The 144,179-nt window shown below is 43.4% G+C and overlaps 1 protein-coding gene across 3 annotated transcripts; it reads right to left on the reverse strand.

Annotated features, from left to right (window-relative positions):
* Positions 1 to 5,629: 5,629 nt before the first annotated feature.
* Positions 5,630 to 102,457, reverse strand: LOC137538102 (receptor-interacting serine/threonine-protein kinase 2-like). 3 transcript variants are annotated; one of them, XM_068260109.1, is made up of 13 exons: positions 102,310 to 102,457; positions 84,064 to 84,198; positions 74,488 to 74,716; positions 73,185 to 73,338; positions 69,097 to 69,252; positions 66,411 to 66,544; positions 59,291 to 59,340; positions 34,898 to 35,068; positions 33,059 to 33,144; positions 30,601 to 30,660; positions 26,278 to 26,380; positions 11,910 to 12,014; positions 5,631 to 8,932 (listed from the first exon to the last, which is right to left on the reverse strand). In XM_068260109.1, the coding sequence occupies exons 3-13, from the start codon at positions 74,631 to 74,633 to the stop codon at positions 8,628 to 8,630; spliced, it is 1,470 nt and encodes a 489-aa protein (XP_068116210.1). In that variant the 5' UTR covers positions 74,634 to 74,716; positions 84,064 to 84,198; positions 102,310 to 102,457; the 3' UTR covers positions 5,631 to 8,627. The 3 variants fall into 3 exon arrangements, with proteins under 3 accessions (XP_068116212.1, XP_068116210.1, XP_068116211.1); XM_068260111.1 differs by lacking the exon at positions 11,910 to 12,014 and having other exon boundaries at positions 5,630 to 8,932; XM_068260110.1 differs by lacking the exon at positions 84,064 to 84,198.
* Positions 102,458 to 144,179: the final 41,722 nt, after the last annotated feature.

A 144,179-nucleotide genomic window follows, 5' to 3' on the forward strand; every position in this document is an offset into this window, starting at 1 on the left:
TGATTGTGTGCAAACAGTGGTCTGGGGGGTGGGCAGGGGGGGGGGGGGTCTGAGGGGTGCTGTGGACGATCAGGGGGCAGGGGGGGGGGGAGAAATCAGTGTGCTTGGGTGCAGACTAGGGTGGCTGCAGCCTGCCCTGGTGGTCCCTCGGACACTGGGACCACCAGGGCAGGAGGTAGCCTGTATAATACACTTTGTAATCATTACAAAGCGTATTATACGCTTCCTATCCGGCGATCGTCGGGTTAACAACCCGCCGGCGCTTCCGATTGGCCGGCAGGTTGATGTCGCGGGTGGGCGGAGCCTATTGCCCGCGGATGCGCGCGCATCCCAGTGCGCGATCCCCGGCAAATCAGTGCCCCAGGACCTGACGCATTCTGCGTTACGTGGTCCTGGGGCTGCCACTTTGCCGCCGCCAATATGAAGTAGGCGGTCGGCAAGTGGTTAAAGAGACACTGAAGCGAAAAAAAAATTATGATATAATGATTTGTATGTGTAGTAAAGCTAAGAAATAAAACATTAGGAGCAGAGACATAAGTTTAATATTGGTTCCAGTACAAGAAGAGTTAAGAAACTCCAGTTGTTATCTATGCAAAAGAATCATTGAGCTCCGCAACTTTCAAAGTCGCAGAGAGCTCTGTCTTCTGAAGCTTGATATCTCAACTGTCAGTCATTGTATTTTCTTTTTCTCTGCAGAGAAGGGTTCAAAAGTTCACTAGCCTGCTCTGTAAAATCATTTAGAATGTTGAGTTAGTGTGTAAACTGCAAATATTAGAGAATGATGCAAAAAAACTATATTTGAAAATAAAAATATGAGCATATTTTCTTTGCTACTAATGTTCTAGTAATTATCCGTACTACCACATTATATCACCATTTTGTTTTTTTCGCTTCAGTGTCTCTTTAATACATCCAATAAGTGTGAAAAACAATAGTACAAGTCAGAACAGTACAGCATATGCTATAGTATAGACAGTACGGTAATGAACTAGATATATGAAAAGGTACATAACAAAGGTCATACTGTATATTCAAGAAGTTATGTATAGGGTACGCTTAAAACATGAAACATAGAACTAATCAGAAGATATACACAACTACAAAGGGAGATATACACAGAGATATACACAGATTCAACCCAAGTGACAACATACAGATTACAGGTCACAAATAAGTGTTTGTCAGGCATTTCATTTGGGGCCTTCTCCCAAATCTCCTACCACTGTGCCCCAAATGTCAGGTCACATAATACCCATCATATTGCCTCGAATCTGTAGCGGCACCACCTCTGCTCCCCCTTCTATGCCCATGTGCGGCGCAGCGGTCAACATGTTAAAGGGAACCTAAAGTGAACTGAAAAAAAAGTGTTTCACTTACCTGGGCCTTCTATCTGCCCCCTGCAGCTGCCCTGTGCCCGCACCATTCCCCCTCAGTGACTAAGTTTCGATTTCGGCGACATAGCCACTGCGCCTGTGGGGCCCTGGCCGCACGCATTCGCGATCACGCTCCTACCGCTGGGAGCATCCAGCACATGCACAGTACATTCTCTTACTGCGAATGCGCAGGGCGCTTCGGGCAACAGGAGCGTGATCAGGGCCGTGCAGGCTCAGTGGTCGGCAGCTGGCTCTGTTGCCAAAAACAAAATCAGCAGGGGGCTGATAGAAGCCCCAGGTAAGTAATACTCTTTTTTTCCAGTTCACGTTAGGTTTCCTTTAACATGCTGACCTCTGCGCCGCACATGGCCATAGAAGAGGGAGCAGAGGCGGTGCTGCTACTGATTCGAGGCACCAGGGTACTATGTGCCCTGACTTTTGCGGCACAGTGAGAGTAGATTTGGGAGAATCCCCTGAATCTTCTGCCCTAATGGCGTGCTGCCCTGTGCCCACGCCATCACGAAACGATCCTCTGGTCCCCTGCAGTGAGTCAGTTTCAATTTCGGCGACAGAGCCAGCCACTGCACCTGCATGACACTGGATGTGCGTGTTCTCAATCACGCTCCTGCCGCCATGAGCGTCCTTCGCATATACAGTATGAGAACGTACTGCATATGTGCAGGATGCTCCTGGCGGTGGGAGCGTGATCGCGGACGTGCATGGACATGGTCACACAGGCGCAGTGGCTGTGTCGCCAAAATCGAAACTTAATCAATGCGGGGGACCGGAAGATCTTTCCATGACAATGCGGGCACAGGGTGGCTGCAGGTGGCTGGTAGAAGCCACAGTAAAGTAAAACTCTTTTACAGGAGATCAGGTGAAAAGAGAGTAGCTGGCTGGAGCTGAGCAATGGTGCCTGTAGTTGAGTGAAACACGCACCAGCAGACAGGTCAGCCAGCCTAGTATCACCTCTAGCCAGGCCAGCCAGCCCAGCATCACCAGCAGCCAGGCCAGCCCATATTAACACCTGAGGAAGGGCGTGGCCCGAAACATGTCGTGTCCTGACACTCTGTAACTGTATGCACTCAATACAGATTACTTGAAATAGCCTTCTGTGTGCCGTCTTCTTTTCTGGTGTTCCAGCCCATATTAACCAGCAGCCAGGCCAGCCAGCCAACCCAGCATCACCAGCAGCCAGGCCAGCTCAGCTTCACCAGTAGCCAGCCAGCCCAGCATTACCAGCAACCAGGCCAGTCAGGCAAGCATCACGGCCAGACAACCCAGCATAACCTTCAGCCAGGCCAGCCAGCCCATCATCACCAGCAGCCAGCCAGGCTAACCAGTCCAGCTGTTTAGGGGAAACTTTAACTACTTTAGGACCGTGGTGATTGAAATCTATGCCCTGTTTTAGTGGGCTCCTGGCTGGCAGGACGTAGATTTCAATCACTGTCCGCAGCGCGCATTCGCAGTTTCCGTCGCTCCCCGCCAATCGCGCTGCTCAAAACCGACGTTTCTCGCTGCAGCTCACAGGCTCTGCCTGTCTCTATGACAGCAGAACCATGTGACCCGGTCAGGAGCCGATTTCATTGGCTCCTGGTCGTGTCTGTCAATGTAAGCCGTTCCCATTGGCTTACAGTGTGATCATCCCTCACATAACACATGCAATGCCCTCACCAGTTGTCGTGGCCAATCTAGTAGATCAGCAACATCACATCATGGCTCAGCCTGCAGATTTCTCCTAATCGACAACCCCCTTCACATTCTCAGCTCATGCAAAAAGACATATACAATCCTTTGGTGCAGTATCTTGCCTTAACACCACAATGTGCAGCCAAGTAAATATAGAGCCTCTCACCACTTTCTATTGCTGACCCCAATGAGACCAGCCAGATTCGCTCTAGGATCCACTTTCAGAGTTCTCTCCATAAAGATGCAACCTTTAGACTTAAGGAAAATCTTCCATAGCATAATACCGTTTATTAAACAAAGTTTAAAAAGTAGTGCACTTACAATTGTAGAAAATTTTGCGCATATAAAACCAGTTGCAACAGCGTACACAGCATCTCCCGTCCTGCCAAACTCCACCCGACTAGTTTCATCGGTATGACTCATCAGGGGCGTGGCTGTTGGCATTAGGGAGAGGCTTTTGACAGGATTTCATGATCGCATGATGCGGCTGCTTTGGTAACGCCCTTTTGCCGATCTTTGCTTAGAAATAGAATTCCATAAAATATTTGGATTAAAATCACCCTTTTACTATTACTTAATTGCCAGTCCTATTGTTTGGTTCTTCCTTTGCGTGTTAAAGGGGAACTGAAGTAAGAGGTATACGGAGGCTGCCATATTAATTTCCTTTTAATTAATACCAGTTGCCTGGCAGCCCTGCTGGTCTATTTCTCTGCAGTAGTATCTGAATAACACCAGAAACAAGCATGCAGCTAGTCTTGTCAGATCTGACTTTTAAGTCTGAAACACCTGATCTGCTGCATGCTTGTTCAGGGGCTATGGCTAATAGTATTAGAGGCAGAGGATCAGCAGGGCTGCCAGGCAACTGGTATTGCTTAGGAAATAAACATGGCAGCCTCCATATACCTCTCTCTTCAGTTCCCCTTTAAATTTACCTACATCTTCTAAACCACCTCACCGAATCAAATCCGTGTTCTGAAATACCTTACCCAGAATGCTCAACAAGAGTCACGTGTCCTTTTATTCTAATCACGCATAGCAAGTCTCACGATGTTAACTCCGTTTGCGCTGGCCGTCCTGCTTCTGCACACTAGCAGCTTGCCTTGTCCTGCTTCTGCGCACTAACAGCTTGCCCTCAACTGTTTTACTTCCAGGCTCTCGCTGTTCACAATCTATCGCGTCTGCGCATTCCCCTTTAGTCTTCACATCGGAACATCAGATGACTCTCTGCATCTATTTAGCAAACTACTACTTATTTCCCAGATCCTATTCCTAGTCCATAGCACCTAATTGCAGCTCGCTTATACCTACCGTAATTGGTGAAGCTAAAGTAAAATATATAAAAATGAGTAAATAACATATATATATATATATAGTAAAAATAGAAATGAAATGAAAATAAAAGGATAAAAAGAAAATAATTGAAAGATTCCATAAAATATACAGATATTCCGGGGGAGTTACTTTTAGATATACTTCAAAACTGGTAACTACAGTACCTATACAAATATCATAATATACCGGTAGTCTAACTAGCCCTGAGAGTGGGACCACTAATCAAAGTGCTGGCAGCAGTGCCTTTCCGGATATATTATACCCATCTCAGATACTCAGATAATTTGTGATTATTCAAACTACGTACTCCATGTCCCCAATTTTACTGTATCTTACTCTATTGTACTGTATCTTTGTACGCGTTGACACCGGGTATAGCATCCTGTTACCATGATAACGCGTGTAGTGATTTGCATGGTGGCCCACTGACTCCCGGTCGGCAAAAACGAAACTAGCTGCCGGCGGGGGACCAGAGGATCCAGAAGTGATGTCGAGGACACAGGATGGCTGCATGGGGCTGGTAGAAGCCCCAGGTAAGTGAAACTCATTTTTTTCCCTAGGGTTTAGGTTCCCTTTAAGTCCAGCCAATAACTCCTCCATGCCCCCAAGTGCAGCAATTATTTTCGCCCCTTCCTGCAGCCCAGTATCCCCCCCTTCCTTTTTTTCCTTGTTAATTGTTGTGGCCAGGACTTTAAAGGTACGTACACACGCACTACATCCGGCAATGACGGGTCCGTCCGATCCTCCCGCTGGGCGGACGTTCAGCCGAGAGTAGTGCGTGTGTACGCACTGTCGGCGGACTGATAAGACTGTTTCTGAACAATCCGCTCAGCCTTATCAGTCCGCCGACTGTGCGTACACACGCACTACTGTCGGCTGAATGTCCGCCCAGCGGGAGGGTCTGAAGGACCCGTCGTTGCCGGATGTAGTGCGTGTGTACGCACCTTTAGACTTGTGCTTTCTTGGCATTTCCTATCAAGAAAATGTCACTTACCACTGAATAAATTGCTGAAAATGGGAATGTCCCTAATAGTACACAAATTACTCAGTGGGCTCAGTGTTGCTTGTGACTCATGTATAAGTCGACCCCTAAACTAAAGGTTAAATAAATAGGTGCAGTAAAAATATGACACAATAAATATATATGGATGAGAAAATTGTTTATTCTTCCAAATATAATGCAATGAATGATCTATTTGTAAATTCTAAACAACATATTGTACCAGAGTAAACCTAAATATAGTTAAACAGATATAACAGTAGTATAGAGAGGGATGAATGAGATTTACATTTTTCAACATTTTACAATTGAAAAAATACCCAAGAGTTGGTGAAAAGTGCTATCAAAAGTATTTTTGGAGAGAAAAGTATTTTTAGGAGAAAAAGTGAATTGCATATGGGCCTTTGTATTTTATTTTGAGCAATATAAAAATAATTATGATCATGATCTAATTTGAAGCGTCAGGCTACAGAGATAGGAACAGCTTATAAAAAAATTACAAATACATGAAATATAATATTTAATTAAATAAAATTCCTTAGTACTGAGACTTTAGCAAAATAGTTAAATGAGATAACATTGTCGTAAAGAGAACTGAATTCCATACTGCGTTCACGAAATAATACTTTTAAAGCTCTACTAAATGCCAAAAGAGGAAAGTAAAAATCAGTAGGTCTGTGCTAACAAGGTTCTTCACTGTCCTGTAACTCTTATCACTTCCAGGCACGGGCATTTTAAGGCATAGGCATTATAGGCCACTGCCTGGAGTGCCATTGGTCCTGGGGGGCACCATGTTCTCAAACCAAGCCACATACCCCAAGCAAATCCATGCACCCACTGGTGTATGTATCTCCATCTGTCCCCTTGGGCCTCCTTCTGTCTTCTTGTACTGCCATCAGTCCCCTTGTGCCACCTCTGCCCTCGTGTGTCCCTCTGCCCCCATGCCTCCTTTTTTCTCCCTGTGTGTTTCCTTCTGTTTCCTTCTGCCACCTTCAGTCCCTCTGAGCCACCGCTGCCCCCCCCCCCCCCCCCCCCCCCACTGTGCGTCCAGAGATGGATTAAAGTGAAATGGTGCCCTAGGCAAGCCATGTTTGATGGCCACCTAGCTTCTTTGGCAAGATTTGTTGGTGGTTAGCATAAACCAGGCCCCTGGATGACCCGGCTCTGTGTACATCCCTTTGTGCTTCCCTTAGTCCCACTGTGCCTCCTTCTGTGTTTTTATTTGGCGGGGAGGGGGGCACTGGAGTGCATGCCTGGAGAAGACAAGTCTTCCGAAAGATATGATAATGACTGTTTCAGCCGACACTTGTTCCATGTGTACAGTGGCCCCCTATTGATCTTCTGTCTTGTTGGATCTTTAATGACCTCCGACGCCCAAGAAGGACTTACCACAATGTTGTTTGTGCTTCCCTCCACCCGCAGGAATCTGCTTTGTCATTCACTGATCGTTGTGCCTCTGCCCTCCTCCATAGCAACATAATGCATCACTAGTGTTAAGGCTAGTGATGTGTTTGTACATCATCAGCCCCCAAATTGTTCCCCGAGGGATTGTTTCCCAATCCCCGACAGGCGACAATTATTGCATTTGTGTAGTTAGCTTAAAGGGACACTTCACTGAAAAAAAATTGCCCAGTTACTTACCTGGGGCTTCTTTCAACCCCCAGAAGTTCTCCTGCTCTCTCAACGTCATTCCGCGCTCCTCCACTTTCCCTCTCTGTAAGCTGCCCAGCCATTGTGCATGCACGGCGATGCCAGCGCGCCTCCTCTATTGTGCACCCACAGCCAGGAGTGTTCTGTGCATGAGCAGTAGCAATTTTTGCTTACTGCACAAGCACAGAATGCTTTAAAGGAGCTGCCCGGCATGAGGCCGTGTGTCCAGTGTTCAGAGGGTGACACGGGGATCGAACAGTGCGGGATGACAGCAAGGAAGGAAAAAGCCCCAGGTTTGTAGTGCAGTGCCGAACTAGTCAGCGCAAGGCCTATTTTGGGTTATTCAGCAAGACTTTAAATACTACTTATTTCTGTAACACTAGCAAAAACAGTGGACTAATGTAACATTGCAATGAAGAGAACTATATGTATATAGGAATTTCAGTCAGGTGAGACAGCACATCACATTCATGTCAAATGTACACCATTCTTGTTGAAAATGAGGTTCTGCATCTACTGCATTTGCATGCCTTTGCTGGACAAAGAACTGGCATGGGAAGGTGGCACTGGATGTGGGGGGTGGGGGGGGGGGGGGGTGGGGGGGGGGAAGGGACTGCAAATCATGGAGTCCTCCAGTAAAACTTTGGTGGCCCCCAACTTTCACTCTCCCTTCCCCGCAGGTGATTTCCTTTACCAGGGGCCCATGTGACAGGGATCATATAACAAATGCAACCATCTTAACTCCCCTCACCCATAACAGGTTGGCTACTACAATAACTTCTCAGCAGTGGTGGACTCTGTAGAGGAAGAAAGGAAAGTGAGAAGTCTTTACAGGCCCAGCATCCCGGCAGCCCCAGCTGTTGACCGAATCCTATCAATGAACAGGGTAAAATCTGAGGAGCTTCAGCCTGTGAATAAGTCACTGCTCTTGTCCAGAAATGAGGAGCTACATTCCATATCACGATGATTCAACCTTCTTTTCCCAGAAAGGATGTCTGCAGCTGATCTGTGAATGAAGAACTGCATCCAGGTCACTTAATATTCACACACTATCATGTTCATCAATATCCTTGCCAATGTGCATTTACACTACTGAAAGCTAAGAGCGTATAAGTAATTCAACAAAGTATTCCTCCTGTCTAACTGTCACTGCTAGAACTGCTGCAAGTCTAAGCAGAGCAATTACCCTGAAACAAAAATGTCCTGCAGAATTTTACACCTATGACTCTTCAGCTGTGTAATATGTTAGTGCTTTATAAATAAAGTTTATAATAATAATAATAATAATAATAATAATATCCTGAATACAAAAAAGGGGTTTAGTTCTGGAACAAAACCTTGCAAAGCTTGTTTTCAAATCAATATTTGATTTAGTGTTTATGCAAAAATAGCTCACCAAACACAGATTTTCTTTTATCTTTGTTTGGTATATACAGTTCATTATTCAGGTATTTCTCGTTTACACCATTTTCCAGCCACACTCAATGTTTATATATACCTTGGTTATTCTGGTTCTCACCAAGAACATGGAAAAGTGCATCACATCTGTGAACATCTATGAAATGTGCATGCAATTCTTAATGTCAAACTGGTTTTATTGAGTGGAGGGGAATTATCCTTTGGGAATAAAGGATTTCTAAACCCATCTTAGCAGCCTCTTCACCCTTTTCAGACAATATGTCCAGCCATATCCGTGTTCTGCCCCTCAGAGTAGGCTCTGCATTTATGTTTTCAGAGTCATCTCGTGAAAGCACCAATCTGGATCTCATGGTGTCCATAAGATTGTTGAGAACCCCTTCTGTCATACGCTTTAGGATCTCTTCTCTGTCCCTTTTCAGAATCTCACCACAACAATAGTTCCACAAGGCAGGAGGACTAATGGGGCATTCTGTAAAAAAAAAAAAAAGAAAGCGCTGGTGACTAAACTGCAGACCAGAGTGTATTTCTCCAAACAGAAGAATTCTGTCTCTTAATATTACAAAGGCCTCAGAAGAGCACTGTGGTGTCGTTTACATTGTAGACTGTGCAACACACTATTTCTGCACATAGGGAGATTTCCTATAGTAAGCCATACCAGACAAATGGTTTATGCATTGCAGCGGCACTGCTTCATTTGGGTGCCGGGTGGTGCTGCTAGTGGTATAATACTGGTAATTTAGTGTACCAATATTTTATTATGCAGTTCCTGGCACCTATTTTAACTTGAACCCTCCCTTCTAAGTGTCTAAACTGAACCCACCCAGCTAATGCCTAACCCTAACCCACCACATAAATGCCTAAACTGACCCCCCCCCCCCCCCACACACACACACACACACACACACACCTAATGCATAACCATAGCCCCAGTCTCTAAGTTCTTAAACCTCACCTCATAACCCAGAGCCTAAACGCCTGCTAGTTGTAGCCAATCGTCTACGATTGCCTACAACCATTAATTTCTATGTAGTAGCCAAAGCAGGTCATATCGGTGCCTGGAGCTCGGCAGTGCCGGAGCTGGGTGCCATCTCCCTCCAAGTTGCTACAACTATTTAGGAGAAAAGTGATATGAAAAATGAAAAGAATATTTCAACTGGTTTCCAGCTTCTCTTTGATGCCAAAAGTGACATCAATTCTACCATTTTCTTATTTTTTCAATCTATCTCAGTGTTAATTTTCCCTCCCTACAGCCACAGCTTACTGTCACTCCCAGAGCAAACATCCCCTAGACCAGGCATGGGCAAACTTGGCCCTCCAGTTGTTGAGGAACTACAAGTCCCACAATGCATTGCAGGAGTCTGACAGCCACAGTCATGACTCAAAGGCAAATGCATTGTGGGATTTGTAGTTCCTTAACAGCTGGAGGGCCAAGTTTGCCAATGCCTGCCCTAGACAATAGTCTTATGCCTGGTAAACACAATTTTACACCTTCTCACAATCCCTCTGGCATTGCGCAGTTCCTGCAGTTAGGCAAAGGCACCCAGACCAGATAAAAGGGAAAAAAATGGGGGAAATATAGCGACTTATTTTAGAAAAATAAAAGTTTGACAAATATTTTGGGGGCCCTATTTTTTGGCAAATTTTTATTTTTGAAGGTTACACCCCCTTTAAAGTTGCATGGGGTTACATATGATGGGCTGGTGCTTCATGGATTGTGGGCATGCCTGATTTTCACCTGCATTATTATAAGCTGGCCTCTGTTGTCAGGTGTGAGGGCAGTGGGCGTGTCCATGATTTATTTTGAAAACGCACTCTTATAGCAGAAAGTACTGATAGCAAAGTGTCTTCCAATGCACCTTGACAACTCGTTTTTCAAAACAAGCACTCCTGATAAAGATGGAGGATCTTTTTCATCAGTGATCTGCTCCTGTGGGTAGTCCAGTAACCAGTAACTAATATATATATATATATATATATATATATATATATACACACACACAGTACCATTACCAGCCCATCATATTTAACCCCATGCAACTTTAAAGGGGGTGTAACCTTCAAATTAACAAGCTGACACATCATTGCATTGCAGCGGTTCTGGAGGTGTGTTTAGCTTCTAAGGGTAACAATGGTTAATTTGCATATATTCAGCAGTGATGCACTGGGAGACATCTCAAGCTCACTCCAACCTGAATTATCGCAAATTCTTTCTGTTTTAAGAAAGCAAACTTTTTGTTTTACTGTATATACATACATACAACCATTTTCATTAGCCAAACAATCAGTTGTACAACTTTTTCAATGATTTAAACTCAGTCAGTAGATATACGTCCTCTGTGACTTCATCTAAGCCACAAGTCAGTAGATCTACTGACTTGTACAGAAGCAGTGCTGTGCAGGATTGGGCTTGCTCCTGTGCACATTTCTGGCACTATCTGATGCAGCAATAATTGGTGAATGAGGATATATGTTTCCTGAGCTAATGGGATTGATTTTTACTATTAAAAATACTTTTATTTTCTCATTTCATAGTGAAAAATACACTCTGTAGCATTATTTCAGAACCAAATATCTTCACCATAAATTGTGACCGGAACAAAATCTAAGTTTTGTGATAAGCAGTAAGAATAGCCAAACAAAATTTGTGTTTTTTATCTACAGTAGCACTTTTTATTTTTTAACTGGAATTGGTAAAACTGAGAAATAATTTTTTTTTTCTTCTTCGTTTTCCCATTAAAATTCATAGAAAACAAAATTGTTCAAGGGGAAAAAATGGCATACAATGAAAGCCTAGTTTGTCTTGAAAAAAACAATATATATTTCATTTCTGTGTCCTACCTAAGTAGGGATAAAGCTATTTCTGATTAAATAAGGACATAGCTAAACTGTCAAAACTGCTCTGGTCAATAAGTGGGAAAAAAGGTCTGGATGCAAGTCAACTGTGGCAGCTGATAACAACTCCCTCAGACGATAATCCAACTCGTGTACAGTGGCACCGTCAAGCAGCTGCCACTCTGCCAGTGATGCGCCCTGGCAGATAAACTCAGCTGAGCGACAGCTGATTGCTTTGTCCTCGCACCCACTCTCTGTTTGACGTCACGTCTCTGCATCGCTCTGTAGGCCCTCTGCCCCCCACATTGAAACAGACGCATAGTAAGTCTACAAGTTGACTTTGGGTCTGTACAGACTCGTCCCAGGGATCTAGACCTGATATAACCAAAGGCTTTAATGTTTATTAGCATATATCTTCTGATGTGTGAGGAGTGTTGTCTAGGTGACAGGTTGAGAGTGACCCTGGAAACCTGTCTTTTTTTAAAGTCCTCTGGTCTTTTGAATTTTTTTCACCTTGAAAGACCCCATATTTGTAGGTCATTGTCTGTTTCCCTGGGCATGTGGTACACAATTTACAATGTTTAGGCTGCTTTCTTGGAAACCTCAGACCTTACCTCGTGGCACCCCTTGTGTCCAGCTGGGTTCATTGTTCCAGGCTGCCACTTGACGAGGTCTCATCAATTGCACATGATTAGTAGGACTTGTAGCTGGCAAGCTCACTGAGAGAAATGAGGTAAAAGAACAGTCAAATCATGTGGAAATATATTATTATTTTTTTTAGATTGTGGTGAAAATATTTAAAGCACCTACAACAGATTGGTCAAGGGTTTTATGCTGGTATTTAAAGTCTTTATTCAAAATGTAAGGTCATGTGCTGTGTTGTACCCATGATTTTGAAGGTGCAAAGTCCATTTAATATACTGATATACTGTAAATGTTACAGGTTCGGACCAGAAAACATGCTAAGATTTAGTTTTCAAATCTTACTGAAGATGTAATGGATTTGTCCCATTGATGATAGTAAAACAGTAACCGCGGCAGGGTGAAGCTCTTTGCACAAAGTAGAACAGCAACACAGTGTCACTCTGCCAAGGTCAAAGCTTTACAATGTCCACTGGTAGTCCAGGAACCACCAACATCATGGAGGTCAATTTGACCTCAGCCATCTCCAGCTCTGCAGTCACCAGTCCACCTAACTTGATTCTGGAATACAGGGATATTTTAAAGAGAACTCAAGCCAAAGCTCGGGTTCAGAAACACTAAGGAGATCTGGATCCTTATGAGGCTTTTTATGGCATTATCTGGTCCCCTTGCCACTCATGGAACTTCCAGTTGAAGTGGACCCTCCAAACATTGCTGACAAGGGTTTGTTGGTAACCTGATCAGGGCCATGCTCCTCTTCTGGCATGAGAGTGGCCGCGATACAGCACCGCCTGGCCTGGGCAGTAGATCAGAGCCACTCATGCATGAATGGCTCCGGCTTACGGGGCAGGCACGGCCATACAAGTCCAGGCGCAGTACGGCTGCACTCATGCTTCACAAGGAGCGTGGTTCTGATCAGGGCTTGTCGGTAATATTTGAGGGGTCCGCAAGTGGAAACCAGGGATCCCATACTCATGTCCTTGCAGTGTAAATTCTCACCTATTCCGCTGGCCCATCACCCCTGTATCCGCCATTACCATGAGCACCGCCACGTGTTGAATCGTGCACCATGGGGCGTGTGTGACATTACACACACTCGTCTGGTGCCACACAGGGTTGACGGTGCAGGAGGGCGAGAATTTACACTGCACAAAGGCACCAGGAGGGACATTTTACACTTCAGGTTATTGCGTACCTCTTTCATCACAATATTGCATGCCGTTTTTGCCATGCACACAATTGACCATGTCGGACCAAGATTTTCCAGCATGTTTAAGTGATACATTCGACCAGTTTCATCCCAAAATCGATTGAATCATCGATCAGGCATGCTTGTTGAGGCACCGATTTTCATTTGATTCGATAAAAAGGACAAAATTGGTGCATTGCGTTTTTCGCACATGCCTCCAATGTTGTAATGCCTTCCGTGCATCAAACCTGCTCTCTTGTCCTCCACATAGCAGCCAATTACTAGGCAATGAGGCAATGAGTGAGTACAGCCTGGTTACTGCAGGATTATAGAGAGGTAAGTACTTTTTATTACCCAAAGTACATACATAAAATAAATAGAAGTGTCCCTATATGAACTTGAAGAGAGCACTTTACATTTGCATAGTAGCATGTGTTAAAGAGACTCTGTAACAAAATTTTCAGCCTTAGTTCTTTTATCCTATAAGTTCCTTTGCCTGTTCTAATGTGCTCTGGCTTACTGCAGCCTTTCCTAATTGCACAGTAGCTGTGTTATCTCTGTTATATGATCTAATCTTCTCTCTTCTGTCGGCAGAGGCTGGAATGTGTGGAATGTGCTGCACTGCTTGTCATTGGCAGAAGCTATACACACCCCCTCCAGGCCCCCTGCAGGCTCTGTATGACTCACACACTCTGCTTATGTGAGCCCATAACAAGCTGGTTAGTTTGTTTGTAAACACTGCCTAAAACTGGCAATTAGAAGCCAGGTTTGCAGCAGAGAGTGGCAGAAACAGCACAGAGGGGCCCAGGAGAACATAATGAATAGAATGGTATGCTTTTTGCTGTAAAAATTTTAGAGTACAGATTCTCTTTAAGTTGCATGGTACTTTGCATATTGCAATTGAGAAAGACTTGTTAACTCTGTGTGTGAGGTATGTCAATCCTGCTTAAAATGCCACAACTTTTTATTTTCAGTAAGTAAACAACAACTGTTTGCAAAATGTTTGGGTTGGTTTAGATAGCATGAAGTTATTTCCATTAGTGATTACCTTCTGAAGGGGAAATTTAAGTGCCCATAGAACACTACGGTCCTGTAAGAGGCAGCATGGAAAGAAATAGCTACAGTGTTTTTATGAGGAACATAGCTGCAGTGTACAGCCTTTAATTGGCTAACGTAAGGCCCCATTCATAGATATTAAATTTTGTATGCGATTAGCAACATCTCTTTTTCCGCACACCTAATATATTTCATTGTAAATCTCGTTTTTTGGTGCATTTGTGTGGTTTGCATTTTGTGATTTTCTAACATAGTTAAATCTCTCCCCATTGCAATGTGCAAATTGCGTTTGTTTAACCACTTCGCGTCCCTGGGGTTTTCCCCCTAAAAAACCAGAACAATTTTCTACATTTCACACTCCTCCCATTCATTAGCCAATAACGTAATCACTACTTGTCACACATAAATGATCTATACCTTGTTTTTTTCGCCACCAATTAGGCTTTCTTTGGGTGGTACTTTTTGCTAAGAATTATTTAATTTTGTATGAATTTTAAAAGTAATAAGGGGGGAAAAAATGAAAAAAGTAATTATTTCTCAGTTTTCAGCCATTATATTTTAAAAATAATAAGTACTACTGTAGATTAAACCCACACATTTGATTTGCTCATTTGTCCTGGTTATTACAGTGTTTAAAGTACGATCCTAGTACAATGCATGGCGACAATATATTATTTGGATTTTTCTTTAATTGATATGGGACTTTTTAATCCTCCACCCCCCTAGTTAGCCAGATGTGCTCCTTTATACCCCCCCTCCCCCATAGTTGGCCACATGTGCCTCTGTAACCCCCCTACCCCACCCCACTTCAGTAAGCCGGACGTGCCTGCACGCCTGCTGTGCTCATTAAATGACAGCAACTTATATTTACGTCGGGTGGCTTTCAGGAGCCACTTGCAATGACGTGAATATACGTATGGAGGATGTAATCTGGATAAAGAGACTATGTTCAAAATGTTCAGCCTTATTTCTTCTATTCTATAAGTTCCTATACCTGTTCTAATGTGGTCTGGATTACTGCAGCCTTTTCTAGTTGCACTGTCTCTGAAATAGATCGAATCTTCTTTTCTTGTCAAGCATTGTCGGGACAAAGAGGAATGCACTGTCTCTGCTGTGATAGGGAGAAGTTATGCACGCCCCCTGCAGGCTCTCCTGTGTGTGTATGAGTCACAGGCAATGTCTCTGCAAGGCTCCTGGAGCTGAGACATTTCAAACAGCTGTGAGTGCAGAGAGATCAGTGCAGAGCTCAGACAAGCAGATAAGGCAACACATGGGAGTAACATTCCATTAATCAAGTCACATTTGAGAGGAGCTTCTGCAAACAGTCACCTGCTCTGATGATGTATTTCCTGTTTGGCGGCCATCTTCATTGTTTACAAAAACAATGAATAAAACAGTGATTTTATGACCAGGAAAGCAGCGGGAGCATAAAAAATGACACGGAGGGGGCTAGGAGAAGACAACAAACAGGCTGGTACATTTATTTATGTAAGATTTTCACAGTACAGATTCTCTTTAAGTTAATGAAATGCAAAAAAACTAAATTTTGTTTGAAAAATTGCATGCAAATTTGAACTTTAATAGATAAATTTTCATATAGATGAAGTCAATTGGTATGAATGAAAAAATTGCAATAAGAAAATCTGCATACAGTCACACAACACATGCAGAAAAGAAAAAAAATACCAGAAAAATTGGAGATTGCAAGCAGATTTTTTCTTTCATAATTGGGCAAAATTGAACACGTGTGTGATACATTGGCCATATTTTTTTAAATGTTACAATCAATCAATCAGAAAAATTGATTGTTCTTCTTGAATAATAATAAAAAAAAAGATAAAAAAATTGTATTGTGCGTGGCCACCTTTGGACAAATCAGTACAGTGGGATGCGAAAGTTTGGGCAACCTTGTTAATTGTCATGATTTTCCTATATAAATCGTTGGTTGTTACGATAAAAAATGTCAGTTAAATATATCATATAGGAGACACATACAGTGATATTTGAGAAGTGAAATGAAGTTTATTGGATTTACAGAAAGTCCGTAATAATTGTTTAAATAAAATTGGGCAGGTGCATAAATTGTCATTTTATTGGAACTCAAATTGGCTTGGTAAGCTCAGTGACCGCTGACCTACATACACAGGTGAATCTAATTATGAGAAATAGCATTTAAGGGGGTCAATTGCAAAGTATGTAACAAAAACAGACATTTTGTACTTTGCCTAAAATGGTCAGGCATTCTATAGAATGCCTGAATTTCGTAATTTGCCTGTAACACGCACCACCAGGGGGATGGTTAGGGTTAGGCATCACCAGGGGGATGGTTAGGTTTAGGCACCACCAGGTGGGTGGTTAGTGTTAAGGCTAGTACACACAAGCAATTTTGATTGGCCAATGATTGGTCAATTTTACCACCTCCATGTAGTATGAGGGCCAAACAGATTTTCAATTCTATGCAGATTATATAGGTAAATGGTCATACTACATGGAGGTGGTAAAATTGACCAATGATTGGCCAATCAAAATTGCTAGTGTGTACTAGGCTTTAGGCACCACGAGGGGAGATTTAGGGTTAGGCACCACCAGGGAGGTGTTAGGGTTAGACACCACCAGGGGGGTGCTTAGGGTTAGACACCACCAGGGGGGTGCTTAGGGTTAGGCACCACCAGGGGGGTGTTTAGGGTTAGGCACCACCAGGGGGGTTTTAGGGTTAGGATCCACCAGGGGGGTGGTTAGAGTTAGGCACCACCAGGGGGGTGGTCAGGGTTAGGCACCACCGGGGGGTCTAGGGGTTAGAGATAGGTACAGGGAGGGTTTTGTGTGAGAGTAGGGTTAGGTATAGTTACAGTACAATATTTGTAATATATTACATTTATTAAATTATGTATATTTACACATGGGGGGGGGGGGTCTAGAGGTTAGGTATAGGGATAGGGAGAGATCTGTGTGAGCCTACAGTTAGGTATAATTGCAGTAAAATACCTGTAAAATCTACCATTGTATTACTATGCTTAATACAAGTGTAAATATCGTTTTATGTTAGACGCTATTTGACATTTCATTTCCGAATTCGTTTTTGTTATAGACGGTATTTTGCCGTTTCATTTCCGTTTATTCAACCTATTTAGCACTAGATTTTCGTTTATTAGAGTTGGGCCGAACCTCCGATTTTAGGTTCGCGAACCTGGTTCGCGAACTTCCGCGGAAGGTTCGGTTCGCGTTAAAGTTCGCGAACCGCAATAGACTTCAATGGGGATGCGAACTTTGAAAAAAAAAAATAATTATGCTGGCCACAAAAGTGATGGAAAAGATGTTTCAAGGGGTCTAACACCTGGAGGGGGGCATGGCGGAGTGGGATACATGCCAAAAGTCCCGGGGAAAAATCTGGATTTGACGCAAAGCAGCGTTTTGAGGGCAGAAATCACATTGAATGCTAAATGACAGGCCTAAAGTGCTTTCAAACATCTTGCATGTGTATACATCAATCAGGTAGTGTAATTAAGGTACTGCTTCACACTGACACACCAAACTCACCGTGTAACGCACCGCAAACAGCTGTTTGTGTAGTGACGGCCGTGCTGGACTGGTGCGCACCATGGCGAGAGTGCAGGTTTTGGTGGCTTTACAGCCCATATGGTCGCCTGGCTGATGTAGCTGAATGACAGAACAGTGACTGTCCAGCTGATCAAATTTGGTCTGACCACAATGAGGCAACGACCTTATTATCGTGGGTGTGCCCCCCGAGACACTCATCTAGGCGCCGGTCATTGCTTCATTGTGATACGCAAGCCCCTTCACCACGGCAAGGTAATGATCACGAAGGGGAATGGGCGCATGTACATGCCTTTTCTTTTGTTGTTGCAGCTGCCCGCAGTGCAGCCAGAAAAATTAGGCAGTCATGTACACGCACCAGAAAAATTATTACAGTGGCCGCTGCTAGCAGCGGCCTAAAAAATTCAGCAATCCGCCTGGAGTCCCGGACCCTGTTGGTGGTGGCGGAGAAGGTAGTCAAGCGGCCTGCAGGCAGACATGCTGTGTGGAGGGACTGGGAGCGACTTAGTCTTCTTGGGGCAGGCCAGGCAGCCAGTCACACGGCGTGCAGGCAGAGATGCTGTGTGTGCGGGGACTGACTTAGTCTTGGGGCGGGCAGCAGCCCTCCGGGATCCATGCCTCATTCATTTTGATAAAGGTGAGGTACTTAACACTTTTGTGACTTAGGCGACTTCTCTTCTCTGTGACAATGCCTCCAGCTGCGCTGAAGGTCCTTTCTGACAGGACGCTTGCGGCAGGGCAGGAGAGAAGTTGGATGGCAAATTGGGACAGCTCTGGCCACAGGTCAAGCCTGCGCACCCAGTAGTTCAAGGGTTCCTCATCGCTGTTCACAGCAGTGTCTACATCCACACTTAAGGCCAGGTAGTCGGCTACCTGCCGTTCCAGGCGTTGGTGGAGGGTGGATCCGGAAGGGCTACGGCGAGGCGTTGGACTAAAGAACGTCCGCATGTCCGACATCACCATGAGATCGCTGGAGCGTCCTGTCTTTGACTGCGTGGACACGGGAGGAGGATTAGTGGCAGTGGTACCCTGCTGGCGTTGTGCCGTCACATCACCCTTAAAGGCATTGTAAAGCATAGTTGACAGCTGGTTCTGCATGTGCTGCATCCTTTCCACCTTCCGGTGAGTTGGTAACAGGTCCGCCACTTTGTGCCTGTACCGAGGGTCTAGTAGTGTGGCCACCCAGTACAGGTCATTCCCCTTGAGGTTTTTTATACGGGGGTCCCTCAACAGGCAGGACAGCATAAAAGACGACATCTGCACAAAGTCGGATCCAGTACCCTCCATCTCCTCTTGCTCTTCCTCAGTGACGTCAGGTAAGTCAACCTCCTCCCCCCAGCCGCGAACAATACCACGGGAAGGTTGAGCAGCACAAGCCCCTTGCGATGCCTGCTGAGGTTGTTCTCCTGCCGCTGTCCCCTCCTCCTCCTCCTCCTCCTCCTCCCCCAAAGAAACACCTTGCTCATCATCCTCTGAGTCTGACTCGTCTTCTGCACACGACTTCTCTTCTTCCTCCTCCTCCCCCCTCTGTGCTGCCGCAGGTGTTGAGGAAACAGCTGGGTCTGATGAAAATTGGTCCCATGCCTGTTCCTGCCGTAACGGTTCCTGGTCACGCTCATTCACAGCTTCATCCGCCACTCTACGCACAGCACGCTCCAAGAAGTAAGCGTAGGGAATTAAGTCGCTGATGGTGCCCTCACTGCGGCTCACCAGGTTGGTCACCTCCTCAAACGGCCGCATGAGCCTGCATGCATTTTTCATCAGTGTCCAGTTGTCGGGCCAGAACATCCCCATCTTCCCAGACTGTTTCATTCTACTGTAGTTGTAGAGGTAGTGGGTCACGGCTTTCTTCTGTTCTAGCAGGCGGGAGAACATGAGCAGGGTCGAGTTCCAGCGAGTCGGGCTATCGCAAATGAGGCGTCTCACCGGCATGTTGTTTTTGCGCTGAATTTCCGCAAAGCGTGCCATGGCTGTGTAAGACCGCCTCAAATGCCCACAGAACTTCCTGGCCTGCTTCAGGACATTCGCTAAGCCAGGGTACTTTGCCACAAATCTTTGAACCACTAGATTCATGACATGTGCCATGCAGGGTATGTGTGTCAGCTTTCCCATATGCAAAGCGGCAAGCAGATTGCTGCCGTTGTCGCACACCACGTTGCCTATCTCCAGGTGGTGCGGGGTCAGCCACTCATCCACCTGTTTCTTAAGAGCAGCCAGGAGAGCTGCTCCAGTGTGACTCTCCGCTTTGAGACAAGACATGTCTAAGATGGCGTGACACCGTCTTACCTGGCATGCAGCATAGGCCCTGCGGAGCTGGGGCTGTGTAGCTGGAGAGGAGAACTGCCACTCAGCCAAGGAGGAGGAGGACAGCGAAGAGCATGTAGCAGGAGGAGAGGAGGTGGCAGGAGGCCTGCCTGCAAGCCGTGGAGGTGTCACAATTTGGTCCGCTGCGCCCTGCTTGCCATCGTTCACCACCAGGTTCACCCAATGGGCTGTGTAGGTAATGTAGCGGCCCTGCCCGTGCTTGGCAGACCAGGCATCCGTGGTCAGGTGTACCCTTGACCCAACGCTCTTCGCAAGAGATGACACCACTTGCCTCTCAACTTCACGGTGCAGTTGGGGTATGGCCTTTCTCGAAAAATAAGTGCGGCCTGGCATCTTCCACTGCGGTGTTCCGATGGCCACAAATTTACGGAAGGCCTCAGAGTCCACCAGCCGGTATGGTAACAGCTGCCGAGCTAACAGTTCCGCCACGCCAGCTGTCAGACGCCGGGCAAGGGGGTGACTGGCCGAAATTGGCTTCTTCCGCTCAAACATTTCCTTCACGGACACCTGACTGCTGCTGTGGGCAGAGGAGCAGGAACCGCTCAAGGGCAGAGGCGGAGTGGAGAAGGGTGCCTGTGAAGGTGGAAGGGAGAAAGCGGCAGAAGCAGATAATGCACCTGATGGAGGAGGAAGAGGAGAAGGAGGGTGGCTTTGCTTTTGTGTGCTGCTGCTGCTTTTGCTCAAGTGGCCATCCCATTGCTGTTTGTGCCTTTTCTCCAGGTGCCTTCGTAAGGCACTTGTCCCTACGTGAGTGTTGGCCTTTCCACGGCTCAATTTTTGTTGGCAGAGCGAACAGATGGCTTTGGTCCGATCTGAGGCACACACATTAAAAAATTTCCACACCGCTGAGCCACCCTGGGATGTGGGCACTATGGGGACCTCAGCAGCTGATGCTGAAGGGCAAGTTGGCTGGCTGTACATAGGTGGCGATACATGGTGCCGGACTCTGCCACCAGCTGTTTCTGACGAAGAGCTGCCCCAGCTTCTTTCAGCAACTTCTCTCCTCCTACTACTCTCTGACTCCCCCTCTGAACTGTCCCCCTCTTCATCTCCTCTATTGGGAACATACAGAGGATCCCTATTACCGTCATCATCGTAGTCATCCTGCCCAGCTTCGCTTGCCTCAGACAAATCCAAACTTGCACCATCAGTAGGTCCTTCATCCTCCTGACACGTTACATCCATAGTGTTGCCGCGTAACTCAGACATATGAGCTGGTGAAAATTCATCTGGCTGTAACAACAATGGCTGTGCATCAGTGATTTCACCACTAAATAATTCTTGCGAAGTGTCAAATGCAGCGGAAGTGGTGCTAGTAGTAGCGCTGGTGGCTGAGCAAGATGAGGTGTTCTGTGTCGCTAAATACTCAACCACGTCCTGACAATCTTGGGAGGTGATGGGACGTGCCTTCTTCCGAGCACTGTACTGTGGGCCAGGTCCACACGAAATTACATTTACACGACCTCGCGCAGACCTGCCGGGTGGCCTTCCTCTGGCTCTGGCACTACCTCTTCCTCTACCTGTTTTGTCCATATCGGGTATGCACGGAGTGGTATATCACACTGCGTGCACTCACGTAGGTAGGTGGGTTCACTTAATGCACAGGTATGCGCACTGATGCGGTGGGTTCACTGAACAGAACAGGTATACAGTGGCGGGTTCACAGAACAGGTATGCAGTGGCAGGTTCGCTGAACACAACAGGTATGCAGTGGCAGGTTCACTGAACACAACAGGTATGCAGTGGCGGGTTCACTGAACAGGTATACAGTGGCGGGTCCACTGAACAGAACAGGTATGCAGTGGCGGGTTCACTAAACAGAACAGGTATACAGTGGCGGGTTCACAGAACAGGTATGCAGTGGCAGGTTCACTGAACACAACAGGTATGCAGTGGCGGGTTCACTGAACAGGTATACAGTGGCGGGTCCACTGAACAGAACAGGTATGCAGTGGCGGGTCCACTGAACAGAACAGGTATGCAGTGGCGGGTTCACTAAACAGAACAGGTATACAGTGGCGGGTTCACAGAACAGGTATGCAGTGGCAGGTTCACTGAACACAACAGGTATGCAGTGGCGGGTTCACTGAACAGGTATACAGTGGCGGGTTCACTAAACAGAACAGGTATACAGTGGCGGGTTCACAGAACAGGTATGCAGTGGCAGGTTCACTGAACACAACAGGTATGCAGTAGCGGGGTCACTAAACAAGTATACAGTGGCGGGTCCACTGAACAGAACAGGTATGCAGTGGCGGGTTCACTGAACACAACAGGTATGCAGTGGTGGGTTCACTGAACAGGTATGCAGTGGTGGGTTCACTGAACAGGTATGCAGTGGTGGGTTCACAGAACAGGTATGCAGTGGTGGGTTCACAGCACAGGTATGCAGTGGTGGGTTCACTGAACAGGTATACAGTGGCGGGTCCACTGAACAGAACAGGTATGCAGTGGCGGGTTCACTGAACAGGTATGCAGTGGTGGGTTCACAGAACAGGTATGCAGTGGTGGGTTCACAGCACAGGTATGCAGTGGTGGGTTCAATGAACAGGTATACAGTGGCGGGTCCACTGAACAGAACAGGTATACAGTGGCAGGTTCACTGAACAGGTATGCAGTGGTGGGTTCACAGCACAGGTATGCAGTGGTGGTTTCACAGAACAGGTATGCAGTGGTGGGTTCACAGCACAGGTATGCAGTGGTGGGTTCAATGAACAGGTATACAGTGGCGGGTCCACTGAACAGAACAGGTATGCAGTGGCAGGTTCACTGAACAGGTATGCAGTGGTGGGTTCACAGCACAGGTATGCAGTGGTGGGTTCACAGAACAGGTATGCAGTGGTGGGTTCACAGCACAGGTATGCAGTGGTGGGTTCAATGAACAGGTATACAGTGGCGGGTCCACTGAACAGAACAGGTATGCAGTGGCAGGTTCACTGAACAGGTATGCAGTGGTGGGTTCACAGCACAGGTATGCAGTGGTGGGTTCACTGAACAGGTATGCAGTGGTGGGTTCACAGCACAGGTATGCAGTGGTGGGTTCACAGCACAGGTATGCAGTGGTGGGTTCACAGCACAGGTATGCAGTGGTGGGTTCACAGCACAGGTATGCAGTGGTGGGTTCACAGCACAGGATTGCAGTGGTGGGTTCACAGAACAGGTATGCAGCCAGACAGGAACAAGTTAAGCCTAACTAATCTTTCCCTGAGAGACAGTCTGCAGCAGCTCGCCCTACTCTCACTAACGCAGGCAGCACACGAGTGACCGTAATGGCCGCCGCTGCCTGCCTTATATAAGGGGGGGTGGGGCTCCAGGGGCTAGTGTAGCCTAATTGGCTACACTGGGCCTGCTGACTGTGATGTAGAGGGTCAAAGTTGACCCTCCATGTGCATTATGGGGCGAACCGAACTTCCGCAAAGGTTCGCCTGCGGGTCGCGAACGCGAACCATTGAAGTTCGCATGGAACCGTTCGCAGGCGAACCGTTCGGCCCAACTCTATCGTTTATAAGCTATAAACGAAAAATATTGTTTTACATTACAACTTATAATTTTGGCTATATCCCGCGCCCTTTTTTCCAGACGCCCTTTTTTGATGCACGCCTTCCAGGCAACTGGTATTGCTTAAAAGGAAATAAATATCGTAGCCTCCATATCCATCTCACTACAGTTGTCCTTTAAGAAAATGGAGGACATTGAGCACATAGTATTAATTACTGCTTTGTGGACTTGTTTTTAAACAGTGAAGCTTTCTTCAGGGGTGCCTCTAGTCATTTTGTCACTCCAGGCGAGAAAACCTGTGGCGCCCCCCCCCCCCCAAGCCCCTCCCCCCCAGGAAAATAATCATAATGCAGCATCGTTTCACCAGAAAATAATCATAATGCGGCAGTGTTTCGTCAGAAAATAATAGTAATTATCGTAATTCAGAATCGTAATTCACCAGAAAATAATCGTAATGTGGCAGTGTTTCACCAGAAAATACACTTATTGCAGCAACAGTTCACCGGAAAATATTCGTAAGGTGGCAGCGTTTCACCAGAAAATACACTTATTGCAGCAGCATTTCACCAGAAATTAATCATAGGGCAGCAGCGTTTCACCAGAAAATAATCGTAATGGGGCAGCGTTGTCAGAAATCAATCGTAATGTGGAAGCGTTTCACCAGAAAATACATGTAATCCGAGCAGAGGGAAAGAGTAGAGAGGGAGAGGCAGCATAAGATGTAAGAGGGGGGTAGAGGAACAGAGAGGGGGAGGGATAGACAGCATAAGTTGGAAGAGGGTGCAGAGAAACAGAGGGGAGATGGAGAGACAGCATAAGATGGAAGAGAGTGCAGAGGAACAGAGAGGGGTAGAGACAGCATAAGATGGAAGAGGGGGCAGAGGAACAGAGAGGGGAGAGGGAGAGACAGCAAAGCACTAAAGCACAGGTTTACAGCTTTACCAGCCTACAGCCTAACCAGCTTTCAAAGAAAACTCTAGTATCAAAAGAGCAGGGCACATTCTAGCAGTTATAACAGTACTGGGAGTCTGCACACAGGACAGGAAGTGTTCTTAGCAGCCTGCCTGCATACCTTCTCTTCTGCCTGTGCATGCAGCTTATCATCTCTGGAGTAGTGATGGGTCGGTCGCTCTAAGAGCCGGCTCTTTGCTGCGAACGAAAAGAGACTGTTCTCAGCTTTGAAAGAGCCGATGCCTCAGCCGCCCCACAGAGCTCTGCTTTGCTCTGCAATAAAGGGCGCTGAGGCATGTTGGGAGATGTAGTCCTCCTCTTGCAGCTTGTAGGAGTGTATGGGGCAGAGCAGAGCAGTAGCAGGAGGGATTGCCCCAGTCAGAGAAGCAGTCTGAAATTGTCATGGAGACGGGGGCGGGGCTTTTACTCCGATTCTGAGTGGTGTTTAGTGATATTAAATGAAGAGCCGATTCAGAGCCGTAAGAGCCGGCTCTTTAATGGGAGCCGATTCAGAAGAGCCGATTCTCTGAAAAGAGCCGGAATTCCCATCACTACTCTGGAGCAGAAACGTCCCTTCTCCCGGGCTGTGTTGCTGTCTTGTGCGGGGGGCGGGGCTCCAACACGGACACATCACATTCTTCTCTCTGTGACTGCATCTGTCTCCTGGCTGTCTCGCTCCAGTGTCTGTGTGCAGCCACTGACACAGGTGGGGGGTCAGACTGTCGGGGGCATAAGCTGGCTGGCCGCTGGCTCCTGGTTTGACTGGCGTGGGCAGGGCCGGCCCTAGACTTTTTGCCGCCTGAGGCAAAAAAAAATTTTCCGCCGCCACCCCGGGGGGGGGGGGGGGGGGGGCGCTCTGGGGGGCCGCCGAGCTGGAGGGGTAGCTGGCAGGACGGGGGTATTGGGCCTAGCGGCGGGGAGGGGGTCGTACCCCCCCTCCCTCGCCTGGGTCCCCCGAACTGCGCTCCCCTCCAGCCTTACATAGAAGAAGCAGCCGCTATTTGTAAGACGCACGGGCGGGGAGGACTCACCTCTTCCCAGCGTGCGCTCCACTGACATCACTTCCTGCAGCAGGAAGTGACGTCAGTGGAGCGCACGCTGGATCGAGGAAGAGGTGAGTCCTCCCCGCCCGTGCCTCTTACAAATAGCGGCTGCTTCTATGTAAGGCTGGAGGGGAGCGGAGGACGGGGGACCCAGGCGAGGGAGGGGGGGGGTCCGACCCCCCCTCCCCGCTGCTAGGCCCAATATCCCCGTCCTGCCAGCTACCACTCCAGCTCGGCGGCCGGCTCCCCGCACGGACGGGCGGATGCCGCCCCTGGAAATTTGCCGCCTGAGGCAAAAGTTTCACCCCGCCTCATGAGCGGGCTGGCCCTGGGCGTGGGGCGGAGTTAAAGGCTGGGCCACACGAGGTAAACACTTTACCTGTGTGGCTACTGAGAAGAAGGGGCACGGCTTTAAAGAAGGAGCCTGGCAGAGAAGAGCAGTATTGATTGCTCTATTGGCTGGGGAGAAGTGGAGGCACTGCTGAGCACATGGTAGCGTGCCGAGCACCGGGGACTGAGTCGGGAGGTAATATAATATAAAAAAAAAAAAACATGGTCACGGTAGTAGCGGCGGGGGAATGCGCCTCCCCACCTCATGGCGCCCCAGGCAACCGCCTATAGTTGCCTGGTGGGTGAGATGCCCCTGGCTTTCTTCTCTGTCTCAGCTGAGAGTGTGTGCAAACCATATGGATAAACAATAGCATATTTGGCTTGTTCTCTTACCACTCCGTTCTTTTAGTTTTGGAGAGGATGCGGACAATCGTTCAGTGCTGTCTTCAGGTGTGCTCTGAGTTCTACTCCTATGGCTTAATGTTAACCAGCTATCCTGCAAAGAAGAATGAGAAGAGAATGTGAAGGCATAACAAGCTACGGCTATAAAGATCATAAAATATGACTACTGTATGTCTGTACAGTTTAGGCATTCAAATATGTATTTAATAACACCCAAGCTCTACAGACAGTAAGTATAAGAATAATACACTGATATCTTGTAAACAAAGGACAATCATAAAAAAATACAGCAAATGGTGACAATGCCCTAATTTTTGGAAAACTGTGTATTTTTATATAGGATTGTGGATACCTTTCAGATACCTTTCTCTTTCTGCATGAGCTTGTAAATTCTTTACATTCCAAAAGATCACTTTCAGACAGTTGATATGCTATCTTGAGCTTTGAAGAGGACTGTAACTTTAAAAAAATGAAAATCTAAAAACATAATTTGTGCTCCTCATATGTGAAAGGGAAGGGGGGTTGTTTTTTTACACTGGCCACATTTACTTAGCATTCATTTACTTAACTTCAAGCTGAAGCCAGGATCGTGCGGCATGCTGGCCACTCCTATACAGGCTCCCAGAATTGTAATCACAGAAAAATCAAGATTGTGCTTGGCGTTTTCAAGATGGCGGTAGCCTTAATTGGATGCAGCAACCCAATTACTGTATATACTTGTGTAACGATCGGTGTCTGATTACCGGTGATCTGCAGTATCACCGAGAATACAGATATATACCCAATTATTGATGATCTGCAGTATCACCGATAATCAGATATATCTTCTAACCTCTGGACATCTGAGAGATGAGAGTGTTTGGTGCAACAGTAATACTTTGAGGAGAGCACCTGTGAGATAGGTGCTAGACAGTAAGAGATACTGCTCTGGATCAGATTCCTTCCACAGGTCTGATGCTCTCCAAGGGGCGGAGCCAGGCTGAGAGAGTGGGAAGGACAGAACGTGAGTGACACCAATGGGCAGTGTCTCTAACAGATCTGTGAACTATCTCTTAACAGGAGAAATAGTTCTCGAGGTCGGACAGGCCAGGTCGTAAACACACGGACAGATACAGTACAGAGACAGGAGACAGATGCAGATTCCTGGGACTAGCAGAGTTTGGCAACAAGGTATCAGAAAGACAAAGGTACAGAATCAGAGATCAGAAGAATGGTCAGGAAAGCAGAAGGTCATAACAGATAATCAACAATGCCTAGGCTTGAGTGTGAGCTCCTAGATTCTCAAAACTCCTGGAACTAGATTAGATAATAATAATGATACAGATGGTACAGAATTCCTAGACTAAGGTGTGAGTTCCTTGGCCATCAACACCTTGGAAACTGTTCTAGATAAGAACACAGATAATAACAGAATTCCTAGGCTAAGGTGTGAGCTCCGTGATCATCAACACCTACGAAACTGTCTAATAACACAGATACTGACAAGGTCCGACTGCCACCAGACACCAGATGAATGACCAGCACCCAGTATATATACACTAGCGCTCTCCAGCGCCTCCCCTAAGTGCTGGACCAATGAAAGTTGCCGAAATTGTCAGCTGACCGGCTTGGTCAGCTGACCCCCTTCTGACTGCCATAAAGGCCCTGCCTCTCTGCGCGCGCGTCCTCCTAAACCAATGTGGACTATCAGTCCCAGCCACACCAGTCATGTGTTGTAATGTTTCTGCTGTGTTGGATGCGGAAATCGCCGCACCGCTGTCCGTGCGTGCGGTGTTTTCTCCGCATTCCGCATTACTGAGAGGAGCAGGCCTATGCGTGCAACTTGCCGCATTGGACGCGGAATCTGCCGCCCTGTTGTTTGAGCATGCAGCGGTTTCTCCGCGCTCCGACTGTGCGCCAGCTGCCATGTTGAACGCGGAGTCAGCCGCCTCACTCTGAGTATTAGCGCCGGTTCGCGTTTCCTCACAACTTGCATATCAGCCAACCCATGTATAAGCCGAGTTATCCACTTTTCCCTCAGAAACCAAGAAAAAGTGATTGACTCACGTATAATCCTCTCCCAAGCATAGCCCTCTCCACAGTAGCCAGATGTGCACCCAGTTCAAGTCACCCCTCTCTCCATAGCCAGATCATTGCCCCGCTGACACCTTGCCTCCACGCTCTGCTCCACAGGCCAGGGGACACAGGTAGTCTTAAACAGCACACTCTGCATACCATGTTGTAGGGGCTGGAGGGCACGGACACAGCAGGGCACAAGCTTGTAAGAGCAGGTTCACTAGTGCACAATCCTTACGCTCCTCTTCCATTAACAAAACCTGCTCCACCATCTGTTTTGCTCCACTGACTCGCATATAAGTCAAGGGAGTAACTTTTCAGCACATTTTTTATGCTGAAAAATTAGGCTTTTACGCGTATACAAAATTTACAAGTAAGGTAAGGTTTTGCTAGATGGTGTTGCTGTATTTTTTATTTATAATGGTGTGCATGCAATTTGTACAAAGCTGTTCTTTTGATTTAGGCTGGAACCAAGTTTATCCATGCAAAAAACACAAGTTTTTCAGCATGTGATTTCTCGCATAATCTGCACATTTGTGCGCATTTAAATGCGCACGTTATTCTACAGTAGCTTATGAATTGCAATGGGAAAGCACACGCGATGTACATTTTTTCCTGCGTGCGGAAATGGCATTCAACTGTGAACCATCCCATTGACTAATGCCTGGTACACACCATGCAATTTTCTGTAAGATCGTCAGGTCGAATTCAGGGGCGTAACAGAAGGCCCTGCAAGGGATGAAACCGCAGGGGGGCCCAGAACCCTCAGGGTTTCCCGTTCTGTGAGACTGACAACTAAGGGCAAGGAGAGAAAAAAAACTTTCTGCTCTTTGCACAGTTGTTCTAATGACTGCATCTACTGATAAGGAATCATACAAAGTTTTGCAGACAAATATTTTTAGACAGTCCCTATTCCGTGTTCAGCAGACTCTTGTGTACAGCCTGTTCTAACCCCAGCCCTTCTACCCCTTCTCCAAGCACTGTGTCCTGTAGTGATGCTTGAAAAGTCTGGGCAGGGAAAGAAGGCGGGAAGGGGCCCCATCCAATGTTTTGCAGGGGGCCCTGTGATTTCTAGTTACGCCCCTGGTTGAATTGCTATTTAACGACAGATCCAATCTGATTTCCGATTGTTTTGTACAGAATTGATCAGAAAATCGATCAGAAAAATTATTGGTAATAAGATTGGACCTTTGGGAAATTATCGCTTAGACCCGCTGATCTGACAGGAAATTGTATGGTTTTCAGTTGTATTATGATTTTGCAGACAGAAAAAAAGTCTGCAATTTTAAGTGTAGTCCGAGCCTTAGTTCCTATTTAACCGTTTCTGGAATGATGCAGTTGAAATCTGCGTGGCATCGCGGATCTGACAGGACGTAGATTTCAACAATCGCCGCCGCGCAGTCACGCCGCTTCCGCCGATTGCGCCGTTCTCTCCCCAGCGCAATACACTCACTCTGCCGTCTCTGTGACGGCAGAGCTCTGTGAGCCAGTCAGGAGCCGTTTTCATTGGCTCCTGACTCTGTCATCATTATAAGCCAATCCCATTGGCCTACCGGCGCACAGCGAGAAACCTGCGGCGATGGGCGAGCGGTGAGCAGTCCAGTCTCTGGGGCCAGAGACAACTGGTATAGAACAGGTTAAAGTAAACTAGAGACGAATAAATACAATCGATTTATACATACCTGGGGCTTCCTACAGCCCCCTCCGCATCGATCACTCTCACGACATCTTCCTCCGCCTTCTCCTGGTCCCGGTAGAAGCCTGTAAGTTTGGCGAGTCGGGGTGCACTGCGCATGCGCGGCCCCGCCGTGTGTGTGCACCCCGCCATGCTCCCATGGCTGGGAGTGCTCTGCCACAGGAGTGAGATGCCAGCCGCACTGTGCATGTGCCGACTGACCCCGACCGGGCAAATTTACAGGGCTTTTACTGGGACCAGGAGAAGGCAGAGGAAGATGTCGTGGGAGCGATTAATGCGAAGGGGGCTGGAGAAACCTCAGGTATGTATAAATCTTTTGTATTTAATCATCTCTGGTACACTTTAAGTGTTCTGTGTGCACTGTGCTTTTACTAGCCTATTGTGAATAATGGCCATACTGTGGTAAATCTGTGTGCAACTGCAGGAATCGGATATTGTCACATTTATCTGAAGCGGGAATTGAGTAAAGGTTTGCTTTGATATGATACTTTGTTTTCAGTTTGATATTAAGGATAACAAGAAATGACCATGAATACAATTTTTTCTCACAGTGAAATACTTACATCTAAAAATTTGATGTCAAATTCCACTATGCACGGCTGGGAATGCTTCATTGCCCTCTCCTGGATTAAAGAGACATTGCAGTCAGTATTTGAACACTTCAGTTAAAATATGAAACATTGAAAATTAAAGTCAACCGAACATTTTTCAGTGTTTGTAATGCAGGATAACAGGATTAACAGGACGCATTTTAAAAATCACAATTATTAATGTATTTTTTTTTATTGTTATTATAATTTATTTAATGCAGGCCTCTTCTGTTCATTCCAATTGATTAATTGACCTATTTAGAATTTGGCTTACTTATTTATAATTTATTTATAAAAGGCTTACAATCTAAAGGGTAAGGGAGGGACACATAAGGTAGGGCTGTGAAAAAGGTGCTTGACTGAGTAAGTTGAAGTGTGGTAGATGGGGGGCAGGCCATTTTATATAAATGTGTTTTTAGGGCTTGCTTGAAGGTGTTGAAGGAAGTAACACGTTGGGGGGGGGGGGGGGGGGGGGGCTGGACAGAAGTTCCATAGGGTAGAGGCATCTGGAATGATGTAACTACTTTATTCTTCTATCTGGAAGCATGTGACTATTTATGTATGTAATTGTGAGGCACATGGCTACTTAATTCTAATATCTAGGGGACCATGACTACTCAATTTAAGTATCTGGAGACATATTAAACTCTGGTATGTGGGTAACCCAGCTGCTTAATTGTGCTATCTAGGGACAACACAATTGTCTTACTGTGGCCAACAGATAAAAGTTCAACTGCCTCTCCAGCAGTACTGAATTGTGGACTTCCACTGCTTGTTGGACTGAGATATTCCAACTTGCCTTAACACCCTTTCAACTAATTAACAGGAAAGACGGGGAAATGAAGGGGCATAAATTAATTGTTCTTCCTGGGGCTCTGTATGGTCTTAATCCGTAGTCGGTGCTCAAACTAATTCGCTGTAATTGTGATGGGAAAGGTTAGTGTTAGGGGAGGGGGAGGTTAGTGTTAGGAGTCAAAAGGGGAAGGTTAGGACCGTTGAGGGAGGTTAGTGTTTGATGTTGCATGAAGGAAAGGTTAGTGTAAGAATCGAGTACAAAGAGAGAATAAGAAAATATATTTCCAAAAAAGTAACTTCGGCAATAGCCCGAGCCAAGAAACACAGACAACCACAACAAATTGCTGTTTTTAGAGGGGAAGGCCGGGGAGGGCGCGATTTCAGTGTTTGTCACAGGCATTTTATTATTCAGATCCACCCCTGTTTATTTTAAACAGCTTTGAAACTTTTTATATTCCTGGGGTGCCTCCTCCCACCTATTCCAGCTTGTTTCACTATCAGGATTTCCCACTGTAATTAGACGGAATTCCCCACATGCTCATTCAAGTTGTTACCTTCTAGCCACCCAGTTTTATAAGTAGGCCTACTTTTAAACCATTATCCCATTGATTAAAATACTACACTAGATTGGCACTCTGGTGCTCTCTGTCTGCTTTTTATTTTCTGGTTCCTTGAATTCATCCTTGCAGTTCATCCATCAAGTATGACTAATTGTCTGCTTCAAAAAAAAAATGTGGACAATTGTGATGGTAAGGGTTACTGATATTCCACTAGGAGAGTACTCAGGGGAAAATAATGGTAGCAACTAAGCTGTACATAAAGAGGGACTACTGTACATTGATGTTACATATGGAAGAGTGCAATGCACATGGACTGTGAGCCCCTCAGAGGCTAATACCTACCATAGTCATAGGGCCAATTGTAGGGAGAGGGCAATTAAGAAATCTGTATGTTTTGGGGATGTGGGAGGAAACCAGAGTGCCTGGAAGAAACCAGAAACCCATTCAGACACGAGGAGAACATGCAAACTCCGTACAGATAGTGCCCTGGCTCAGATTGCAGCCAGGGACTCAGCGCTACAAGGCGAGAGTTCTAACCATTACGCCGCCGTGCATACGGAGGATTCATACCTATAGTATCAATTTGTTGCTGGTAACATTATCTTCGGTCTAGTTCAGCCTTTCTCAACCTTTCTACCCTGGAGGAACCCTGCAAATAGCTTTTGGATCTCAAGGAACCCCTGCAAACTAATTTTTGATCTCGAGGAACCCCTGCATTTATTTTGCAGGAGGCATGGTCTTTAAAAGTAGGTGTGGCTGTTTATTTCACTACTCCCTATTACACTGCCACTCATTATACTGCCTCCTAAGCCCCTAATTTAGTGCTTCTTGTTGAAGTACCACCTATTATAGTGAGCTCCATTATACATCCCCACAATGGGGGACAATGCCAAGGAACCCCTGCAGAGTACTCAAGGAACCCTGGTTGAGAAAGCCTGGTCTAGTTAGTTAGTAGAAAACTACAGTCTCATGAATATGTAGCTACAAAGCAGTTGCTTCTGCAGTGTGCAGCAATATGTTAAACATAATAGACGATAAAACAGAAAATAAATGAACCATGAAATGAGATCTCTCACCTTTGTGCTAACCAAGGCAGCTATTTCACGTATACGTTCCTCCACAGAGAATGCCTGCAGGAGATTGCCTAGGTGGGAAAAGCACTCTGAGGGAGTAATATGCAGAGAAAATACATTAGATATAGCTAAAATGAAACATGGATTTATATAGTTGCATTCTGCAATAGTGCAATGCATTAAACACCTCTGTAATAGTTCAACCAATGTAAGCATGTGCTATATAACTACAGTATACAGTATGTATCAAGTGATGAGGAACTGGACACAATAGAAATGTTGTCTTGTTTTAAAGGACAACTGAATTCAGAGGGATATGGGGGCTGTCCTAATTGTTTCCTTTTAAACAACACCAGTTGCCTGGCACCTGCACGTTGTAAGCAGTGTCTGAATCACACACCTGAAACAAGCATGCGGCAAATGCAGTCAAACTTAAGTCAAACATCTGACCTGCATGCTTGCTCAGGGTCTATAACTTAACCTCCCTGGCGGTAAGCCTGAGCTGAGCTTAGGCTATGCCGCGCAGGAGGATTTCTCAGGCCCTGCTGGGCCGATTTGCCTAATTTTTTTTGCAACACGTAGCTAGCACTTTGCTAGCTGCGATCACTGCCGCTACCCGACGATTGTCCGCCGCCCCCCCCCCCCCCCCCCCCAGACCCCGTTCGCTGCCTGGCCAATCAGTGCCAGGCAGCGCTGAGGGGTAGCTCGGGACTCCCAATGACGTCACGGCGACGGGGGAAGCCCTCCAGGAAATCCCGTTCTTTGAATGGGATTTCCTGATCGTAGATCGCCGGAGGCAATCGAAGAGGGTGGGGGGATGCCGCTGCACTCGCTACATGTGGGCTCGCAACATGATTTAAAAAATTTTTTACAAAAAACTGCTCTGCTGCCCCCTGGCGGTTTTTAATAGACCGCCAGGGAGGTTAAAGTATCTGAAGCAGAGGATCAGCAGAACAGCCAGGCAATTTGCATTGTTTAAAAGAAAATAAATATGGCAGCCTCCTTATCGATCTTACTTCAGTTGTCCTTTAAAGAGAAACCGTAACCAAGAATTTGGTTCCCATCCCAATTAGTAGCTGATACCTCCTTTCCCATGAGAAATCTTTTCCTTTTCACAAACGGATGGCTGATATTGTGGTGAAATCAGTCCGACAATTTGATGTCAGGACCATGGTTCTGACATCACACTGTGGGAGCCTTGTTGCATTGTGGGAAATAACAGCTATTTCCAACTGCCAAAAAAGCAAGCAGCATCTCCTTCCACTGACATCACCTGCCAGCGCTAAAAATGTCACCATGTGATAAATGTCAGAATGTAAATCATGTGAATATTTTTACTGGAGTTCTTCTTTAATCATTGATACTGCTGTCTGCCCCCGATAACTGCCACTGATCATGTGGTCGCTACTGAAGACTACACAGGAGGTGGGCGTGGTATGAATAGTGGTTGGTTAACCACCCACACACTGGGAGGAGCCATGAGGCTCATATGTGTTGTGAGCAAAGGCAGCCACAGCTGGGGTCAGGTAGTGTTTTTTTCCATATCATATGTATGCTTATTAGCAAAGTGTGTAATCTGTTTCCCATCAGGTCTGCCACAGACTCCACCTCTTCACACGCTTAGACGGTGCTCATTGGAGGGCACCTGTAGGAGGTTATAAGGTACTTTGAATGTCTGTATGTTTATGGCTCATGAAGTTTTAAAAGGGGTTTGATAACCCAAAACAGCAGTCTGTTACTGCTGCTATTTTTATGATTCAATAAAGAGCTTTTATTGCACATTCAGGTTGTGCTGACCCCATCATGGTTACAGGTCATCCACAAGACAGTTATTGAACTTACCATTTGCTGTTGGTCTCTTCTTGGGTTGCAGATGCCAGCACAGGTTGGTGAACTGACTTAGATGTGTGCGTTGGCTTGGTGTCAGGCTACTTGCTTTTAAAATGATATCTACGCTTGGTTGTGGTCTGAGGCCTCTAATAACTTCAGTTTCCCATTTCAAAGCATTGTTTTCTATGACAAAAAAAGAACTATGATTTAACTCAATTATAACACATAAGTTGGGAGTGTAAGCTAAGGCAAATTTGGATCACATACAGTAGGATAGATACAATAGGATAGGGATGTCACTTTACCAACAAAGATCAGGATAATTAAAGCTATGGTCTTCCCAGTAGTAATTTATGGCAGTGAACAGGTGAGTCGCTAGGGGATTTGATCCGGGGCACTGCACACAAACCTGTTGCCACGGTGCCCCAGATTGATTATAGCTGAGTGCCCCTTGAGCCTCCCCCCCTCCCCCGCAGCGTGCCGACTCCCACTATCAGACCTCAGATCGCTGCGACTGGGGAAGGCAGAGCAGGACGCACACTTGCGGAAGTGACGTAACTTCCTGCATGTGTACCCGGGTAATGTGCGTCCTGCTCTGCCTTTCCCAGTCGCCGTGATATGAGGTCTGTAGTGCTGCCCTAACCTTCCCACCCAGCAAAGCAGAGCAAAGCCCCAGCAAAACAGACCCCGGGCCCTAGCCTAGCAAAGCCACAGTATAGCAGCCCCGGGCCCCAGCCTAGCAAAGCCCACAGCAAAGCAGACCCCAGGCCCCAGCCTAGCAAAGCCCCCAGCAAAGCAGACCCTGGGCCCCAGCCTAACAAAGCACCCAGCATAGCAGATACCGAGCCCCAGCCTAGCAAAGCTCCCAGCAAAGCAGAACCCGGGCCCCAGCCAAGCAAAGCCCCAACAAAGCAGATCCCGGGCCCGAGCCTAGCTAAGCCCCCAGCAAAGCAGACCCAGGGCCCCAGCCTAGCAAAGCCTCAGGCCCGGATCTCCCAGGAACCAATGCCCCTCGCTGTGAAAGTTGGACTATAAATAAAGTAATGCAAATGTATGATTTTCGAATGCGGGTGTGGAGAAAGCTACTGAGAGTTTCCTGGACTGCTAGAAGAGCTAATGAATCAAAACTTAAAGAAATAAGGCCAGAGTGTTCACTAGCAGGCTTGATACTCCAATACTTTGGTCACATAGGACCTGATCCAATTCACATTGCAAAGCAGCCTCTGAATAGCATTCAGAATATGTCATTAGTCACCACTCAGAGGAATGCCAGCAAGCTACTTAGATAATGAGTCAATCCAATCCAATTCAAAAGTAAGTCAAAAGTAAATCGGATCAGGCCCATAATGAGAAGATCGAATTCTTTGGAGAAATTCTCGATGATTGGAAAAATTGAGGTCAAAAGAAGAAGAGGACTGCAGAGGCTACGATTGATAGACAGAATATGTGAAGCTATGAACATACCTATGCAAGAGCTGAAAGAAGTAATGATTAACAGAGACATCTGGCGTGCAAAAGTACATATGGTCATGAAGAGTTGGAGTCAACTAAATGAATGAGGAAGAGGAGGAGGATATCGCATAACAAGAAAAGAAGTGACAAATCAAATCTAAGTCATATTTTGCCACACAGGACAAGTTTTTATTAACCACTTGCTGATCGCGTCACGCTGATGGGCATGGACACGGCGGTAGCCCCAGGACTGCCTAACGCCGATCGGTAAGGTTCTTGGGGCGTGGTTTGCGCCGATGCGCACGTCCCTGCTCTGATGGCGGAGCTCAGCTCCGCCTTCAGTCTCCCATTGGCGATCGCTGCTGGGTCGTTAGATGGCAAAACCGCCGTATTTTATTGCTATACAGCACTGCGATCTAAGGCAGACACTGAAGCAAAAAAAAAAAAATAATGATAATGATTTGTATGTGTAGTACAACTAAGAAATAAAACATTAGGAGCAGAGACATAAGTCTAATATGGTTTCCAGTACAGGAAGAGTTAAGATACTCTAGTTGTTATCTATGCAAAACACGCCATTCAGCACTTTCAAAGTTGCAGAGAGCTCTGTTATCTGAAATTTATTATCTCAGCTGTCAGGCTTTTTCTTCTGCAGAGAACAGTTCAGGACACGTCAAAAGTTCACAGCCTGCTCTGTAAAAAACATTTAGAATGCTTAGTAGTGGGGAAACTGCAAATATTAGAGAATGATGCAATGTTATAAAAAACACTATATAACTGAAAATAAAAATATGAGGATATTTTCTTTGCTTCTAATATTCTAGTAATTAGCCGTACTACAGAACCAATTCATTATATCATAATTTTTTTTCGCTTCAGTGTCTCTTTAAGTGAGAAATGGCCTGGTCTTTAGGGGGTTTAACACTGCGGTCCTCAAGTGGTTAAAGGGGAACTGAAGAGAGAGGGATATAGAGGCTGCCATGTTTATTTCCTTTTAAGCAATACCATCGGCCCTGCTGATCCTCTGCCTCTAATACTATTAGCCATAGCCCCTGAACAAGCATGCAGCAGATCAGGTGTTTCAGACTTAAAAGTCAGATCTGACAAGACTAGCTGCATGCTTGTTTCTGGGCGTACATCAAAAAAGGGCGTCGGGAAAAAAGGGCGCGTGGTGTAAACGATAAGCAGTATTATCGTTTATAAAAATATTGTGTAGAATTTCGTTTACAAATAGTGTTTTAAGAATTTATAAATCATTAAATAATGTGTATGAAATCGGCAATTCTTAAAACGTTAATCTTCCCTGTTTCTAAACTGAAACTTATAATTACGTTTGTTAAAAAAACAGTATTATTTGTTTAAACATTATAATTATATATTGTTATGAATAATGTTGATTTATCGTTTATTATTATAATAAAATGTGAAAATATGGTTTATAACAATGATATTAATATAAGTACATTCATAATATCTGTTGATTAGTATTATTAAAATTGTACTAAAACTATACCTAACCCTACTCTCACATAGAACCCTCCCTGTACCTATCCCTAACCCCTAGACCCCCTGGTGGTGCCTAAACCTAAGACCCCCCTGGTGGTGCCTAAACCTAAGACTCCCCTGGTGGTGCCTAAACCTTAGACCCCCCCTGGTGGTGCCTAAACCTAAGACCCCCCTGGTGGTGCCTAAACCTAAGACCCCCCTGGTGGTGCCTAAACCTAAGACCCCCCTGGTTGTGCCTAAACCTAAGACCCCCCCCCCTGATGGTGCCTAAACCTAAGACCCCCCTGGTGGTGCCTAAACCTAAGACCCCCCTGGTGGTGCCTAAACCTAAGACCCCCCCTGGGGGTGCCTAAACCTAAGACCCCCCCCCCTGGGGGTGCCTAAACCTAAGACCCCCCTGGGGGTGCCTAAACCTAAGACCCCCCTGGGGGTGCCTAAACCTAAGACCCCCCCCTGGTGGTGCCTAAACCTAAGACCCCCCCTGGTGGTGCCTAAACCTAAGACCCCCCCTGGTAGTGCCTAAACCTAAGACCCCCCTGGTGGTGCCTAAACCTAAGACCTATGGATAATAATGTTTTACAAACATTAATAAATGAAACATTTAAATAAAAAATGTAAATATTTTTTTTTGGGTGGATAATAATGTTTTAGAAATGTTTTACAAATAGTATTTGTAAAAAATATATTGCAATTTATGTTACGTAGTGATCGCTTTATTTTGTGAATAATAATGTTTTAAAACAGTAAGGGTTAAAATGTTAAATAATGTTTTAATTAAATAGGATAAATATGTTTAGTATTTTTATAAACGTTATTCGTCACAGGCTCATTTTCTAAACATAAATCACCACAAGCACAGTTATAAAACATAAAAAATCTCCGGGCGCCGTTTGTAAAACGTTAATAATCTCCGGCGCCCTTATTTCCCTGTTCGGCGCCCATTAAATGATATTTATAATAGGAGTGAATGGGGCGCCCTTTTTGTCCACTTGTCTCATGCGCCCAAATCTCCTGCTTCCGTTTCTGGTGTTATTCAGATACTACTGCAGAGAAATAGACCAGCAGGGCTGCCAGGCAACTGGTATTGATTAAAAGGAAATAAATATGGCAGCCTCCGTATACCTCTTACTTCAGTTCCCCTTTAAAGAAAACCTGAACTGAAAATTAAAAGTCAAAATAAGCATACACAAGTCATACTTACCTCCCGTGTAGTCTACTCCTCAATCTCTTTCTCCTCTCCCGTGTCCTGTTTGTCCACTGTGATCAAGGGACCTCTCCGTCCTCCATTTTGAAAATGACTATTACCCCATAATAGTTTTCTCGTCAGCACACTGTTAAACTGTAACATCGTACACTTGAGCCATAGGGAAACATAGACATTACCGGGCACATCAGTTGTCCACTCAGCTATAACCGACAGCAACTGATATATAACTGACAGCAACTGATATATTTCAGTTCTGACAAAATGTTGTCAGAACTGGAAGGGATCATTGTCAGAAGAAAATGGTGAGCTTCTGAGAGGAACTGATGGCAAGGTAACTATTTAATGTTCATTTGAAGTTACCTCGTGTGTTTATTTAAAATAATTTTACTCAGTACAGGTTCCCTTTAAGGACCTCTTTGGAAGACTCTGAATACATTATTATGTAAAAGATAGTATTTTGAGTGAAGGTCCAACAGTTTATGTACTGATACTCAATCATGTGTTGTATATTGCGGCAGTCCCTTACACTCACTAACCTGCTCTCAATGGTCAACTGTTGTCATTACTAGTCATGTGATATTTATGTCAAGTCTAATGAGCCCTGGTCTAGTGACAGCTGGACAATGGGAGCAGCTTAGTGACAGAGGAAAAGGCAGGGACTATTTACTACTCTTTCACACTTTCACTCTAATGAGGCGCTTCAAGCCAATTCACTCTTACCTTGAGACACTGTTATATTGAACTGAGGAAGCAGGTTGATGCCCGCGAAACACAGTCCAGTGTTTTTTGAATACATTATTTTTGTATCTTATATCAGTGATTGTCTTGGGGTAAGTTTTTCTTGACGTTTAAACAGTTTTTAATGATTTTACACATCCTTTGTGGTGCATCTCTCCCAATATTTAATGAATCAGCCATAATTAAAAATTGGGTCAAAATAATCAGATGTTTGGTCAGTGGCTGATGTGTGGTGCCACCCTTCAATGTATCCAGCCAAGGCTGCTGCACTCATTTTAGGTTATTGAAACTTAAAATTGAGGCTTCAATGGAAAATAATATTTACTAACATTTGTTTACATATGTGTTCCTAGAGCAGTCTTCAGGCATCTGAAAACCGGCTATCGTGTTAGCTTTTATGAAGTGGCTAAGCTAGGCATTCAGACGTTGTCATACTGCACCTCTACCGATCCTCACAGATGACACAACTTTAATGCTGCATGCAGCACACGCTCTTAAAGTGAAACTTAAAGGACTTCCAAGGCGAGGGGCAACAATCTATGGGGTTTCTTCCAGCCCCTGGCAGCGTTTCAGCCCCTCGCCGCAGTCCCTCCTCCTCTGTGTCCTGCTGGCCGCCTATAATGATCAGCGACCCGACGGTGGGTCGTCTCTTCTGCGCCTGTTCGTGCGTCCACATCATCTGGCATGTACTGCGCCTAGGCACAACTAATACACAGCTGTAGTATGCACCAGATGATGTGGATGCGCGAGTGCCCGCGTGGGCACAGAAGAGACAACCCGCCGGTGGGTCACTGATCGTTACAAGCAGCGAGGAGGACAGGGGCTGCAGCAGGCAAGGGACGGAAAGGCTGCTAGGGGCTGGAAGAAGCCCCAGGTGAGTAAACATAGATTGTTGCCCCTCGCCTCGGAAGTCCTTTAAGTGAAAATTAACTGATGAGATAAATAACTAAAACACAGTTTTATGTTATTTTTAAAAATTTAAAAAAGGCTGCATGGAGCCCAGCCACGTGTGACCCGGCTGCGCAACTCGAGCAGGTGCAGAGGCCGCCGACCCCGCAAAGTAGTCGTAGGGGACCCCGGGAGACTGGCTGGGAGCGGAGCTGTGGCGAGGGACACGTAAGCTGCCGTTTTTTTTTATTGTTTCCTTAAAATTCGCTAGCGTTTCATGATTTTAAGTGAATCGCCTGGAACGTTCTGTGCAGATGCAGAAGTACTGCACCTGTGCACAAAGCTCTCAGGCAAGTAAGTGCAATCACTTGCGCAAGCGGTATACCGACTGCTATTAATATTTGATTTTTGAGCAGCCATGGTAAAAAAATTTAATCATTTTTTTTTCCAGAAAATTGAATAGTATATAGGTGGCCATGCACCATTTTTTTTTCATTCTTAATCCTTTTCAATTCAAGAATTACAATCAATTTTTCACTTGAGTCTCTACATTGAGACCTTAACAGTCATAAAAATTTATCAGAAAAATCCACCACTCCGGATAAACTTATATGGAAAAAAATGAAACAAATAAAAAAAACCGGCGCACAAAGCTCCCAGGCAAGTAAGTGCAATCACAAGCAGCGCGGCGGCGCACTTGCGCAAGCGGGAGACCGGCTGGGAGCAGAGCTGCGGCGAGGGACACATAAGCTGCCAGGGGCTGGAGGGAGTCTCAGGTAAGTAAAACTGATTTCTTTCTTTTTGCCTGATGTTAGCTACCAGCAAGCAAGAAAATACTTTTGACAGTATTTTTTTTACCTACCGTACATTTTGGTACTTTTTTAACTGCAAAGTGCTCAAAAGTTATGAAATGGAAGATGAAAAATTATCTCCTGGGAGAAATATTTATATTATTATTTTTGAGCAGCCATGGTAAAACATTGTAATCATTTTTTTCCCAGAAAATTGAATAGTATATAGGTGGCCATGCACCATTTTTTTTTTCATTCTTAATCCTTTTCAATTCAAGAATTACAATCAATTTTTCACTTGAGTCTCTACATTGAGACCTTAACAGTCATAAAAATTGATCAGAAAAATACACCACTCCAGTTAAACTTATATAGAAAAAATGAAACAAATAAAAAAAACCTTTCAATTTCCTGTACAACCAAGCCATAAAAATTGGATCATGTCATTGTATCTTGTGTGGCCACCTTAAGATAAATTATTAATTTCTTATAGACCCAACCATTTTTTTTCAGTTCCCAATAATTTTTTTTTTCTTAACTAAGGAAAAACTGAACACACATGTGTGATATATTGATCAGATTTTTGTAACAGATGTTACAATCGGGAAAATGAAAACTTCTTTTGTAATTCTGGATTTGATAAAAATATTAAAAACTGTATTGGATTGTGTGGAGCCACCTTAAAGAGGTTCACCAAGCAAGACACTTTTTTTAAGACAAGCTACTGAATTCATTAAAGAGAATCTATAATAAAGAAAACTTCCCCTAGGGGATACTTACCTCAAGACGCGGAAGCCTCTGGATCCTAATGAGGCTTCCTCGGTCCTCTTAAGCCGTGGCGATCCAGCGACGGCAGCCCCTGAACTGCACACACACATGTCAATATTTAGTATCTGCGCTCCTGCACAGGCGCAGTTGTGGCTTTCCGAGGGTCTCTGGCGGAAATAGCTGAGCCGATCGGGTCAGCCCTACTGTGCAGGCACTGGCGACTTGCACCTGCACAGTAAAGCAGACCCGATCGGGCTCGGGATGGGGACACATGGGACAAGCATGTCTGGAGTGGAGCAGCAGTGACAGACGTGCTGGAGCTGTTTGGCAGAATGTCGGAGGTGGAGGTGAGGCCTACAGCGGAGGAACCTGATTCTACAGGTGCACCAGGTGCACCTTCTGCTGACCCCAACATTTTTTTATTTAAATTTCACTATTTTTTGCCCACGGATCCTGATGCATGCCTGATACAAACAGACCGGATCCGGATCGGATCCGGATCGGAACCGTACGGTTCTGATCAGGATCAGGTCCTGATCCGATCAGGATCCGGTCCGTTTACTTGCCAAAACGCAAGTGTGAACGGGGCCTTACACCATTATTGACACAGCCACTTAGAGCAGATGTCCCTCTATTGGTCTCTGTTCTTAGCAACAGAACACTCCCTTAGAGCAACCAGCTACAGCAACTACTCTGTGGTGAGGTACATATTGATAATAAAGCTTGCCATACACTCCTCAATTATTTGTCGATTATGTTTTCAGTCAAAAATTTTACATAACAATCGATAGCGACGTAATGATTATTTTACGACTGACTATAGACCAATATTGCAGATTGATCTTTTGGTCGATCTATCAATTATAATATAGAGGTCGCAACTTCAATTTACAATTGATCAGATGTTTTGTCTGATTGACTGGGTAATTGGACCAAAAACTTGTACTGTGTATAGAGAGATCTGGCTGCTACAGGTCTCTGATACTAACACAGTTCACAAATTGGCCTCTTTTTAGAGGGACCGTCTGTTTTTTGAAAGCAAATCCCTCTGCTTGTGTTACCTTTTGGCCTGATCTACATATCTGTATAAATGAATGTATTGACCCACTAAAGAAATACTTACATTGTGATATAAAGGGAAATTCGAAGCAGGTGATTTGGGCGCTGCCATAGGCGCCTATAGAAATATCGTCATTGAGCCATATTTTGGGCGCCTGATAAATAGCAGGTGCTGGTACAGTGCCCGCTATATATATCGGGCACTGCTGGCTCCCAAATTACACCTCAATGCCAATATTTCTATAGGAACCTATGGCGGCGCTCAAGAACTTACTTTTTCTTTTTTTCTTGCAGCGGGGTTGGCAGCAGCGGTGTGTGTGGGCAGTTATGGTTAGGCTTTAAGCAGGTAGTTTGTGCGGGGTGGGGTTAGGCGCTGGGGGTAGGGTTCCGGGTGACAGTAGGCTTAGGTTTTTCCTTAGTAATATATTGGTATTTAATACAGATACTTTACATTTTAACCACTTTATCCACCACTACAGTGTATCTACGTCCTCTGTGACTTCATCTAAGCCACGAGTAGATATATGTCTTGTAGCAGAAACAGTGCTGTGCAGGATTGGGCTTGCTCCTGTGCACATTTCTGCCACTATCTGATGGAGCACTAATTGGTGAAAGGGAATATATGTTTCCTGAGCTAATGAGATTGATTTTTACCATTAAAAATACTTTTATTTTCTCAGTTCATAGTGAAAAATACACTCTGTAGCATTATTTCAGAATCAAATATCTTCACCATAAATTCTGACAGGAACATAATCTAAGTTTTGTGATAAGCGGTAAGAATAGCCAAACAAAATTTGTGTTTTTTATCTACAGTAGCACTTTTTATTTTTAAACTGGAATAGGTAAAACTGAGAAACAATGCATTTTTTTTTTATTTTTTTTCCTTGTTTTCCCATTAAAATTCATAGAAAACAATTGTTCGAGGGAAAAAAAATGGCATACAGTGAAAGCCTAGTTTGTCTTGAAAAAGACAATATACAGTATATTTCATTTCTGTGTCATAAGTAGGGATAAAGTTATTTCTGACTAAATAAGGACATAGCTAAACTGTCAAAACTGTTCTGGTCCCTTCTGAAGCTTTTAGACCAATTTGGTAAAATCTCAGGCTTACGAGTCAATCCTGCCAAGTCAAAAGCTTTAAATATCTCCCTGCCCCCTAATCTGATGAAGCATTGCAAGACCCCTTAGAATTTGATTGGGACCCCCACAAACTCTCCTATTTGGTGATCAACCGTACCACATCCTATGACACGCTTTATCAACATAACTTCCCCCCATTGGTAAAGGAACGCTCTAAACTACTGGAGTGCTGGAAGAGGTATTCTCTCTCTTGGTTGGGCAGAATTGCTGCCATAAAAATGACCTTTCTCCCCAAATTGCTATATGCCTTCAGGTTATTCCCTATTCCTTTAGCTTCTACATTTTTTTACTCTCTTCAAAGGAAAATCAATGATTTTATATGAAGAGGCAAAAAGCTGAGGTTCAATAAGAAATATCTATATCTCTTACGTTCAAATGGAGGGATGGGACTGCCCAATGTTAAATATTACTATAAAGCTGCACAATTGGTCACGCTCTCTAACTGGAGCTTAGAGAGCAAAAAACCCTCCTGGGTTGATATTAAAAGCTATTTTATCTCCCCTATAAAAAGAAGTCACTTTCTCTGGCTCACTCCATGCATCGTAGAAATCTCACTAATCCCATTTTCAGACATTCACTGGACATATGGGACAGTTGTAAATATTCTGCTCGATTAATGTCCCCACATAGGCCACTTATTTCCTCCTTGGGCAATCCCTCCTTTCCAGCTGCTCTAAACTCATCTAACTCGTACCGTTGGTGGATACACAATAAATTAAATAAGATTCAGGACCTGGTTATGGGAACTGGAATCAAGTCACTTGCCTATCCTAAAGAGAAGGCTGCATTCCCCGCTTCTGAAGTTTTCCACTATATGCAGATTTCACACTTTGTTAAACAGCATATTACTAACATTGAAGTCCCTATAAGTAAGACTCCTTTTGAAAATATTTGTGCCATCGAACCCCATTCTCCGGGAATTGTCTCCCTTATTTATGAAGAATTAACCCTAACCCATTCACAGAATAAACCGAATTATATAATCAAATGGGAAAAAGAGCTTGGTATTCTTGTTGAGTATTCAGATATGTCCGATACGTGGGTGAATATTCCCAGGATCTTTATAAATGCTGATCTCATTGAAGTAAATTACAAATTGCTTTTCCGGTGGTACTTAGTACCCTAGAGGCTAGCTAAACTTAATTTAGGTCATTCAGGTGAATGTTTCCGGGGATGCAAAATGCCAGGTACCTTTGCCCACATATGGTGGAACTGTAAAAAGGTCCGTAGGATCTGGATGAGAGTGTGCACATGGGCGTTTTCTCTAATTAATGCTTCGGTCCCCAGAGATCCCCTATATACCCTGCTTGGATGTCCATACCCTAACTTATCCTCTACCCAAAATTAACTTAGACTGCATGCATTCTCTTTTTTGAGAAACAAAGAGCACGGTTAAATGATAACATGGGTAAATTCCATAAAATTTGGGACCCTCTAATTTCATATCTCCTAGATCCGGAGCAAAACATGATGGTACGCACCTGTTGAGACCTGTAGGTAAGTCTTGAGTCCTTTAGGCCTCCCGCATAAGTACTGTTGGGCAGTATACTCTTCATCCCTACACATATTCCCCTCACCCCCTCCTTCCCTTTCATACTGGCTCTTCTTTTTCTTCTACTTTTGGTTTCTTTCTCTCTACTTTTTCTTTTTTTTTTCTCTTCCATAATTCTCTTTTCATCTGGTTAAATCGTACTGTTGTATGGATGCAGCAACCAGTTCCATAAGCCCTCTACAGTAACTAAACAAACTAACTCCTATCCCTTTCTATCCCTTTGATCCATTATAATAAATGTCATTTCCTAGTTTTAGCTCCTAAAACTAAGCAAGACATATGGCACGGCTGACCTCGCTGGAGGTTCAGTCCCATTTGCAATAGTCAGAAGGTTTGATAAGAGTGGTCTCCATCCAACCATAATTGGTTTAGTGAACAGATGGATGACTTTCTTATCTTTCTTATCTTTCTGTGGAAGTCTTCCCCTACCCTACTTACCCCCACCATTTTTCAAATATATCCTTACAAATTATCTTGTTGGTTTGTTATGTTAACAGCTGGTAAACAACTACCTTTCTTGTTGAATTTATGTATTATTTTCTTACATGTTCCCTATTGACTGCAAATAACATGTACTCTAGTGTCCATCTAGTAGGTGATGTTTGCTGTTTAATCTTGTTACTGTACCCGTACTTTCATATGATTTGTATTTTTATGAAACGTTAATAAAATGATTGAAAATAAAAATAAAGAATTGATTTTATGCCCCCCCCCCCCAAAAAAAAAAAACCCTGCTCTGGTCCATAAGTGGGAAACAAGGTCTGGATGCAAAGTGGTTAATAGTAAAATATTGGTATTAAATATCAATATATTACTATCGGCATAATGGTGCACCCAAATTTCCACTTTTTTTTGGTAGACGCCGAAAATTAGTGATAGAAGGAAGGACTAGTGGGATTTGAAAAGTAAACTTAGTGTGCCTGCATGGAAGCATAATTAAGATGTGACTAAAGCACTGGTAGGGTGTGTCTTATACACAAATTTACACTAAGAATGTCTCTCGTGGTCAATGTGCACTAGCCAGAAGGAATGAGCAACAAATCAGTTTCACAGTGAAAAGCGTCTTTTTTAGGTTTTCAAAATTCTGTAAGAAAAAATCTCTGTTTGAAAGTATTTTGCTGTAAAAAAATAAATAAACATCAAGACAGAAGTCCTGAAGGGCCTCTTTCTATGCTTAAATTAATGACCACCAGAGGGAGACATTTACAACACAAAAGGCAGAATGTTAATTTATCAGGCCTAATCTCACATTTCCAGTGGCAGGAAAGTGTAGTTAACTGGTCAATGTAGGTTATGCATAAGAGTGTAGGGGGAGGCATTGCAGGGGATAATGGCGGGCCAATAAGTGTGGAGTGATAATGGGTTGAATGCAGCAACTGCTTCAGCTTAAAAAATGGACATAGAAGAGGGGTAGCTATATATGAAAAAAAGGCAGAAATTAAAAGAGAAGGCTGCAAGTGGAGAGCAATAAGGATGGCTGAACACGTTCACTGGCAAACGGTTCCCAGTGAATTAAAACTGTTCACCAGTCGCAAATGTGTCAAAAAGACCTTCTCGTTGTTGAGAAAATTGATATTAAAGTTACGCTGGTAAAAGTTTTTTTTTTTTTTTATTGCAGTTAAATGACAGATAATGTAGGAGGATTCCCATTAGTCTGTTAAAGGACCAATAGGGTCATTGGAAGGAAATTCAAAGATGTTTTGGGCTTGCTATACATAGTATAGAAAGCTCAGAACAGTGGCAGCTGCCACTCTCTCTGCACTCCTCCACTGCTGCTGCATCTATTGCCACACAGGGCAGGACACCAACGGCACCCTGTCCTGTGACATCCATGCCACCTGGGGTGTCGCAGGACAGTCGGCTGTGGGTGCCCTGCCCTCTGTGTCAATACGTAAAGTGGGGGAGGGTCGCAGTGAGAGCAGCAGCTGCCGCTGTGTCACGGCTTGCTATACTAAGTATAGTAAGCCCAAAGCATTTCTTGAAATTCCCTCCAGTGCCCCCTACTGGTCTGTTAACAGACCTCTGTCTTCGGGGCAGGGATCGTTTATCAGATATTAAGAGGATGTGACATTGGATCTTTTCCGAGGATACTGTCGTGGGAGTAACGAAAGAGCACCATAGGTGGGGAAGAGCCCCTTGTCCATGGATTGGACAAGGACTCTGGGGGAGAGGGGGGGGGGGGCTTGGCAACCCCTCTCTTCCAGAGCCCCCCCATTCTATGGACCATATAGGCTGGTATTGCTCAGGGTGTGGAGCCCCACTATGTAAAGTGTTTTCAACAGATATTAGATGAAACACTGTGGACTGACCACCTGGAAACCTCATGAAATTCACTGCTCTTTCTTTTGAAATATATAATTGTATACTACCGATATGATGATACATTATCTGTCATTTAACCGCATTTAAAAAAAAAAACACCTTTTTTTCTTATTGTAACTTTCTCTTGAATACTATAAGGTGTTTTCCCCTTGTTCTTACTGTTCTCCGTAAACATACTCCGAAAATTTGGTGATTCTAGCATGTATATGGGCTTTGCTATTAACTACTAAAGTCCATGGCCATTGACATTTCAAAAAAAACCCAAAACATTAAAAAAGCTTTGCGTAAAATACATATTTTTGGTGAATGTTTTGCCATTGATTCCCCTCCACATTGCCACTGTCCAGGTTTTTGGACACTTTTCACACCTTTTTAAAGAAATTGTGGCTGCACGGATGCCCTGAAGGTTTTAGAAGTTCACCTGTCATTAATGGACAAATGAAGTGAGATGTATATGAAAGCTGCCATATTATTTCCTTTTAAGCAATTCCAGTTGCCTGGAAGTCCTACTGATCCTCCGTCGCTAATACTTTTAGCCATAGACTCTGAACAAGCATGCAGCAGATCAGGTGTTTCTGACATTTTTGACAAATCTGACAAGATTAGCTGCATGCTTGTTTCTGGTGTGAATTAGACATTACTGCGGCCATATAGACCAGCAGGGCTGCCAGGCAACTGGTATTGCTTAAAAGGAAATACATATGGCAGCCTCCATATACTTCTCACTTCAGTTGTCCTCCACATTGAAGGAATGATCTGCTGTTCAAGGTAAATCAAAAAGAGGCAACGCTACACATGGGGATTGAACATCGTATGGGAGGGGGCTGCTGTATATGGAAGGAAAGCCACAAAAAGGATGTCAAGTGGGGGGAAAGACTATAAATCCGGCATTGCTGGTAGGGCCCATGGCAGCACACAACAACAAAAATAGATACCCAGTAATACAGTGTTTTCAATAGATATTAGATGAGATGAACCATGCAGCCTTGTACACTTTTAGCATGGGGGGAGGGGGGGAGGGAGTTAGAGCAGCTGCAACTGGCCAGTAGTTGTCCTAAAAAGAATTGTACCGCGCAGCATGCTCCCGGTAACAGGAGCACAATCGAGGAGGCACGTGAATGGCAGTGGCTGCAACTTAGAGCTCCAGTTGTAGATCTTTCTGAGGGGCAGGGGCACAAAAGAGAGGACACGGAGGACAATGAAGGACCTGAAAGACTACAGCAGGCTGGAAGAAACCCTAGGTAATAAAGATCTACTTTTTTTCTCTCCAATTCAGGTATGGTTTAACTCAATGATTGTTCAGTTTATGAATATTAATGATTAATTTCATTCCTATCAATAGATGCTTGATCCACATGTTTTCAATGAATTGATTTGCTGGATTGGTATGGGCATAACTACCTTAAAGAGACACTGAAGTGAAAAAAAAATATGATATAATGAATTGGTTGTGTACTATGAATAATTACTAGAAGATTAGCAGCAAAGAAAATATTCTCATATTTTTATTTTCAGGTATATAGTGTTTTTTCTAACACTGCATCATTCTATAATATGTGCAGATTACACAACACTCAGCATTCAAAATGATTCTTTCAGAGCAGTCTGTGAAGTAATGAACTCTCCTCTGGCAGAGGAAAAGTAAATAGTTCAATAACAGTTGAGATAATAAAAGTCAGAAAACAGCCCTGTCCACGACTTTGAAAGTCGTAGAGCTGAATGGCTTTTTTGCATAGAGATAACAACTGGAGTTTCTTAACTCTTCCTGTACTGGAAACAATTAGACTGATGTATCTGATCTTAATGTTTTATTTCTTAGCTATACTACATATACAAATTATAATATCATAAATTTTTTTTCGCTTCAGTGTCTCTTTAAAGAGAACCCGAGGCGGTTCGTGGGGAGCAGATGGGACACAGAGGCATGTTTTCTGCCTCATGACATGCCTCTGTGTCCCCCCACCGCCGCTCTCTGCTTCCCCCCACTGCCGAGCTATGACCCCCCCGCGATTAGCGACAATATTTGTCGCTATCTCTGGGGTAAACATGTGGGAGAGGAAATCCCTGTTCAAAACGCCCGCCTGAGGCGTTTCTGCAGGGTTTCCCGAGCTCCCCTGCCTCCCTGCGTGCTGGGAGAGAGAATCAATCTCTCCTTGCAACGTTGTGACCCAGAGGTCATGAAAGTGGGCCAGTGTGGCCCACAGGAGCGGCGGAGAGTGGTGGTTTTGGCGGCTACCTGATCCGTTCAGCCTTCCCGATCAGGTAGGCAAGTTTTTTTTTTTTTATTTATTTCATGAGCCCATCTCTGGCTCTCTTTTACAGTGTTAAAAAATTGCTGTGGACTTCTGAGCTTTGAAAGAACAGCCAACAACATTTGAGCGTGGATAGTTACATAACTATTACCAATACTAGGCCCATACTTACCGTAACAAGTCAGCAAGTAATACCGGTTTTACAGCTCTGACACTGTTCTCTGCAGCAATAGCCATAACAACTTCCTAATGTGTCAAGGCAGCATTTACAGTAAGTAAATATGTAGGATAAACAAATGTCACACTGAGTGCAAAAACCAGTACATAGACCCTTCTTTATATTAAAGGGAATGCATAGTGTTTTAAACATTTTTGATGCATGTTTTGCTGTTCTGTTATGACCGTGCTTTGGATGTATGATGTTGTCATTTTATTGTTTATTTTATACAATAAAACGATTGAAACGAAACATTTTTGATTATTTATGTAAAAATATAACAAAACACTTATGGTAATTTTATTTGAATATTATCTATTTACATTAGGAAATACTGCAAATTGGTATATTCATATTTTTTATATTTGTTTGTAGTGCCACTTGGTGGAATATAGTTGAGGTGTGTAGTGGTACTGACAACAAGTCAAGTAGACTGAACATTTCAGAATAAAAGAAGAGGGGAGGGGTTGTTTAGATACATGGACAATTGGATGAAGGGGGTCCTACTCACAGAAGTGTGCCCCAGCAGTGGGCATACATTATGCTGGTGGGGTGAACAAACTTGACCCCACTCAAATTTAAAGGACTATTATCATGAAAACTTTCATATTTTTATAAATTAGTGTAGCTTAATCTGGTTTATTGTTGCACACACGTTGCTTCACCCTTTTCTCCTTACAATGCGTAGTCCACTATCATGAAAAATTGTACAATTTAAAATGCACGTAAATGCATATGTATAAAATGTTCAATTCTTTCAGAGTAAAATGTGCCATAAATGACGTCTCTCCTATAAGGGTGGAAGAGGTGCCCAAATATTTATAAAACTGTGTTTAAAACAGCTAAAATAGAAAAAGGATGACGCCTCATGCAGGCTTGATTTATTTCTGGCACTTTATTTGGCCTGAGGAAGTGGGCAAGGACCCACAAAATGCATTGCCTAGTGCTTGTTTGTTCCATATACGAAGTTGTAATCATTGAGGTAAGCCACCTCAACCTTTTTGTATTTTAGCTGTTTTAAACACAGTTTTATGAATATTTGGGCACCTCTTCCCCCTTGTGCTACCTACCCTCCTTTGGGAGGGGGTGTTCCATTCTGGTTAGTTGTACCCTCACCATCACAACGAATTTGGAGTTCTTTGCCAAGAGTGCCACCAGCATCCAGTGTATCTGGACACCCAATTGGTGTCGGGGTCGTTGATCTCCGCCTGCCTTCAGTGGTTGGTTGCCTGTCTGCAACCTCCGTTTGTGAGTACTACTCTTCACCGCTATTTTGACAATCCCTGCCATTACTTATTGCGCTATTGGAGCTCGCATAGTCTCTGTATTTTTCCTCCAGGGTGTCTCTTTTGGTCACCCTACACAACTGCACTTCTCTCCTATGTTCCTGTCACTTGCAGTTGGCAGTAAAATCTGGTAAAATCTGACAGGTTTTGGATTAGTCCCTTTTCTCATAGGGGATTCTCAGGGTTTTTATATATTTTCAAAAGCATTTGTTGAAAGGCAGTTGCTCAGTCCACCTGCCAAATAAAGCATGCAAGCAAGTAGGGAGGCTGGCGTCTTTATATAGAGCCTTTCCATGGAATACAGACAATCCCCTGTGAGGAGGTGGATTAGTCCAAAACCTGTCAGGTCTGACAGATTTTTACTGCCTACTGTAATCAACAGAAACATAAGAGAAAAGTAATTAATAGTGCATTATACTGCGGGAGAAATGTACTTCTTATAAATATTTTACATTTTACAATTTTTTATGATAGCGGTTACTGACATCCGCTCCCTAGTGGCTGGACCGCTAAACGCCTTCCAACCTATTTCAGCACACAGACCATTTACCCTCGTGGATGCAATCTGGGCTCTGAAACTGCTGAATTGGGCAGCAGACAGGCTAGAATGAAGCTTGCAAGCTACAGAAATACAAACTACACCAGAAAATATATACAGAAAATCATTAAAAGTAACAATTATGAAGATAATAGCCACAGTGAAAATAAAAGGGATAAAAAAGAAAAGATTGAATACTTAGAGGTTTTGGAGTAAAATGTCCTTTTGTGGAAGAAGGTCAAAGTCCTTTGTTTCAGAATGAAGGCAACATGAATGCAGCATCAAAGGTCCACCAGCTGGCTCCGGTCAGATGGAAAAATAGGAGAACTACCTGTTGAAATTGCTGTGGTTCTTTTAACCAAACTTGCTCCGAGGCCGGAACTCAGAGCCAGCCCCTGGTTTAGGTGGTATCTTATTTTCGGCAGGAAATGTGTATCATTTTTTCAGACATTGCATACGATTCGCGTACAATACTTTGTATAGGCAATGCGAATTTTCGCTTTACTTGCCCGAAAATTCGCATTAGATCCATGGTTACAGGAAGTTGTCAGCAGTCATGTCTAAGCTGTTACTAGGCAGATTATGCATATTTAACTAATGCGAATTTTCGCGTACGAAAATTATCATAAAACGCGTACAAATTTACATGCAAATTTTCCCCAATCAGAAAAATCTTATACGATTTTTTGCAGGCGAAAATGTCACGCTACAGTGGAAACGTACCCTCCGATTTTTTCACGCGTAAGAACGCTAACGAAAATTCGCATTGAAGGGAAACAGCCCCATTCACCACCATTAGTTGCAAAATCAATGTGAATTTTCTGAGAGAAAAATCTGACACAAAACGCAACAAGTGGAAACCTAGCCTTAATTAAAGAGAAATGCTGGCCTTCCAGGACAACAGCTGTAATCACATGAATAGACTCTCTTATCTGCCGGGCCCCAGAGAAGTGCCTGAGCAGTTCCTAGACATGCCATCAAAGAAACACAATCAGAAAACCAATTGATTGCATTTCTTCTCAAATCGATTGCATTTCTTCACGTCCGTGACATGGTTCTTTAAAAAGTCACTCTCTGTAGGATTGGACCAAAAGGGGGGGGTATCTTCCACTCAGGGCGGATAAGAATTCTCACACAATAGTTCAGATTATTGCAGAGGTGCCAAATTGATATAAAATGCTTAAAAACTGTTTAAAAAGATGGTAATGGTGGACCTTCTCCAAAGGATACTCAGAAATGAGGTACAAAAAATGTTAATAATCCAAAAATACAACTCTCATAGGATAGCAATGCACTTCTTGGGACTAAAACCAGCTTTATCAGTCAAGTACTAACTCACTGGCCACTGAGGAATCGGACTGTTTTATAGCTCATTCGAGATTTTAAAGAGGAACTTTAATGCAAAATTACACTTCATCTAATCAGTAGCCGATATCCCCTTTCCTATGAGAAATCTTTACCTTTTCTTGAATAGTCATGTGACAGTCTGCACTGGACGGCGCACGTGATAGACTGTCCTTTAATGGAACGAGCCGAACTGTATTGTGATGTGCCCCTACTCTCCTATCTGACTGCCGCATCCGCTGATATGCTGCCGCATCCGCTGATCTGCTCTTAATTTGCACTGTAGCGACTGTCTCTGTGGTGGGTGACTTTGGGCTATGCCAGTCTCCTCCACCCCCCGTAGGCACCCCACTCCCACCATCGGCCACGCGCCCACCCCCCACACCGCCACACGCACTACGTACTCCAGGGAGCAACTTCTGCAGTGGGAACATCGCGGCCCACCACTCCCTGAGGCCAATCTCCTGCCAAACCAGGTCCAGAACTACATACAGCAAGTCCTGGACTCCGCTCCTTGGCCCGGTGCGGGCTGGCGGCGAAGGGGCTGTCGAGCTGGGGCCTGCGTGAGACTCAAGAAGAGGGGCTTGTGGTCAGCCATCCCCTCGGTACTCTTGGCGAATGTCCGCGCTCTCCCTAACAAACTGGACGAACTACGTCTCCTCGGCGGCAGGTGGGAGCTCAAGAGGAACACCCCAGTACTCTGCTTCACGGACACCTGGCTACACGAGAACATCCCGGAGAATGCCCTACACCTTCCAGGCTTCAGGCTCATACGGGGAGACCGTGACCCTTCCCTCTCTGGGAAGAAAAGAGGCGGTGGCATCTGCTTCTACGTCAGCACCTCATGGTGCCCCACCCCACCATTACTTGACAGGATGTGCTCCCCAGACCTAGAACGTCTTCTTGTGAACTGTAGGCCAGCATACTCACCACGGGAGTTCTCCTCCTATGTCCTTGTCGGAGTTTATATTCCCCCTGATGCTGATGCCAAATCTGCCCTGAATACCATCTCGCAGTGGGAAATATCCCTCCCGGACTCACTGTTCATAGTCATGGGCGACTTCAACAGGGCAAACCTTCGACAAGAGCTGCCACGCTACCATCAGCATGTTGCTTGCCCGACCAGAGGCCTGAACACCCTCGATCATTGCTATACGCCACTGAAGAATGCCTACAAGGCTATCCCTGGGACGGCACTCGGCTCCTCCGACCACTGCTTTGTGCATCTTTTCCCCATCTACAGGAGGCTCCTGGAATCAGCAAAACTGGTCGTGAAGTCTTCCAAGGTATGGTCCAGCGAGGCCAAGCTCCACCTTCAAGCCTGCTTTGATTGCACGGACTGGGAATCCCTGGCAGCTCCAGACCTGGACGAGTGGGCGGACAACGTCACCTCATACATCAGCTTCTGTGAGGCCTCCTGCGTCCCAACCAAATCCTTTATGGTCTATCCGAATAACAAACCGTGGTTTTCCAACAAGCTACGTCTACTGCGGAAACGTAAGGAGGCGGCTCACAAGGAGGGAAACCAGGAGGAATTCAGGAAGGCGAGGAACACTCTGAAGCGAGAGCTGAGAGCCGCAAAAAAGGAGTTTGCTGAGAGGATGAAGCAGAACCTGCGCTCGAACAACTCATGAGCTGTATGGCAAGGCTGCCACCAACTACAAGCCTCCCCCACAACATGCTACACCCAGCCCTGAATTAGCTGAAGAACTAAGCAAATTATACCACAGGTTTGAAAAGCAGGCTGAGCCTGGGGGCACCCACCACCTCCCCCCCCCCCCGCCAGCCCCCGCGTACAGCGACCCAGGTGAGGACTCACTCTCTCTGGAAGTAAGGGAGGCGGGCGTTCAGCACCTCCTGTCCACGCTAAATGCCAGGAAAGCCTCGGGACCCGATGGCTTGTCCCCAGTCTGCCTCAAATCTTGTTCGGGGCAACTTGCCCCCATCCTCTACGCCATCTTCAGCAGCTCACTGACAGAGGGTAGAGTCCCTGCGTGCTTCAAGAGGTCCACCATCATTCCTGTTCCTAAAAAACAAGGCATCTCCGACCTCAACAACTTCAGGCCTGTGGCCCTGACATCTGTTATCATGAAGACCCTAGAGAGAGTGGTCTTATCCACCCTCAAGCTATCCACCTTGCCCCTACTAGACCCACTCCAGTTCGCCTACAGAGCAAATAGGTCCGCTGATGATGCTCTAAACATCTGTCTGGAATACATCTACAACCATCTAGACAGAAAGGATGCGTATGTCAGAGTACTGCTATTAGTCTTTAGCTCGGCATTTAACACCATACAGTATGTCCACGGACCCTTCAGAATGTTCTGGCCACACTTAGGGTCCACCCCACCCTACGCCTATGGATTGTTGACTTTCTCTCTAACAGATCCCAAGTTGTCAGGCTGGGGGACATCTGCTCACGAGAGGTGATAACCAACACAGGGGCACCCCAGGGCTGCGTCCTGTCCCCACTGCTCTTCTCCCTTTACACTAATGATTGCAGATCCATGGTAGACTCTGTCAAAATCATCAAATTTGCGGATGACACCACCATTGTTGGCCTCGTCACCAAGGACAATATCCAGGAGTACCAGCAGCAGGTAGAAAGACTATGCCACTGGTGCAAGGAGAACAGCCTGGTGCTCAACACGGCCAAAACCGTCGAACTTATAATTGACTTTAGGAAGTCCTTTCCTACCCCTCCTCCCATCTACATCGATGGCACCGAGGGGGCCAGAGTGCCCTGCACTCGCCTGCTGGGCACTACCATCTCCAACAATCTCAGTTGGAGGGTCAACATCACGTCAACGGAAAGCCCAGCAGAGACTCTTCTTCCTCCGGCAACTGCGGAAGTTCAGCATGGCGCAGGAGATCCTAACATGCTATTACACTGCCACCATTGAATCGATCCTCTGCTCCGCCATCTTGGTCTGGTATGTGGGTGCCACCGCCAGCGACAGGCACAAATTACAGAAGATCATTCATTAGGTCGGGTGATTGAGAGACCTCTGCCCCCACTTGACCACCTGTATAACACAAGACTGCGAGCCAGGGCACTGAGGATTGCAAGCGACCTCTCTCACCCAGGCCACTGTTTTTTCACCCCACGTCCACTGGGTCGGAGACTTCGGGCCATCCCCACTAAGACCACCAGACACAAGAACTCGTTCTTCCCGATGGCCGTTAGCCTCCTGAACTCCCTTAATATTCTACCACCCTCTATCAGCGCCCTACCACCTGCATAGGAGCGGTAGATTTCAGTAGCGTGTGTTTTTGTAAGACGAATACTGAGCTATATGTACATCTAATGTTGACTGTAGATTTGTGTATGTCTATATTTGAGTATGAGGTATTACTGTCATTCTAACCATTTTTCCTGCATTTCTTTCTATGTACCGCTCCATTGTGCCAAACCCAGTTCCAGGCTTGACCCAGTCATGCTTGACGAAATAAAATGATTCTGATTCTGATTCTAAATAGATCATCAGAGACATCTTTGTGGCTGATATTGAGGCTAAATCCCTCCTGCAGTGTGACATCATAGCCATAACCACGACAGTTTCCTGTGTGTGAACCTCACTGCATTGTTGGAGATAACAGCTGCTGCCAACTGCGAAGCAAACAGTATCTCCCTCTGCGCATACATATATATAAAAAAAACAACCCTTTAGCTTATCACATTGTTAGTGGATATGTTTATATATAAGGGCAGTTGGTACAGGATCATGGTGGATCAATAACACCACAATTCAATCATTTTTTTCCCTCTACTACAATATTTCAGTAAAGTTTCTCTTTAAAATCTTACAGCTGCCAATAGGGAATGGCTAGATGACCATCCCCATATCATTGCCATTGCTGCAGCAGCAACCATGGAAGCATCCTTAATGTTGATGGAGTATATATGGGGGGGCGCGGAGTTATAGGGTTTACACCCTCACCGCCAAATTGGACCCCCACCACCAAATTAGACATCAAATGGGAATGTAATTATGTTGATCTTCATTTTTATGTGTACATTTTTATTGTTTTAAGCATAATCACAGGTTCACAATGTAAGGTTGCCGCCCATTCAAGGCCACAGAGGAATCCTTATCTTATGAGAGAACCGTCCCTATGATGACCACTAAGTTTATGGGGGGTGGGAGGGGTATGCAAGGGGGTGGGCAATAGTTAGAACTTAAGGGATCCGATCTGATGTGGGTCTTAAGCCCCTGATGAGTCACAGAGTGACAAATCGTGTTAAGCAGAGCTACGGCAATATGTGATTGGATTAGCTGTACATGGAGGAAGATGTGTGGGATCTAAGGCTGCAACTGAGAAAGCAATCACCTGAGGACCTCATACTCAACAATTTTGCTTTTATGCTTATGACCCAGCGACCTTTGTGAGTGGAGGGTTTTTTTTGCCAATTTTTGAATTACAAGGCAATAATACAACAGCAAGTTACAAAATATAATATACATTTTAACCTTGAGTATTAAAGACGTGCTTCACTGTCTTGGGATCCTCTTGAGTTTTGAGTTTTTTTACTTTGAGTGGAAGATCCATATGGATTGTTGACCAGAGAAGTGTGTGAGGGATTGCCCCAAAGTGAATATACTCCCCCTTCAGTCCAGGAGGATGCCAGGGTGAGTGTGGGCACATGGGGGAGTGACCTGGCAGTGGTAGCGTGCGGATTGTAACGATGGTGGTTAGTCGTGCAACACGGTGTGTGTTGGGCTAAAAGGATTCATTTATGTCATAATGATTATACACGGTTTTATTGTTTCCACCTTGTGAGGTATTGGTCAAGTGGAGAAGGGAACTTCAGTACAAAGGACTAACCCCAGGAAGCTGAGTTTTCTTTGGAATTGTAACCCTGTTGGTAACACTACACCTGCTGGAACTGTCTCTCTTGGACATAAGGCCTGAGATAAGTCTGTTGACCTTGTATAGGTATCGTATTCTATTGAAACTGCACACTACCTACTCAAAAACATATTCATTCTATCTGTTTAGTCAGATGTGGCATACTCGCTTTGTATTTTAAGGTAACCTAGTCCCTCACTACCTTATTGGCATTTGTGCAGTTTTGATGCATAAGTATGAATTACGATGGATTTTGCCTGAGACTTATTCGCAGACATATAGACAATTGTGAACAGTACCTGCAGCTGTAAACTATGCAATCTCCTGCTACACAACAACTGAGCTGGGATCGATCTACAATGTATAGTTAAATATATCAGCCAATAAGAATGAGCAGATCATCAGTGAAAGCAAATTAATTTCTATGGGCAAAATATAGATATAATACATACTCTTTACATCTACAAAATGTGATTGCATCAAGTACTTACCATGGAATGGACGTTTTCTGCTTAGCAGTTCATGCAAAATTATTACCAAGCTGAAGATAAGAGAAAGAACATAAATATTATTCTTTACCCTAGGCCTTTTATCATATAAATCCCTTTGCAGATTTGTTGCTAATTTGAGTACTGGTTAGACAAAGATGTTCTTTCTGCAACATGATTTTTCTATTAAAACAATGTAAACACAAGGCAGTGATTATGCAATCTATTTAGCCTTTACTCTTACCTCTAAAATCAAGACTGAGCCTTTACAGGTAAAAGATATGTCATTGAAATCAGACACTAGTAGAATAACGTGTTTCACAGAACCCAGTCCGCTTCTTCAGATTAAAAAAGAACAGTATTGAAGCTGCAGAGCTCCATTCAGTTGTACAGCCAGTGCTCATCATCCCACTAGTGTCTGATTTCTATGAAATATATATATATATATATATATATATATATATATATATATATATATATATAATGCCTCTAAATGTTCAGCCCTTATTTTAGAGGTAAGGTTTCACAAGCCAAGTAATGGCAAAATTATTTTTGGGGCACCTCCTTATTTTACTCCAATATAGCTGCCAACAGCCTCCTTCACATGGGGGTTGTATAGTCTTTGTCTTAGTTTTTAGGAACTTTTACAAAAGCAATTTTTTCTGGAGCACAACCTTACCACCAGGAACGGACAAACCCGAATGATGACGGGACTTCCTCGCAGGCTTACACACTATGGTTGCAGGCGCACTGCATAAACATACTACAATAGGAGGTCTCCCACTCTCTCATTTTGTGTTTTTTATGTCTTTCTGGAGGGTTTAAGGATCCCAGAAGATCAGAACAACACGATTATACAATCTATTTTTCTCTGGCAATTTTGGATTATATGCCAAGACATTTATTATTTATTCTATAAGGATTAGTGCATTTATGGGGCATTTTTGCTTATTTAACTACTGATGTGGTTAGTGACAGTATATATAAGTCCCGCAGGACTTCAGTTGCTGCCCAGGGATGCAGATATTCCTCAATGGCTGCGGATGGCAGCCGCTCGCTCCTGCGCACGCACCCGTGTGGGCACTCCTCGTTGCCGGTTAGCGGGGAGATGAATGAATGAGAACGCATTTCCCATTCATTAACCACTTGCCGACCGCACGCTTATACTGTGCGTCGGCAAAGTGGCAGCTGCAGGACCAGCGACGCAGTACTGCGTCGCCAGCTGCAGGCTGATTAATCAGGAAGCAGCCGCTCGCGCGAGCGGCTGCTTCCTGTCAATTCACGGCGGGGGGCTCCGTGAATAGCATGCGGGCAGCCGATGGCGGCTCGCAGGCTAAATGTAAACACAAGCGGAAATAATCTGCTTTGTTTACATGGTACGGCGCTGCTGCGCAGCAGCGCCGTAAGGCAGATCGGCGATCCCCGGCCAATCAGCGGCCGGGGATCGCCGCCATGTGACAGGGGACGTCCTGTCACTGGCTGCACAGGACGGATAGCGTCCTGTGCAGCCCGGATCACCGGGGGGAGAGGTAGGAGAGGGAGGGGGGTGAATGTCGCCGCGGAGGGGGGCTTTGAGGTGCCCCCCCCGCAACTAGCCTGCACGCAGGAGCGATCAGACCCCCCCTGCACATCATCCCCATAGGGGGGAAAAAAGGGGGGCGATCTGATCGCTTTGCGTGCACCCTGATCTGTGCTGGGGGCTGCAGAGCCCACCCAGCACAGATCACAACAAACAGCGCTGGTCCTTAAGGGGGGGTAAAGGGTGGGTCCTCAAGGGGTTAATCTAAGTCCCCGTGTGAATGATCGCCAGCAACAATGAAATGCCTGTGTCATTGTATCTTCCGGAGTAACACGTGAACGCATTACTTCCTGTTTAGCGTACTTATAGTACACTAATAGGAAATAATGCGCAAGGACATCTTGTGGCCATATAGTAAAATTACACCTACATTCATTTTTTTTTTTTTATAAAAACACCCACTGTTACATTTAAAATTAACCCCTTACTTTCCACCCTCTCCCATAGTTACCAAATAAATAATATGCATATTTGAAAAAAAAATGACAAATAAAAATAAATACATAAATAGTTACCTTTGGGACTGAACTTTTTTTTATATGTATGTCAAAAGGGTATATTAAAGCGGAATATAACCCTGCATTTCAACTTTGCTCTAAAACAGTATTTACAGTATATTATATGCAACCAGCATTTTTTTTTTTTTACTAGACCAGCATTGGAAGGGTTACACAGGGCTTTAAAGTTCCTGGAGATTTCTGCAGACGTATCCGAAGCTGACATAGATACATTTTGTTTACATAAATGTATCTAAGTGTTGAATGTGACTCATCTCTCTCACTGAGAAAGAGTTGGAGGACAGCCAAAGAGTGTGTAACATTTCTCAATAGATACATATAACTAAATAGAATGTAACAATCTGAACTTCTGCATATCTCTCCACGGAACTTTAAACCTCTGTGTTTAACCCTTCCAATGCTGGTCTAGTAAAAAAAAATGCTTTTTGCATATAATATGCTGTAAATAATGTTTTAGAGCAAAGTTGAAATGCAGGGTTATATTCCGCTTTAACCACTTAAGGACTGCAGTCTTAAAACCCCTTAAGGACCAGACACTTTTTTTCCATTCAGACCACTGCAGCTTTAATAATTTATTGCTCACTCATACAACCTGCTATCTAAATGAATTTTACCTCCTTTTCTTGTCACTAATACAGCATTCTTTTGGTGCTATTTGATTGCTGCTGTGATTTTTACTTTTTATTATATTCATCAAAAAAGACATGAATTTTGTCAAAAAAATGTTTTTTTTTTACTTTCTGTGCTGACATTTTTCAAATAAAGTAAAATTTCTATATACATTTCTGTCCAAAGTTATTGTGCTATATGTCTTTGATAAAAAAAAAAAAATCAAATAAGTGTATATTTATTGGTTTGGGTAAAAGTTATAGCATTTACAAACTATGGTGCAAAAAGTGAATTTTTTCCATTTGGAAGCATCTCTGACTTTTCTGAGCACCTGTCATGTTTCATGAGGTGCTAGAATTCCAGGATAGTATAAATACCCCCCAAATGACCCCATTTTGGAAAAAAGACATCCCAAAGTATTCACTAAGAGGCATGGTGAGTTCATAGAAGATTTTATTTTTTTGTCACAAGTTAGCAGAAAATGACACTTTGTGACAAAAAAAAAACAAAAAAAAGTTTCCATTTCTGCTAACGTGTGACAAAAAAAAATGAAATCTGCCACGGACTCACCATGCCCCTCTCTGAATACTTTGGGGTGTCTACTTTCCAAAATGGGGTCATTTGTGGGGTGTGTTTACTGTCCTGGCATTTTGGGGGGTGCTAAATTGTAAGCACCCCTGTAAAGGTGCTCATAGGACTTTGGGCCCCTTAGCGCACCTAGGCTGCAAAAATGTGTCACACATGTGGTATCATCCTACTCAGGAAAAATAGTATAATGTGTTTAGGGGTGTATTTTTACACATACCCATGCTGGGTGGGAGAAATACCTCTGTAAATGACAATTTTGTGATCTTTTTAGACACAATTGTCCATTTACAGAGATATTTCTCCCACCCAGCATGGTTATGTGTAAAACTTGTGACAAAAAAATAAAATCTTCTATGAATTCACCATACTCCTAACAGAATACCTTGGGGTGTCTTCTTTCTTAAATGGGGTCACTTGTGGGGTTTCTATACTGCCCTGGCATTTTAGGGGCCCTAAACCGTGAGGAGTAGTCTAGAAACCAAATGCCTCAAAATGACCTGTAATCCTAAAGGTACTCATAGGACTTTGGGCCCCTTAGCGCACCTAGGCTGCAAAAAAGTGTCACACATGTGGTATCGCCGTACTCAGGAGAAGTAGTATAATGTGTTTTGGGGTGTATTTTTACACATATCCATGCTGGGTGGGAGAAATGTCTCTGTAAATGACAATTTTTTAATGTTTTTTACACACAATTGTCCATTTACAGAGATATTTCTCCCACCCAGCATGGGTATGTGTAAAAATACACCCCAAAACACATTATACTACTTCTCCTGAGTACGGCGATACCACATGTGTGACACTTTTTTGCAGCCTAGGTGCACTAAGGGGCCCGAAATCCTATGAGTACCTTTAGGATTTCATAGGTCATTTTGAGGCATTTGGTTTCCAGACTATTCCTCACAGTTTAGGGCCCCTAAAATGCCAGGGCAGTTTAGGAACCCCACAAGTGACCCCATTTTAGAAAGAAGACACCCCAAGGTATTCCGTTAGGAGTATGGTGAATTCATAGAAGATTTTATTTCTTGTCACAAGTTAGCGGAAATTGATTTTTATTGTTTTTTTTTTTTCACAAAGTTTCATTTTCCACTAACTTGTGACAAAAAATAAAATCTTCTATGAACTCACCATACTCCTAACAGAATACCTTGGGGGGGGGGGGGTCTTCTTTCTAAAACGGGGTCACTTGTGAGGTTCCTATACTGCCCTGGCATTTTAGGGGCCCAAAGCCGTGAGGAGTAGTCAAGAAATCAAATGCCTCAAAATGACTGTTCAGGGGTATAAGCATCTGCAGATTTTGATGACAGGTGGTCTATGAGGGGCCGAATTTTGTGGAACCGGTCATAAGCAGGGTGGCCTCTTAGATGACAGGTTGTATTGGTACTGAATTGCAGGAAGCGCAGGATGTTCTCAAATCGTGACCTGGACATGGCAGCAGAGAACATGGGCATGTGATGTATTGGGTGCGTAGACCAATAAGACCGCAATACATTATTTTTGACTAGACCCATGTTGAGGAGAAGGCCCCAAAAAATGTTACGTTCAGAAACTTGGAGTGGTTTCCACCGAAAAGGCTGGGCATGGTAGCTTCTTGGATTGGCGGTAGCGTATTGTGTGGCATAATGGTTGGTCTCAGCCACAATTAAGTCTTAGAGACCAGCAGTGATCAGAAAAAAAATTCTGTCACTGCGGTGGGGCAGGTGAGGGTTTGGTCAGGTGATCAGAAGCCTGCAGGGGGCAGATTAGGGCCTGATCTGATGGATAGGAGTGCTAGGGGGTGACAGGTGGTGACAGGAGGTGATTGATGGGTGTCTCAGGGGGTGATTAGAGGAGAGACTAGATGCAATCAATGCACTGGGGAGGTGATCGGAAGGGGGTCTGAGGGGGAACTGATGGTTTGGCCGAGTGATCAGGAGCCCACACGGGGCAAATTAGGGCTTGATCTGATGGGTAGGTGTGCTAGGGGGTGACAGGTGGTGACAGGAGGTTATTGATGGGTGTCTCAGGGTGTGATTAGAGGGGGGAATAGATGCAAGCAATGCACTGGGGAGGTGATCAGGAGAGGTGTAAGGGCGATCTGAGGGTGTGGGCAGGTGTTTGGGTTCCCACAAGGGGCAGATGAGGGTCTGATCTGATGGGTAGCAGTGACAGGGGGTGACGGGGTGATTGATAGGTGATCAGGGTGTGATTAGAGGGGAGAATAGATGCAAGCAATGCACTGGCGAGGTAATAAGGGGGGTCGGAGGGCGATCTGAGGGTGTGGGCGGGTAATTGGGTGCCCGCAAGTGGCAGATTAGGGTCTGATCTGATGGGTAGCAGTGACAGGTGGTGACAGGGGGTGATTGATGGGTGATCAGTTGGGTGATTAGAGGGGAGGACAGATGTAAACAATGCACTTGGGAGGTGATCTGAGGGCAGGTCTGCGGGCGATCTGAGGGTGTGAGCGGGTGATCAGGTGCCCGCAAGGGGCAGGTTAGGGTCTGATCTGATGGGTGGCCGTGACAGGTGACAGGGGGTGATTGATGGGTGACAGGTGATCAGTGGGTGATTACAGGGGAGAATAGATGTATACAGTACACAGGGGGGGGTTTGGGGAGGATCTGAGGGGGTGATCAGGAGCCCCCAGGGGGCAGTTTAGGACCTGATCTAAAATATAGCGTTGACAGATAGTGACAGGGGGTGATTGATGGGTGATTAGGGGGGTGATTGGGTGCAAATAGTGGTCTGAGGGGAGGATCGGGGGGGTCTGAGGGGTGCTGTGAGCGATCAGGGGGTGGGGGGCAGGATCAGTGTGCTTGGGTGCATACATACACAGCTGCCTCCTACTCTGGTGGTCCCTCGATCACTGGGACCACCAGGGTTTGAGGCAGCCTGTATAATACACTTTGTATACATTATAAAGTGTATTATACACTTTGTAGCGGCAGATCGAGGGTTAACAACCCGCAGGTGCTGCTAATTGGCCGGCGGGTTGATGTCGCGGGTGGGCGAAGCCTAAGCACGATCCCCGGCTATTCAGTCCCCCAGGTGCCACCGCCGATCGGCGTTAGGCGGTCCTGGGGGTGCCACTTTGCCGGCGCCCATAGGTAGTGGGCAGTCAGCAAGTGGTTAATGTCATTTATGAAATCAAGGTCTTGTAATTAGTGATGGACGCAAAATTTATAAAATGCACCTTTATTTCTAAATAAAATATTGGCGCCATACATTGTACTAGGTAAATATTTTAAATGTTTTAATAATGGCAGAAAACTGAGAAATGATGAATATTTTCCATCTTTTCTTATTTTTCCCATTAAAATGCATTTAGAATAAAATCATTTTTAGCAAAATGTACCACCCAAAGAAAGCCTAATTGGAGGCAAAAAACAAGATATAGATCGTTTCTTTGTGATAAGTAGTAATAAAGTTATAGGCTAATGAATGGAAGGAGCACTTGAAGGTGAAAATTGCTTTGGTACAGAAGGGGAAAACCCCCTTAGTAGTGAAGTGGTTAAATAACATGAAATACCATATACTAGCCCTAATTTCCTCAATTCAACTAATCCCAGTGATCTCCCTTATTAAACTTATAGACATCCTCTGTTTTGAAATTAAAAAAATAAGTCAAACATCTGATCTGCATGGTTGTTCAGGGTCTATGACCAAAAGTACAGTACTATAAGCAGTGATCCAGCCGGGCAGCCAGGGAATTTGCATTGTTTAAAAGGAAATCAATATGGCAGTCTCCATATTCCTTTAGCTTCAGTGTCCTTTAACACAAGTTAAGGAATACGGTTCATTTATAACACCAAAGTTTAATTGGACAGTTTAACACAAATAAACAAAGTACCTATAAATGTCATCTGCAGTGGTTGGTTCCTCACCCTGCAACCTCTGAGGTGACAGATAAACTCTCTGGGAATTTTCATCCTGACCCACAGAAACTGCAAACTTTTGTAACTCTGGGAAGTTGAAATCCGACAGCTGTAAAAGAGAATCTTTGCTTAAAATGTAGCATAGTCATAGCAAACATTTACACAGACAGAGACGTCATCACAAAAAGCCGTATTAAAGAAATTACCGTATATACTCGCATATAAGCCGACTTTTGCAGAGCGATTCGTTTTTTCACTTCCTGACGTCAGTCAGGAAGTAAACTCTTTCACCCGGAAATGAAGAAATACATGTATGTATGTATGAAAGCGCTGTGGAAATCGCTATACAAAGCGCTTTTGAAGCACTTCGCAATTTCCCTATACCTTACATTGAGGCAAATCGCCACGGAAATGGTACAGGCAGCGCTTTGGTGAGTGGATCGGAATTGAACCGCTCATATGTGAACACTCTCATAGGGAATCATCGCTTTTAGGGTGATTTTACAAATCGCCGGCACTTAAAAAAACCTGAAAACGCTCTAGGTGTGAACAAGCCCATAAAGCCAAATTCAAACCAATTCTCATTTGGATAGTGTTTTTATTTCTACCCCAGTGCAGCGAATGCTTATGTGCCAAGAATTCTAAAAATTCAGTCTAACAATTAGCAGTCTAACAGTGGCGTACCTAGGGATTTTGACACCCAGGCCCATATGCAATTAACTGTTTCTCCTGAGTTTTCTCCCAGAAGATATTTTTAAACTTGTCAATAAAATGCGTTTTAAACCACCACCAAGCAACACTCAAAATAATTTTGCGAGTACTTTTTTTCACCTACTTTTTGGTACTTTTTTAGTTGAAAAGTGCTGGAAAGTTATTTTAAACAGAAGATGAAAAATTATCTCCTAGGAGAAAACTCAGGTGAAAAAGTGAATTGCATATGGCCCCTGGTGCTGATTATTTACAGACACCCCCCAAAAACAACCGATTTTTTTTTGATGAGAGGGTTGACGGGTTGGGGCGCAGAGCGCGGTGCTGCAAATTTTGGGGCATTTTTGGCAAAAAGGAGTCATCAGGATGTGGACAGAGCTAACCGTTATAGAACTCTGTACTCTATACAGTGCTGCAGAAAATGTCAGTGCCACTGGCTTCTGCAATAGCAGACTGCGCTGATCAGAATAAATAATCAATAGTCTAGGGCATTCTGGTTTTACAGCAGCCAGTGCATATGGCTACTAATGACAAGGCAACTTCTGAAGCACTAAACACATCCTGCTTCCTCTCCCTGTTAATGTCCCAGCTGCAGCACAGCAATCATTCTCTTTACTCACCCTGCTGTGCAGAGGCACATTCAGGCTGTGTGTAGAGAGCGAGGAGACACATTGCCCACAGGACAGGAAGGGGTGCTACATCGAGTGCAGGAAGTAGTACAGTCCCCTGCACTGCATACTGCTATTTTCTTGAATGTTGCCCAAACTATGAAAAAAGGTTCCAGTTGGAAGAACACAGTAACTGAGCACCACAGCAGCATCCCTAGCCCAGAGGCGTAGCTATGGTTTTCAGCGCCCGGGGACAAGGACAGTTTTTTCTCCCACACCTGGAAAAAATGTGCATGGCCACACAACAGAATGTGGATGTGGTCATGGGTGAAGTCAAATGTACAAATGCTGTTTAGATAGCCAAATGTACCCCCTTTCCCTGTTCAGATAGCCAAACGTGCCCTCCTTTAGATAGCCAGGTGCCCCCCCTTTAGAAGCCAGATCTGGCCCTCTTCCCCCCCTTTAGATAGTGAGGCGTGCCCCCCTATAAATAGCCAAATGTGCCTCCCTTTAGATAGCCAGATGTGCCACCTTTTTTCTGTTGCTGTTAATGCTTCTGCACTCCTGTGCAGAGGCAGGGAGAGAAGCAGGGGCACTTCGGGCAGCCAGTGAGCCGCCTCTCAAGCATGTGGAGGTGCAGCGGCCGTGCTGAGCACCCTTACAGTGCTGTGCCCGGGGACATGTGTTCCCCACTTGCCCACCCATAGCTACTCCTCTGCCTTAGCCATGGCTACACACGTTGCTGTGAGCATCTGCAGCCTTATGGTAGGTACGCCACTGCAATTCGATATTTCAAATGTTATGCCTGGTATACTCCAGGTCGCCTGGTATAGAAAGGTCGAATCGATTATTTCGGACAGGTCCGATAGTTCTTCTTATCAAAGCCTTTCTAGAAGCCGTTTGATTAGCTGGTGTGAAATAAATCAATTTTAACGCACCTGGTCAGAAGTACAGATACTGGCTACTTCCTGCACTACAGACTGTTACTGCTGTAGGGTGCAGTCTTCTCAGAGAAAGGCACTACTGCCTTACAGTGTGAACAGTAGGGTGATGGAACTTGACCAACAGCATCTGCTCTGCCTACAGAGCCTGAAACAAACTCCCTCAAATGCTTCTTGTCCTGTGATCCCTTTTTTCAGTACTGTAAACTGTGCCTGCTACAATAGCATTAGGTATCACAGAGGTAGCCACATGACTCAAGTGCTGGCCAGGGCTGATCAGAATTGTTTTCCGGTACTTTGGAAAGGGAATTAAATAATACCAGGGAATCTCTCAATTGAAATGTCAAATTCTCAAATCTTGCAACATTTTTCAAAATCTACTTTCAGATTTTCATTTGTCTTACCTTTGCACGGTACTGGCTATCCAATAGTATATTGCAGGGCTTTAAGCGCCGATGCCTTGTGGGAGGATTTATTCTGTGTAAGAAAGTCAAACCTTCTGCTACATCAGTGAGGATGCTGATACACATACTGAGTGGAAGTACAGGATAGAGATCGTGCTGTAACCAGAAGGAAACAGAAACATTGAAAGGACCATATTCAATAAAGCAGCACTTGGGAAATGAAGGCTCTGTGAACTTGTATTATTGGTTCTAAATACTCTTCAAACTGAAAACATTCCAGAACTCCAAATAATTCAAAATCCTTTTATGGTGCATGTGAATTAGGGAGGGAATAGTGGATCCACGTCTGCACAGCAGCACAGAGCCATTTGTACATGGAGATGAAAGTCATGCATGAGTTGCTCCATGCTACTGCGCCTGCAAAGGGCAGCCCCACTCATACATGAGGGGATTGTGGAGGGGAGGGAATGCTTTATCTTAAAGGAAACACAAAGTATATATAAATTGATGAGATTAACAATTGCATCTTTCCTCCTTCTCCTAAAAATGATTTTTTAAGATATCCCAGGGTGTTATTTTATATTTAATTCTATTAAGTTTTTACTGTTTCATCATCTCTACTCAGTGACACATAAAATCTATGAACTATTGTCGCTTTTTATCTCTTTCCTGCGCTCAGTAGCCATTTTCTGCCAGGAAAGTGTTTTATGGCTGTAATTCCTTATCAGTATGGGTTATGCTATAATCTGACCCAGTCCTGACCTGAACAGTAACTGTCACTTGCATACCTGATGTTTTCCTCTTTCAGGAAGAGAAATAAAAAATGGAACACACCATAGTTATTTGTGTGCTTGGCACTATACATTTACATCTCATCATGTCACATGTCACCTCCAGGTAGTGAAAAATTGTAAGCCCCCTCTTATTAGACCTTCAGTGTTAGTTTTCAAAAACTTCCCCAAAGCCCTACCTGGCCTATAAACCTTAACTTCTGTTGCGACTAATAATCCTAGTCCTATGTGTGTGTGTGTGTATGTATATATATATATATATATATATATATATATATATATATATATATATATATATATATATATATATATATATATATATATACATACATACATATATTCATACATATCTCTGTTTTACTTCTGCCCTGTGCGAAGGGTCAAGTACACTTTCATTTTCTTTCCCCGTCCCCTGATGACGTCATGCTGCCCGACGTCACGCCGCACACCGCTGCTCGGCAGTCCTGATTGGCCGCCGGGATCCCGGGAAAAAGAGTGAAGGTAAAAGGGATCCCGGCGGCTGGGGGAGAAGCCTGGGTCCCGCTAGCCTGCGCTGACTGCACGCGGCACCCAGGAGATCAAAGGGAGCAGCAGTTTCAGCCAGCCTGAGCTGAGCTCGGATTTACCGCTTCCAGCACGAGCTCAGTTTGGGATTACCGCGAGGGGGGTTAACTGGTATATTGGAGTTAAAACATCAAAACATCAAAAATGATTTGGCTTTTCTCCCTTTTCTCTTCCCTACTTACTGCACTTACTACCCCTAGCACTGGGGCCCGTATTCAATTAACTTTTTCTCTTGAGTTTTCTCCTAAGAGATCATTTTTCATTCTTCTATTTAAAATTACTTTTTGCACTTTGCAACTGAAAAGGTATGAAAAAGTAGATGGAAAAGTACAATTAAAATTGTTTTGAGTATTTTCTTTCTTGCTGGTGGTTTAAAAACAATTTTGAAAATATCACCTAGGAGAAAACCAAGGAGAAAAAGTTAATTACCGTACGTATGGGCCTGGGTGTCTTTCCTTTCTCCTTCTCCCCTTCTTCCTTTTTCTTTTTTGTTGTTCTCTTTTATTCTTTATTTTATGTTTATCTCTTTTCCTTATTATAAACTAATATTAGTATAATTTGACACCTGCCTATTGCCTATAGGTACCCATTAGCTACATTGAGACTGTTTTTTATTATCATTATTGTGCTCCACAAGTTGAAGACTTGTCTGATTGCACAGTCATTTGTCATTAGTCTTACTATTCCTACAGTAGAGGTTGGACACAACATAAAACAACGTGTATAACCTGTAATCATAGACAACAAACACATTCCGCTCCTACAAAATAGCTGCTCCCGTGTTTCACCTTCTCCGTTCTGCCCTATTGTAGAGAAAGTCACATGACACAGGAGTGGGTAAGTGCAAAATCTTGGTGCATTCAGCTGAACTGGAAACCAGGCTGACAGGAAAATAACAGAGATATATGTATAAACTCCTATCTCATCATAGATTAGTAGAATTGATTTGTTATTATTACACCTCTATAGAAATACTTAATTTTAGGAAGTATGTGGGCCGGTGGTTTCCACTTACACAGCTTGCCAACATTTCTAGATTATTCAGTAGAATAAAGTCTATAAACTATTTTGTCTTTCTCCCACTGCCCAAATAACATTATGGGCCCCAACAATACAGCCTATTTTGGTAACGGACATACCAGCAACAGTGGTATTCTGGATTCCAGAGGTGGTTTTAGAGGTGGTTTGCCACCTCAGTGCAGTGGGCTAAGTTCTTTCTGTCTTGACTGGAAGGAGTGTGGTGCTCATGCCACACGCCCTTTCCTGTTACTGTTGACTGAAAGGCATGTGCAGCTGTTATGGCCACAACCTCCATGCCATTATGTCCAGCAGTGGTGGGAGTGATTCAGAGAATTATGTGGCCTGGTGGGCACAGCAATATAGGAGTAAAGAGTAAATCTTAAGCTGGAATAGTTCGGAACTACTGTATGTTAAGACAGCGCCGCACTTGTGGCTGCCTAAGCCTGATGCGGCATCATTTTAATGCCGGCAGCTCCCGTGCACGGGCCGAGATCCTGCGTCCCTGCTGGCACCGAGACAGCTATGCTCCCTACATTGGCCAGGACTCATTTTCATTGGCTCCTGACCTCCTGATCACGGTCAAAATCAGGTGAACCTCTTTTTTTAGCAACACAAACTTAGTTTTACCTTAGAGACTATTCAGTGTAAAATAAATCTTCTACTGATCTTCTTCTCAGATAAAGTTATAATCACTTGCTTGACTCTAACTATCTCCCTGAGCCCTGTGTGCTCCGGCTTCTGGCTCATAGCCCCACCCCCTTTCAGAGAAATGCTGTGGCTCTTCTGTGGCTCGGATGGAGAGAGTACCATCGCACTCTTCTGAAAGGGGGTGGGGCTATGCTCTGGAAGTTGGCGGACACGAGGCTCAGGGAGTGGGTTAAAGGAAGCACAACAAGTAATTATAACTTTACCCGAAAAGAAGATCAGTAGAATGTCTATATTATACTAAATACTCTCTAATGCTGGGAATACACGGTTCGTTTTTGCCTTCGTTTAAACCTTCGTTTCGATTGTGCCTTTTGTCCTTTTCGATCCCGAAATAATCGGTCATACGGTTAATATCACCACCCACGGTTTCGTTTTTTTTTTCGATTCTGATGGTTTCGTTTTTCCAATGATCGAAGGCTGCAAAGAAACGAAACGAAAATCCCTTTTTACAGGGACGGACTAGCATAAACGAATATATAATCGATCTGAACAGCCATCAAGCCTACCAATGGCTCGATTAGATGGATAAAGAGAGATAATATCAAACATGTTCGATCACTAGTCGTTCGTTTTTGGGGTCTATTAATCGAAACTATAATGAGATTATGACTATTTTCACATACGTTTTCAACACTCGATTCGTTTACCGAATGAATCGAAGGTTTAAACGAAGGCAAAAACGAACCGTGTATTCCCAGCATTAGCTAAATACTTGTTGGATGAAAGCTGCTATTGTCTGAATCACAAGCTGCAGGCTAGTTCCAAGGCGGTCACTTCCATTGTCTGAATCACAAGCTGCAGGCTAGTTCCAAGGCGGTCAACTTCCATTGTCTGAATCACAAGCTGCAGGCTAGTTCCAAGGTGGTCACTTCCCTCACTGACATTCTAAATAGGTGCTTCCCCGCACGGCAGCTTGCTGATTAAACAATGGCAGCCTCTGGACATTTTTGCTGATGACAGATTCCACTGAAAGAATTTTATTAAGGCATTCTGTTTTTAACAAACCTGGTAGATAAGTGAGTGGACCGATCCATTTGGCATCCAGTGTGTCACAATCCCCATTTTATCTGGCGTCTGATAAATTCCCATCATTTGGATCAGGCGCTCAGATCGTATCTTGTTGTTATATTCCAGGTTGTCCTGGATTGCTTCGCAGGCTCTAACAAGGGAAAGGTCGCATTTAATATGTTATTAACATATAGATAATATTAACATATTATACGTTATATGTATATTTCAGAAGTTGTGCTTTTGCTACATTTCATTTCTCAGTTCTCTACATGAAATGATGAAGAGGGCAGATAACTACAAACCTCTGGACCTCAAAAGCACAATTTTGATGGGTCAAGCACTTAAAGTTTAGAAAAAAAAAACATGATTTACTTTTGAAATCTTTATAAAGTATGTCAAAGCGACTGAAGCACAATATGTCTATGCCATACAGTACAGCACTAGAGTAATTCATGAAACGCACAAAACTCATGGTGAAGCAAGTGATCATCTCATCACAATTACATCGGATTTTCTGGTTATTATTATGTCACTTTTTCCTATGTAATGTAAATCTGGAAATGATCACAGCAAATAAGAACCTTTCAATCTATCAGCTGATCAAATTGATCACATGCTTCTCTGTGAATTCTGTTACTCATAGGCAACTCTATTCACTACACTAGTTGGTGTCCCAGGAAAGGCATTCTGTGCCCACCCAACACACACACACGCACACACACACCTGCGCCCTGCTGCAGGAACCACAATAGCACTTATCAAGGATTACACCAAAGGGGACACTAGTTTTTCTGTAATATACACTTATGAAGACTTTGGTGAGCTGAAATATACTATGCTGTGCACTGCAGACAGCCTGAAACAGTGGCTGGCAAAACATTGGTGAAGATAGTCATAGACAGAGATTAACCGTATAGGAAATATTCTCAATTCAGTACCATGAAGACACCCCGAGTCGTCACCAGTTTCCAGAAATGATGACCAGCCCCACCCCCTCTGAGTCCTAATGTTGAAGGTACCCTACATTATATGCGACCACAATTGCTGTGGTCACTCATATCTATGAGGAAGGGAAAGGGGAAGGCATCAATGCTCAAGTAGGTCTACAAGTAGGACCCCAATCAAACTTTTTTTATGGAGCTGCATTCATTGTAATAAAAAATAATTTGTAATAAAGCCTGTATCTGTATGTGCTGCAGATAGGGAGAATTTATGGGATGGATTCATAGTGAGATTCATGATGGATCTAATGGATTAATGATAAAGCCAGTACTGTTTTTCACAAAGTAGATCTTACCTATCACCCAAGTTAGACAAAGATAAGAGTTTTAGGAAGACTTGGAAGCCCGTTGGCTCATGGGTGGATTTATACACCTTCTCTGTGCTTGTGTCAACCACACAGACGCTCTTCAAATCTCTCTGCCTAATACGAGATAAATCCATTGCTTCCAGGAGATGTACACGGATATTGGAAGAGATTGTGAAGCTGTAGATATCTACTACATGGTCTCACCACAGATCAGCAACTGTAAACAAAAAAGAAAAATATAACATTTATATTTGCAAAGTACATAATTAAATATTATGTTCATTACTTCATGTATATAAAAAAAAAAAATACTCCAGATCAAAACAGTTACTGTAATAGTCTATTTCCCCAACTGTCCAAAACTCGTTTAGTGTTAGGGCCCTTTCACCCTGTATACTTGTGTTCCATCACAAGGATACTTCTACAAGTACTTTATGCATCACATCGCACTCGTAACGTGTGGTGTGACTTTTCATCATAGTTGCTTTAGGATCCTATTATAACATAAAGTGCATATTGTAAAAAGGAGCCTTAGGCATTATGTGGTCAGATCCTAATTGTAGAATATTTTGAGGCTGCAAGTCTGAGTAATAAGCAGGTGGACCACTGTACCAAGCATATCCATGCCTGGTACGCCTATGATGCCACGTGAGATGACTTCCTCAGGTGGCAAAGGTCTGAGGGCAGCACCAGGCAGAAACAGTGAAGAGAGTGCCGGGCCAACCTGTACTGGGGGCAGCTGTATCTAGCTACCAATACTGGGGGCACCTATACCTGGCTACCTACCTATACTGAGGGTGTTTTTTAGGGGGCTCACTGCAGCTATAATGTAATGTGCAAATTCTCAGGTGCTGTGCGATTATTCCAATTTGGAGGGTGGGGTGGGGCGCATCCTCACAAGTTTGCCTCAGGAAGCAAAAAGTCTGGAACTGGCCCTGAGCATATCATGCATGTGCATAAACACATTTAACCATTAAAAGGAAAAACTATACAGTTTTATGTCAACGTAACCCATTTGCGTTCCATCGTTTTCATTTTCACTTGAGCAATGTTCACCTCCCATTCATTAGCCTATAACTTTATCACTACTTATCACAATTAACTGATCTATATCTTGTTTGTTCTGCCACCAATTAGGCTTTCTTTGGGGGGTACATTTTGCTAAGACTGTACTGTAAATGCATTTTAACAAGAAGAATAAGAAAAAAACGGAAAAAAATTCATTATTTCTCAGTTTTCAGCCATTATAGTTGTAAAATAATACATGCCTCCATAATTAAAACTCACGTATTGTATTTGCCCATATGTCCTGGTTATTACACCGTTAAAATTATGTCCCTATCACAATGTATGGCGACAATATTTTATTTGGAAATAAAGGTGCATTTTTTCCGTTTTGCATCTATCACTAATTACAAGTTTAAAATAAAAAAAAAGATAGAAATATTTCATCTTTACATTGATATTTAAAAAGTTTAGACCCTTAGGTAAATATTTACATGTTTTTTTTTTTTTATTGTAATGTTTTTTTTTATATTAAACATTTTATTTGGGTAGTTTTGGGAGGGTGGGATGTAAAGAATAGTTTTATAATGTAAATGTGTGTTGAGTTTATTTTTTTTTTACTTTTAGTTGTAGTTTTACTTTTTGGCCACAAGATGGCGGCCATGAGTTTGTTTACATGACGTCACTCTAAGCGTAACATACGCTTAGAAAGACATTTGGGGGGCGCTACAGCCAGAAAAAGTGAAGCTTCCGAGAGAAGCTGTCGCTTTTTCAGCGGGGGAGAGGAATCAGTGATCCGGCACCATAGCCCGATTCACTGATTGCCTGGCTAACGAACCACGGCCGGGAGCACGGCTGTGGGGAGCGCGCATGGTTCCTAGACGTAGTTTCTATGTCCAGGAACTAAAATAGGTTAAGGAACAAAAAAAATTATAAAAGTTTAGAAGCAGGTGACTTCTTTAACTTTTAATTATTTGTAACAGAATATAATTATTTACTGTATTTTTTGGACTGTAAGACTCACTTTTTCTCCCCCAAAAGTGGGGTAAAAAAGTCACTGCATCTTATAGTCCACATGCCGGGAGTTCCTGACTTGTGAATGCCTGCCATGCAGAGGATGACACAGGGGAAAATGGAGGACACAAAGGGGCACAGAGGAGGACATAGGCAGACACATGGGGGACACAGGAGCACACAAGAGGGACAGAGGAGGACACAGGGAGACACAAGAGGTACAAGGGGGCATGAGGTACAAAGGGGGCATAAACTACAAGATGCCCCTTTACCATGGATGCACCAGGTTTAGTATATACTTTTTTCCCTGGTTTTTGTCCTCAAAACCTAGGTGCGTCTTATGGTCAGGAGCGTCTTATAGTCCGAAAAATACGGTATATATTTTTTTCAGTCAGTGTTTGCCCATTGAAAAATCTTTTCTCATCCTGGTTTACATTGCTCAATTTATCACAGGTGGCGACATCTTAAGTCCTGTCAGGTGCAACTCTGCAGATTGTTTATTTACTGGGAATTTAAAAGCCAGTGAAAATAATACCTGGTCTCCCATAATGCTCTGGGAGAATAATTCCACATTGCTAGACAGCTAGACTGGAGGGCCGGGCTACAAAGCAATATACGGCAATATATAACTATAGGAAGTGGTTATGATGCTGAAACTAGGGCAATTAACATAAAATTGTGTATCCTTAATAATTTACTGCATTCTACTATATGTCACTACAGTGCCTCTTTAAAGAGGAACTTCAGCCTAAACAAACATACTGTCATTAAGTTACATTAGTTATGTTAATTAAAATAGATAGGTAATATAATCTCTTACCCACCCTGTTTTAAAAGAACAGGCAAATGTTTGATTTCATGAGGGCAGCCATCTTTTTGGTTGAAAGGAGGTGACAGGGAGCATGAGACACAGTTCCAACTGTCCTGTGTGCTGATCACACCTCCCAGTTGCTAGGCAAGGTGAATAACAACATAGGAAATCCCATCATGCTTTGCACAGCATCAGGGAAAAAAAGCCCGGACAGTTTTCTTTGATGGGTGGAGCTTAGTTAAAAATGCAGCTAAAAAAGATGCTTTGGTAAGAAAAACAAAGTTCTGATGCTGTGAAACTGTTAAAGAAACACCAAGCCTTTTCAGTTCTGCTGAGTAGATTTTTAGTCCGGAGGTTCACTTTAAGGTAGAGCTAGTCAGTCACTTCCTTTACATAAACAATGCTCTGGTGTCAATGACCAAAGATCATCCACCCTGATATAAACCACCTCTTTCTGAAACAAAAGTAAGCTTAGACTAGATAGTGAATATCTATGCAAGTTTTAATCATTTTATACCAAACTAGCCTTTAAAGGAATACTGTAGGGGGGTCGGGGGAAAATGAGTTGAACTTACCCGGGGCTTCTAATGGTCCCCCGCAGACATGCTGTGCCCGTGCAGCCACTCAACCAATGCTCTGGCCCCGCCTCCGGTTTACTTCTGGAATTTCAGACTTTAAAGTCTGAAAACCACTGCGCCTGCGTTGGTGTGTCCTCGCTTCTGCTGATGTCACCAGAAGCGTACTGCGCAGGCCCAGTATGGTCTGTGCCTGCGCAGTACGCTCCTGGTGACACAGCAACGCAGGTGCAGTGGTTTTCCAACTTCTGAAATTTCAGAAGTGAACCGGAGGCGGGGCCGGAGCATTAGTGAGTGGCTGTGTGGGCAAAGGATGTCTGCGGGGGACCTTTAGAAGCCCCGGGTAAGTTCAACTTATTTTACCCGACCCCCCTACAGTATTCCTTTAAACCTCAACAGTCTTTCCAACTCCCCTTGTACAACCTCGGGAAGGAACCAATTTAAGCAGAAAGATGTGGGGTGAGTCAAGCAAAAGTGTTGATAAATGCCATTTGAGGTATGCCAAACTAATCTTCAGAGACCCCTTTTGAGGGCAGGGGCAATACTTAAAGTAATATTAATACATGGGGATTTTTTTTACAGTGATTTTCATATTTGTTAGAACTGTTATGGCCAAAGACAAAAGTATGACCAGTACCCAGATTGGCTGGCCAATGTGGGAAGTGGCCAAGAGATGTAAGAGAACACATTGGCCTCAATTCACTAAGCTTATCTCCTGTCTTTAATAACGTTTCTAGAGTTATCACCATGGTAATAAGGAATGTAGTATTCAGGAAACATTTTACCCCAGGCAAACCTAAAGTTAACTTTTCAATCCTTAAAATAACTCCAGAATTCTATTAACTGCGTGTGAAAATAACTACAGAGGAGGTTACTTAACTACAGAGGAGGTAACTTAAGGAATGAAGAGATAAAATAACTCTCACACTGTGGGGCGGCAAGTTTTCTCGTGCGTTATTATCTCCAGCATGATCTTAGTGGATTAAGAAAATTTACCACCACACAGTGAGAGAGTTATCTTATCTCCTCATTCCTTAAGTTACCTCCTCTGTAGTTAAAGAGACTCCGTAACAAAAATTGCATCCTGTTTTTTATCATCCTACAAGTTCCAAAAGCTATTCTAATGTGTTCTGGCTTACTGCAGCACGTTCTACTATCACCATCTCTGTAATAAATCAACTTATCTCTCTCTTGTCAGACTTGTCAGCCTGTGTCTGGAAGGCTGCCAAGTTCTTCAGTGTTGTGGTTCTGTGATGCATCTTCCCCCTCCATGCCCCTCTCTGCACACTGCCTGTGTATTATTTAGATTAGGGCAGCTTCTCTCTTCTCTCTTATCTTTTACAAGCTGGATAAATCCTCCTCTGAGCTGGCTGGGCTTTCACATACTGATGAATTACATATGGGCAGAGCTGTCTGCACTCTGCAGTAAGAAACAGCCTGACACTTCAGTGGAAGATAGCTGCAGGGGGAAAGAAACACACAAATGATCTCTTGAGATTCAAAAAGAAGGGTGTATACAGCCTGCTTGTGTATGAATGTTGTTTCTATGTGTGGACATACTGTACATCAACCTACTTCCTGTTTTGGTGGCCATTTTGTTTGTTTATAAACAAACTTTTTAAAACTGTTTTTAACCACTTTTAATGCGGCGAGGAGCGGCGAAATTGTGACAGAGGGTAATAGGAGATGTCCCCTAACGCACTGGTATGTTTACTTTTGTGCGATTTTAACAATACAGATTCTCTTTAAGTTACCTCCTCTGTAGTTATTTTCACACTAAGTTAATGAACAGCCTGTCTTTAACATTAGAATTCTGGAGTTATTTTAAGGACTGAAGAGTTAACTTTCTCAACTTAAAGTGGACCCAAATTAAAAATACAAGATTTCAGAAATAAAATCTATTTCTAACTTATAATAATAAATAGCAACTTTTTTTCAGCTGCATGATAATGCAAATATAAAACATTTATTGGAGGAACCCCTCCCTTTCTTTCATATTGCAGGGACAGAATCCGGCAGACTGGGGGAGGAGATAGAAAACAAAAACAAAACACAGGCTGCTACTAATGATGTTACAGGGGCGTACGTTAAAAAGGGGCGATGGGAAAAAAGGGCGCCGGGTTTTTAACGATAAACATGGATTACGTTTAAAAATGTATTTCGTTTAAAAGTAATGTTTTTAAACGTTATAAATCATTAAATAATGTGCATTAAATCGGCAATTGTAAAAACGTTAATCTTTCGTTTAAATAATGAAACGTATAATAACGTTTAAAAAAAAATATTACTAAGTAACCCTCCCTGTACCTACCCCTAACCCCTAGACCCCCCTGTTGATGCCTAAACCTAAGACCCCCCCTGTTGGTGCCTAAGTAACCCTCCCTGTACCTACCCCTAACCCCTAGACCCCCCTGTTAGTGCCTAAACCTAAGACCCCCCTGTTGGTGCCTAAACCTAAGACCCCCCTGTTAGTGCCTAAACCTAAGACCCCCCTGTTGGTGCCTAAACCTAAGACCCCCCTGTTGGTGCCTAAACCTAAGACCCCCCTTTTGGTGCCTAAACCTAAGACCCCCTGTTGGTGCCTAAACCTAAGACCCCCCTGTTGGTGCCTAAACCTAAGACCCCCCTGTTGGTGCCTAAACCTAAGACCCCCTGTTGGTGCCTAAACCTAAGACCCCCCTGTTGGTGCCTAAACCTAAGACCCCCCTGTTATTTTTTTCGTTTAAAAATAATGTAAAAAAAAAAAAAAAGAAAAGAAAAAAAAAGTAATGTTTTTCGTTTAAAAATAATGTTTGGAAAAAATATTGTACTGGTTTTCGTTTAAAAATAATATTTAAACATGTATAAATCATTAAATAATGTGTAATCATGAGAAACAGTAATAAAACATTAAGTCTCCGGGCGCCGCTTTTAAAACGTTAGTTTTCTCCGGCGCCCTTTTTTCCTACCGGGCGCCCATTAAACGATATTTATTATAGAAGTGAATGGCGGCGCCCGATTTGTCCACTAGCCTCAGGCGCCCGAATTTACTGTTTCCGTTACAGGGGAGGTGATCTCAGCTTGTGTGAGATTTCACATAGTTGATGCTCCTGTGAGGGAGGGTAGCTGATGACGAACACACCCATGATCTAAAACCCCCTACTAAGCTCAGAAGTAATGGCTGCCACCTGTGTAACCCTAGTTATGAAAAGAGAAGTGTGAAAAGCATGCACTTAAATGCTCATAGGCTTGAATGAGTGTTGTTTATTTATCTTTGTATGTGTCAGAGTGGTGCAACTAAATATTTTGAATTAAAAAAAATGTTTGGTTTGGGTCTGCTTTAACTTAAAGACAGAAGAGTTAACTTTAGGTTTGCCTGAGGTAAAATGTTTCCTCAATACTGCATGCCTTATCACCATGGTGATAACTCTAGAAATGTTATTAAAGACAGGAGATAAGCTTAGTGAATTGAGGCCATTTTACCTTGGCTGGTAAAGTGACAAAAAAAGCATTTTCTTCGGAATGTGAGACTTGCAGACCAATGCCTAACCTTAACCATCACTGAATTGATCTATATCTTGTTTTTTCAGCCACTAATTAGGATTTCTTTGGGTGGTAAATTTTGCAAAGAATTATTTTTCTCTAAATGCATTTTAACAGGAATATAAAAAAATGGAAAAAAAATCATTATTTCTCAGCTATCGGCCATTATAGCTTTAAAATAAAACATGCTACCATAATTAAAACCTACGTATTTTATTTGCCCATTTGTCCTGGTTATTATTACACAATTTAAATGATGTCCCTATCACAATGTATGGCGCCAATATTTTATTTGGAAATAAAGGTGCATTTTTTCAGTTTTGCGTCCATCACTATTTACAAGCTTATAATTTAAAAAATATTAGTAATACACCCTCTTCATATGCATATGAAAAAAGTTCGGAGCCTTAGGCAACTATTTATGTTTTTCTTTTATTGCCATTTTTTTTCACTAAAAATTGTATTTGTGTAATTTTTGGTGTGGGAGGTAAACAGTTAATTTTAAATGTAATAATATGTGTTCATTTAATTAAAAAAAAGTATGTGGATGTAGTTTTACTATTTGGCCACAAGATGGCCACAGTCAAAAAAAATTTTTTTAGACCTGGAAGCGAACGCTCTCGCTACCAGGAAGTATAGGGAGGTAGGGAAACTTTTTTTTTCTCAGAAAGACTGCGGCTTCTGATCAGAAGCCATCGGTCCTTCTGCCGGGGACTTAGATCAATGAATGGCAACTATGTTCCAATTCATTGATCTCCGGGCTAAAGGGGGCAGCATGGGAGCGTGCAGGATGCGGAAATCCCTACTGTGCATGCTCAGGCCGTGGGAGTGTGATCAGGATGTGTGCTGCTCAGGGCTGCGCATGCGCAGTAGCCGCCACTGGCAGCTACCAGACAGGGGATTGCCGCTGCTGGCCGGAGAGACTTGGACTGGCGTCATGGGCACAGGAGGACTGCAGGGGGCTTCAAGAAGCCCCAGGTAAATTAAATATTTTTTTCTGGCTTAAAGAGACAAAAAAAATGATATAAGGATTTCTATGTGTAGTACAGCTAAGAAATAAAACATTAGGAGCAGAGACATGAGTCTAATATTTTTTTCCAGTAAAGGAAGGGTTAAGAAACTACAGTTGTTATCTATGCAAAAGAGCCATTGAGCTCCATGACTTTCAAAGTCGCAGAGAGCTTTGTCTTCTGAAGCTTATTATCTCAAGTGTCTGGCATTGTATTGGTTTTTCCTGCAGAGGACAGTTCAAAAGTTCACTAGCCTGCTCTATAAAATCATTTAGAATGCTGAGTAGTGTGTAAACTGCAAATATTAGAGAATGATGCAGTGTTATAAAAAAAAAACTATATACCAGTAACTGAAAAAAATTGAGAATATTTTCTTTGCTAATAATGTTCTAGTAATTATCTGTACTACACAACCAAATCATCATATTTTTTTTTTTTTGCTTCAGTGTAAATCTTTAAGTGTCCTTTTAAGGATGTTACACTTAACAACAGTAAATATAGCCTTCCAACAGGAATTCCATTGTTGAGTAGTAAATTGCAGTCCCAACTCCTGTTCCCTGGCTCTCATGTATGGCAATTTGACTTCATAATAACGGTTAACCAACAAATTATATAACGTAGAGATAGTGCTACAGACACTATAATACATAATACAAAGTTTCAAAATTGGTAGGGGTAACATGCAGTGCATTACCATACCACACACCGTTACAGCCCAACGCACCCGCCACACTGTGAATGTTACTGTAGGTGGTGCATGCAGTGTGGAAAGCCGTGTTGCAAGGCAGCTATTATACTGCACCGCAACGCACCACTGTGAATGCAGTCTAAAGCTCTATGTAATTACAATAGTGAAATAATGGTAATTTTTACCGATACTTTACTATCGCCATACCTGACCCTATTTTCATTTGTACCCTCCCTCTATCGATGCCGAAACCTAACTGATCTCCCCCCCCCCGACTGATGCCTAACCCACCCCCCAACCAATGCCTATCCCTAACTAAGCCCCCCAATTATTGCCTAACCCTACCGTGCTGCTCCCCCACTGCAGTCACAGGCGATATCAGCGCCCCTATCTTTCCCTAACCCTAGTCAAACTGTGGCTGGAAACAGCGAGCACCAGAGGTGATGGGGAAGTTTAGGTCCTGCCATAGGGGCAGTCATGTTAATAGTCATGATTCGGGGCTATAACTGGAAATTTGGGCAGCGGAGGCACCCGATAAAATAGTGGGTGCTGCGGTTGCACCACCATACAAACTGCAGGTACAAAGCTCCCTCAGGGTCTTCGGTGCTAAAATTACCTGCTTTAAAATAAATAATACACAGAAAACCACAAACATTTTTATCGTTACAACCTGAAACAGAGAAGCATGCATCATATCAGAATTGACAAGAAAGAACATTGATCTTTCATTGAACACAGAACTCATAAAGAGTTTTGGAGGAAGGGGATTTCGGTGTGAGGACACAGGTTACTTTACTTCAAAAAGAAAGGAAGAAATTCTGGAATTGGACACATTAAATAATGCATGAATCATTAAATAACACATGAAGCATGGAATCAATATTTAAAATACCATACAAGGTAAAAACCATTATGAATGGACATGAAAATGCATAATACCTCTAAAAGAGAAATAATACACATCTGATCATGCCTTCATTGGGAGCTGAGCCATTAGTAATTGCAGGTGTGCAGATTTCAGTTCATCCAAGTAGTAAGAGACCGCACTCTTAGCCAGTATTGGTCAGTTAGCAGCTGCAGGATGAAAGGCATCACATGGTCAATAAGGAAAAACACTATAATTAGCCTTCATTACTCCATGATGTGCCCCATGCATGCAGCAGCAGCGTAATACAGATTGCAGCTTACTGCCAATTAGGTCACTCACAAGCACAGAGCGCGACATCTCCTCTATGAAAGCTGTGTATTCATAAACTGTCACCAGTCTATTGACAACACAATCTGATATAACATGAAAATCTCTCAATAAGGGTTAATCAATTTTCTGTGGCTATAAGCCACTCCTATAGCTCCCAACTGTCCCTTTTTTCCAGAGGGACAGTCACTCTTTGGGAACTAAACTCCCCTGTCCCTCTTTCTTCCTCATTAACACTATCAATACCCAAGTGTTCTAAAATGACAATGTACAAATAATGTCTAAGTAGCTGTGTAAACATTTTCCTACTTTTCATGTTAAATGTCAGAGGCAAAAGCTTTAATTTACTGTGTGTAAGATTTAACTCTATTGGAATAAATCATTATCACAGCCAGTGTTTTTTTTTTTTTTTTGCATATCAGACTACAGAGTATTTTTCTCTGAAAGCAAAAAAAATGTGAACAGCTGTAGTGTCACATACAATTACAAATGTTTATAACAAGTTACATTTCCTGTGCTCTCTACAGACAGTTCAGTAAGAGGCACAGGACAAAGGACACAGGCAGCTGCAGCTGCTGAGAGCATTCTCACACACAGGGTTAACTGATGTAGTGTGAGGGAATTCCCCTTCCCTCATGGTTCTGTCAGATTTGGCGTCAGTTAAAGGGGTACTATGGCGAAAAATTGTAAAATTTAAAATATGTGCAAACATAAACAAATAAGAAGTACATTTTTTCCAGAGTAAAATGAGCCATAAATTACTTTTCTCCAATGTTGCTGTCACTTACGGTAGGCAGTAAAAATCTGACAGAAGTGACAGGTTTTGGACTAGTCCATCTCTTTATAGGATATTCTCAGCATGGCCTTTACTCTTTATAAAGATATTCCCTAAAAAGGATTTAAACAATGATGCTGACCAGTTTCCCTGCTCGCTACACAGGTTTTTGACAGTTGGACAGAGCAACTGCCATTCTCTAAGTGCTTTTGAAAATAAATAAATCCCTGAGAATCCCCCATGAAGAGTTGGATTAGTCCAAAACCTGTCACTTCTGTCAGATTTCTAAAACCTACTGTAAGTGACAGCAACATAGGAGAAAATCAATTTATGGCTCATTTTACTCTAGAAAAAATGTGCTTGTTATTTGTATATGTTTGCACATATCTTAAATTTTTGCCCCTTTAAGAGTGAAAGGAATTTGATACAGTAAACAAAAGAGATAAGCAAGTGAAATGTATACATCACTACTTATCAGCACTTCAGGAACTCTCAATCCCAGGTTAAAAACATGTTAATATAGTGTTCCTTTAAATTAATATATTTCTTATTTTTAAATGTTAAAATGAAGTAGAACTAATGATGACAGAGGAGACCAGTGTGGTTTGAATGATAAAACTGTGTCTTTGCTTCCTAATTCTTTCTTGTATCAGTGACTACGGGTGGGCCAGGGGCATGATTAAGGGTGTGTCTTAAAATGTCCCTCTTTCTTATATCAAAAAGTTGGGAGCTATGCACTCATATCTTTTTGTAGGACTTTATTGTAGAAATGTACGATCACCACTGGATAAGTTCAGAAACTATAGTGATGCAGTGATGGCTTTCACAGGATTTTCACAGGATTCACAGTGTCTGAACTGAGAGAAATAGAGTACTTTCTGCTTGAATATGTCTTTTTTTTTATAGTCCCACCCTATTTCTCAAACCATTTCAAAAGCAGCAACATTCAAACCTTAACGTTCAATTTAATTTTAGGTGTGTTTCTAGCTAATACAGTATAGGAAGAATAGACCAAGATGGGATGTATAGAACAAATGTGGTCAAGATGCCTATTAACTATGTTTTTTTATTTTGCTTTATACATGATAGCTGCATTTCTTGGTATTGCATCACATAGGTATCATAAGCATATAATATTCTACAACATGACATTTCTGTGGAAGTCTGTTTGAATGGATAGGGGCCCAGGGTCGGATTTACCATAAGGCACTGTAGGCATGTGCCTACAGGCGCCTGATGACGGAAAGGCGGCTCACTCCCCTCCCCTAGTGCCTCCCTCCTTCCCTATGCAGAGTCCTGAGAGTGTAATGAGAGGTTACTTACCCAGCACTCAGCATTCCACTGACGAGATCTCCCTTCAACACTCACACCACTAGTTGCCTAATACAGAGGGTAACTCTGGCTACCTAATACTAGGGGACACCTGTAGCTACCTATGACGGGCATGGAAAGTAAGAGAGAAGTGACAGCTGGGCCTTCCGGCACATTTACAGTGCAGTTCAGTGGGGGTTTGCAGGTTCACGGTTGGTGAAGGCCAAGGTGCTAGGACATCTGTGCCTAGGCTCCAGGGATGGGAATCCAGGCCTGGATAGGGGTGCAAGGTGGTGTAGTAGGTAAATGATCAATATAGGGTGAACAGCAATTATTTATGTGATTTGCCAGGAAACTTAACAGTTTATGGCTTGCACTACACAAGTTTCTAAACAGATTAGATGTTAAAGCAAATCCATGACAAAGAAAAAGAAAAAAAAAAGTTAAATCCTTACCTCAGAAGAGGGAAGCCTCTGTACGGTCCACAGATGTCTCCGACCCTCATCCACCCCTCCACTGCTTGCTGGGATCCCTCCCATGCCTGCGTTGTAACATGGAGCCACTCATGCGCAGCTTTTTCCTTCATGCACAGGTGGCTCTGTGCTACTGCACAGACAGGGGCTGTACTTGTGCCTGCGGAGTGTGGCCATGCTTGTACACAAATGGGAGCGCAGCCATGTGAACATATTCAACAAGGCCTTGTCCAATATATTTGGAGGATCCCAGTGCTGGGGTCGAAGAGGATGGGGGAAGCTTCTGGACTATCCAGAGGTTTTCCAGTACTGAGGTAAGTATTCAGTTTTCCCTTTTTTGCTAGGTACACTTTTAAGAGGAACTTTAAACCAGGATTGAACTTCATCACAATCAGTGGCTGATACCTCCTTTCCCATGAGAAATCTTTACCTTTTCTCGTATAGATAATAAGGGTGAAATCTGTCCCACAGTGTGATGTTATGACCAACGTCCTTAGAGCTTGCTGTCTGTGAGCCTCGTTGCATTGTGGGAAATAATGGCTTTTTCCAACTGCCAAGAAAGCAATATCTCTGTGCACTGAACAGCATAGAACGCTCAGTAACGGACATATAACTGTTCTCAGTAACTGAACACTGTACAGATCACAGAACTAGAGATGTTGCCACCTGAGACACATTTCAGAATGTAAATCGGATTGAGAAAAGATTTTACAATGGGCAAGCACTGACTAAATAATTTATAAATGAAAATTGTAAAAAATCAATTTTATTCATGATGTTGTTTTAACTACAGTTCCTCTTTAAGATGGTTGTACAAGATACAACTAAAATCATCAGGTTTTTTTTTATTATTTCATAAAACGATTGATTGAAACGAAAAATGAATTTTTAAAAAAAAATAAAAAAAAGCGTGACTGATTTTTGAGAAACTTTGAAAAAATACTTCAGAGGGCATGGTGGAAATTATATATATATGAAACTGTTCTATACACGTTTTGACATGGTTAGTTACCTGTGAGTGTTAACCCTAATACTCTATGCCAGCCAGCATTAATAATTTGGGAAGTCCCCTGCATCATCTTCAAAATGGTCTAAGACCAGGAATTGCAGTGCATGAGATAAATCCCCCTGTATACCGACAGAGAATGTAACAAGAAAAGACAACAAAGAAAATAAAGAAAAACAAAACTGGCAGAATTGTTGATGGGCGTGAGAGTTCTCAATACACATCCTGGCTCATTGGCTTGCCTGTTGATTTGCAGAGATTGTCTATGGTGGTTTCTCCTTGCTTCAATAGGACAGCAATCAAGTAAACAGTCATGTCTCGACTAATGATTCCATGCGTCTTCCTGAGACTTTTTACCTATTTGCCACTAGTGTAAAATTGTTGTCAGCAATCCACATAGTTGGCGTATTGTGTAATAACTTATGTATTTGGATGTATGAGAAGACTGGAAAACCAAGAGGAAATCAATGCAAACACAGGGAAAGCATACTGATAGTGTTCTGGCCTAAATTCAAAGCTTGGAATTTAGCATTGCAAAGTGGGAGGGCAAATTACTTCTCTACCCTACCTCTGAAAATAGCAAAATGAGAGTTGTTACTTAAACCATTTCTGATTATATCCTGAATAACTTGCATTCCCCCAGGCTACTTATTGCTGGCTGCCATACAGGGGCGTAGCAATAGGGGTTGCAGAGGTTGCAACCACATCGGGGTTCTTGGACCAGAGGGGCCCCGAAGGGCCCTCCCTCAACTGCAGTATTAGCTCTCTATTGGTCCTGTGCTCATAATAATAACTTCTATAGATACTTTGAATAGTGGTAATCATTAACAGACTGTTCCCCATCCCCTTCTTGCACCTCTGACACTGTAGTTGTCATTGGCAGGTTTTGGTGCACTGTATCAATTGTTATGTATAGAGTGCTGGGGGGGATTGTAAAACTTGCATCGGGGCTCACAGCTCCTTAGCTACGCCACTGCTGCCATAGGTATTGCATTGCAGACCTAAGAAAACAGATGTGTGCCTGCTGTAATATATGTTCCCTACTGTCTGTCACCTTGAATCACGTGATTCAGTCAGCTTCATGATAGGGCCGACCCTGATCTTCTGGTATGCACATCTGTACCCTCCTGAAGTCTGTATATAGAGGGATATTAAGGTGGCATGTAGCACAGCCTAAATCTACACCACCTTTCTGCAAGTATCCCCAGTATTAGGGGGTGCTAAGTGGGTTTAAGGAAGGTGGACAAGCTGGAGGTGACATACCGAACCATTGTCAGTATTGCCCATTGGCATCTTACGCAACAGCATAGAAGACTGCCTAGTGGTCAAGTGGAAGTCCCCGGGGGTGGTGAGCAGTGGATAGCAAAACCTATCAATTTTAATGCATGTTTAAACAGTGCTTTGTTGTGTATTGTGCCTCATGCGAGCTATATATAATATGTTTTAAGGGACCCATCGCTGGAACGGATAGGTATAAGATGATCAGGGAAGCCTCTGGACTATCCAGACACTTGCCTCTACTGATTTAAGTGTCTAATTTTTCCCTTCTATGACTTCAGGTACACTTTAATAACTAAAGGTGGCCATACACTGGTAGATTTGCCATCAGATTCGACCAACAGACAGATCCCTCTCTGATCGAATCTGATCAGAGAGGGATCGTATAGCTACCTTTACTGCAAACAGATTGTGAACCGATTTCGGCCTGAAACCGTTCACAATCTGTGGTGGTGGTGCTGCTGCTGCTGTACCCGGCCGCCCGCATACATTACCTGCTCCGCCGGTGCGACTCCAGTCCCCAGGTCTCCGCTGTCTTCTCCGCTCTGGTCTGGTCTCCGGGTCCGGCATGCCTCTCTTCTTTCTACCCGGCAGGAAGTTTAAACAGAAGAGCGCCCTCTACTGTTTAAACTTCCTGCCGGGCTAGAAGAAGTGAAGCATGCCGGACCCGGAGACCAGACCAGAGCGGAGACGGAGCAGCGGTGACCGGGGTGAGTCGCGAAAGTGGAACAGGTAATGTATTGCCACTCTATTGCGTCGGTCGTCGGGCACTCGAACGCCGCTAGCGACGCGATCCCTACCTGCGGGCAATCGACGGTAATTTCCCGCACGGAGCGATCGACGGGATGAAATGGATCGAAATTTAGCGTGTAGCGTGAACGATGTGACAGCAGATTCGATCCCAGTGATCGAATCTGCTGTCGGTCGGCGGGGAATCGGCCTAGTGTATGGCCAGCTTTACTCTACATATGACACAATGAGGTGTATTCACTAAACAGAAGTCTAACCACATGATGAGCAAAGCATAATGGAATACACTACATGCAAAGCATTATACACGCTACTCATCATTAGTGATGGCCACGTTTAGGAGTACACATAGGAAGCATAGTATTTGTTTGATCAGCTCATAGATTTGGAAAGTTCTGATTTGCTGTGATCACACACTGCTTTAGCACATGATCATGACTAGCAAATCAGAGACTTAACATATCTATCACCTGACCAAACTAATCACATGCTTCTCCATGAGTTCTCCTAGACATAACCCTCACTACTCATCATGTGTAAAACTTAAAGAGAAACCATAACCAAGAATTGAGCATCATCCAAGCTGATACCCCCTTTCCCACAAGAAATATTTACCTTTTCACAAACGGATCATCAGGGGGCTCTGTATGGCTGATATTGTGGTAAAACCCCTCCCACAGTGTGATGTCAGGACCATGGTTCTTACATCACACTGTGGGTGCCTTGTTGCATTTTGGGAAATACCATCTATTTACAGCTGTTTCCAACGATCAAAAAAGCAAGCAGCATCTCCTTCCACTGACATCACCTGCTAGCAGTAACAATGTCACTATGGGCACAAGGCTTTTTCACCTGTTTTCACCTTATCTATGTTACATTTTTAAGCGTCCAAAGAGCAAAAATATAATACAATTAAGGTAAGAAAAGTAATATTGAAATTAAGTCAGGAACAACTTACTTTGAGTGATTATTTTGCTTGTAAATGTGCTGAAAGGAAATGTTTTAAACAGGTGATAAATAAGTCATTTATGAGAAGTTTTGTGAATATAGCCATGTGATAAATGTCAAAATGATTATATTTTTATGATGTATTACTTATGGAACAACTGTTTGTCATTGCAGATTTTTATGGTGTGACTAATCTTTTAAAGCAGAGGGGAAATTTGTTTTCCACGTTAAAGAATGAAGACATTGCTCAGACAATCTTTCACTTCACGTTGCATCAACTCACTTGGTGTTTTTCAAAACCACAAAAAGGGTAGTGCCATAAAAATAGTAAATGAAACCACCGACTGGATTTCAGATGGTAACCATGCCCTGATACTCAGAAAACGTTTCCTTGAAAAACTGGTTGCTGCCATTGGGGATTTACCTCTGCAAACTAATGTCAGCTGGCTCAGAGCAGAGACATGCCTGGAGAATTTTTTTTTTTCCACCTAGAAAGTCCTTTGTGCATAACTGAAACTTAAATCACACTAACAAACCGATGCCTGCTGGGCATGTGTGTAAATAGCAATCTGTGGATAGTATTAAGAGAGAATAATGTAATGCTCGGGCCACCCGGGGCCGGATCATAAAAAGCAAGCGGACAGTACAAGATCCGCTCCGGTGGTCTGTGGGGGCCCGTTTGGAGTCCAGAGCAGATGTGTTTCCACCATACAGAAGAATCCAGAAGGTCCGCACACTCAAGGAATCAAATTCCAGGTTTATTCAAACCAAGTGACACAATTCCATTCCATACACCAACGATTCGTTTTAGGGCCCCGTGGGGTCTCCTTTGTCAGGGCAACAAATACAAAATGGTGCCTTCTGGATTCTTCTGTATGACTTATATGGGTCCCAGCACCTCCCTGGTGGTGTGCAATCCTATATCGATTTGTTTTTCCACCATAGACTTCTATGGGAAATGCATCCACTTATCTGTAAAATTGATGTAGGTTGGGACTTTGTGTTGCGATAAGCGTTCCGGAATTAACTGTATGCATAACTAGGATCAGTTTGAATGACCGTTCCTCCACTGGCTTATGATCTTTACATCGGTGGGTATTTGGCTCAACTGTGAACTGACCCTAAAGTTGTCAAATGATGTGAGTGGAAGAAAAGGTGTTGTTTACATAAAGAGTGGGTGCATAATAACTACTGCTGTCTATACTGCATAACGTTGTACCGGGCTGATAGGAATGCTAGAGATGATAGAGAGATGATAGGTAGCTTGTGCAATTGTGCTTTATAGATCTTACTAAAAAATTGACGTTGGGGGGTGGGAGAGGTGGGAGTGATGGAGTTTAAATTGTATCTGAAATGAAAGACATTTCAGGTACCATACTTACCTGGGGCTTGCTTGAGCCCCCTTGAGGCCCCCTCAGTCCCTCGCCATCTCCCTGCGTGGCTCCTGTCCCTCGCAATGTGGCCCAAAAGAGTTGCGTTTCATTGCGCATGCTCGTCCCAGACCTAAACTTTCACCCTAGTGATTGAATACGATCGCTACAGGCAGCAATCATTAAAAGTTTATAAACAGGTATAGGTATTGCAGGGGTTACTACTGGGTTCATAGGCTAGGTTGAATTTAAAAATTAACTGGGGGTTAAAAAAAAAAATCACTTTTTATTTTATTGGGACCATGTCATTTTTTGTTTTTGTTTTACTTTCAAAACTTTTTTTAAAACTTTATTGAATGATTGTTGCTATTAGCTAGCAACAATCATTCACAGGACCATGCACGTGCAGAGCAGGAGCACGCACGGGCACACGCATGCATGCACGGCGGCAGGCAGCGGTTTTTAATGCAGGATGTAGATTCTACGTCCTAAAACCTACAGCAGCACTAATTATGATGTAGAATCTATGTCCTAGAACTACAAGCAGTTAAAGATCTAGATTATCAGATTTTTTTGATGGTAGTGACAAACTACTGCAATGTTCTCCTCTTAATCCAGCCTGACCGAAATGCCCCACCATGCACCGTGCTCTTCTCCTTCTCCTACTCCATAGAAACAATATGAATTTGTGTTTATCTGTGAGTGAATTTTGTTTTAGTTAGAAGTTGGTTGAAGGAGGCAAGATGATAAAAGTAACTGCACTTTGAAACCTGCTATGTGCCTATGTCAGAGAAAGAGAATGTCACAGTAGTTAGGTGCGTGGGTGGGGGATCTTAGCTTATATTTGAGCTGTGACTGCAATACAAATATTTTTTCTTTTTGTGTTGACAGTTTCATTCAGGACAGGTGAAAATGTAAAGAAATGCAGATGTTTACGCTGCCTTTAAAGGATACCCGAACTGACATGTGACATGATAAGATAGACATGTGTACATTGCCTAGCACACAAATAACTATGCGGTGTTCGTTTTTTCCTTTCTCTGCCAGAAAGAGTTAAATATCATGTATGTAAGTGGCTGACTCAGTCCTGACTCAGACAGGAAGTGACTACAGAAGCAATTTTCTGCTAGGAAAGTGTTTTATAGTTTGAATTTCTTATCAGTAAGAGCCACACTGTAGTCACTTCCTGTCCTGAGTCAGGACTGAGTCAGCCACTTACATGCCTGATATTTAACTCTTTCAGGCAGAGGAAGAAAAAAGGAACACGGCATAGTTATTTGTGTGCTAGGCACTGTACATACCCATGTCTATCTCATCATGTCACATGTCACTTCGGGTATCCTTTAAATTTGACTGGAAGATGACATGCAGGGTGGTGGCAGCGCTACCATGTCGGCAAAGGAGGCAATTGCCCCAGGGCCCCAGCATCCATAGGGGACCCCAAGTGTCTGCCACCACCCCACTAAATGATCTCCCTCCCCTGACCCCCCCTGCAGCACTACGGAGGCAGTGGTGACAGGCATACACTCACCTCCTCTGAGTTCCAGGCATTGCAGGTCCTTTGTCTTCTCTTTAGTGTTGCTGCTCTGCACTTCCTGCTTTTCTGTTTGGGCTCTAGTGCCTGATGTGAGAGGCAGGAAGTGCAGAGCAGCAATATTACAGACAGGAGAGAATTCCTGCACCTGAAACTCAGAGTAGGTAAGTATCTGCCTGTTACCCCTGCCTCCATAATGCTAGGGGGAGTCTCTAGGAGCACCTCTGACTAATATACTGGTGTAAGGGGGGTGTCAGGGGGGCTCCCAGGTTACATTTGCCCCGGGGCCCCATTGTAGTTAAAACTGGCCCTGATGACATAAGACAGTGACATTTTTCTGATTGGTTGCTCTTGTGAACATGCATGATGATTGGCTGAATTATGTTTGATTCAGGCTATACAAGGGTGCACGTTTTTGCAGTTTATCGGAGAGAGCTTGCAGGTTGAAGAAAAAGTTGGATACTCAGAAACAGCGGGATGTAGTTGACCACAAGTCAATCTCTCACATGTAATTTTAATTGCATGTATCTGCATTACCTCCTTAGCAGTAACCACTACTACACTTGGAGTGGAAAACTGCAGCGCAGAGCGGTCACCCTGAGCTACACTCATGGCAGCCTCCGGGAGGTCCATGCAGAGCATTGCGCGCAGCGGGCGTTCTCACTCACTTCCCGGGCAATCCAGACGCTAGCAATCAATCCTCTTCCTGTCCACGGAGGTTTTGTATCCCCCTGGGGAGATCGCCGACTGTTGTCATGATGACAGCAGGCAATCTCACTATAGGGTTACAGCACCACCCAGAGCACGGAGGGAGAACTGCAGCGTTGGAGCCCAAGGAGGTGAGTAAGTGCAGGGGCTGCTCCAGGCTCTCTCGTGGTATGATTTTTTTCTTGTTTTTAGGGTCTAAAAGCTAATGAAAAAATTGTACCACTTTTAGACCCTTAAATCAGGAAGGAATCATACCTCCAGGGAGATTAAAGAGTATTTCTTCTCAGCAGTGCTGCTGGTGTTTGTTTTTTTGCTACGTTTTGGTTCTGGGGACAACAGAACCTTTCCAGCTATATAGTACGCTGACATCTTCATTGGAGTGATGAGCCTACCTTTTTTTGATTCGTGTATGTCCACCGACCCTTAGCACCATGGTTGACACTGGAGGTGAACGTGCGGCTCTCACTTTTTCTTTTACAGACCTTGCCCTCCCCCCCCCCCCCACACTCCCTGCGTCCTCACGGCTCTGCACCATAAAGCTGGTGCGTCTTTGGGCCTCTGCCTTGGCCCAGCCCTGATTCTGATTATTTTTTCAGTATCTGCTGATAATGTGAAGAGACAACGAGGAAGGAAGGGGGATATTCACTCCCTTTTTCAAATGAAATGGTAATTTTCAGCAGTAGAAAATGTTATTTTACATCCGTCTTTTATTTAAAATATCTTCTTTTTACTTTATGCAGGGAGGAAGAGAAACAAAGGCAGATAAACTGGGAAACAGTCCTTACACAATAAGGGCTTGATTCACTAAACCGTGCTAACTGATAACATGGTCGCGCTATGCAGTTAGCACGCAACGTCACACGCGCAAAGTTTTACGCATGTAACAGTTTGCGCGTGCTAACAAACGTCTTCACGTGTCAACGCAGCTATGTAGCGGCTATCACACGCTCCCTGGTGGCTGGACTGCACAATGCCTTCCAATCGGTTTCAGCACACAGATTACCCAATCTAGTGGATGCAACTGATGAGCGGAAACCACTGGGATTTTGACAGTAGACAGGCTAGAAGAAGGCATGCGATCTATAAAACACAAAATACTAGGGTGCCACCATCTCTTTCTAATGGGAAGAGAAGCCCAATCTGCCTGATACTAATACCTGCAAATAAAACGGTTAAAACACTGACTAATAACCACAATTCTCAGTAGCGAATCTTCAGAAGGCTAGGATTCTTTCTGTGTGTGCAGCTGAGTAGTAGGAGTAGCCGAAAGATAAATGACTTTTAGAATTATTTTATTATAAATGCAATATAAATAATTAATATATACAGAAAATCATTAAAATCAATAATTATAGAGACAATAGTAGCGCAGTATAAAAATAAAAGTAAGGGAAGAAATGAACGGATACTTAAGCTCAGGTGAAAATATCCTTCTGGGTATGCTCACTAAGTTCCTTTGTTCCCGGAGCAAAGTTCAAACAAATATGGCCGCTGCTCGGTCCTCAGAGCAACAGCATGCCTTCGTGACAATGGAATTGGAGGACTCTGGGAGGAGTCCCTGTCAAGTTCTTTTGAATGACCCACATTTTTGGGTGGGGTCTCAGGTTCAGCCCAGGAGCTGGACAGGGGCAGTTACCCTTCTGGGTGGGACATTTTGTCATCCACCAAATATGACATGTTTCATAACTCAGCTTACGTGTCCCGAACACACACATAACAACCACAGATTCATATTCCTCAGAATATGACAAACTTGATTAGAGTAACATGTTCTGGAATGAGGCAGCTGCATACCTCGGTGACTGGGTATGTCAGTGGCCCCAATTTAATATTAAAATATTCACCAGATCCGGACCAGCAGAATGATATAACTTTCATACCTCTCATATAAACGGTATTCCTTAAACAGACTAAAATCATATACTCCATTTATGTTTAATGCTGATCGGAGGCTCCGCCGTGTCTGGAGCCCTGCTGTGTGGAAAGCTCGCTTTTGCTAGAATCACCAAATGGTATCCTTTCAAAGGGCATGTTCACACTTGGGTGTCACTGGCCCATGAAGGAACTTTTTTTGATCAAGTTAATTACACAAACAGTTCTTATCAGAGAGCATACTTGGCTCTCATGAAAAGAACTCTACTAACAGCTATAAAAGGGCAGATTCCCAACAGAAGACCCCCCAAGGCTTGGCAGCCTGCTAAGCCCTAAACATCAGATTTTGATCTGGCACTTCCACGACAATCGGTTGCAGAAAACTGATTGCAATGGCGTTTTCTTTTCTCACGGCTCTTCTGTGACAGCCGCGTTAACACGTGGAAAGCTTTATTAGAGCGCCAACGTAAACCGTTACGCATGTAAAACTTTGCGCGCGTGACATTGCGTGCTATCTGCATAGCGCAATTGTGCTATCAGTTAGCACAGTTTAGTGAATCAAGCCCTAAGGGAGATGCCACTGTTAGCATCCCTTATATTAAACTGCAATGATTGAAGAGAGTGATGGCAGTTTTATCTGTTCTCATAGAAATTAGTATCTCGTTAGAGCATCTTCCATACGTTACAAGTAAAATCAGTATGGACACAGCTGCTGTTCCATTTCTTTTTTAAATGCTAGTTGATTGGCTGTCACTGTAATCTTTTGGCTATATTATTTCTAATATACATCAATGATTCCCTATAAACTGACACAGTCTATGGCAGAAAATGACCTAAATGTGCTCTCAGTGTGCCAACAAAAATAATCTCATGCTCCACTGCTAGCTGAAACATTGCTATCGTTCAGTGACTGTGTAGAACAGCACTCTGTTCTGATGCTAGAGATCTATGCTACCATCGGAACACAAATTATAGTAATTCGGCACTGCAAATGGGAATCAACCATGTGACACAGGCCTTCAGCAGAATTATCGCCTAATATAGATGAAGCAAATTCTGATACAATAACAGAGAGAAAGGAAGGAGTCTGCGATAACTGTTGGCTACAAACATGTATACTGGGGTTGAAAATGTCCACAGCTGATTTTGGACTGCCCAGATGGTCATATTGTGTACCGGGGTTTTTGTTGTGACCCGATTGTTATTACTATTAGTGAACCTTCTCTTGTGAGTCTGATTCCCTATCAGATATCTACTGTTATTTAAAGGGACCCTGAGTAGGACCCTAAAATTGGTAAATTAAGTTATCGAGGGCTTCCTCCAGCCCTTCGTAGTCGGTGAAGTCCCCCACCAAAGAATGAACTGCGTGTGCGCAAACTACACCCGGCGACGGGTGTGAGTGAGACAAGTGTGCAGAGGTGACGTGAATGCCCAGTTGCACACAACTTTTGGCTGAAGTCGCCACTCTAACGGAGCTGCCGGGGACAGAACGGAGGGAGCCCAGAGGACACTGAGGGACTTCACTGATCACATGGGGCTGGAGGAAGCCCAGGGTAATTTCATTTGACAATTTTAGAGTCCTGCTAAGGGTCCCTTTAAGGCCTGACGAGGAGGCAACCTAGACATGAAACAAGCTGCCGTTGTTTCTAAAGAATACGTTGCAATACATGAGCTCCTGATAAGGCCTATTATACATGTCAAAGTTGTTGAAGTATCGTTTGGATAAAATAATTTTCCAGTGCTTAATGTAGTTTTTATGACTGAACAGGAAATATTCATACTTTTTTATACTAACAAATAAATTTGTTTGTTGGAGATTCACACTAATAAATAAAAAAATATATATTTTATGGTTTCCTGAACTTTTCTTTATAGAATATCCTTTGTTTCTTATGAAGATTTCTATAAGTGTAACAGAACATCTCTAAGGATCTTAAAAACATACACATACTTCCATTTTTGTCTTAATTACAGAATGGTGTTATGAAAACGGTCAATATGCAAAATAAAACAGGAAATCTAAAAAAAATATGACTATTGAAAATCTAAAAAGTCTCAAGCTCATTGCACTCCACATAGAGCCGAAGCAACGTATTCTAATACAATATGGTAAAAAAAAAATTAGCATCATCAGCTGTTACACAAGAGGAAAGTAAAAGCATCACAACCTGATTGAACAGAAGTACGATATTTTCATGTTTCTATAAAAGAACCACACTGGCAAATTCCCTGTAACAGAAGTGAAAGCCATCTACTGTGTCGGCATGGAATGCTCAGTTGAGTCATACGCACTAATGCTGGTAACAGTTCCTTTATTCCTGGGGATATTGCCACACATATTATGTGTCTTTTTCTCAACTCAGCTGTTTTATGTACAAATTCCTGGATTTAAAAAAAAAATTGTGCCCTGATTTTCAACTAAATTAATTTAACAAATATACTTTCACCACAACTTATTAAAAACGGTCATGTAGGGACTGGGGGCCATATCCTATTTGGCGTGCAAGCTGCTTATCACCTGGCCATGGCATGAGGATTACTGGTATATCCAATTGCCACCTTCACTCATCATGATCATATGAAGGCTGAGCATTATTCAAGCGAATAAAAGCTATTCGCCTGAGCGATACTCCTGTGTGCCGGGCGATGGGGAGCAAGGTCTTGTGTTGTGGTGCTGTCCTTTCAGCACCTCAGTACCGTGCTACATGGCTACTCAAAATACACATGCATCTGTCACTAACCGGATGTCTGCCACTAGAGCCAGCAGGCTTCCTAGCATTTACCCGATATGCACCTCTGCATGCCAGGTTCTCCTGGTAACATCACTCTGCTCCACTCTGCTGAGACTTGCTTAGACCGCCACTGCTGCTCTACAGGATGATTCTCATTGGTCCACCTAGTGGACCAATGGGGAGCCACAGTGGGAGCTATGCAGATGTTTTTTCTGTGGCTCCGGTTGTTACAAGAAGAGTAGAGCAGTGGCGGCAGTCTCAACTGGTCTCGGTGGGATACCACTGAGCGATGGGAAGCGGCGTTGCCAGGAGAGCCTGGCATGCTTTGGCAGACGTTAGGTGAGATCCAGGGTGCTTGGAGCTGAATCGTGGCCAAAGACATGGAGTATCAAGAGATTCTTCAATCAAGAATTTTTTTTTCTCACTTTCTTTTTACTAAGAATAAAATGAGCAAATAAAACAACTGTCGACCAATTAAAAAGAACAAAATGGTTGACGATATACAACTAGACAATAAGTGGCAAAGTCTAAGGTAATAAACATGACATGTAAGTTATAATGTCCACACTAAAGGTAAAAACAATTGCAAATGCTCAGATAGACAGTAGCAATGGCTATAGAAAGATAGACAGTTCCTGGGATCATGAAGAATAGGGCAGGACCAAGAATTGTATTGCCAGATGGGAGAATGAGAAGATAAGTACAAAAATACCAATATGAGATACCATGACAATCACTAGTTGGGATGAAGCATTAACCACGCTCCCCAAATATAAATAATATCAGGTCTGTTCAACAAAGAAAGTGTTATTCGCTCAAGGGCATTGATCTAATTGATCTCTGGTACCTATTCCTTCCTAGAACTGGAGGGAGTACAACTTCCAGGGCTTAAGCATCGTACTCACTGCCCGACGGGTCTTGCGACGTCCCCTTGACTACAGTTGTCAGCAACGCCTCTTCCTGACGGCGGGTTAAAGCGGGAGGTCACGCGACATAAATGGCGGCACGAGCAAGACTTCCACAATCGCGGTACTTTGCGCTGTGTCATCAGGGATCTCAAAGATCCGATTCGCTGTGTTGGTCCGTCGTCATCGGTGCAATGCTAGGCGACGTTCGCAATCGTGCCCATTTACCCACATTGCGACGTTATTTGAAAATCACCAGTTGTTGGGAAAATCATCAGGAAAATCGCCAGGTGGGTACGCAGCTTTAGCAGCATTACAGATTTGTCGTATGATCAATGGTCAGGGGATACCGAGACTCCTAGTATTTCAAATATCAACCCAAAGCATTTATGCCAGACTACTGCCACAACATCCAGATGCAAACCCCACTCATACAAACAGGGTCCTGTACCAATCGTACAATATCTTGTACTGAGGATACAATTACTTGAAGACTTAGCCATGCTACTGAATATGGAAACCCAGCTCTCACTGCCAATGTCTTGTTGGAGACACTCCTGCCATTTGGACATTGGGTGTAAAACATGATTCAACTGCTCCTCAATCAAGATTGGTAGAAGTAGAAGTAGAAGTAGGAACTTGGAAGTAGAAGAAGGAAATAAATGAAGAAATAAATAGCAGGGGAAAAACAGAAGAGTACAGAAGGATTTTTTTAAATTCCCTAATAAAAATGTTTTATTTTATTCATAACACATACATAGGAATAGGTTCAAAAGTGACCGTCTACACCGATTTACGTGGAAAGGGCCTGACATCTGGAGGTCCGTTATTAAAGGGGGCTCCCAGTTTCCAACATAAGCCACCAAGATCTTTGCACCCCCATCTCCTCCTGGGCACCAGAGGTGGGAACGAGCCCCTTGTCCATGATATGCACAAGGGCTCTGTAGGAGAAGGGAAGGCTCCCCTCTCTAACAGATATCATGTACCATGTGAGCTGGTATAGCTAGTATGGCGGAGCCCTAAACAGTTTGACTGGTTATACCAGCTTGGCAATTTCCCAGTCTGGCAATATCACAATGCCAGTTGCCTGACCTTTGTACTGATGACCTGCCTCTAATACTTTTAGTCAGTGGCCCAGAATGAGCACGTACTGTAGATCAGATACTTTGACTCTGAGCTTACTCCACTGGCTACATGCTTTTTGCAGGTGGGTTACTTAAAAACAACAAAAGCCAAAAGCTCACCATGACAGTCAGTCAAATGCCATCCTCTGTATTCCTCTTATTTCAGATTCCCTTTAAAACAAACCTGTACTGAAAATAAAACATAAAACTGAATGCTTACCCAAGTAAGAGGGAAACCTCTGTATGGTCCAGATGCTTTCCATGTCCTCCTTGATCACTCTCTTGCTGGTCAGAACTCTCTTCTAGTTCGCTGCTGTGCTCCCCTCCATGAACAAGCATGGGCGTATTGTGCATTTGCAGCTGCTCTCGCACATGTGCAGTATGGCCAAGCTTTTACACAAAGGGAGCACAGCCACAAGACCATATAGGACAAGGTTTTATTGTATATGTTTAAAGGGACCCTGCACAGCTGCGGTGGGCTCATGCATGGATCAGGAAGTCTCTGGATCATCCAAAGGCTTTCCTCTACTTTTTTTTTTTTGTGACGTTACAGGTTTATTTTAATAGAGGATCTATGTATAAAACTGAGGAAAAATTACATTTTTCTTCACTTTTTTTCCCTCCAGGATAACAAAAATATTTACAAATTTTTTCAGCAGATTTATAAGAGACAGGACAGACATTTACTTTGGTGTATTAAGCTGGAAAAGTAAAACATAACTGGAATAAACTAAAGAAAACAAATGATGAACAAGTCATGTAAAAGCCCCCCAGACTTGCCCTGACCAGTGAGTGGAGATACACGCCACCAAGAATGCAGAATGTCACTTCCTGCTCTCCAGTCTTTACTATGGTGTTCTTCAAAATCCAAACTGTGAAAATGAGTACCCCATATGTATAGAGAGAAGGTCTGTTTGTTATTTTTATAAATATGGTGATATTGTCAAAACCAGTGAACAAAAAAATAAATAAGATGATTACAGAACAGAGGAAAAATGGAAATATTTACACCTTTCAGCACTTTTATAATATGTTGAACAACGAAATGGTGATAATTACGTTATTATTTTCCACTAGGCAAAGGACACACCATCACCTGACTTTGAAATAATTAGAATGCCTAGACAAAGCTCAGAATTCTTCTATCTACATCTCTATACTAGTCACCAGGTCATGCAACAACATAGCTCATGATTCGACATACCATGTAGCGTAGATGGTCTTGAAGTCTTCTTTCTGTAACTGCTCAGACTACACGTCCAACTAACAGTTCAATCTATAGAAGAAAGTTGAGAGAAATAACAGAGTTCTTTTCCCGGCAGAGCAGCAGCAGCCATTCAGTATGCCGTGTGTAGCTAAAAACACAGAAGCTTTACAGACACACCCACTCTGCTTCCAGAATTCCCCTTACATTTTCCTCTGCGCGTTAAAGTGACAGTGTCAGATGGTAAACGTTAGTGACATTTCATCTGAGTCAACATCTGTGCTGTGCTCTTGCGTAAGAATGAAAACTATACTGTGTTTCTACAGTACAAGTCTGCGCAGATTTAAATTTGTGTCTGTGGGTAATATGACAGGGATATTTATGTTGTTATCTGAGCGCCATAGATTGAATTAATGTATGAAATGTAACATTAAATTAGTTACATTAGATTTGTAAAATTAAACAAGAACGGCCCATACTCAAGGAGTCTATGAACAGCGTAAAATACCTAAAAAAAATTGACAAGGTTTGGTCTAAATGGCTAGATCTGCATAACCTCTCCCTTGATAAGTAGTCTTGGCTAAGCCTAGTAGCCTACAACCTCAAAGGCTTTAAAAAAAATCTAAAGTCTACTTAAAAGAATGAGTTGAAGTTACCTGGGGCTTCTTGCAGCCCCCTGGAGTCCTCCAGGGCCCACGACGCCGGTCCAAATCCTCCGGCCATCAGCGGCGAACCCCACTAAGCTGGCCGGTCACACGACTCCTCACGGCATTCCCGCAGCTAGGAGTGTTCTGCACATATGCAGTATATGAAAATCAATACTGAGCATGCGCAGAGCGTTCCTGGCAGCGGGGTCATCGCTGCTGGCCGGAGGGACTTGGACCGGAGTCGCAGGCACAGAAGGACTCCTGTGGGCTGCAAGAGGGTAAGTTCAACTCATTTGTTATTTAGACTTACGTATCCCTTTAACTACAAAATGCCGATTGGGGTTTGTATGTATTGTACAGTTGTTTGTATATTACACCAGTCACTTGACAGGTGCTGTTGTAATCATAATGAAAAAGCTAATAAAATTGTACTTTTAAAAAAAACAACTCAAAACATTAGATTAGTTATATAAAATCGGTATCATAAAGGGGCTCATTTACAAAGGAGAGCAGATCTACATCTTTAAAGAGAACCTTGACTGAGAGGGAAATGGATGTTTCCTTTTAAACAATACCAGTTGCCTGGAAGCTCTGCTGATCTCTTTGGCTGCAGTAATGGCTGAATCACACACCTGAAGCAAGCATGCAGCTAATCCAGTCTGACTGCAGTCAGATCACCTTCTCTGCAGGCTTGTTGAGGGAATGTGGCTAAAAGTATTAGAGACACAGGATCAGCAGGAGAGTTGGACAACTGGTATTAATTTAAAAGGACAAAAATCATATACCTTCTCATTTTATGTTCCCTTTAAATGCCACAATAGAACAGCTACATATAAAAAGCTGGAGTTCTTTGCATTAAAAACACCAATGTAATATGTAGTGATATGGCTTTTCTTGCTGCTGTCCCCTGGATTTTTCATTGGGGTCACATGGAACTGCACTTGCCACAAGCTCCATCCCCACCCAGACCATTTACCACACCACTTAAAAATACACCACCTGAGTAGTATTGAAATGGCTGCAGCCCTTTATTAGGGTTGGGGGTTAAACCAAACATTTTAAGCAATAAAACCAATAGATATAATGACCACTGTCATCAACTTCTAAAAATGTAATGCTCACCAATAACTAGGCTCAGTCGGTTAGCCCAAAGCACAGAGTATCAAACGTCCAGTGGCACGAAACAGTAGCCCCCACTACTCAGGAGGTCCAGGGGCTAATGGAGCAATACTGTAATGGAGAAATACTGTAATATGGCAGCCACACTATGCCTCGCACTTCAGGTTCCTTTTAACAAAATGAAGGGGGAGGGGAGATATCTCACACAGATCCCCTCAGAGTGCTGCTAGCGCATGATTGTGCTCCAGCTTACTCCAGCTATAACTGCTCTTCCATTTTCACATTGGCCTGCTTCCAGCCAGTCACCTTTGGTTACCAGAGGCAGGAATGTAAACACATTTTTCCTGACTGACAACCTTTCATTCATCCTTTCTGTCCAGATACCTGTTGAATAGGAGAGAACACAGGGCAGCAAGAAAACACAGCCTACTTTAACCTGAACCAGAGTAAAATTTTAACCTATAATTTTAACCCCAGCTTTCATGTTAACAATATACCATGAAATTCAAACATTTTTTAAGGGAGGTGGCTAGCTTTATGATGTAGCCCCTTAGTGTGGCCTATGAGTAAGCTACACAACGGCGGGGCCCCATAAGTAGTGGAATTTATCTTTAAAATAGTTGTTTAAGTGTTCTGCAATTACCAGCCTATTCTCATGTTCTACAAATTAAATTATTGTATTTAAAGAGGAAGTGTCACAAAAATCTTAAAATTTAAAACACATACAAATAAGAAGTACATTTCTCCCAGAGTAAAATGAGCCATAAATTACTTTTCTCCTATATTGCTGTCACTTACAGTAGGCAGTAGAAATCTGACATAAGTGACAGGTTTTGGACTAGTCCATTTCTTCATACGGGTTTCTCAGCAAGGCTTTTATTCTTTATAAAGATATTCCCTAAAAAGGATTTATACAAAGATGCTGGCTGGATTCTGCCCGCTACACAGTTTTTTGCAGTTGGACAGAGCAACTGCCATTCACTAAGTGCTTTTGAAATTAAATATATCCCTGAGATTCCCCTATAAAGAGATGGACTAGTCCAAAACCTGTCACTTCTGTCAGATTTCTACTACCTACTGTAAGTGACAGCAACATAGTAGAAAAGTAATTTATGGCTCATTTTACTCTGGGAAAAATGTACTTCTTATTTGTGTATGTTTGCACATATTTTAAATTTTACAGTTTTTTGCTGTAGTGTCCCTTTAACCTCATGTCGGTTGGCTTCAGAATCTATACATTAAACACTCTTTTTTAGACAGGAGAAAGGTGGGGGAAGGAGGGGTGGACAACTAACAGGCAGACCCATTAGGGAGACTCACTAATCGTTGCTGCCTCGGAAGTTTAAATCATCATGAGACCAGGCAAACCAACAAATGAATGCGAGAATAATTCCGCCATCTTAGTGAAACCATGTCTGCAACTGGGATAGTAAGTGTTGTGGCACTACAGATGCGTTCATTGCATTTTCTGTATTTGAATGATTTTTTATAAAAATGCCCAAATGATTTTGACAGCTGTGGATGGTTATGAAGGGGGAGCATTTTTTTATGATGAAAATGTGATTACTTCAGTATATGTGGGATAATGATGTGGTAATGAGTAGTAGTGGCCAGTCCAACCAGGAAAAGAAACCTTAAAGGAAACACAAGGTGAAAATAACATGATGAGATAAACAATTTAATTTATCCTCCTTCTCCTAAAAATGACTTTTTTTTAGATATCCCGCAGTTTTAGCTTACATTTAAATCTACTGTTTAAGTTTTTACTGTTTCATTGCCTCTGCTCATTGACACATGCATGGAGGTATGTCAGAGTTAAAATCCATGCACTATTAACCATTTTAATGTCTTTCCTTCTCTCAAAAGCCATTTTTTACTAGGAAAGTGTTTTATGGCTTTAATTCCTGATCAGTGAAGGTGACACTATAGTCCAACCCAGTCCCGACCCAGACAGAAACTGTCACTCTCATAACTGAATATTAACTCTTTTGGGCAGAGAAAGAAAAAAAGGAATACAGCCTAGTTATTGGTATAGTTGTCACTGTACATACACATGTCTATCTTTTCACGTCATGTCACCTCGTTTATCCTTTAAGGCAATGATGCTTAACTTTGATCAGTTACTTTACACAAAACTCTAAAAGAAAACAGAGACAGCAGGGCTAGCGTTTCGTAGTTCAGTACTGCCCTTTATGACTTACTGGGCAGCACTGCTTTTGGAGTATCCATGGCTTTCTCCCCTTCCAGGTCTTATAAATTGGAGCATGATCCACAGCTATTCTATTGCTCCAGCCAGTCTGAGCTCCCACAAAAACCCTTACCTCATGCCATTGCATTGTACCTGAGAGTTACTCTCATGTGTTCTCCTCACTAAGGTATGTTAGTGTCTCTCAAGTACTTCCACTTAACCTCTTCGCATTCCAGGGATTTTACCTTCTCAGATGTGTTGCTATTGATACAGCAACAAGTATTACATTACTTATGACTAATTATCTAAGTGATATGTATTGGCTTCAATTCAATTCAAGACATTTTCAGTAAAAAATAAAGAGTTGGTAAAATACCGCATTCAGAGTTTTAGACTTTTTTTTTCAGAATTCACTAAGATTTACACATAGGCGATAATAGTTTGGAACTTTACTCAAAAACTGCATGACAACTGACTAAGAGAGCTTCATGCGGTATTTCATTCAGTATTTTAAAGTGAACTCGAGGTGAGAGGAGTATGGAGGCTGCCATATTTATGTCCTTGTAAACAATGCCAGTTGCCTGGTGGCCCTGTTGATCTTCTGTCATAATTAGGTTCTGAGTCAAAACCCTGGAATCCAGTAAAACCTGAGTTAGCTGAGCCAGAATACCGGATCTGCTGCATGCTTGTTCAGGGTCTATGGCTAAAAGTATTAGAGACAAAAGATTACGAGGACTTCCAGACAACTGGTATTGTTTAAAATGAAATAAACAAGGCAGTCTCCATATCCCTCTCACATCGGTTTCCATTGAAGGAATCATGTGGTATTTCATTTGGTATTTGACGGATTATTGCAGTGCATGGAAAATGGATGAAAGATGCGATACAGATAACATTTAAAAAAAAAAAAATTATACTGACAAGTAAAGTGCAAGTCTAAGGTGCGTAAAATTAACATACAATTTGTATCAGCTCAAAACCATTTGTCCCTTATTTTTAATTACCGTATTAACTTTTTTATTTTTCTATATAGTTTAATTAGTTCACCTTTTTTTCTGCTCAGTTTCTTCCCTTCTATTAACTTTCCAAATTCAATTGTATTAGTTACTGACAGCTCCAGGCTGGAGATAAATACTGAACATCTCACTATTTTTACCACATGCTCTATTCTTTGTGAATTGACATTTATGAGGTATTATTATTAAGTATTTATATAGCACCGGACAACTTCCACAGCACTGTACAGATTATATTGTCTTGTACTTAACTGTCCCTCAGAGGGGCTCACAATCGAATCCCTTCTATGTTTATCTATGTATTGTGTAGTGTATGTATCGTAGTCTAGGGCCAATTTAGAGGGAATTAGGTAAATGACTTATCACTATGTTTTTGGGACGTGTGAGGAAACCAGGGTGCTCAGGGGGAAACCCACACAGACGCAGGGAGTACATACAAATGCCATGCACACAGTGCTCTGGCTGGGTTTCGAACCAGTGACCCAGTACTGCAAGCGACAGTGCTATCTGCTACGCCACCGTTCTGTACTTTACAAGTACAGTACGGTAATTTACCTTACTAGTCAGTAATTTTTTGTATGTGGTAACAGTCCCGGACTGTTTACTAAGAAGGGGAAATGAAAAAGTGCTGCAGTTGTTGATTAAAAGGGTTAATGGCTGCACTGGGGGACCTAGAGGTTTAATGGCTGCACGTGGGAACCTAGAGGAGTAATTGGCTACACTGGCAGGCCGGGAGGGGTTAATGGCTGCAATATTTTTTGTGGTGCATCCATTAACCTTTCCTGGTCCCCAAGTGCAGCCATTAACTTTAACATTTCCCACTCCAGGTGAAAGTGCCCTTGCTGCAGACTACTGTAACTTTTAGTGTGATGTGATTTGGATGGAGTTACCAGGTGAAAATGATACCCCTTCTTTCCATGTCTGGTGAAGCTGCTCTTTGTCTACCTTTAATGTTTGCTGATTAGATGTTTTGTGTAAGAAGAATGGTTGCTTTTTGTTTAAAATGACGGCACTTTGATTTATTTCCTCACACCTCTAGAAGAAAAGGCACATAGTTTTATTCTTTGCCTCTCCTACATCCTTTATGTTTACGACAATGAGAACTGTTTCCTGATTTTGTTCAGCACAGAGAATTTCTATTCCTGATCTACTTCTGTTTTTTTGTAAATGGTGACTATAGTGCCACCTCTGGCTTCTCAGTGATCAAGATCATCTGCGTGTAGCTCTGCATGGAGTGTGACTTGAAGTAAAATTGCAACCACTTCTATGTTGTCTGTACACATACACCGAGCCAATACAGAGCTTCTGGAAGTCACTGGATGTTTATGGATGTTTTGCTGATGTTTAACCACTTCAGTCTATCTGGACGACTATAGTTGTCTAGATAGACACCTATCAAGTATATGCGTCCAGTGTTATAGCGGCTGGTGCGCGCCCATGTCCGTGCGAGCTCCGCTATTACCCCGGCAGCATTTCCGTTGTGGTGATTGACAAAAGAAAACGAGGGTTCCCCTAACCGATCGCAGTGCCTGGAGTGAATGGACATGACCCCGATCAGGGGTCATGTCCATTCATAAAGACGGAACTAACGTAAAGTTGAAAAAAACAATTAACCATTTCAGCCTTCAGTGTTGTATGACCTTATGCGTCCAAGCAACTTTCACCTCCCATTCATTCGCCAATAACTTTATCACTACTTATCACAATGAATTGATCTATATCTTTTTTTCCGCCACCAATTAGGCTTTCTTTGGGTGGCACATTTTGCTAAGAATTCTTTTATTCTAAATGCATTTTAATGGGAATATTAAGAAAAAAATTGAAAAAATTAATTACTTCTCAGTTTTCACCCATTATAGCTTTAAAATAATACATGCTACCATAATTAAAATCTACGTATTTTATTTGCCCATTTGTCCCGGTTATTACACCATTTAAATGATGCCCCTATAACAATGTATGGTGTCAATATCTTATTTGGAAATAAAGGTGCATTTTTTCAAGTTGTGTCCATCACTATTTACAAGCTTATAATTTAAAAAAAATTATACTAATATACTCTCTTGACATGCAAATTTAAAAAAGTTCAGACCTTTAGTTAACTATGTTGTTTTTTAATTTGATTGTCATTTTTTTTAAAATTAAAAATCATCAGCAAAACATCCATAAACATGTCACAATTTTGCCAGCATCACTGTACACCAGGGTCAATGGCTTGTTTTTCCTAATGTTATCGGGAAACAAGCTGAACCATGTGCGCAGGAATATTACCTATAAAGCTAGGCGGGAGGGTGGCTTAGGTATGGTCAACCCGATTGTTTTTTTCTCCTTAATTTTTATTAAATACAATATTGGTAGCATGTTAATGGAGAACCCGCCTGGCTGGGTAGGGATTTTTCAGACTTGGTGTGAGTCTTTCCTTAGGGAATGGAAGAGCGGTGGCCCAGTGAAAAAACTGAGGACACGTCATGGCTATCTTCCGGCCTATGTCTTGCCTTGCTTGAAGAAATTGTGGCAGTGGGGATTGATGGTGGAGGACATCAGATCGGTCGACAGGAAAGTCCTGTCGGCCAGGTTGGTGGACTCCTACTTTCCTGACTCACTGGCCTTGAGGGATTGCAAAGGCACAATTTTGGAGGAGGGCTTGCATCTGTTGAATTCACCGCGGGTTCCGAATAAATTGTGGGACATCGCCTGGCTTACCTTCCAGGGCAAGCTCTACGTTGGAGGGAACATGAAGTGTCGGGGTGTGGGGGAACGTGGCTGTCCTCGGCAGGGGTGTGCTGTTTAGGAGACCATGGACCATTTCCTGATGTCATGTCCTTTTAATGTAGAAGTGTACAAACAGTTGGGGAGGGCTCTGAATATCCCGTTTCTGGTGCATCTTAGTTATGCTGAGTGGGCCTATGGAGCTTTCAATCAGCGCCAGGGTTGTGATTTGTGCACGTTATATATAGTAAGTTTAGTGGTTAGGAGACACTTATGGTTGGCACAGTGTGATTTAGCCATTAGACAGAAAGACTTGCCCGTCCAGGTGGTGGTGAGCACTATTCTTGGTGAGGTGAGGGTCATTCGGTACTTGGAGAGGGAGAAGCTGGAAAGGGGAGCTTGGGTTCTGGCTTGGCAGAACATCAAGCCTCCTTGACTTAGTGGAAACCTCTCCTGGGTGGGGCTTAACTGTCTCTCCTCTTTCCACTTTAGATTTTTGATTTTCTCGCCATTTTTGAAGTATTGGCCGCAGGCACACGGGGAGCATCCCTTTGTGCTTCTTTTTATGTGTAGGTGAGGTCTGTCCTGTGTTTTGGGTATTAGTTTTTATTTTCTGTCTTGTCCTGTGTAGTGTCCTTAGTCTTACGTACTCAGGTGTCTCTGGCGTAAAAGTCCCGTAGTATGTATGAAGTATGTGTTGGTGTTGTCCTTTCACTTTTTGGTGGTGGTATATGGTGTATGTTCCTTTTCCTTTTCCTTATTTTTATTTTTTGTCTTGTCGGTATGGATGGTGTATTGTGGGTGTTGTCGTTGTCTTTTGGTGATGGTATATGTTATATGTGTTTTGGTTTTCTTTTTTTGTCTGGTTGTCTTGTCGGGGTGAATGAGGGTGAATGGTGTCTCCTCAACATGGTTATTGTGCCTTGATATAAAGACGAAGTGTTCTTTTGTTGATTATGGCTTATTATAAGCAGGTATCTCATTCTTATTTTGTGAGCAAAGTGTTCTCCTGTTTGTTCATAGCTTGATACAAACATTGTTTTTCTTCGTTGTATATATGGAATAAGCTTATCCTTTGATTTGATGCATCATTGTGTATTATTTTTCTTATGTCATGATGTATGTTATGAAATTATGTTTGATTGGTGATGGCATACTTTTACTTATTTATTTATTTACCTTGTATGCTACTTGAACTTCTTTAATAAAAAATGTAACCCTAACCCCCCCCCCGGTGGTGCCTAACCCTAACCACCACCCTGGTGGTGCCCAAAGCTAACCATCCCCCTGGTGGTGCCTAACCCTAACCATCCCCACTGCACAAACACCCTTACACACATAAAAACAATAAATATATTTGATTCAGCAGCATGTAGTCATTATTTAGTCTCACTCACTGACTAATGAAGATTTCTTTATGATCAAGCATTCCCTGGAGATACATCACCCAGGACAAGTGTGAAGTGGCTTTCTGTAAAACAGTTTCTATTATACCCTTCGCAGCACACTCTTACAGGAAATAAATAAGCTGCCTTGTTGCTAGGGGAGGGAACGAAGACTATTTAACAGTCCCAAAACTCCATTTATACATTTATATTAGAGAAAGGTGAGGAACACTAAAGAAGATAAATGTAGTTTTGCCCTCTTAAAACAGAAGGCATTTGCGATAATTCAGCTTTACATGGTGCATCACTACTGGATATGCAAATTATGTCTTTATGCCCCTGACACCTGTGATGATTTGCTCAGCTGCCTGTGCAGGCAGGCAGCTTTTTGACCATTGTGTAGGTTTGCATGCTGCAGGACTCTGGAAAGAAGAGCTTCTGTCAGTTTTGCAGCTTGTGCTTGCTGAGGAATTTGCATACGTTGTCATGCAAATTGCCTGGCCACATTCATTGGAGGCGTGTACTATAAGTACTATGTGTGTCCCACAATGCTTTGCTGTTCATAAGGAGTCTTCCTGTGAAACACTCTGGAGAGTGTCAGCCATGCTCTTGGTTTGAAGATCAGCTTAGAGTTATTCCTGGAAACTGTGCTAGGCAGATTCCATAGTGCAGTTAGGATTGTTTATCTGTTTGTTTGTTCTGTTGCTGTTGTCCTGTCCCAGCGGTGGTCGACAGGAAATGGTTCTGATCTCTGTTCTTGGAGTATAGCTGGTGCAGCGGTTGCTACCAGCTCTCTCTTCTGTTCTGTCTCCTGGGATTGCGCTAGCCACTTTTCGCTAGTGCTGTGGATCCTTCTGTTCTGTCTCCTGGGATCGCGCTAGCCACTATCCGCTAGTGCTGTGGATCCTTCTGTTCTGCTACTCTGTACCTGGATTGCGCTAGCCACTTTTCGCTAGTGCTGTTGATCCTATCTCTCGCTTGTCCCTCTTTTCGTGTGTCTGTCTTGTCTGCTACGACCACTTGCTGGAGGCTCGGTGAGGTAACCGTTAAGCAAGCGTTCGCGTCCTCTGTTTCATGTTTGTCTGTCGATGGTTAGTTAGGCGTGCTTGTCTCTATTGTGCTTATCACGTGGAGACTGCGCATAACCGCGTGCACTGTTGCGAATGAGTGCGGTGTTCGCGGTTAGCTAGCGTTTGTTATTTTCCGCATCTTCTCATTGTATTATTTGCTGTGCCTTTGCTACCCTCGTATTCTGTTCTGATCTGCCTTGTGTCACGTCTGGCGATCGCACCTCTCGCGATCGCGTTCCTATTTCATATATGCTGTTGTGTGTGTGCGGTCGCGGGGCGGCGACTGGATTGGCGCACACACATACAACCTGTCCCTTTGCTCGTTCTCATTCGCAATCACCTCTCTTGTGATTGCGTTCTGCGCTTCGTACAATTCCTGTCTGGCATTTGTGGAGGTACAGAGGATTGGTTCCTCTGCACTCCCCAGCGCCATCTGCCTACAGGAATCTCCCTCTACAGGTGCGTAGCACCTTTTGCTGGGTGCCTGCAATTACACGCTTGTGGAGGATTTCCGCCGTGTCAGCGCACGTGTTGTGCACTGATCACGGAGAAAGTTCCACAATCGTTACAACACCATAGAAGATAAGTGATTCAGCAATCCCGGTCTGTATTGTTTTTTTTTAGAAAATGTCTGTTAGGTGGCTAAAGTTATCAACCACTGCCTGTGTCATATCAGAATACAGTGTTATGTCTGCATCTGAAAATGGTGCCGAGTAAATTTAGGTGCTTTAAATAGCCGCAAGTAGAATATTGACAATATTGCTGATATTCTACTAAGTCTTCTTCCTAAATGTTGCCCTACTGTGATCCTACCCCTAACACTACCCATACCTTCTAGCCAAAAATTCTCGCTCCGGCTGCTGTGTCCGGTATCCAAATTATAAACAGGGCACCATTGTTGCCACAATTAACATTGCGGTTGGTGGCGTTAAAAAAAACACTCCAATGTTGTTGCATTTGTTCTGTTCTGCAGTATTCTCTACTGGTCTCCAACATTTAAATTGTTGCCTGTATCATAATATAGATCTTGACAAAGAGTTGCTATTTTTGTTGGTAGGTTGAAATAAAAAGGACAATATACACTTACAATATCTCTGCTGTGCAATACTGCATGCATAAAGATAAAGTCTAAATTTCTATATAGGCAAATGTCTAAAATGTCTATATAGACAAAGTCTAAAATGTCTATATAGACAAGAAAATAATCAACTGGCATAAATAAAATAAAAAGCTTTAAAATATAAAAACTGAAAAATCATGGCTTCATCTAAGGCACACACATTTTTAAATTCTGTTTCAATATCATTTGCATGTATGTATGCAGTTTTAGTATTACCAGCTGATTTATGTTTTTCATTATTACTAATTTTGGCAACTAAGCCTTTCCCAAATGCAGTGTAAACTTAATTTGACTTGACAAGAAATTGTTATTCTATTTATTGTAAAATCATGTTAATTAAAGGACATCTGAAGTCATAAAGATATGCAAGCTGCCATATTAATTTCCTTTTAAACAATGCAAATTGCCTGGCTGTCCTGTTGATCTTCTGCCTCTAATATTTTTGCCATAGACCATGAATAAGCATGCAGATAAGATGTTTCTGACTTTAGATTGACTGGATTCACATACTATTGATGCATGGTGCTAAAGTTTTTATTCATGCCTTCTGGTTGAACATGTACAGTGGTGTGAAAAACTATTTGCCCCCTTCCTGATTTCTTATTCTTTTGCATGTTTGTCACACTTAAATGTTTCTGCTCATCAAAAACCGTTAACTATTAGTCAAAGATAACATAATTGAACACAAAATGCAGTTTTAAATGATGGTTTTTATTATTTAGTGAGAAAAAAAACTCAAAACCTACATGGCCCTGTGTGAAAAAGAAATTGCCCCCTGAACCTAATAACTGGTTGGGCCACCCTTAGCAGCAATAACTGCAATCAAGTGTTTGCGATAACTTGCAACGAATCTTTTACAGCGCTCTGGAGGAATTTTGGCCCACTCATCTTTGCAGAATTGTTGTAATTCATATTTAATTGAGGGGTTTCTTGCATGAACCGCCTTTTTAAGGTCATGCCACAACATCTCAATAGGATTCAGGTCAGGACTTTGACTAGGCCACTCCAAAGTCTTCATTTTGTTTTTCTTCAGCCATTCAGAGGTGGATTTGCTGGTGTGTTTTGGGTCATTGTCCTGCTGCAGCACCCAAGATCGCTTCAGCTTGAGTTGACGAACAGATGGCCGGACATTCTCCTTCTGGATTTTTTGGTAGACAGTAGAATTCATGGTTCCATCTATCACAGCAAGCCTTCCAGGTCCTAAAGCAGCAAAACAACCCCAGAACATCACACTACCACCACCATATTTTACTGTTCGTATGATGTTCTTTTGCTAAAATGCTGTGTTACTTCTACGCCAGATGTAACGGGACACGCACCTTCCAAAAAGTTCAACTTTTGTCTTAGCGGTCCACAAGGTATTTTCCCAAAAGTCTTGGCAATCATTGAGATGTGTTTTAGCAAAATTGAGACGAGCCTTAATGTTCTTTTTGCTTAAAAGTGTTTTGCGCCTTGGATATCTGCCATGCAGGCCGTTTTTGCCCAGTGTCTTTCTCATGGTGGAGTCGTGAACACTGACCTTAATTGAGACAAGTGAGTCCTACAGTTCTTTAGATGTTGTCCTGGGGTCTTTTGTGGCCTCTCGGATGAGTTTTCTTTGTGCTCTTGGGGTAATTTTGGTCTGCCGGCCACTCCTGGGAAGGTTCATCACTGTTCCATGTTTTTGCCATCTGTGGATAATGGCTCTCACTGTGTTTCGCTGGAGTCCCAAAGCTTTAGAAATGGCTTTATAACCTTTACCAGACTGATAGATCTCAATTACAGTACTTTTGTTCTCATTTGTTCCTGAATTTCTTTGGATCTTGGCATGATGTCTAGCTTTTGAGGTGCTTTTGGTCTACTTCTCTGTGTCAGATAGCTCCTATTTAAGTGATTTCTTGATTGAAACAGGTGTGGCTGTAATCAGGCCTGGGGGTGACTACAGAAATTTAACTCAGGTGTGATAAACCACAGTTAAAGTGACTCTGTAACAAAAATTACAACGTTTTTTCTACCATCCTACAAGTTCCTAAACCTATTCTAATGTGATCTGGCTTGCTGCAGCTCTTTCTACTATAACCATCTCTGTAATAAATCAATGTATTTTTCCCCTGTCAGACTTGTCGGCCTGTGTCTGGAAGGCTGCCAAGTTCTTCAGTGTTGAACTGTTCCTCTATGCACACTCCAGTGTGTGTTTTATTTACATAAGCCAGCAGCTTCTCTGCTATCTTATCAGTGATAGAAGAGAGCTGGATAAAAATCCTCCTCTGGAGGCTGTGAAAGGAGCTGGTCTGTCACATACTAAGGAATTAACGACATAGGCAGAGTTGTCTGCAGGAAGCCTGTAATGTTCAGTGCATGAGAGAAGCTGGGGACAGAAGGTAAACACACACAAGTGATCTCTTGAGATTCAGAAGTAAGGCTGTATACAGCCTGCTTGTGTATGGATGTATTTTCTATGTGTGGACATGCTGTACATCAACCTACTTCCTGTTTTGGTGGCCATTTTGTTTGTTTATAAACAAACTTTTTAAAACAGTTTTTGACTACTTTTAATGCGGCGGGGAGCGGTGAAATTGTGACAGAGGGTAATAGGAGATGTCCCCTAACGCACTGGTATGTTTACTTTTGTGCGATTTTAACAATACAGATTCTCTTTAAGTTATTTTTTAACAAGGGGGGCAATTACTTTTTCACACAGGGCCATGTAGATTTGGAGTTTTTTTTGGTCACTAAATAATAGAAACCATCATTTAAAACTGCATTTTGTGTTCAATTATGTTATCTTTGACTAATAGTTAACGGTTTTTGATGAGCAGAAACATTTAAGTGTGACAAACATGCAAAAGAATAAGAAATCAGGAAGGGGGCAAATAGTTTTTCACACCACTGTATAATCACTGAAATTTAGATCACTTTACTTTTTCAGATCGAATACATGGGCATTGTTGAATTATTTTTTCCCCTTCTTCTGTATAAATAAAATGAACATTTAAGTGTCCCTGTACGGTTCTTAAAGTGGACCTGAATGCAGAACTCCTCTGTGCTGTAAAAGATACACAACAGCATAATAATCTTTCTTTGTTGCAGCTGATACAAATCTTAAAATAAATCTGCACCGTTTCTACTTCCTGATTCATGGAAGCAGACATATTGTTTACAGCCTGTGCTTTCAAATGGGCTTATCTGCTTATCTGCCATAGGAAGTCACGTGACACAGGAAAACAAAAGTTTGCTTTCTTAAAACAGAAAGAATTTGCGATAATTCAGGTAGGAGTGAGCTTGAGATGCCTCCCAGTGCATCACTGCTGAATATATGCAAATTAACCATTGTGCCCTTAGAAGCTAAACACACCTCCAGAACCGCTGGATTGCAATGATGTTTCAGCTTGTTAATTTGAACAGAGCCATAATAATCCAACATGCATACAGACTGTTTCGGATTGTTTGATCCTCATCAGTGCATGGCATGGATTAATTTGGCTCTATGCAGTAGGGCTTGTAACACAGGACACAGACAGTGACACAGGAGGGTGATCAAATTACAACTAGAGATTAGACACAAATGAGGGGGAATTACAAAGGCTAAACATACAGGATGCATTTCTGTTATGTTTTTCTTGTATCCTGTGCAAGAGTTCAGGTCCACTTTAACAATGCTTAAAAAGCAACAACACTGAGAGTACTTAATTTTAAAAATGCAGTTTTATATTTAATGATATTAACCTAGTTTGTTTAAAGAGAACCTGAAACGTAATTAGTGTGCAAAAGTAAATAGTTATCTAAGGAGGGGGAATCCTAAAGAGGCTTCCCACCTCATCCTCTGCCACTGCCTAGGACCCTCCAGTAAATCAGGCCCACACTCTTCTGGCATGAGCGTAGACGTGCTGCGGCCATACTAGTGCAGGCACAGTTCGGCCATGCTTGTGCCTGAAGAGGAAAGTTGCCCAAATCAGATAACCAATAAGCAGGGGCGTAACAATAGACCCCGCAAGGGATGTCACCGCATGGGGGCTCAGAAGCCACAGGGGGCGCCGTGGGGGGAAACGTTTGAAAGATTGACAACTAAGGGCATGGAGAGAAAACTTATTCTGCTCTCGTACCATACTTATATTGACTGCATGTGTCCACCACACAGATAAGGAATCGTACACACTTTGGAATTTGTGCACTGTCCCTGCTCCCTAGGGTTTGTAAAAAACATCTGTCTCACATTGCAGAAACGTTCTGATGACTTCATGTACAATGTTACAAACAAAGAAGTCACAGGTTGGAAAAAAGTTGTAGACTGGCCCTGATTCAGCAATTCCTCAGAAGAGATTCCTAGATTCTTATAACACACGGGATAGTGACCTTATGGTGTCTGATTACGGACACAGTGGAGTGGGTAAGATTGTTGTCTGACTGTGGCTGCCTGATTGAGAGCTTGTTGTCTCATACTGAGTCCAAGATCCTGTAATTACAGTATCAATCAGTGACATTCTGAATGTTTTGCCAAAGTTACAGTGAATACTATATCTTATGTTCAGCATGTCATTATTGTTCCTCCATATAGCATGTGCTCTCATGTAGTAAAATAATATGGCTGTGTGTGTATGTATGTACTGGGAGTAGAGCTGCGACGAGTAACTTGTCGGCTGCAAAAGGCTGGAGGAAGCCACAGGTAAGTAGATCTGGGGGTAGCATAGATTGCCTGATGTTTTCTTTAAGTCTAAGTGTTTTTATCTGCATGGGGAAAACTCATTGGTCCTCAGTTTTCCTGTGCAGAAAGCGAGGGGGGTGGGGGGGGGGGCATCCAAAGTTTTGCAGGGGGGCCCAGTGATGTCTAGTTCCGCCCCTGCCAATAAGCCCTTGTCAGTAATCTTTGGAGGGTCCATGAGCAACAATTGGGGACCAGAGGACACTCTGGAAAGCCTCAAACAGATCCGAAGGCTTCCTTCTTCTTAGATAAGTATTTACTTTTGCCTCAGGTACACTTTATTATTATTTTCAGCATTTATATAGTGCTGCCATCTTCCGCATTGCTTTTAGAGAGTGCATAGTCATGTCACTAACTATCCCTCAAAGGGGCTCACAAATCCCTACTATAGTCATATGCTCATTGTAGTCTAGGGCCAATTTAGCGGTAAGAAAACTCAAACAGACTTGAGAAGAACAGACAAACTCCATGCATATAGTGCCCTGACTGGGATTTGAATTGGAGACCTTGCAGTGCAAGGCAAAAGTGCTATCCACTGCACCATCATGCTGCCCACTTTAAAGCCAATGGGTACCGTATTAAAAAAGAAAAAGTCAGATACTCACCTAAGGAGAGGGAAGGCTCGGTCCTAATGAGCCTTCCCTCTCCTCTCCCGGTGCCCTCGGTGCTGCGCTGGCTCCCCCGTTCGCGTCCGCCGCCGCAGGGACTTCGGAGGTCTTCGGGAGCACTCGGGCTTCCGAAGACGGGCCGCTCCATACTACGTACGCGCGAGTGCGTCATAGAGGGCGCTCGCGCATGCGTAGTATGGAGCGGCCGCGTCATCGGGAGCCCGAGTGCTCCCGAAGGCTTCCGAAAGCTCCCGAAGGCATGCGGAAGTGGCAGTATTTGACCGAACTGGTCGAATACTGCCACGGGGGATCCTGCGCGGGACTGGGCACCGGGAGAGGAGCGGGAAGGCTCATTAGGACCGAGCCTTCCCTCTCCTTAGGTGAGTATCTGACTTTTTCTTTTTGAATACGGTAAACATTCACTTTAATATGTCTTCAGCTAATATACTTATTTGGTGAAAACTGTCATGTGATCAAAGCTACCATTTCTAAGCTTGTTTTTCTTAATCTAGCTTAGCCCCCTCTTGGCATTTATAGGAAGTGTTTCACTGTTTGGTAACGCTGTCTGGTCAATGCGTCATGGATTTTTATGCCAATCCTATTTTAAATTTCCACTGGCACATTAAATGTGATGCAATTTTGCAATTTTGAGAAGTGGTTAAGTGCTGTTTCTGTGAGTAATTTACACATGACTAGCTTGGCACTGCCAGGGACTTTTTTTTTAAATGAATTGATACAGTAATATACAGTGGCTTGCAAAAGTATTCGGCCCCCTTGAAGTTTTCCACATTTTGTCACATTACTGCCACAAACATGAATACATTTTATTGGAATTCCACATGAAAGACCAACACAAAGTGGTGTACACATGAGAAGTGGAACGAAAATCATACATCATTCCAAACATTTTTTACAAATAAATAACTGCAAAGTGGGGTGTGCGTAATTATTCAGCCCCCTGAGTCAATACTTTGTAGAACCACCTTTTGCTGCAATTACAGCTGCCAGTCTTTTAGGGTATGTCTCTACCAGCTTTGCACATCTAGAGACTGAAATCCTTGCCCATTCTTCTTTGCAAAACAGCCCCAGCTCAGTCAGATTAAATGGACAGCGTTTGTGAACAGCAGTTTTCAGATCTTGCCACTGATTCTCGATTGGATTTAGATCTGGAGTTTGGCTGGGCCATTCTAACACATGGATATGTTTTGTTTTAAACCATTCTATTGTCGCCCTGGCTTTATGTTTAGGGTCGTTGTCCTGCTGGAAGGTGAACCTCCACCCAAGTCTCAAGTCTTTTGCAGATTCCAAGAGGTTTTCTTCCAAGATTGTCCTGTATTTGGCGCCATCCATCTTCCCATCAACTCTGACCAGCTTCCCTGTCCCTGTTGAAGAGAAGCACCCCCAGAGCATGATGCTGCCACCACCATATTTGACAGTGGGGATGGTGTGTTCAGAGTGATGTGCAGTGTTAGTTTTCCGCCACACATAGCGTTTTGCATTTTGGCCAAAAAGTTCAATTTTGGTCTCATGTGACCAGAGCACCTTCTTTCACATGTTTGCTGTGTCCCCCACATGGCTTGTGGCAAACTGCAAATGGGACTTCTTATGCTTTTCTGTTAACAATGGCTTTCTTCTTGACACTCTTCCATAAAGGCCAACTTTGTGCAGTGCACGACTAATAGTTGTCCTATGGATAGATTCCCCCACCTGAGCTGTAGATCTCTGCAGCTCGTCCAGAGTCACCATGGGCCTCTTGACTGCATTTCTGATCAGCGCTCTCCTTGTTCGGCCTGTGAGTTTAAGTACACAGCCTTGTCTTGGTAGGTTTACAGTTGTGCCATACTCCTACCATTTCTGAATGATCGCTTGAACAGTGCTCTGTGGGATGTTCAAGGCTTTGGAAATCTTTTTGTAGCCTAAGCCTGCTTTAAATTTCTCAATAACTTTAATTTTCAACAGAGAAATGAAAATGGTCGCGTATCTAACCAAGATGCACCTGACATTGCATAGGGCTAACTAGCCTCTTAAAGGCACAACTGTGCTCATTGCAGTAGAACAGGTGCATTAGAACTAATGCATCTCACAATACAAATAATGGAAGCAAATCCATGCGTTACACATTATTAACTTATTGGGGGACCTTACCCTTGTCTTATTGAGAGAGACATCAGTTCAGTAGCAGGGACGGCTCGTGCAGCCTTCTCTCGGGGTCCCCGCCCTAACCTACGTTTAAAATCACCCAGCAATATGGGAACATGCTTGCAGCATTGCCTTGGGAGCAGCAGGCCATATAAAGGGGAAGGGGCGTGACGTGGGCGGAGCCCCAGGTTCTAGCCTAAGCCTGCTTTAAATTTCTCAATAACTATATCCCTGACCTGTTTGGTATGTTCTTTGGACTTCATGGTGTTGTTGCTCCCAATATTCTTTTAGACAACCTCTGAGGCCGTCACACAGCAGCTGTATTTATACTGACATTAGATTACACACAGGTGCACTCTATTTAGTCATTAGCACTCATCAGGCAATGTCTATGGGCAACAGTCTGCACTCAGACCAAAGGGGGCTGAATAATTACGCACACCCCACTTTGCAGTTATTTATTTGTAAAAAATGTTTGGAATCATGTATGATTTTCATTCCACTTCTCATGTGTACACCACTTTGTATTGGTCTTTCATGTGAAATTCCAATAAAATTGATTCATGTTTGTGGCAGTAATATGACAAAATGTAGAAAACTTCAAGGGGGCCGAATACTTTTGCAAGCCACTGTACATGCACATTTCTACTGGGCATCACCGGTGTTATTTTGGTACGAGTATTATTAATGACCAGCATAGTGCTTAAAGCAGTTTTAAACTCTGACAAAATATTCAATAAAAATGTGTTTTCCTACTTTTTATAAACCATACAGTTATCATATTTGCTTTTGTGCACAAGTATTACCGTATTTTTCGTACCATAAGACGCTCCGGACCATAAGACGCACCCAGGTTTAGAAGGCAAAAATCTGGGGGGAAAAAAAATATACTTAACCTGGTGTGTCCATGGTGCAGGGGCGTCTTGTGAACCTTTTCTTCCTAAGCAGTCTATCTAAGCTACACTACCCAGCTACACTAGCTCCTGCGGCCCCCCACCCAGCTACACTAACTACCCTAGACTGACCCCTGCTACCCCACTAGCTACACTAACTTCCCTAGACTAACCCCCGCTTCCCTAATAGCAACACTAATTACCCTACACTAACCCCTGCTGCCTCTGCCTCTCCCTAGCTACCCTAACTAACTACAGCCACAGAAGATCTCACCAGAACCAGCCTGCAAGTCCTCGCATCCTCTTCTGGTCCTCCAAGGCCTCGGTGAATCAGGGGGCGTGGCCAGCATGTCATCGCTCGTCCCGAAAAGCCTCTGCACCAATGGGGACAAACGGGGGCTTAATCCTGCATAGCAAGGCTGTGCACAGCCATGCCCTAGCCGCCAGATGCGATGTGGTCAGGATCCCGGGGCCAACACTCCCGATCACCCGCATGTCCGGAGGAAAGAACACGTGGGTGGGCGTGGCCAGCATTTCACTTCGGGAGCTGGAGATGTTGATCGGCAACACAGCGGGACCACAGTGGGGCGGTCATCCCTCCCGATCCTCCACACAGCATGTCGCACAGGAGAGAGCATGTTGGGGGCATGGATGGCTGTCTTTGGGAGCTAGATAGGCTGATCGGGGACACAGCAGGGCCGCCGGCATGTGCAGCGAAGAGGACATGCTGGGGGCGTGGCCAGCATGTTGGAATGAATAGTACAGGCTGACCGGGGACACAGCGAGGTGGCCAGGACTCCCGATCTTTCCCGCAGCATGTGCCAGAGAAGATAACATGCTGTAGACGTGGAGGAGATGGGAGGAGTCGGGCTGCACTCTGGAGGTACTTGGTTAGGGTACATTTGGACCATAAGATGCACTGACTTTGCTCCCCCAATTTTGGGGGAGAAAAAGTGCGTCTTATGGTCCAAAAAATACGGGTATTAATCAGTTAGAAATTATAAGTTCCCAAAGTTCAGTTTATTTACTTTGAAAGCTGCCTTTGCATTTTATACATAACTGTTTTTCAGCATCTGTCTGTGTTCAGGAGAGTCTGCACAGTCAGAGAATGTTTCACATTCCTCACTTGATACAATTAAGTAAACACAAGATAACATTATCTCCAGTTCGGATGTGTCCAGCTTTCTCTGCACTGACCTTGTAACTCCTGTGTTTAACCAATTGAATGCTGTTGAAAAATGTTGGTAGTATATAATATGCTGTAAACAATATTTTAGAGCAAAGAAGAAATGCTGGGTTTCATTCCGCTTTAATATCTATTGTATGCTGAAAGTTTTGGGCCCTGAAGGCACTTCCACTTGAGTAACCATGCTTACCAGATTACATTTAAAGAATGCAGACTTCTGGAAAAGACGGTTGTGTAGTGAGGTTTAGGTTAGTTTTCTGAAATGCTGTAGTGAAATCTTTGAAATTATTGCAGTTCTTGCTTATGTGCATATACATGTCTCATGCACACTAGTTTATAAAGCCAGCTTTAGTGCTATTTTTCTGCCTTCAGTACTAGTATGTAAATCAGGAGATTGATTCCGTTGTATTTGCTGCTTGCTTGTTTGTGATTCCGATACATGTAAATTATGTTGCATGTTGTGTATGCCTGCAGAGTATTACACAGATAAAGAAAAGCCTGGGCTTCTGCTTTGCTAAACATTTGTTTTTATAAACAACACTGTACTTGATCTGTCCCTTGGCACTAGTCCAACAGGGGGCATTTGTAGGCACCTATCAAAAAAGTGGCTAAAAGTATAAGAGGCACAGAATCAGCAGGACAGCCAGGCAATGTGCATTGTTTAAAAGGAAATAAATATGGTAGCCTCCATATCCCTCTCACTTCAGGTGTGCTTTAATTAACATAATTATCCAATGAACAGAATTACATTCTCCTTCCAGGTCAAATTGAGCTTATAATTTATTTGGAAAAAGCTTAATTGCCAAAATTATTAATAATTAAAAAACATAACTCAGTTGGTACCATATTGAAACTGCATACATGCATGCAAATAATATTGAAGCAGAATTTATATGCATACATAGATCATCTGTGCACACCGTTTCTTGTTTAAGATCATAGAAAGATGACTGTGTAGCCACATAAACATGTAAGGTTTCTATCACACCGAGTAGTAGAGCTGTCAATCAAAAAAAAAAGATCTGTGATAAGGATTTGGGTGACAGTTTGGGAACTATAATTGTACCACCATGATGCCAAGCAGCTTGTATTGTCCTATTCAATAGGGAGGGACGAGGATGAGCAGGAGGCATTCTGCAGGCAGCAGCTCCGGCACCTACAATAGCAATTGTCTGACTGAGGATTCACCAATTTAGTAGATTTCTAAGGAAGAATAGACCAATGTTGAGGGACACTTGTATGTGCAGTAGGCTGTCCCCTACGACACAAATCGTTGGTATATGGAATGGAACTGTGTCACTTTGTCTGAATAAAACCTGGAATTTGATACCCTGAGTGTGCGGACCTCTTGGATTCTACTGTCTAGATCTAAGTCTACTTTTTTGTTATTTATGTCACTCAAACCATGTAAATGGTAAATCCTGATGTCTTCGTCAACACCATTAATTTTAAACCCGGCATCTGACTGGGCCGGCGGGAAGTCAGGATGGTGTCTCAAAGCTACCAATGGGGAGATCCCATTATGTTTTTACCAATGATCAGTTACTTTACTTAGTGAAGTCAGGGCAGGTTTCACCAATGGGTCGTGTCTCTGAACTTTTGACCCCCTGTGAGCTGCTGCCGCTAATGTTATCTCCCTTCTGCCGACCTCAAAGGAGGAAGGAACACGGACACTTGCAGGGACAATGCCATGTGCAGATTCAAGTGAAATCATCTCCATTCTCCAGCTGAGAGCTTAGGACAGGATCCCGGCAATACCCTACCCAAATGTTCCCAGGAAAGTGAAGCATCCAGCCTGGAGGTATGGTGTGGCAGGGGAAAGGCTGTATTTTTTTTTCTGTGGAGTTGCCATGGAGAGTTATCATCAGGGTATAATAGCTTCCTGGCATACTCCTTTTTAATGCTGAGTCTGAAGCCACTTAAAGGATACCAGATGCGAACTAAGTAGGAAAAACAGCAGGCATGTTCTGGCAGCTGTCCTGATGCCCACCGCTCTCCTCTCTGCCCCTCCTTTCCTACCTAAATGCCCCCTGGCAACCTCTTCACCGGAGTCAGGCATTAGTGCGCAGGCACTGGCCAGGCCGCACACGCCCTACAGTGTGCGCCCGCGGCCTGAAGCCCATGCGTATAACATCACAGCTATGTCATGCACAGTGCTCCCGGCCATGCGCTGTAGGACGCATGCAGCCTGGCCTGTGCCTGTGCACAGGGGCGTAGCAATAGGGGGTGCAGAGGTAGCGACCGCATCGGGGCCCTTGGGCCAGAGGGGCCCCGAAGGACCCTCCCTCAACTACAGTATTAGCTCTCTATTGGTCCTGTGCTCATAATAATCACTTCTATAGATACTTTGAATAGTGGTAATTATTAACAAACTGCTCCCATTCCCCTTCTTGCACCTCTGACACTGTAGTTGCTATTGGCAGGTTTTGGTGTGCTGTATCAATTGTTATGTATAGAGTGCTTGGGGGCCCCATTGTAAAACTTGCATCGGGGCCCACAGCTCCTTAGCTACGCCACTGCCTGTGCACGAATGCCTGACTCCGCTAACCCGGAAAAGGTTGCCAAGGTTCATTTAGGTAGGATTGGAGGGGCAGAGAGGAGAACAGGAAGACAGCTGCTAGCACATGCCTACTTCCCCCCCATATTTCTTACTTAGTTTGCATCTGGTATCCTTTAAAAAGTCACATACTCACCTATGGAGACAGACGGCTCAGGATCTTTTCTTGGTCTCCTCATTCCGGTGCTGTCCCCTATTCGAATTTGTCACCTCCAGGAGCAATTGCAAGGCTTCGGAAGCAAATGCACTCATGTCCTCCAGGTGCTTCTGAAAATGAGCGGCTCCATACTGTGCATGCACTCCTGAGCGCTCACGCATGCGCAGTACAGAGCCGCCCATCTTCAGAAGCAGTTGGAGACACTATGTGGCAGTATAAGTCCCTGCAGTCTTCTGTCACCTGCTTGACTAGATTATCCACATGCTTGATCACTTATTCAGTAAATGTAGCAGGGGGCCCAAGGCCATTGCTCTGCTTGGGGCCCAGTCTTGTCTTAATCCGGCTCTGGGTAGGGTATTTGTGAGAGCTCAGAAGGTTTAAAAGGATCTCCACTCAAAATATTAAAATCATAGCAAATGAACCACCCCCAAGGTAGGTTTGTAAATGGTGTGGGCTTTTTTTTTGGGGGGGGGGGGGGAGGGGGGAGTAAGCATTTAATTACTTTCGAGGGACTAGTCCTTAGCCACCATATGCATGCAGATGTCCATTTTTATTCTACCAACTGCAGATTCTGCAGTTCTATAGCCTGATACACATCTTCAATTTTAATTGGCCAACGATTGGCCAGTTTTACCACCTCCGTGTAGTATGAGAGCCATCACATTGTAAATACTATGAACAGATTGTGTAGGCAAACTCACATACTACATAGAGGTGGTAAAATTGGTCAGTGATTGGCCAATCAAAATTGGATGTGTGTAAAAGGCTTATGTGGCCGTGGTGATATCACGCAGCCCCAACTGCTCTAATGTATGCTGGGAGATGTAGTCCATAAATGTGATTACATCTCCCAGCATGCATTGAGGTGGCCAGGGCCATGTAATATAACCATGGACACTTCAAAGATGGGTGAGGAGAATCAAGCTAGAGGACCGCATACAGACGAGGGGCTGGGGAAAAGCCTCCTAAAGATAATTACATACTCGAGGTTAGTTTGATATGGTTATTATTTTTGGTGCTGAGAATCCTTTAAAGGGAAATTCCATTTTTGATTAAAAAAAAAACATCAATTTTATTTTAGCTTTGTTACTTTCAAGGATTGATGACAAACATTATTTCAGCTTGCTTGCTTAGTTTTTTTATGTGCAAGTAAGACCAAGTTATTCCACAGTGCTTATTAGGCCTGGAACCCACTAGAAAGCGCAAAGCGCTATCGCAATTGCTAGCGATTTGTGATAGTGTTTTGCAATCGATTTTGGGAGCGATCTCCCTGCTTCTATCAATTCATTAGAATGGAAACGCTCCCAAAATGCTGCATGTCCTGCAAATGCGATTTCCTTAATCACAATCTCACTAGTGAAATCTGTCCTATCCATTTACATTGACAGAGCGTTTAGGGAAATCGCTAGTGATTGAAAGTGCTCCCTAAACGCTCAAAAAAATGCTCTAGTGGGTTCCAGGCCTGAGAGAGACTGATAGGAGTGTCAAAATATGGTTTTGGTAATAGATTTGTGAAGGTGTTGAGTAACAATTGCTCATGCTCTTTCAACTGATTACCCCTGGAGCAAGGTATATGTTTATCTGTAACCTACTAAATGAAGTAAAGATTAAACTTATTGTCAGTATCAGAAATTCTAAGTTAACTGCAAATTTGAAATGGATAGCTAAGTTAACTGCAAATTTGAAATTGATAGCTATTTGTTTTTAATAATATGATAATGTAAAACCACTTGAGCACAGCTGAACTGTTTTTGGCAATTTATTCTTGTTTTCTACTAATGTTGTGTTTCACAGTCTTCTTCTCTGATATGAAAAATGTTTTGTGGTTGTCCCTGGTGACAATGTGAAAGTGTGTCAGTTAGGCAGGGAAACGCATTGCAGTGTGTCAGCATACCTAGAAAACTACTAATAGGTAGTAACAGAAGATTAGCTGCGACATTTCCTACAAAGAAATTCCCTAGTGGCGAGGTTGCTTTGAGCATAACCTTCTACAAAGCATGCATATGTCATCATGTCTGGCAGGTAAATACAGTTATGTTCAAAATTATTCAACCCCCACTGAAATTGAGTGTTTTGGCCAGTTTGACATTGATTTTGATCATTTCAGTCATCTTGTTTACAAATAAATCAAAGAGGCACTTGTAAGTCAGACAAATTGAACACAACTGTAGTTGCTATATACTGTATGTTATTCAGTAGGACCTGTAATTGCTTTATTTACTATTCACTTTTAGGTTTACAGGAAGTGTGTGAGGGGGGGGGGGGGGGGTGGAAATACCTAACTTAGGACTGGTGCACACAGACGTCATCTGGCAGCGAGCAGATTACGTCATTTCCGGCGCTGGCCACGGTAGTTCAGAAAAGGCATGGTGATGGGTGAGTTGTTTACTATTTCTGTGTGGCGTTTTGTTTGTTTGCCTCTCAGCATTTTCTTAATAAATAACACCAATTGGGGTCCCAGACGCTGCATGCAGCGCCTAGAAAGGACAGCGTTTTCAGTGATTAGGGCATGCAAACACGGCGATAGCACTAGTGATGGTAAACAATAACGAACGTGCGCATTGTCGGTGAAAGAACTGCTTACATTCATTTTCAATGAACGCGGTTTTTTAAAAAGAAAAAAAAAACACATCGGCAAAACGATGGGGGAACCGTCCGACTGAAATGGCCCCTATATTCCAATTGTCTTTTTATTGGTGCAGACATAACATCAGCTGTGCATGCAAGACCTTTTCAGCACTCTGCAATTCAATAAATGCCAAAAATGCATGGGGCCCTGGGGCAATTGCAGAGGCGCAGCTGGGGTTTACATCACCCGGGGACAAAGACAGTTTTTGCCCCCCCCGGACAAAATGGGCGAGGCCACACATCAGAATGTGGTCATGGGTGGAGTCAAAAGTCAAAAGTTATTTTGATAGCTAGATGTGCCCCCTTAAGCTGCTGTTAATGCTTCTGTAGAGGGAAAGAGAGAAGCGGGGCACTTCGGGCAGCCAGCGAGCCACCTCTCATGCACGTTCGGGTGCAATGGCTGTGCTGAGCGCCCTCACAGTGCGGCGCCTGGGGACATATGTTCCACCTTGCCCACCCTTAGCTACACCTTTGGGCAATTGCTCAGGTTGCACGTACGGAAATGCCCTGATTTAGTATTATCTGCCAGCAGGAAACTAGGCCACGTGGTCATGTCTGGAAATATGGCTTGCAAACCCTAACTGATTTCTCATTGGAAAAGTTTGCTAAAAGTTCCCCTTAATAGGAATGTTTTTTTTCCTTCTCTATTAGCGCGTCATCATAAAAGTGCCACAGAGAAAGTCGGATGGCAAAAAACAGCTGAAAAGGAAAGAGGAAGTTGCCGAAAATGAAACGGCACGCAAGATGAAGACTGGATATTATTAACACAAACCAGGGCGAAAGTGAAGAAGGCTGATAGTTTCTGCCATGTACCTTGTTAATTGAGTTTTATAGCTATTGTTATTTGTATCCAATACTGAACAATAGCATGTTCCCAATTTAGCAGAAGTAAAGCATGTTATTGTAATTATAAAAGTCTGCAGTGTCAGGTTGAAGGTGCGTACACACGCACTACTGCAATGAACGAGGGGTCCGTCAGACCCTCCAACTGGGCGGGCATTCCAGCAACAGTAGTGCGTGTGTACAGTCTGTCAGGCAGACTGATAAGACTGTTTCTGAACGATCCGCTAAGAGCTGTAATCCTTGAGCTCATAGATCTTTCCACTTCCCCTTCTAGTTCTATTATCATTTTAAAAAGCCCTTCAGCTTGACATGTGACAGTTTTTACAATTGTTTTATCATCAATGAGCCCAAGCAGGAAATAAGACACTCTTTACACACAAAGTTCAAAACTCTGGATTGTTTAGCAGTAAAATAAAAGGCACAAGCAAGTTATTCCTTGTAAAATAAGGCTGGATTTACACTGTATCAGATGCTGTCAGCTATAGAACAATGGACAATTGATGGGTCTTCTCATCAGACGTCCGTTGCTTTATAGCCGACAGCAACTGTTTCAGTGTAAACCGAGCACTCTATCTGTTGCAAAAAATGTTTTCTCTTATATTTTTGTTATGTTGTTGAGCAAGAGGTTTTATTTTGGTATCTCTCTATAAGAAACATCTACATTTTAACAGCAGAGACTAGACAAGATCTCAACAGGAATCTAAAGATAACCACACACACAGATTTTCACAGCAGATTCCCTGCAGATTTAATAACTCTGATAGAACTCTATTCCCCAATATACCTGCCCAATTGTAATTTCAATCAATTTTCATTCAAAAGCGCTGATTCTACAGAAAGATACATCTTCCCTTCTTGAAAGAAAAATCATGTTATTCCCAGCTCTTCAAGACCAGGGGTACCTAATGTCTTTAGAAACACTCCCCCACCACCATGCACACACTTCACTCAGTATCTCACCACAGGGAATAGGGCTGTCACTACAATCAGTGTCAGGCTAACAAATATTCTGTCTGTCCAGACTATCACAGAAATACAACTCCAATCCTGCGTCTAAAGGCGCGTACACACGCCATATTTCCGCTCAGCGGATCGTTCAGAAACAGCCTTGTCAGTCTGCCGACAGCGCGTACACACGTGCTACTGTCGGCAGAACGTCCGCCCAGCGGGAGGGTCTGGTGGACCTGTCGTTTGCGGAAATATGGCTTGTGTACGTGCCTTAAGTGGCAGATAAAGCTTTCTATGAAAGCACATCCTCTGCTGCACAAACTCTGAAGCAGCTTATTAAGATACACAGTTATGAGAACATTTAGACACCCAACTTATTGGTTATTGCACATCTATTGGTATTAGCACATCATACAGCATTACTGGGTCTGCCTCCATTCAACACATGTCTCTGTGGTGTCTAAAAAACGCATTTAAAGTGAAACTTAAGTCAACGATAAAAAATGAGATTTACTCACCTGGGGCTTCCCTCAGCCCCCAGCAGCCGATCGGTGCCCTCGCAGCCCCGCTCTGACACTCCAGGACCTGCCGGCGAACACTTCCAGTTTGGCCGTCACCGGCCGACAGGCATGGGAACGCGAGTGATTCTTCGCGTTCCCAGACTGTATATCGCCCCCTATGCTGCTATTGCGGCCAGCTGGAGTTATAATTTACAGCAACTGATTCAGAGTGAATGGACCCTTAAACTTTTTATTTATTTATTTATTTATTACAATGAACATTTCCTTTAAGAGTAACATAAGGCTGACAATCATTGAGAAAAGCTGAAATGCGGTAAGATTTTACCAGGAAATATATTGTTTGGCTGCCATAAACTGCTAAACTTTTCCTTATTAACCACTTCACCACTGAGGGGTTTTACCCCCTGAGCACCAGAGCAATTTTCACCTTTCAGCGCTCCTTCCATTCATTCGTCTATAACTTTATCCTTACTTATCGCAATGAAATGAACTATATCTTGTTTTTTCCGCCACCAATTAGGCTTTCTTTAGGTGGGACATTATGCCAAGAATTATTTTTTTCTAAATGTGTTTTAATGGGAAAATAGGAAAAATGTGGGGAAAAAAAAAATTATTTTTCAGTTTTCGGCCATTATAGTTTTTAAATAATGCATGCTACTGTAATTAAAACCCATGAAATTTATGTGCCCTTTTGTCCCGGTTATAAAACCGTTTAAATTATGTCCCTATCACAATGTTTGGCGCCAATATTTCATTTGGAAATAAAGGTGCATTTTTTTCAGTTTTGCGTCCATCCCTAATTACAAGCCCATAGTTTATAAAGTAACAGTGTTATACCCTCTTGACTTAAATATTTAAAAAGTTCAGTCCCTAAGGTAACTAATTATGTATTTTTTTTAATTGTAAATTTTTGAATTTTTTTTTATAATTACAAAAAAAAATAAATGGGGAGTGTGGGAGGTAATGAGTTAATTTTTTGTGTAAAAGTCATTTATTTGTATGTGAAAAATGTGTAGGGTGTAGTTTACTATTTGGCCACAAGATGGCCACAGTAACTTTTTGCTTTATTGCGACCTCCAAGCCTCCTTCCGGAAGCTTGGAGGAAGAATAAGGAGGCTGGACACGTGAGTTTCTTCTCACAATGATCGCGCTGCCCATAGGAGAGCAGCGGGTCATTGTGGGGCTTAGATCAACGAACGGGAATGGATTTTCCCGTTCATTGATCTCCGGGCGAGCGGGCGGCGGCGTGTTTACTAGCGGCGGGCGGCGTGTTTACGAGCGGGAGCGCGGACAGCGTCGGGAACGCGGAAAGTACGTGTTTCTCCGTCCCTGGTTTTTAAAGGATGGAAAAAGGGGCGGAGAAATACGTACGCGCGGGGGTAAAGTGGTTAAAGTGGACCTGAATTCTTGCACAGGACAGAAGGAAAACATAGAGAAATGTACTCTGAATGTATTTAGAGAGTTTAGTATGTTTAATTGCCCCTCATTTGTGTCTGATCACAAGTTGTAATTTGATCCTCCCCTGTGTCACACGACTGCCTATAGCAGAGATGGTACATAAGCCCAATTGAAAGCACAGGCTGTAAACAATATATCTGCTTCCATGATGTAGGAAGTAGAAACTGTGCAGATTTATTTTAAATTTAGTATCAGCTGTAACAAATAAATGTTTTTTGTTTAAAAGTTTTTATGCTTTTGTGTATCTTTTAGAGCAGAGAGGAGTTCTGAGTTCAGGTCCACTTTAATACAATTTATCCGTAATTTTCTGTTTAATTTCTGTATTTAACTTTGTATCAACAGCACACCTGGTGGTATCAGTTCATGTAACTGTCTGACTACTTCACTGCGAATCTGAGAAATCTCCGTTTATGCAAATAACCCTATTGCTAAATGATTTGTCAGAGATCCAAGGAGAGGTCACTGCAAGCCTGACATCCAATGTGACCTTCTGCTTTGTAAAGCCATTACCAAGGTCTGCAGATAATCAGTGCCAATATCCGCATACATTTATGGGACTGGTACGGTTAAGCTGCCAAGATAAATACATTAAACTCTGCTTACATCATCCATATTTTTAAGGCTAAAGAACTGACATGCTTCATCAGTTTCACGTGTGACTAGCATCTTTAACAGAAGTTTATGAAATACATTTTTTTTCAGGAAACAGACCTATGGGTTTTGTTTTTTGTTTTTAAAACAATTTTAAAGTGTTTCCTGTAATTTGAAAGCACTGGCAGAAAAAAAAAGTGTGAGATGACCGAATATGAGTTTGTACTAACAAAATATAGCTAACACCAGAAGAATATACAATAGCTAATCATACAAACTGGATTATCAAAACATTAAAGGAAACCAAAGACTGCCCCTCACAAAGAATTTTTACTTACCTCCATAAGAAAGGATGCATCCCTTGCTGTCTTTCTGCATGCCTCTGTTTGGGGCAATCAGCCCTGGTATCTGGCTCAGTCGCACGAGTCGGGGTCTTCTGCCCATCGTGAGCCTCCTGTGCATACACAGAAGACCACTGTCATAACATAGCAGCCATTTGTGATGTTGCATATAATACAGAAGCTATATTTTTCATTTTTCTGTCTGCTGTGTACTACTTCAGATGTGTATGTATGTTCAGAAGCCATCTGGCTTTGGGGGTATAATTGACACCTGGCTTGAAGGAAGCTGCTAATTTGATTGTCTGTATGGCCATGTAAAGTACATTAGCATTCAGTTTCCTCTGGACACTGTGGCCTCCAGGAAGGAAACAGGTAATAAGGTAACAACCCCCTATTTTGTCCTGAATCTGCTGAAAAAGTGTTGCATTGCTTTGAACTCTGTGTATATGTAAACAGCCAAAATACAATCGGACTGACTGAAGTCTGGAAAGTCGGAAGCTAAAGCAGGAACCTTTGAAGTTTGCATATCACAGCCAGCAAGGATATGAGTTCTGTGCAAACCTTCCAAGGAAATTAAATTATATCTGGACATGTACCCTCGGATACGCTGCGTGCTATAAAAGTCAACAGAGAACACTCAAAACTTGTAGTTCCCTGGAGATAGCAAAGACGCTAGGATATCCTGGTTTCTGACCAGCGACTGCGTGCTCCTCGCAAACAACGCTCTGTTCATGCTGGTAATGTTTTATTCCCGTTTTTATTTTTTAGCAAACTGTCTTGTTGTGTGTCTTTGTAATTTTTACTTTGTTTTTGTAAATCTTTTGTACATATTATTTTCTGCACTGTTCCACTTTTTTCTGGAATATTATTTATTTAATAAGTTTGACTTCTGATGTACTAGCCAAAACTCATAGCCTAGAGAGACTGCAGTGTAATTTGCGTTACAAGTTCAGTGCCTCATTGTGCCTTGCTACTGTGTCTGTATTGTGTGTGTGGCATTCCCGTATTTGGCCGAAAGAGCAAAGCTGACCCAAATACGAAAACGCCGGACTGAGTGCAGACCACTCGACAGCAGAGTGGGAATTGTTGGCATGTCTAGCAGCAGCTAGTGGTGGCAGTGAGAAGTGTTTTGAGGGGTGAGAGCCTTGTGAATAATAAGCTTGAATAAGGCTGCTTCCCCTAGCGATCTGGTCAAACCCCCAGTCGGGAACCATATGTGCAGGCGTTCCATGGGGCCGGTTCCTGACAACCACCTCTGATGTAAGTAAAACAAATCAGTGCAGAGACTGCAAAGTCACATTCCATGAAATCCTCAAAAGTAACTGTCATTGGATAAGTTTCTTGTTAAAGCTACACACAGAAAAAAAGTTTTGTGAGCCAACAGATGGCAATGATTCTGTTTGTGAAAGTCTTGTTTACATTTTTATTTTACTATAACTGTTTTTGGATTGTGGAACGAATCAACTGGGGTTTCCATTAATTCCTATGGGGAAATTCGCTTTGATATACCGGTGCTTTGGATTACAAGCATGTTTCCAGAACGAATTATGCTCGCAAACCAAGGTTCCACTGTATTCTGTTCAAAGTCAAGTACCTTCTAGAATTAAACCTAGATACAGTAGTGTCCCAGTTATCCAGAACTCAACTAATCAGAAGTATCAACCAACCAGAACAAATTGCTGGCAGTACTTACAGTGATAATGTTTATCTTTTGAGGCTTTTTGTGGGTTCGGCTGCACTTAACCACTTGCCGCCCGCGCACTCATACCGCGCGTCGGCAAAGTGGCAGCTGCAGGACCAGCGACGCAGTACTGCGTCGCCAGCTGCAGGCTGATTAATCAGGAAGCAGCCGCTCGCGCGAGCGGCTGCTTCCTGTCAATTCACAGCGGGGGGCTCCGTGAATAGCCTGCGGGCCGCCGATGGCGGCTCACAGGCTAAATGTAAACACAAGCGGCAATAATCCGCTTTGTTTACATTGGCAGCGGCCGGGGATCGCCGCCATGTGACAGGGGACAGCCTGTCACTGGCTGCACAGGACGGATAGCGTCCTGTGCAGCCCCGATCCCCAGAGGAGACAGATAGGAGAGGGAGGGGGACAATGTCGCCGCGGAGGGGGTCTTTGAGGTGCCCCCCCCCCCCGCAACACCCATCAGGCAGGAGCGATCAGACCCCCCCAGCACATCATCCCCCTAGTGGGGAAAAAAGGGGGGCGATCTGGTCGCTCTGCCTGCACCCTGATCTGTGCTGGGGGCTGCAGAGCCCACCCAGCACAGATCACCTAAAACAGCGCTGGTCCTTAAGGGGGGGTAAAGGGTGGGTCCTCAAGTGGTTAAAGACTGGGTTCCAAGGCTCTCCTAAGATTAATATATTTTTAGTGACTGAATTTTAATATTTAGTATGGAGTGCATGGTATGAATATAGAGTGGGGTATAGTACTGTTTTAGCTGGGCCTATTTTTTACATTAAAGGACACATCCGAGTTGGGATAAAAAAAAAAAAATGAAATCTACTTACCTGGGGCTTCCTCCAGCCCCTAGCAGCTGATCTGTCCCATGCCGCAGCTTCACCGCTGGCTCTCGAACCCGACGGCGCCTCGCCAGGCCGTCCTCTACTGCACCTGTGCAAGTGCCGCTGTCAATCAAATCCACATTGTCCTGAGTGTACTGCGCAGGCGCAGAACTACTGCCGGCCATGTGGACTTGATTGACAGACGTGATTGCGCAGGCGCAGTAGTGGACAACCTCGCGAGGTCGTCCTCAGCACCGGGAGACTACGGCTGTGTGTGGAGCTGCAGTGTGGGACAGATCAGCTGCTAGGGGCTGGAGGAAGCCCCGGGTAAGTAGACTTCATTTTTTTTAATAGCTCAGACCTTCCCTTTAAGTCTCAAGAAACCAGAAAGCACACCTATCTCTACTGTATATGTCGGAATGGGAAAATTATATAAAAGACATCTCAGAAGAAACATTGGTTCAATGTCTACATGTGCTTTCTAGAGGTAGCCTGCAAAGCATACATCTACATTCTAACGGATCTGCAGCCTTGGTTGGACTGGAGAGGAAGGCAGAAATTATAGTTTATATACACGATTCACTGTTAGCTAGACCTTGAGTTTACTTAACAGTACATTGTTATTTTTATAAGTTTGTAACTATGATAATTTGACCACCGAAACATGAGACCTATACTGGGGCACCACCTGTACCTGGCAACCTATACTGCAGCACCTATTGCTTGCTACCTATACTGAGGGCACCACATGTATCTGGCTACCTATACTGCAGAACTTATAGCTTGCTACTTATTCTGGGGCACCACTTGTACCTGTCTACCTATACTGCAACACCTGTAGCTCACTAACTATACTGAGGACACCACCTGTACCTGGCAACCTATACTGGGGAACCTATAGCTCGCTACCTATACTGGGGCACCAACTGTACCCGGCAACCTATACTGGGGCATCTATAGATCGCTACCCATATTATGGGGCATCAACTGTACCTGGCAACCTATACTGCAGCACCTATAGCTTGCTACCTATACTGAGGGCACCATGTTCATTTGTATGTTTTTATGTTCATGAATAAATTGTATTTGTTGTATTGGATTATTTCTTTATGTGTCGAATGCAATATTTGATGTAGAAAAAGAATAATAATGTTCATTTCTCAAGACCTGCTTAAGATAGAAAAAATATTTGTTCTACTTAATTTTGCTAAAAGTAAAGATGGGTCGGCACCACCAAAGTAGCTCTTTATTCATTAAGATGGGTTGCAGTAACAAACGCTGTTTCGAGCTATCCCAGCCCTTTATCAAACTGCCAATAACCACACTGGTCATTCGCAGTTTGATAAAGGGCTCGGATAGCTCGAAACAGCTTCTGTTACTGCAACCTATCTTAATGAATAAAGAGCTATAATATAATTTGGTGGTGCCGACCCATCTTTACCTTTCGACATTGCTGGCCTCAAGAGGTACTGTGGCAGGGGTCTAGTAGGCGCACCACCTATTTACATTGGTACTCCCTTCCTACGTTGCTTTTGTTGCTGCTACTTAATTTTGCTATCGACCAAAAAAAAAAGACTTGAAACTAAACAAAAACAAAGGCATAAATTAAACCATCAGTTAATTAATCTTTACTAAAAACCCATGTCTGCTGACATCTGATCCTTTTGTCTGTTTCACGCGCCTGATAACATGTTTCCTATCTGCATCCTTGGTGGTTTTGATTTCCCTGCCACAGTGTGAATCATGCAACTCTGTTTGAACTTTGCATTTGCTAAACATGTGATGATTACTGAAAATAAGGAAGGAAGTTATTTCACAAATCTTGCCTTATTCAGTCAGGTTGGCTTGCTATAGATTTGTTGGTAGGGGTAAGGGGAGGGTTCATGCCTTGTCTGTGTGTGACACGTCAGTTTGAATACTAAAAACTTAGTTTGACATTTTTTGTGCCCTGAAAGATATGATCAAGCTGTGACTTCTTTCATGGCGTCTGTCATGAGACCTGTGTGCACTGTGCTTGTTTCCAAATCATGGCTTTCTCAACACAAAACCATAGTTCCGTTGCATTTCTGCACTTGTACTGCTAGAATAACACAAGTTCACTTGCAAAGTAACTTAGAAACAACAAGGAACTGAAGCCTAAGAGAAAGGAACCTTAGAAAGTACCTTTCACAGATCACAAGACCATTCTATTACAGAAAATGACTTTCTGTAAGATGGGCTAGCAGCATTAGAAGTCTGCTTTCTATTTGCAAGCAGTGCTCAGTCATGTGTGAATGTTCAGGAGGGGAGGCAGGAAATTTGGGTGCCAGAGCGCCACAGACTTTGGGTACTGTCATAACAGCCCAAACTAATATTGGCCAGGTCCACTATGCAAACTGCAGCTACAAATAGGGGCACACAAATTTCACAGGTTAGCAGATGATAGTTATCATTTTTTGCAACAAGTTTGTGGCGTGGTTGGAGTAAAGCGGGTAAGGTTAGGCATTGAGGGGAGGGGGTTAAGGTTAGCCTTATGTGGGGGGTTGGTTAGGGTTAGGCATCATCGGGAGGTGGTGGTTAGTGTTAGGCATTGGAGAGGGGCGGTGGTTAGTGTTAGGCACCGGCAGAGGGAGTGGTTAGGGTTAGGCATTGGCAGGGGTTTTGGTTAGGCATCAGAGGGGAGAGGTGGTTAGGGTTAGGCATCAGAGGGAGGTTGGTTAGGGTTAGGCACCGGTAAAGGGAGGCTTTTGTGTGAGAATAGGGTTAGATTAAGCTGTAATAAAATATTGGTATCATCCCATATAGTAATCTTGCTGTCCTGTGTCCGTGCATCGTGCCTGCCGCGCATGCGTGGCACGGGGACGGACTTCGGACAGAGGAGGGGGACAGGCGTGCCCAGATGTGAGAGTGAACACGGGCGTGCGCCACATGTGGATCGTGGTCAAGCACGATTTGGGGGGGCACGGCCAAGGCCTATCGCCCGTTTTTTTTTAACGGGTAGGCCTTTTAGCATACAGTGGGATGCAAAAGTTTGGGCAACCTTGTTAATCTTCATGATTTTCCTGTATAAATTGTGGGATAAAAAAATGTCAGTTAAATATATCATATAGGAGACACACACAGTGATATTTAAAAAGTGAAATGTAGTTTATTGGATTTACAGAATGTGTGCAATGCCTGTTTAAACAAAATTAGGCAGGTGCATCAATTTGGGCACCAAAAAAAAAAGAAATGAAATCAATATTTAGTAGATTCTCCTTCTGCAGAAATTACAGCCTCTAAACGCTTCCTGTAGGTTCCAATGAGAGTCTGGATTCTGGTTGAAGGTATTTTGGATATTCCTCTTTACAAAACATCTCTAGTTCATTCAGGATTGATGGCTTCCGAGCATGGACAGCTCTCTTTAACTCAGACCACAGATTTTTAATTATATTCAGGTCTGGCGACTGAGAGAGCCATTCCAGAATGTTGTACTTGTTCATCTGCATGAAGGCCTTAGTGGATTTTGAGCAGTGTTTAGGGTTGTTATCTTGCTGAAGGATCTAGCCCTGGCGCAGCCTCAGCTTTGTCACTGATTCCTGGACTCCAGAATCTGCTGATACTGAGTGGAATTCATGCGTCCCTCAACTTTGACAAGATTCCCAGTCCCTGCACTGGCCACACAGCCCCACAGCATGATGGAACCACCACCATATTTTACTGTAGGTAGCAGGTGTTTTTCTTGGAATGATGTGTTCTTTTTCCTTCATGCATAACGCCCCTTGTTGTGCCCAAATAACTCAATTTTAGATTCATCAGTCCACAGCACATTATTCCAAAATGAAGCTGGCTTGTCCAAATGGGCTTTAGCATACCTGAAGCAGCTCTGTTTGTGCTGTGGGTGGAGAAAAGGCTTCATCTGCATAACTCTCGCATACAGCATCTCCTTGTGTAAAGTACGTTGAACGGTTGCATGATGCACAGTGCCTCCATCTGCAGCAAGATGATGTTGTAGGTCTTTGGTGCTAGTCTGTAGGTTAACTCTGACTGTTCTCATCATTCGTCGCTTATGTCTATCCGAGATTTTTCTTTGTCTGCCACTTCGAGCCTTAACTTGAACTGAGCCTGTGGTCTTCCATTTCCTCAATATGTTCATAATTTTGGAAACAGACAGCTGGAATCTCTGAGACATCTTTCTGAATCCTTCCCCTAAACCATGATGGTGAACAATCTTTGTCTTCAGGTCATTTGAGAGTTTTTTTGTGACCCCCATGTTGCTACTCTTCAGAGAAAATTAAAAGAGGAGGGAAACTTACGATTGACCCCCTTAAATACTCATTCTCATAATTGGATTCATGTATGTAGGTCAGGGGTCACTGAGCTTACCAAGCCAATGTGAGTTCCAATAATTAGTTCTAAAGGTGTTGGAATCAATAAAATGACAACAGTGCCCAAATGTATGCACCTGTCTAATTTTATTTAAACAATTATTGCACATTTTCTGTAAATCCAATAAACTTCATTTCACTTCTCAAATATCACTGTGTGTGTCTCCTATATAATGCATTTAACTGACATTTTTTTATTGTAACAATCAATGATTTTTACAGGAAAATCATGACGATTAACAAGGTTGCCCAAACTTTTGCATCCCACTGTATTTTAGTGCAGTTTAATAACCGGAAGTCTGACTGGATATGTAGGAAGATCTCAGTGCAAGGTGGGGTGAGGCAGGAGTAATAAGGATCAATGGTCCATAGTATTGTACTTCATCAAGCAGAGGTTTAGTTTCTGATGAAATCTTTCAAAATGGAAATTAGCATATAGAGTAGGAATAGATTGCTGTCTGAGCAAATTACAGCCAAAAGGGGATCAATCACCTAGGCATAGCTATCATAATCCACTTGTGTATGGCTAGCTTGACCACTTCCCCATCACAGGTTATTTCCCCTTAAAAACCAGAGCAATTTTCACCTCCCATTTATTTGCCAATAACTTTATCACCAATTATGACACCAACATGATCTATACATCATTTTTTTGTCACAAATTAGGTGTTCTTTGGGAGACACTTTTTGCTAAGAATTATTTTATTTTAGCTGCATCCTAAAGGGAGTAACAAGAAAAAAAAAATGAAAGAAAACATTATTTCTCAGCTTTCAGTCATTATAGTTTCAAAATAAAATGTGCTGTGATAGATAAAACCAACAAGTTTTATTTGCCCATTTGTCCTGGTTATTACAGTATTTAAATTGTGTCCCTAGTACAATGTATCGCGACAATATTTTATTTGGAAATAAAGGTGTAATGAATAGCGGAAATGCCGCCGCGTGGACAAGCGGCGTGGCAGCTATCTCTGCGTCCAAGCCGGCGGCTTCTGCCGCGCAGCAACATGCTGCTGGTTTGCCTGGTCCTTCTAGTGCACACAGATTGAGAGCTACGCGTGCGCGCGCCAGGCGACAGGTCCTTTATGCTAGCAAAAGGGGAGTCAGCTGATCATGCCGATCAGCTGACTTCAGCTAGGGTCCGGATTGGCTGAGTGACTGGGGCGGCGCTGCGGAGCGCTCTAGGTATATATAGGACTTGCCTGTCAGTTGCAAGTTGTCTGCTGTTGCGAAAACTTACGTGTGAGCACTCAGACCCCAGTCAGATCTTACAGTGTGTTAGAATCAGCCGGAGCTGGGAATTCACACTTAGTCAGATTCCGGTGTTACCTTTAAAGTATTATTATCTGTTAGTCTAGTTCCCAGGTGTTGAGACCAAGGACCTCACACCTAAGACTAGGAGATTGCTACATTGCTACTGTTTATCTGTTAAGACTAGTTCCCAGGTGTTGAGACCAAGGACCTCACACCTAAGACAAGGAGATTGCTACATTGCTACTGTTTATCTGTAGACTAGTTCCCAGGTGTTGAGACCAAGGACCTCACACCTAAGACTAGGAATGTTATTCATATTCTGTTATCTGTTATGATCTCTGGCTTTCCTGACCACTCTCCTGCTCACTGGTTTGGTACCTCCGCCTATCTGATTACCTGTTGCCGACATTGCCTGTACCCGGATACCAAATCAGTCTTCCGTCTCTGTACTTTATCTGTCCGTGTGTTGCCGACTCTGCTTGTCGGACCTTCCTGGCTGTCACCCAACCCTTGGGTGGTCAGCCTTACTGCACTATCTGTGACACTTGCTATTCAGGTGTTCCCCAGCTGCAAGCACAGGTTTAGGGTCACCTGCTCCTCAGGAGACCATCTTGCAGCTCAGCCAGTGGTCTCTATCACTAAGGAGTCCACTGGCTGCAGTACAGTCTGATTCCCTGTCCTCAGGGAATCCTTGGCTGCAGTACAGTCTGATTCCCTACTCCTCGGGAAGTCCTTGGCTGCAGTCTAATCATATCTCTCATTCAACCAGTTATAACTCCGGCAGTCCTGTCAGTGGTTCCTGCTCCTCAGGTATCCACTGGCTGCAATACCATCCGATTCTCTGTTCCCCAGGGAATCCTTGGCTGCAGTTCCATCATAATCACTCATTCCACCAACTGTCCTCTTTGCAGCCCAGTCAGGGGTCCACTGGCTACAGTTCAGTCTGGTTCCCTGCTCCTCAGGGAATCCTTGGCTGCAGTAGTGTCTGTATCTCCCGCCCCACGGGAGATAACTTCTCTGATTACTGTTGCACCAAACACTATATCACATTGGGTGTCCTGTGTCTAGCTATACTAGTATTATTGGTGATTCTGCAGATCACACATAATCGGGTATAGCATCTGTATTGTTGGTGATACTGCAGATCACCAATAATTAGAAAATATCTGTGTTGCTGACACCAATCGTTACAAAAGGTGTATTTTTTCCATTTGCGTTTCTTTATACTAGATCAATAATCACAAGCCCTAATTTGCAAAAGTAGTAGTGATATACCCTAAAGACATAAATATGAAAAAAGCTGAGTCCCTAAGGTAAGAATGATTATATACCTTGGTACCCGACATATATTTCCAGATGCATTTTAAATGTGCCCTTATACACTTTTCCCTGAATATACCTGTCTAGTTCTCGTTTGGTACAAGTCAGGAGCCTCTTTTAGGACTTACTTCCCTGATAGTACTATCGGCTACAACAAAAGGGAGGTTACATTGTGAGCTGATTAAGCTCCTTGTATAACTAACAGACGCTAGAGGTGGGGACTCGCTATTGTCCACCAGCCGGCATACAATACGTGCTGGGTGGCATGGAGACGCCCCCGATCCCCTCCTTCCGGCGTCCTCTATCCCGTAGGAAATGCACTAATCTATCTAATTACATCACGCGCCTCGTCTGGCGCAATGACGTCACACGCTGCACGCAATGTGGCAACGCTCCAGGAAGTAGCTTATGTAAACTACCCTGACACAAGCGCCGTTACTCACAGGCGCCTGAGATGGCTGCTCTATTGCCCAGAGGTAAGCTCTCGTGTGTGTATATATAAAATGGGTTGCAAAAATATTCTGCCCCCTTGAAGCTTTCCACGTTTTGTCATATTACTGCCACAAACATGAATCAATTTTATTGGAATTCCACATGAAAGACCAACACAAAGTGGTGTACACATGAGAAGTGGAACGAAAATCATACATGTTTCCAAAATTTTTTACATATCAATAACTGCATATCAATAACTGCAATATCAATAACTGGGTTGTGCGTAATTATTCAGCCCCCTTTGGTCTGAGTGCAGTCAGTTGCCCATAGACATTGCCTGATGAGTGCTAATGACTAAATAGAGTGCACCTGTGTGTAATCGAATATCAGTACAAATACAGCTGCTCTGTGAGAGCCTCAGAGGTTGTCTAAGAGAATATTGGGAGCAACAACACCGTGAAGTCCAAAGAACACACAAGACAGGTCAGGGATCAAGTTATTGAGCAATTTAAAGCAGGCTTAGGCTACAAAAAGATTTCCAAAGCCTTGAACATCCCACGAAGCACTGTTCATGCGATCATTCAGAAATGGAAGGAGTATGGCACAACTGTAAACCTACCAAAACAAGGCCATCCACCTAAACTCACAGGCCGAACAAGGAGAGTTCTGATCAGAAATGCAGTCAAGAGGCCCATGGTGACTCTGGACGAGCTGCAGAGATCTACAGCTCAGGTGGGAGACTCTGTCCATAGGACAACTATTAGTCATGCACTGTACAAAGTTGGCCTTTATGGAAGAGTGCCAAGAAGAAAGGCATTGTTAACAGAAAGCATAAGAAGTCCCGTTTGCAGTTTGCCACAAGCCATGTGGGGGACACAGCAACCATGTGGAAGAAGGTGCTCTGGTCAGATGAGACCAAAATGGAACTTTTTGGCCAAAATGCAAAACGCGTGTGGCGGAAAACTAACACTGCACATCACTCTGAACACACCATCCCCACTGTCAAATATGGTGGTGGCAGCATAATGCTCTTCATGTTCATCTCTTCAGCAGGTACAGGGAAGCTGGTCAAAGTTGATGGGAAGATGGATGGAGCCAAATACAGGGCAAACCTGGAAGAAAACCTCTTGGAGACTGCAAAAGACTTGAGACTGGGGCGGAGGTTCACCTTCCAGCAGGACAATGACCCTAAACATAAAGCCAGGGCA

Source organism: Hyperolius riggenbachi, chromosome 11 (assembly GCF_040937935.1).
Source record: "Hyperolius riggenbachi isolate aHypRig1 chromosome 11, aHypRig1.pri, whole genome shotgun sequence".
Lineage (NCBI taxonomy): Eukaryota > Metazoa > Chordata > Amphibia > Anura > Hyperoliidae > Hyperolius > Hyperolius riggenbachi.

Excerpts from the sequence above, each read along its gene's own strand:
- LOC137538102 (XM_068260110.1), bottom strand. The coding sequence starts at position 74,633 with ATGGATTTATCTCGTATTAGGCAGAGAGATTTGAAGAGCGTCTGTGTG. Across the intron at positions 73,339-74,487 it reads TTGTCTAACTTGGGTGATAG|AGCCTGCGAAGCAATCCAGG; the intron begins GTAAGATCTACT and ends TTCCCTTGTTAG. Across the intron at positions 35,069-59,290 it reads CAGAAAACGTCCATTCCATG|AAAACAATGCTTTGAAATGG; the intron begins GTAAGTACTTGA and ends TTTTTGTCATAG.